We start from the raw sequence: 114325 nt of genomic DNA, 5'->3' as shown, positions 1-114325 counted from the left end.
AAACATTAGAAGGATTATAGACGAAAACTCCGGCGAGAAATTAGAAATTGCTTCGCAATTGCAATAATGGTAGGCGAATCACTTACTACTCGGCTAGCCAGAGAGCGGCTAGTAGCGCTTAAAAAGTTCATACCGTTACGAGACAGGGTTCGAAAACAACTTCAAACGCGCCAACAACTACAAACTGATTTTGCTGTTGGAAGCGAACAGCTCTTTGCCCCGGTAACTAAAGCGACCAAAGATGTTACGGCGGCAACTGTGCCCGTCCTCGATGCGCTTGAAAAGATAGCGGCTCAGACCGAACAAACAAAAAGGTCTTTAGAAACACTTCCTGCAAAAATAGCGGCTGCTACAACACGGAGGCCGCCACCACTCGCTATAACCGAACCACAAGAACCCTATGTTACAATGGCCGATGAAGAAGAACTAGGTGCTACTGCGAAAGAACCGGAAGAAGAAATACCAGAAGAAGAAATACCAGAAGAAGAAATACCGGAAGAAAAAGAGGGGAATATACCCCGTATTGTACTCAAGAAGAACACAATAGATGAAATTAGAGGCTTCAGCAGCAGGGAAGAATTAATTAATTTTGCTGCCAACAATTTTGCTAAGAGCATACGAGATAAGAAGCATATCAATAGCGGTTACGAGAAAAATATAAAATCGTTAAAGGACTGGGCAAGAATAGTGTATTTAGCGAGTAAACATAAAGAAGCATTACCACATCGTGGTGATCCCGATTACGATGAATTCCACAAGGAAGTTAAGAGTATAACACCAAAAAAAGGAAAAGGATACTCTGTTGGTAAAGAATCCTACGGCGTTACCTGTCCTGGTAGTGTTCTCAGTGATATATCACGGCTAGAGGTACTAATTGGAGGAAAACGAGCCGGAAATAACTCTCCGGAAATAATCAATGAAGCCGCTGATATTTGCAAGCGGTTATTTGCAGGCGGTATTATGGACATTAATGCATATCGAACGCTCATAGACGAGCTCGTGGATGATTAATTGAAAAACCGGTGTTTTTATAATAAAGATGATCATACACTACAACCACGATAAACCAGTACTCGTCTACGTGGTAAACTCGCGATTGCCTGTTTACCGCGCGTACTATGGAGATGGTCTCGGTAGCACCATTGCGGGGTTATTTACAAGAATGGCTCCAAAAGTAGCGCCGTTAGCCAAACAATTAGGAATGAAGGCTATTGATGTTATTCGTGATAAGGGTATTAGTGCCATTGGAGATGTTGCCGGAAGGGCGTTTTCTGCCGCACGAGACAAACTAATGTCATTGGTGAAATCCAGGAGAAAAAAACAGAAACCACCGGTAATGCCATCAACGACAGTGATGCCTGCAAATGTCAGTAAAGTAATAAATAACGCCGTGGAAGAAAAACTAGAGTCGTTGGCGACGACTCAGTCGTTGGCGACGAAGCCATCAATGGCTGAGCCATCCGCCGATGCGGCAACCAACGCGCTCATGAACGCGATAGCGGGGAGTGGTTTAAATTCAAAGAATTTACGACGAAAAAATCGCAATTGAAAACATCAACATGATAAATAATAGAATGTTTGCGCGTACCGCTGATCCCGCGTTTGATATGGACGCCCCAGTGCGCAGGGATGATTCTGTCCGTGATTATCAATATTATTCTTATTATGCAGCGCAACCTGACCTACGATCGCGAATTGAACTTCAAGTCCAAGATACCAGTAAATACTTTCTGCCGTGTGAAGCGTTTATCGAAATTGAGGGAGAACTCGTGACAAATGCTGCCGATAATGCACCATACGCAGATGACCATCGTGTTCGAGTTGGTTTTGTCAATAACGGTATCATGGCGTTATTTGAGAGTGCCAGATATCTTATTGACGGGCGAGAAATTGAATCAATAGAACGCGAGGTTGATGTTGCAACGACGATAATTGGGCTAGCTAGATACTCGGATGATTATACAAGATCGGCGGGCCCATCTATGATGTTTGCGAAGGACGCCGCCGATAATGCTGATCACATTCAGTACATCAACGTGCTGACACCACGAAATACCGCAGCTGACCAGGATGAAGCAGCTAACCCAGACCGCAGAGCAAAACCAGGTGACAATTTCACTGTTATAAAAAGCACCAACAATGATTTCAATCTAGGATTCGCAACACGAGTAGGAATGTTGCAAGGACCACGCCGAAAGTTTTCATGCGCGATTCCACTCCATCACATATTTGGATTCTGCAGAAATGTCAGGAAGGTTATCTATGGGACTAAGCATACAATCGCGCTGACGCGAAGGGGTGATGATAACAATGCAATATGGCGTGCTGCTGGCGTCGCTGCCGGTAAAGTCGTTTTAACTAAAATGGCATTGTGGATGCCGGTGCTGACTCCATCAGTTACCACGGAAGCACGATTGTTAGCATTTATGGAACAGGGAGGGAAATCGCTGTTGAGTTGGCTAGCGGTAACAACTGATGCTAAAGAGGATAACGTCGCCGATACGTTTACATGGCACCTGGCATCAAAACAGGGTGTTTCAGCCCCGCGTCATATATTCATAGCGCTGCAGAATAGGAATCGATTGGGTAGTCAAGAACACAGCCATATGATATTTGATCAATTAGGAGTCAGGGATGTTTCGCTGAGAATAAACGGACAACAGGAACCATCCGAGGATATACAGCTTAATTACGGCGACAACCATATCGCACGTGTGTATCATCGATTGCTGTCGTATATGGGTCGTGATCACAACGTCGACACTGGTTTGCAAATATCACCACTTGGTTTTAAAAACCTGTATCCGATTTATTACTTTTCGTTGGAACATCTTGATTTAACGAGACAATCCGTCGTTGATATACACTTCCGAGCTCGTATAGCCCCGGGTAATGTTAATTATAGAGCGGTTGCTGTCATTCTCAGCGATAAATCAATGCTGCTAGAAGGTGTTGGTGGACGAATGAGAATCGTTGATGCGCCAGTGGAAAACATGTAATTGAAAGCATAAACGCGTTTACAATAAAATGTCGTATAGTGTCGTCAGTGTAGAGTTGACTGATGGTCAAGTCAAGAAATTACGATCAAAGTCGGCTAAACAATGCGGGACCACAATAACGCTGAAGCCGTCGCAGATGGCAGGTGGTAATCATAAGATATCGTTGACGGCGCGTCAAATAAAACATTTCAATGACGCGATGAAGAATAAAAAGGGTGTTCAAATAGATTTTTCCGCCGCAGCAATTAAAAACATGGAAAAGACCGGTGGGATATTTCCGCTGTTCGCTGCGATTCCAGCGTTGATTGCCGCGGCCGCACCAGCAGTGGCTAAGGCGGCGGCGTTAGGAGCCGTTGGTACCGCGGCGGGGATGGCATTGAAGAAGGCAACCGGGAAAGGCTACAAAAAAAAACGACCCGTGGCCGGAAAGGGTCTAAGACTACCGGGAACCCCGTATTCATGGTACTCGGGAAAGGGTCTAAGACTACCGGGAACCGTTTATTAACGCAGGAGTCATTGACTCCTGAGTCATTGACTCCTGAGTCTATGACTCCTATGTCTAATTTTGATTTAATAGACGCCGCAAACGCGTTAGCGATAAAAAACTTCAGAGGTGTTTTTATGAGGGATCAATTACCGGCGGCCCCAAGGAATATTGAAACCGGCATAATTAACCTCGATGGGTCCTCCGGAGCGGGAACTCATTGGGTTGCGTACGCGATTGATCCGCGTGCAATCGTCTATTTTGATTCATACGGGTTAGCCCCGCCGAAAGAGTTCATGCGGTATATCCGGGCGTGTTCAGCCCGGGTTTTTTATTCCACGCTGCCAACACAGCGATTAAGCGACCCACCGATATGTGGCCGTGAGGTATTGAACGTACTCGCGGCGATTTCATCATCGCGAAAACCACCTCATGTGGTTGTAAACGAATACACTAGTGGGAAATTTAGAGACAATTACATTAGATAATAATGATTGATATTTGGGGACGACCGGTTTCGGCGCTGAAAAAACCCACGGAAACAGTCGCCACTGATGACATAAAAAAACTAATCGATGATGAAATCGCTGATACGTTGAATCTAACAAGTGTTGACCCGGGCGAAATAGTTGTATTTCAAGACCGCCAGGGTAAATTGAAATCCAGTAATGTGTCACTGAATGACGTTTTAATACGACAGCGTGATGCCGCCGAGAACGCTATCGTGTTGTATACCGGCGACGGACGACTCAAACCGGGTGAAGATATATCGATAATAAATGGAAAAATAAGTACACTTGGCGACAATTATATAACCATGTCGGATTCGTTAAAAAATTTATTATACAAATTTAACATACAAGCAATTCAGTTCGAGGGGGTACAAGTATCTGTCGTCGGTATGCAATTCATTATCAGTAGTTTTTTTGGAACCACGACGATAACCGAACCAAATCTTGAAACAATAAGAGATGCTATTTTGGAGTTTACGGCGATGTCAGCCAATTTATCCTCGTTACGAAAAAATGTTAACAAGATTGATAGCGCCGTTGATAAATTCTTTGGTAAAAAAAATATCAAACCGGATGAAATCACAATAACTATAAATGATATCACTGCGTATAGACAGGAAATAGAAACAATCAAATTTACTGTTGAAGCGATTAGAAAAGAACTATTGAGAACAGAGCAATCCGAAAAAATAAAAATCCCTCATGAGAATATCATCAACACAGTATACACAATTCAGCATGGATCATTCGATTGGACTCCTACACAGAATACAGTAGATATCACCGCAACTGTTAAGGGTATTTATCGATTGACATTGATTTCGGCGATGCAGTTTAGTATATCATCGTCGAGTTCATCCGGGTTTAACAATACAATATCAACAATTATAGACAAGGACGCAACTGAACGGTTTGTGATTAAGGCCGTTGATAGCAGTATATTTAGGGCAGACATTACATGGTATGTGGAATTTGTAGCGAATCTAAGTAATTAAAAACACTAGCTCTTTTAAAATAAAAATGACCACCAAGGAAATTGAATCAGAGGTATCACCGACGTCACATCAATATCGATTCGATACCGCAAAAGAATTTTCCGCGAATTTGAAAACGCTTTCCGAACAATACCGTGCAAAAATAAAAAAATACCGTCGTAAAATAACCGCCATCGACGCGGTCGTGTACTCGGTGTCGGGTATAGTAGCTGGCGCCGGTGTTATTTTATCCACGGTGACCACGATAGCCCCGATCGCTGTTCCAATCGCTGTCTCCGCAATGACAACAATTGCTGGAGTCGCCAACGCAATCACTAGGAAGATATCATCGTGTTTTCAGAAAAAACTCAACGAGTATACAGTAAAACATCAAATAGTATCCGACGCGTACTCGAAATTATCCGGGTTGATCTCGTTGTCAATTGATAATTTGTTCGTATCCGATGTTGAATTCTCCACGATGGTCCAGTTGTATAGCTCCGCGATGTCAAAAATCGAGGATTTTCAACTGGAAGCCGAAACCACCTGGTTGTTGAAATTAGACACTAAAGAAAACGAATAATAATAATGTCGCTGAACCCCGAAGGGTCTCAATTACTTCAGCGGATCGCGGAGAACACCACTCCGGTACAAACAAGTATGATATCGATAACATCAACGAAACCCGAATTCAGTGTGAACTTCCCATCGCCGGTTCCAGTGAAGGAAATAGCGCTGGCAAAATTGCGAGTATATCACAGTTGGCCTAATATTCGAGCAGACGCATTTAACGGACAACAACCTAATAACTCGCTGGTTTTTGCATGGACAAATAAGCCCGATGGGACCCCAGACTGGAATGAGGTTACAGTACCAACTGGGTCATACCAAATAGAACAAATCAATAAAGAATTTCAACGCAGGATAAAATCGATCACAGGAAAAGAATCAAAAATCGCTATTACGGTTCATGAACCGACGTTATCGTCAACGATTGAAATAAACACACCGGGGTATATGGTTGATATTTATAACAGTTCAATAAGAACCATACTAGGTTGGCCTAAGAATCCACCCGCGGACTTGCACACGAATGAGAAATCGTATCATGAGATTAATCCCGGGTATCGAGATAATTTGTCTATTATGAAAAACACGTCATTACCCAGCAGGTTTATATTTCAAGACATGGACGCCATGCAGTGGTATTTTCAGTATGACAAAACCCCTGAATCGATCGTCGTATTAACAGTTAATTTAGATGATATCACTAATGCGTTTGCCGAGATTAATTATATTTACCATTCACAACTAGAACAGCTACGGCAAACAAAAGCACGAAAACACGTTGAGGTGTTAAATCAACTTATATCAGACATGGAATATATCAATGAACGAATCGTTAAAACAATATCCGATAACAGCGATGGTAATAAACAAAAACTCCTAACCGAGTATAATATCACAGAAGCCGATTTACCCGATTTAAAGTTTTCAGGATACAACGCACCAGAACTAAGAAAATCTCTTAATGATTTTCTCGGTCCATCAACTTATATCCTCAAACACGATAACGGAGATGGTGGTAGGCATATCGCCCCGGACAACGTAAATATCGCATCGGTGATAGCGATTAATCTAGTGTGTGATGTTATCGAAGGGAGTTACCAGGTAAATACCAAGCAATCAAATCAAGCTCAACAGGGGTATATCCTTTATTCGTTTTCACCAACAGCCCCTCCCGGATTTTTAATCGTTGAGAGTCCGATTAATCCGGTCTATATGAGATGCCATAATCGGTTTTTAACGAGAATTAATTTTAGAATTACCGATCAGTCAAATAACCTAATTGATCTACAGGAGGAGGAGTTAGTGATCACTCTGTTTGTAAGATCATAGCAGCAGAGGGGGCGATGACATCGACGCGGTCGTCGATATGCTTACCGGACGCTGACGACGCTGGGGATCGACGCGCAGAAGGTGTTAATTAAACCAAATGACGTTTGGACGATCCCCCGACGACGTCGTCGTTTTTTTTTTACCAGGCGCTGACGACACTAGATCGTTAAGTGCAGAAAGTAATAATTAAGCAAAATAACGATTGGACAAAATGTCCGATTCGCCCCCTCTGCTGCTCATGTAGCTAGTTTATCTTCCAGCCAAGCCTAATATTATTCTAATACCAATTGTACACCGGTCGCCAAATCCCACCTGCTAGAATCGTCCACCAGTTAGTACTAGCACCTACGACAATTGTCGTTAATCATCAAGCTCCACGTATTACAAGAAAAGGAAATCAGGACAACACGTAAACAAAGCACGCGTTAAGGAGAGAGAGAGAGAGAGAGAGAGAGAGAGAGAGAGAGATGTGTGTGTGTGTGCTAAAATGAACATGAATGCTACCCTGATAATGTAACGGTGATCTCAATATCTACAAAAAGGGGTGAAATTATGGAATACCTTTTGATAATGCAAAATATTCTATAAATGAAGTCTCTGTGAACTGCACTATTCCAAGCATGACATGGTTTTAGTTTTATTCACTGATGCATATATTGTGTCTGCAGTATTCTTATTACAGCAAACGAGTCTTGAAGGCTACGAACGTTTCATCATTATTTGTGTCTATGACTTTGCTTCTTTTATTAGAATAAAACCGAAAGTTTTATTTAGTGTGAAATAAAATATCCAAAATTAAACATTTTATGTTAAAAGATCCTTTAGATATCTAAAGAGGCAAACTGTACATGACAAACAGTCTTTTAAGTGAAGCGTTTAAAACTTCAAACATTCTTTAAAGAATCAAAATTTTCAGCGATCTAAAACCATGAACGGCGTTTGGCGGTGGCAAGTAGGGCGACCGCCCCAGGCCCCGCTCTTGAGGGGGCCTCGCGCTTCAGGCTTAAGGTCGTTCTTATAAGTTTGTCAAGCTATATTCGCCGGTAAACTGGAAACGCTGATACAGGCCGCACGTAATGCACGCAAAGTTACGAAGTCAACTTAGTCAATAATAATCAGTTTATTAGGCCAAAGGCATTGTCGTCATGTTATTATTACGATTTAAAAAGAAACGTTGTCCAGAAACAGGAAGTATTTTTATGAATAATGAAAAAACTAAATTCGTGCGCCAAATCGCGAAAATTGATCTAGTCTAGACATAACACTGGACAACAAATTTTTACAAAAGTCATGTTACTGAAATAAAATTAGTCAATTCTTATCAATTTTTATGTGCTGAACACGAATATGACAGTCAAATTGCAAAATTGGCTCTAGTTTTTTTGTAATCTGCAAGAAATTAATGTTTACATAACGAAATGCATTCCAATAGTAAAAGGTCAACTGTAATAGCCTACCTATAAAAAATCAAGTCATTGACTACATCTTAGATTTCTTCGCCTGTCTCTTGTACAGCTGTTCGGGAGCATCTCTGAGGAGTGTCCAGCAGTAGTCAGCCAGCATTGTAGTGGACCATTTTCCCTGGTATCTTTGTTCCATTGTTGCGATATCTTGATGAAAACGTTCGCCGTGTTCATCACTAACAATACCACAGTTGCTAGGAAAGAAATCCAAATGGGAATGAAGGAAGTGAATCTTTAGAGACATATTGCAACCAAGTTTCTTATACTTCATCAACATGTCTTCTACTAGTTCCTTATAGTTTTCTGCCCTAACATTTCCGAGGAAGTTTGTAGAAACTAGGCGAAAAGCATTCCATGCTTGTTTCGAGTCACCTTCCAGCAAGTTGTTGAACCGGTCATCTTTGAAAAGCTCTCGAATCTGAGGACCCACAAAAACTCCCTCTTTAATCTTTGCTTCGCTGAGTCGAGGGAATTTTTCATGCAGGTATCGGAATGCTGGCAAAGTCCGGTCAATGGCTTTCACAAAGTTCTTCATCAAACCTAGTTTGATGTGAAGGGGTGGTAGCAAGATTTTCTGAGCCTCAACCAGAGCTGGGTGTTGGATATTCTTCTCTCCAATGGCTACATTCTGCCTGTGAGTCCATTCCTTCCTCATGTAGTGCATTTCCCTTGCTCGGCTATCCCACTCGCATAAGAAACACATGTATTTTGTATATCCTTGCTGCAGTCCCATTAAAAGGGCAACTACCTTCAAATCACCACAGAGGTGCCAGCTGTACTTGTTATACTCAATGGAATTCACTAGCTGCCTTAAGTTATCGTATGTCTCTTTCATGTGGACAGCATACGCTACTGGAATAGATGGAAGAATGTTTCCATTGTGCAAAAGCACAGCCTTGAGACTCAGTTTCGAAGAGTCCACAAATAGTCTCCATTCTTGTGGGTCATGAGTGATTTTTAAAGCATTCATGAGGCCCTCAATATCGGAACAGAATATCAGATTACTTTCCTTTCTGAAGAAAGGCTCCAATTGCTGGTGGCGCTTTCGATATGCAGTAATTGTGACATCTTCTTCTAGAAGATTCCATTGTTGGAGTCTTGATCCTAGCAATTCTGCCTTGTTCTTTGATAAGTCCAAATCACGAATCAGGTCATTTAGTTCTTCCTGTGTTATTCTGTGTGGGGTTGATGATGCACCACAGTGAAAATCTGGATCACTGCATGCTGATGGACCAGGAGAAGAACAGGTCGACTCACCTTTGTCTTCGTCAGATGAATCAAGAGAATATTCTGCTGGAGGTTCTGGAATAGGAAGTCCCTCACCATGTGGAACTGGTCTCAATGCAGACGGAATGTTTGGGTAGACTATTCTCGACTTCTTTCGCTTCGTTATTCCGCCGGAAAGAGGAGGAACCAAGCAGAAGTAACAGTCATTTAGGTGGTTGCTTGGCTCTCTCCACACCATTGGGACTGCAAACGGCATTGATGACCTTTTGCAATTCAACCACTGTGAAAGCTGTGTTGTACATGTAGCACAGCATATATGCGGAGCCCAAGGCTTGTCTTGGTCACCAACCTTGCATCCGAAGTAAAGATGATATGCCTTCTTCACTTGAGAATTGATACTTTTCTTCTGGTTGGCAAATGTCACTTCCCCACAAATATAGCAAAAATTGTCCGCGGTATTAACACACTTTCGAGGCATTACTGTTCTTTATTGTACGTAAATGGATAAAATAATAAGTTTTATGTAACAGTAGCTTGAACTGTCTCGCACAACGTCTAAAATATTTTAAATGCTGAACCTATCTGATTGGGCTTTATATAGTACACTGCTTACGTCAGCTTCAGCAGCCGCCTGGCATTAGTATAATAGGCCTACACATGTATAGTACACTGCTGACGTCAACTTACTTCAGCAGCCGCATGGCATTAGTATTGCATTGCATCAGAAAATGATGCAATCAACTGTGGATGATGTGAGCATGATGGTATTATGCAATGTTACATCATTATTCCGGATGTTGCTGCAGTCCTACTGGAGAAATTTACACAGTGAAACATAGAAAATGAGGTATATGAATATCTTCAAAACGAGAGCCAATACAAATTTTTCACGGTTATATTCGTGTTCGGCACACCAAAATACTACAGATTAGGGCCTTTTCAAGTCAGTAATGATTTCACTGTTGACCAGTGTAATCAGTGTTTGTAGTAGCATACCTACCGAGATACCGATACACTGGCCCCGCGCGGTCATGGTCGGCTTAGCCCGCGTACTCCTAAGGCCGCCTCTGTCTAAAACTATGATGGTTAAGGCTTGGGACTGAATTCCCTGTTAGAAATGTATAACAGAACACAATGGAAAGACGTGCTAGGTCAATGTGCAACCAGTTAGCCTACAATGTTGAATACACTTATGTACATCTCTCTCTCTCTCTCTCTCTCTTCGTTTCGCGTGATTTTTCTGAAGCATTGAATAGACATGCTTTAAGTTGGTGACGTGAAAGAAAAAAACCATAGCAATACATTTGATATTTAAACATGTTTGTGATATATTAGATAAGGCATATGTATCTGTTCTAATAAATACGTATATCCTCGCTAGCCAAGGTTATGATCTCTAAACCCTGTCTACACCATGGCGGATGGATCAAACATTCAGTGTTCTTTCCTAGCGACATCTATTGAATGTCATGACTTGCCTCCCTTAGTATGTAATGCCAACTAAACAATAACGTGTAACAGCGGAGCATTGTATATTATGTCAAACATGGTGGATGCAATTTACTTCATAAGGATACTTTGTAAGTTTAACAGCGACCGTATGACTAAGTACTAGATAAGCCATTATAGTTGTATTAGAGTGAAAACGTGCATTTGTACAGACACGGAACAGCAGAGGAAAATTGCGTATTCATGAGTCCATTCAAGTTGTGTGCTCTCATTGTCTTGATCATGTAGGAACAGTACTCAAATTTGAACAACTTGATTTTGATTGATGCGTTCGCTTGCTATCGCAGCCAATGACATTCACACGTCCGAAGCACAGAAATAGCTGATCGATCTGCCAAGGTGTACACATGTATATGATTACTATATCGGAACTTAGCGTACGCAGAAGGACTGCGCTTAATATAATTGTTTCTCTCAGTAAAGATTATAATGTGACGGCTGAACACAACAGTAGCCGTTAGATGGAAGATAACCTTCCAAAATAATTGAAAAAATTATTTAAAAATGTACGATGTTTCTTTTTTCAGGAGATTGCCAAATACAAAATAATATGGAATGCATAACCTTTGATTTTTATTGCACATAATTGCATGAATGATGATAAAATGTGCTAATATTTTTATTTATGCAAATATATTGACCATTTTACATTGATGTATAACGAGTATACAGGTGTCATTTTCATACATTAATACCAATCAAATATACTTGGCAAAAATAATTTCCATGCCTGAAAAGTTATGCAGTTTCTTTTTTATTGCTCAAGTTCACAAATTACTCGCTCTATATAACAAAAGTACAATAAGTGAGGAAATACCAAATGGAATAACAATACTTATTTGGCGTTATGATGATAGACGTTTCAATTGTCATAGCTTTTATTACTGCACATTAAAGATTAGTGAACATAAGCGTATATAGTGTATATAATATTGATTCGCATCGCCTGTAAAGTTCGCCATTGCCGTGCCGAGGCAATAGAGTACAATTCTGTAGCATCTACAGAATACTGCTGTGTCGAGGCAAAACAGTACAATTCTATAGCATCGACAGAGTACTGCTGTGTCGAAGCAAAACAGTACAATTATATAGCATCGACAGAGACTGCCGTGCCTTGGCAAAATAATACAATTCTAAAGCATCGACAGTGTACTACTGTGTCGAGACAAAGTACAGTTCTATAGCATCAACAGAGTACTGCTGTGTCGAGGCAAAACAATGCGGGTTTTAGCCTGTTTTCTCCTTTTAGATAAGCATGGTGTGTGATGTCATTTTAGCATAAAATTACGCTCACAGTAATCAAAATCAACAGTCTCTCGTATGTGGAAGTTTTCATTATTTCGCACAAGATAACATATAACAAGTCTAAAGGGTAACACTCGAGTAGCTTTTTTGGCTTTAATCATTCCAGAACTAAACCTTGTTTTGACAGGCAGATGACCTTGACCTTTCTGCTAAAACAATTCGTCCACAAGAATAGTTTCATGCAAATGCAGTAAAACGTGCATGTTAAAATCAACAACGGCGATTTAGACCATACAGTATTTCTAAGCACAATCGCCACAGCGCACTCCCAAGGCTGTGTTCTAAATGGCTAACATTAGTTGGCGTTGGTCTATCGCTAGGTTAATAACTTTTTACACGGTGTGCAGGGAATATGAAAGATAAACTCCATTCCCATTTTTCCAATTTCACATGTCTTTATGAAGAATAAAAGTTGCTAAAATGTCTTGAAAAGTGACATTTGAGCACAAGAGGGAACAATGTTACCAGAAATGAATTTGACAATAAATATCCAACTTCCAAAGAAATTTACATTCGCAACACGACCAGATACATGACTCCTTGACTCAAGGTTCACATGGAGTATTTTATGTATACAATAAGTGAGTGCGAGTACAGGTAACAAGCTTATAACCGATTGAATGTATAGTTAAGTCCAATGTCCTAATTCAGTTTATTAACACTCTTTATTCAGTGCCTGAAGTTGTCAGGGCAGTTGTGATTTAAAATAGTCAGTCTCTTTTGATTAACAGTGCTTTGGAAACCAGTCTTTGAAGTACGTGACCGTGACATGGTTCCGGGTGGCACCAGCAACCAAGCGTCTTCCCTTTCAGTTCAGGAAGTGCCGCCATTAGATGCCGATCAGATGTAATATGCTGCTCGTACAATTTAATACGTTCATCTTTGCTGTATTTCTTCCCTTTGAAAGGATTAGCCCGTTTGCTCTGTGAAGCCCCTTTGACATAGGGATTGGCACGGCCGATGTAAATGTGATTGGGATCTGCCACCCATTCTTCGAGACTACTATATCCCATCTTTCTCAGCTCAAATGCTCTAATGTTGACGACTTGAGTTTCCATTTCAGCTACCTTCTCGCTATAGTTATGGTTCTGAAATAATCCGAAATCGTATCTTATTTCACGAAGATTATAAATACAAAATGATATATTAGTACAAAAAAAAACATCAAAACAAACTTTACAAAATATTTCTAAATGGTAATCTGCCTAGAAATTCATAAAAGTATTGTGGTTTTTAAATCATCTGCAGTTTCCAACAGATATAAGTACATACAGGGACAAAGCGTTATCTTGTCAGTCCCTACATGTGTGCGCGGGAACGTGCGTCTGCTAATAATTTAGTATAGATCGTTTCGTAAGCCCGGACATGAAATAGCGCTAAATTAATTAAATAAAAATGCATGCACCTACAGACCTGAAAAACAGAAGCCTTTGCTATATCCACGTAAACTCATGCAAAGAAGCAAAGAAACGTGTTCTTCCTTACTCCTTAGATTAAAATTGAGTTTGACTAATTACGTTTAAATCAGCAACGTACTGTACGCAGGAAAAGTACATAATTTGAAACAGCAAAATATTGTTAACTGGAATATGATGATATTCCATATATGTGTGTTATAACCATGTGTGAAAAGCACTGATAAAACACAATAGCAAAACAAATGGATAAATATATATTTGCGAACAAATGCTTTTATATGCTACATTTTGTTAGGTTCTAGTGAGCATTGGTCATTGTCTGAACCATTATATTTGCAAAATGATATTAATATTCACCGAAATAACTGTTTCAATGATTAGAACGGTATTTTCAATTACTGCGTCTCTCATGCTTGCTGCTGATTTTGCTTGAAAGTTTCGTTTCTGACTCACTGAACTCGTCCATATCGTTAACTTTATCATATATACTTTCAAATGGACGAAACAGCAGCTTTAGTTCATTCACAAACAAATTTAATCAACCGAAACCTAAAGCGTTTACTACACAAGTGAACATAGTTTATTTACAAAGTAGTTCCTAATAAACCATCTTATCTTGGAGCACACCTGTCGTGCACATAAGTGCAATATGAAGGTGTTCATTATCGTAAAATACTGCACGATTCTGACAATGTTAAGTCAACGGAGACAAAAATAGGCATATTATAATACTGACTTCATCATGCATTTGTTGTTGAACTCTCTCACTCTCTCTAACCATGTGAGACAGACACCTATGAGTCAAAACATTTTATAACTAGATATGATGGGGGGGGGGGAATTTCATAAAATGTTATGTGTATCATCCTCAATACAAAATTATGCACTGGTTTTACAGAGAACATCAAATACAAATTTACAAAACTTTGATAAATGGAAACGAGTCTACCGATTCATAAAATTGTGGTTTCCAAAAAATATACGTAAATAAACGGACATGGCGTTATCCTGTTCTCCCCTGCATGAGTGCGCAGGTAAGGTGCGGATAGGTCTTTTCATTAGCTCGGACAGTGAAACACCTAATAAAAATCAAAACTCTCAGCTAATTAAATTATGCTTGCACGTACAGATCTGAAAAGCAGAAGCCTTATGCTATGCCCATATAGATTCAGTCAAAGAAACGTTTTACTTTTACTCCTTCCATAAAAACCTTTTTGACTAATTACATTTAAATCAGCAATATACCGTATTATGTAGGAAAACCACAAAATTTGAGACTACTCCGGTGGCCTAGTGGTTGGAGCGTCTGCCTCGAAAGCGGGAGATCGTGGGATCGATCCCCGGCCGAGTCATACCAAAGACTTATAAAAATGGTACTAACACCTACCTCGCTAGGCACTCAGCATTAAGAGGTTAGTGTTAGAGCTGGTTGGCCTGCTGTCAGGATAATGTGAGTGGGTGGGACTGGGTGCTAGATGTTTGCGGCATGATGCCCCAATGCTAGACATCACAATAAACTGCCACATTGCAGACATCGTAGCGATATGACTGAAAAATTGTTAGATCTACGTTAAAAATCGTAATCACACTCACACAAAATTTAAAACAGCAAATGATCTGAACTGAAAAAGATGATATTCTATACATGTATTTTACAGTCATATGTGGAAAGCGCTAACATGTCTCAACTGCCAAAACAGAAAACAAAACAACTACACAAATGGATATTTGTCAACAAATGTTAGCTTCAATATCGGCAGTAAATGCTATTACATCTTCAATCATCAGCAGTAAATGCTATTAGATCCTTAATAATATGCAGTAAATACTATTACATCCTTAATAATCTGTAGTTAATACTATGATATCCGATGGATTGTGACGCTCTCATGCAGTTACCAGTGCAGCTGAAAATATCATAATCAGTGTTGTAAATGTGGAAGGGTATGGCATATGCAGGGTGAATGTTAGTCCGATCAATCAGACCCCCCCCCCAAAAAAAAAAAAAAAAAATATCTTGCAACTGATGGACGATATGTGGGTTTGATGTCATCTTTTCTTTAAAATATGCAGTTTTGTTGTATGTAGATCCTTCCGGAACATACCGGAGTACAGTTTAAAAACTTAATGGTATTTAGTAATAGCCATATCTAACGCGAAATTCAAAATGACCACAGGATAGAGGGCTGTACTATTCCACGTGTATTTGCAAGTCGCTAAATGTTGGATCTGAGCCGGAAATATTGTGTACATATCGCTAACAGAACCCTTCAAATGACGGTAGTTTAAAAGCCGCGAGAAGTACAGGTGAGTGTATAAAATGTACACCGATGTGTGCAGAAAACTTGACTGCAGACTTTTGCAGATTTTAATGACTAGGCGATATCGTCCCTTAAAACGCCAGTCCGTATCAAAGGTGTAAGGTTGATTTATCGGCCTGTGCGAATGTGTACATTCAATTCTTTTTGGGCCTCATTTGGTGTGGTTCACTGAGGTAATTACCCATAAATGAATCATATGTGTATGGCAATCATGTGGCTGGTACTACAAGGTTACTCATGCATTGTTATTCTCACCGAGTATATTGAGTTTTCACAGGTGAAATGTAATTTATGTTTTTGTTGGTTTTAACGGTACTTTTAACACATTACTGGCCAAGTACCTTTCCCAATGACGCAGAATGGCCCGGACGAGTATCGAAACGTTCTGCGCTCCTCTGGATTACAAGCCGAACTCTTTATCAACCAAAGTCTGCCTCCGGTTCATTGCGAACCGTACCCTAACCCTGTCTTCAAAACCAAACTTGGCCTGTCAGCACACACTTTTCGAAAATAAAAGGTCTTCAACGGTGAATACAGTGATAAAGGAATATATTTGTTTGTGGATGGAATAGGCCATCTACTTCCTTGTGTGCGTGGTTACGTCACGGATGTTCACGTAGGTAAAATAAAAGTCGGTACATCTATACTTTATAAAACTAGCAATACAACAATCACTGTAACCATCAAAATTAAAATAAATGGTACGAAACATCAGTGATAAACCTCTCTGAATCAATAAAAAAAAATATAAATAGGAAATGCACTTTATTATTTTTACCACCTGCCACATTTTTAATGCAGTCTGAATAAAAAAATGGCGTTAAAATAGTTTTTCCAACTCATAATTAAGTATCATTTAAAATGTTACTCTGCTGACTCTATTGAAAAGAGCAGGTTATTATTATTATTATTGAAGACAGAAAGAACTATGTGCATAATGTGTGCAGAGTTTAAAAATAATTAAAATATTCGGGTGCTAACATTTTCTTTTACCAGACCAATAATAAATGCAAAAAAACGATAAACACAATATTGTAAAATAATGGCTGATTATTTATCTTCATTTTAAAATTAAGAAATTTAATCAGATTTTGAAATAAAGAAATAACTTTAATAAATATAATATTTTATATATCTATGATTCAGGAATTATTATCTTGTATTTGCAACATCATCAATAACAACAACGATGTATTATTATTATTAATGTTATTATTATTATTATTATTATTATTATTATTTACGTGACATGTTCTTTTTAATTCTAATAATATTTTGGGCGTGCTAAATGCCAAGTAAATGTGAATTAATCATATCTCTGTTCATAATGCATTATTTTGGAATGTTTAGCATATAATACAATAATGAAAAACATATAATCTCTTTATATGACTTATGTATGGATTAGAGAATTGCATATTTATAATTTTGATAATTTTGTTAGTGCCATTTTGTATCTTTTTATTATATTTGTAGTCGTTAACGCGGTAAGTATCTCGCATGATGTGTACAGCATAGATTCAGTTCAAAACTGTGCTCCTTACAATATCTTTCTATACGGTGTGCAGGGAATATAAAGGTAAACTCCATTCCCATTTTTCCATTATCATATGTCTTTATTAATAATAAAAGTTGCTAAAATGTCTTGAAAAGTGACATTTGAGCACAAGAGGGAACAATGTTACCAGAAATGAATATTACAATAAATATCTAACTTCCAACGAAATTTACATTCGCAATACGATCAGATACATGACTCATTGACTCAACGTTCGCATGGAGTATTTTATGTACACAATAAGTAAGTGCGAGTACGGGTAAAAAGCTTATAACCGACTGAATGTTTAGGAAAGTCTAATGTCCTAATTCAGTTTATTAACACTCTTTATTCAGTGCCTGAAGTTGTCAGGGCAGTTGTGATTTAAAATAGTCAGTCTCTTTTGATTAACAGTGCTTGGAAACCAGTTTTTGAAGTATGTGACCGTGACATGGTTCTGGGTGGCACCAACAACCAAGCGTCTTCCCTTTCAGTTCAGGAAGTGCCGCCATTAGATGCCGATCAGATGTAACATGCTGCTCGTACAATTTAATACATTCATCTCTGCTGTATTTCTTTACGGTAAAAGGATTGGCCCATTTGCTCTGTGAAGCCCCTTTGACATAGGGATTGGCACGGCCGATGTAAATGTGATTGGGATCTGCCACCCATTCTTCGAGACTACTATACCCCATCTTTCTCAGCTCAAATGCTCTAATGTTGACGACTTGAGTTTCCATTTCAGCTACCTTCTCGCTATAGTTATGGTTCTGAAATAATCCGAAATCGTATCTTATTTCACGGAGTTCTTTAGATTATAAATACAAAATGATACATTAGTATATAAAAAAACAACATCAAAACAAACTTTAAAAAAAAATTCTAAATGGTAATCTGCCTAGAAATTCATAAAAGTATTGTCGTTTTAAAATCTTCCGCAGTTTCCAACAGATATAAGTACATACAGGGACACAGCTTTATCTTGTCAATCCGTACATGTGTGCGCGGGAATGTGCGTCTGCTAATAATTTAGTATAGATCGTTTTGTAAGTTCGGACATGAGAAAGCGCTAAATTAATTAAATAAAAATGTGTGCACCTACAGACCTGAAAAACAGAAACCTTTGCTATATCCACGTAAACTCATGCAAAGAAGCAAAGAAACGCGTTCTTCCTTACTCCTTAGATTAAAACATTTTTGACTAATTTCGTTTAAATCAGCAACATTCTGTACGCAGGAAAAGAACATAATTTGAAACAGCAAAATATTGTTAACTGGAAAATGATGATATTCCATATATGTGTGTTATAATCATGTGTGAAAAGCACTAATAAAACACAACAACAAAACAAATGGACAAATAGATATTTGCGAACAAATGCTTTTCTATGCTATATTTTGTTAGACTCTAGTGAGCACTGGTCATAGTCTGAACCATTATTTTTGCAAAAAGATATGAATATTCTCCTAAATAACTGTTTCAATTATTAGAACGGTATTTTCAATTACTGCGTCTCTCATGTTTGTTGTTGACATTGTTTGAAAGTTTCGTTTCTGACTCACTGAACTCATCCATATCGTTAACTTTATCATATATACTTTCAAATGGACGAAACAGCAGCTTCAGTTCATTCACAAACAAATTTAATCAAACGAAACCTAAACGTTTACTACACGAGTGAACATAGTTTATTTACAAAGTAGTTCCTAATAAACCATATTTTCTTGGAGCACACGTGTCGTGCACATAAGTGCAATATGAAGGTGTTCAGTATCGTAAAATACTGCACGATTCTGACAATGTTAAGTCAACGGAGACAAAATTAAGCATATGATAATACTGATTTCATCAAGCATTTGTTGTTGAACTCTCTCTCTCACTCTCGAACCATGTGAGACAGACACCTACGAGTCAAAACATTTTATAACTAGATATGAAGGGTGGAGGGTGAAAGAAATTTCATAAAATGTTTTGTGTATCATCCTCAATACAAAATTATGCATTGGTTTTACAGAGAACATCAAATACAACTTTACAAAACTTTGATAAATGGAAATGAGCCTAGCGATTCATAAAATTGTGGTTTCCAATAAATATATGTAAATAAATGGACATGGCGTTATCCTGTTCTCCCCTGCATGAGTGCGCAGGTAACGTGCGGGTAGGTCTTTTCATTAGCTCGGACGGTGTAACACTTTGAAAATCAAAACTCTAAGCTAATTAAATTATGCTTGCACGTACAGATCTGAAAAGCAGAAGCTTTATGCTATGCCCATATAGACTCAGTCAAAGAAACGTTTTACTTTTACTCCTTCCATAAAAATCTTTTTGAGTAATTACATTTAAATCAGCAATATACCGTATTATGTAGGAAAACCACAAAATTTGAGACTACTCCGGTGGCCTAGTGGTTGGGGCGTCTGCCTCAGAAGCGGGAGATCGTGGGTTGGATCCCCGGCCGAGTCATACCAAAGACTTATAAAAATGGTACTAACAGCTGCCTCGCTAGGCACTCAGCTTTAAGAGGTTAGTGTTAGGACTGGTCGGCTTGCTGTCAGGATAATGTGACTGGGTGGGACTGGGTGCTACATGTTTGCGGCATGATACCCCAGTGCTAGACATCACAATAAACTGCCACACTGCATACATCGTAGCGATATGACTGAAACATTGTTAAAGCTACGTTAAAATCCTAATCACACACACACAAAATTTAAAAAAGCAAATGATCTGAACTGAAAAAGATGACATTCTGTATATGTATTTTACAGTCATATGTAGACAGCGCTAACATGCCTCGACTGCCAAAACAGAAAACAAAACAACTACACAAATATATATTTGTCAACAAATGTTAACTTCAATATCTGCAGTAAATGACATTACATCTTCAATCATCAGCAATTCATGTTATTGGATCCTTAATAATCCGCAGTAACTACTATTACATACTTAATAATCTGTAGTTAATACTATGATATCCGATGGATTGTGAAGCTCTCATGCAGTTACTAGTGCAGCTGAAAATATCATAATCACTGTTGTAAATGTGGAAGGTTATGGCATATGTAGGGTGGATGTTAGTCTGATCAATCAAACCCCCACCCCCCACCCCCCGAAAAAACAAATGTCTTGAAACTGATGGACAATATGTAGGTATGATGTCACCTGTTCTTTAAAATATGCAGTTTTGTTGCATGTAGATCCTTCCGGAACATACCGGAGTACAGTTTAAAAACTTAATGGTATTTAGTAATAGCCATATCTAGCGCGAAATTCAAAATGGCAAACATGTGGCTGGTACTACAAGGTTGATCATGCATTGTTACTCTCACCGAGTATATCCAGTTTTCACAGGTGAAATGTAATTTATGTTTTTGTTGGCTTTAATGGTACTTTTAACACATTACTGGCCAAACACATTTCCCAATGACTCAGAAACGTTCTGCGCTCCTCTGGATTACAAGCTGAACTCTTTATCAACCAAAGTCAGCCTCCGGTCCATTGCGAACCGTACCCTAACCCTGTCTTCAAAACCAGTCTTGGCCTGTCAGCACACACTTTTCTTAAATTTCGAAAATAAAAGTCGTCAAGGGTGAATACAGTGATAAAGAAATATATTTGTTTGTGGATGGAATAGGCCATCTACTTCCTTGTGTGCGTGGTTACGTCACGGATGTTCGCGTTGGTAAAATAAAAGTCGGTACATCTATACTTTATAAAACTAGCAATACACCAATCACTGTAACCATCAAAATTAAAATAAATTGTACGAAACATCAGTGACAAAACTCTCTGAATCAATAAAATAAAATGAAAGTAAAAAATGCACTTTATCATTTTACCACCTGCCACATTATTAATGCAGTCTGAATAAAAAATGGCTCTAAAATATTTTTTCCAACTCATAATTAAGTATCATTTAATATGTCACTATGTTGACTCTATTGAAAAGAGCAGGTTATTATTATTATTAGTAGTAGCAGTAGTATTAGTAGTCGTATAGAAGACAAAAAGAACCATGTGCATAATGTGCGCAGAGTTTAAAAATAATTAAAATATTCAGGTGCTAACATTCTCTTTTACCCGACCAATAATAAATACAAAAAAGGATAAACACGATATTGTAAAAAAAATGGCTGATATTTTACCTTCCTTTTTAAAATTAAGAAATTTAATCAGATTTTGAAATAAAGAACTAACTTTAATAAATATAATAGTTTATATATCTGTGATTCAAGAATTATTATCTTGTATTTGCAACAACAACATCAAAAACAACAACGATGTATTATTGTTATTATTATTATTATTATTATTATTATTATTATTATTATTTTAATTATCATTAGTAGTAGTAGTAGTAGTAGTGTTCACGTGACATGTTCTTTTTTAATTTTAATAATATTTTGTGTGAATTAATCATATCTCTGTTCATAATGCATTATTTTGGAATGTTTAGTATATAATACAATAATGAAAAACATATATAATCTCTTTATATGACTTATGTATGGATTAGAGAATTGCATATTTGTAATTTTGATAACTGTGTTAGTGCCATTTTGTATCTTTTTATTATATTTGTAGTATCTCGCATGATGTGTACAATATAGATTCAGTTCAAAACTGTACTCCTTACAATACAACTATAACCAATTATTTTACAAAATAATTTCTAGTTTATCATTATTACGTGAAACATACTGTCATCTGAATATTTTAATCACTGTGAAGATGTAGTCAAAGCACTGATATTTTAGATGCTTCTTATGAACTTTAACAAAATATTATAAAGCCATTTTTACTCACACAATATTATTTTGCAGTGGAGGGCCGGACCGGGAGGAGGCAGTCCAGTGTGTCCCCACCCACCCCGCTGAAGAAAAGAAAACTTACATGAATTTACAGTCACTTGACACTTGAAATTTGACCATCGTTTTATTCTTGCAAAAGTTTACTGGTTATTATGCACAATCTGAGTAAATAGATACACAGACTTTTGCTTTGGTACCCTTTGGAGGAAAATCAGGACCTTTTTGAAATTGTGGACCCCACCATCACATCACTTGACATTTCGCTGTGGATTTTATTCATTATTTTAATTTAACTGTTTATAACGGTGGTTATCGTGCACCGTGTATACAGTATAGATGTAGAGACTTTTACCTGCGCGCTGCAAGAACATCCGCGCCACAACCATGCACCTTAAGATGTACATAAGCTAATTCATGTACTAAAACAGTTTTTTTTTCTTTTTTCTTTCCATTATTTTTCTAAATTATGCAAGCATGTGCTGACGGAACAAGGTTTTGAAATTTGTAAGGTATGAATGGATTAAAATAATCCTCAGATAGAATGTAATTTGGCCAAGTAAATACTCCCGAAAACAGTTGTTGTTGTTGTTGTTGTAGGGTTTAACGCCACTTTTCAGCACAAGATAGGCCATACATGGCGGCCAGTATTAATGGTGGAGGAAGAACCCGGAAAAAACCCGGAAAGAACCACCGACCCACGAGAAGCTACTGGCAAGCTTTCTCACATAACCACATTAGCCGAAATTGAGACTCGAACCGACGCGGACAGAGGTGAGATGGCAGTGATCCGTAACGGTGAGCGCTTTAGACCACTCGGCCACTCGCCCCCCCCCCCCCCCCGAAAACAGTAGGTGGGGTACTGTTCATAATGGATTGGAGGCAAACTGTCGACTACCGCGGCTCTCTGAAAAAAAAATGTTGGCTTCAGAGACAGATGTTATAATAAACGTTTCCATCTAGCTGTTTAATGAACGACATCCATGCTACATCTCATAAAAAGACATATCTCCAACTATGATTGTTAAACAATCTATCCGTGCCCGTTGCATGTGTTTGCTGTCAGTATTCGTCTACAGTACTGATTTCATCATGCATTGCTTAGTTTGTTGGAATGTGTTTCTTCGTTTACTTCTTTTGGAAAGAGAACTATTAGACATTTTATCTTGCCCTACTGCTACAACCGCCTTTTGTTTAAAACATGACGTCATCTCGTTTTACTCGTCTATCGATCCGTTTGTGCTACAATGGACCCGCTATAACTGCATTAAATAACCACTCCTGGGCACCCTATACTACACTGTGCGTAGTCCGAGTTTCCTGTGACCCTTGACGTCCGAACAACCACTGCGCATTGCATTAGTCAACGCCCAATGAGGAAAAATGGAAAGGCACAAAGAGATATTTAACTTTATCCACGGACAGGATAAAGACGTCTACGACCTAACATACACATGGCTAAAAAGATCAGGCGATGAACTAAAGTGCGCTGATCTAGCACCCTCCGGTTACTCCATCAAGACGTAACTTCAACACTCCCGCCGAGGTGGAATTGCTGTCATCGCAAAGAACTCAATAATCCGACGTCTTACCCACAATACAACTTTCAATTTCGACCATACATCTTTTGAATGCGTTATCCAAACCTCACTTACAATGGCACAAAGGTCAAGACATCGTTCCAGCTTCTACCTCCCTCCTTCCAGTCGAAAAAATAAGCTCACTGAATCTCTCCTTTTGGATCAGATTCCGAACTTCCTGGGATATGTAAATTCGATAAATGACAACCTGATTATCTTCAGAGATTTCATCTTTCACTCTGACTGTCCTGGAAATCAATAAGCATCAGAACTCCTCGATTAGATTCACATTTTCAAGCTCAAAGAGTCAATTAGCCAACCCACCCATAAATATGGTCCCATTCCAGACTGGATTCTTCACAGACCTGATGATAATAGTCTAGTCTTCATCGGTGTCCCACGAACTCGCATCATATCAGCTCTGCGACATATTCCCTCTCAACGTATCAGTCCCTAGCCCTACATTTCTGGTTGCCACTAAGAACTCAGCTAATGACATCCAAGGAAACCTGACAACTTTATTGCCTCCTATTGCAGTACCACTTGACAAGTGCTTGCGTTTATTGCTTGACAAAGATTCTCCAGCAACCAAGCGAAGAGTATCAATTCTAAAGTCATCTCCATGGTATAGTAGTGTTACTGACAGACTCGCACTACTCAAAGAGAACACCATAAGGCTGAGAGGATTTGACTTCACTATTCATAAGCAGATCTATGAAGCTGCTAAGAAGAATGTCACAAACATAATTCATGGAGTAAATTGTACCAGCTACAGTACTTTTGGATTCAGATTTTTTAAAACGTAGCTTTAACAATTTTTCAGTCATATTGCTACGATGTCTGCAGTGTGACAGTTTATAGTGATGTCTAGCACTGGGGCATCACGCCGCAAACATGCAGCACCCAGTCCCACCCAGTCACATTATCCTGACACCAAGCCGATCAGTCCTAACACTAACCTCCTAATGCATGAGCGCCTAGCGAGGCAGCTGTTAGTGCCATTTTTGTAAGTCTTTGTTATAACTCGGCCAGGGATCGAACCCACAACACCCCGCATCCGAGGCGGACGTTCTAACCACTAGGCCACCGGAGCGGTCCAACTATCACTGAAAGCTCCAGTTGCAAAGAGCTCTTCGAGATTACAAGCAAGATAATGTAAAGGCGTACATATACATCACTTCCAACGGCCTTCTCTCCGGTCGACGTTACAGACCTGTTTGCAAATTTCTTCGGTGACAATTTATAATCCATTAGAGATAAGCCTGACAAAACAATTTCAATTATCTCATCGTCACAGAGTTTGTGTTACAGAATATCAAATGCAGCCTTTAACAGCATTTGAACCTGTCTCTATGAATTTGGTACATACAATTGTGATGAAGAGTCCCCACAGTCATCAAAACACGATCCGATTCCGACATCACTGTTGTTTGATTACTTAGATTCAATATTGTCTTGACTAACCCATGTTTTCAATATTTCTCTTTCATCCGTTCAGTTCGCGTCATTTTTCATATAATGTCCCTCTTAAGGAAGCAGAGGCTTGGCCATAACGATATAAAGAACTACCTCCCTGTTTCTGACTTCCCAGTGATGTTAAAAATTTATTAAAAAGTTGTTCTATCCCACCCTGTATTTCGTTTGAATTCAAATTTTCTTGTATAAATGTGCAGTCCGCATATCGCCCTTGCCACAGTACTGAAACTGCCCTTAATAAAGTAGATATATATTTATTTAATTTAATTACTCATTTGTTAGTTTATTTTTTTTATGTTTTCATTACATGCTATTATAATGTAGCATTGCATACTGGATTTGACCTTGTCCAAAAGTTAGTTCATTTCTGCTTGACCTGGTTAACTTTTTTTAAATTGTATTTTGTGTAAATAACTAGTACATAGTTAAATTATTCTTTCAGTGTATGGGCTTAATATCAGGATCATAATTAATAGAAGAAGTAAATAAGTTTATTTGGGTCTAATTTTGATTTTGTAAACATCAGGATCATTCTAGAAGGTTATTTTTCATTAAGTAATGTTTTTATATAGAAAACGCTAATTGTTAACTGAGGTCAGGTAGGGAACTATATAATGATGTAATTGCGAGGACTTGACCATTGTTGCTTTAACATCTAGCACTTTCATGTAGCATTATATTGTGTCCAGTTGGGATAAATCTTTTTCTTCAAATTAATGAATTCAAGTGATTATTTTCTCTGGAAATACAAAAATGATCTGATAAAATTCTTGGATATATTCTCAAAATCTCCCTGAATATAGTTTATAGGATTTAAACTTATTTAAATTATATCATGAAAGCAAAAATTGGTATTTTGGGAGTAAACCTTGTAAGACTGGCTAAACGTCATCCATTCCAAAATATACTTATTATTACAGTTTCTGCGGTACACGGCAATATCATGAAAATAAAACATTTAGTATCACCTAATAGTGAAGCAGTTTACTGGGCGGTATCATTATCGTGCAGCATTGTATTATCTGATAAGCCTTACATACTGGGTTGCATCATCTGACAAGCCTTACATACTGGGTTGTATCAACTGACAAGCCTTACATACTGGGTTGTATCATCTGGCAAGCCATGCATACTGGTTTGTATCGTTTGACAAGCTTTACATAATGTTTTGTATCATCTGACAAGCCTTACATACTGGGTTGTATCATCCGACAAGCCTTACATACTTTGTTGTATCATCTGGCAAGCCTTGTATACTGGGTTGTATCATCTGGCAAGCCTTGCATACTGGGTTGTATCATCTGACAAGCCTTACATATTGGGTTGTATCATCTGACAAGCCTTACATATTGGGTTGTATCATCTGACAAGCCTTACATACTGGGTTGTATCATCTGACAAGCCTTATATATTGGGTTGTATCATCTGACAAACCTTACATAATGGGTTGTATCATCTGACAAGCCTTGCATACTGGGTTGTATCATCTGACAAGCGTTGCATACTGGGCGGTATGATTATCGTGTGGCATTGTAGCATCTTTAGCATCTTATAAGCCTTACATTGACTGAGCCAAGCGCTACTCTTACTAATTTAGTACTTTAATATTATTCTGACCAAAGAAATGGGTTAGCAAATGACGAGGTCATGATAATTCCTTCACGTCGGCTTCATTAATAGACACTGTTGTATTTTAGATTTTGTATGGCAATTTTAGAAGAAAGAAAAACTAAGTATAATTTTTTAGGTAATAGAGCTGTGTTCATTTTCTTGGTATTTTCGTATTTTGGTGTTTTTTTTTTTTGAAGTTTTATTTTCGTATTTTTTCTTAGGTTTTTGCTTTAGTTTTATATATATATATATATATATATATATATATATATATATATATATATATATATATATATATATATATATATATATATATATAAAATTGTGGCTTTTGCAGCATCAAAATATGAGTTCCTCCACCCCACTCCCTCCGCTTCCCTGCGTATAACCCGTACGGTGAGACGTATAATTTGTATTATTGTCCTATAAATGTTTGTCACTAAATTTGTTCATTGATGCGAAAATACCCTAAACACAAATTGCACCGTCGTCTGCCTCACCGCCAAACCTATTTTCCCCCCTCCCACACACACATACACATAAACGCACATAAATATTGACAACACCTATACTTGTCCATGAACAGATGAAATTAACGTTTGTTTCTGAAAAATGATTTAACTCTTTGATTAACAAGTCTACCTTGACATACAAAATAACGTGTTTAAAGTAAAATGTATATATACCTATTTATAGGTCTACGTGGAATACATATGATTTGCATGCTATATGGGGAGCGCTCTCCGTTACGGATCATTACCATCTCACCTCTGTCTGCGCCGGTTCGAGTCTCGGATTCAGCCAGTGTGGGTATGTGAGAAAGCTTGACAGTAGCTTTTCGCGGGTCGGTGGTTCTTTTCGAGGTTTTCCCGGGTTCTTCCTCCACCATTAATACTGGCCGCCATGTATAGCCTATCCTGTGCTAAAAAAAGGCGTTAAACCCCACAACAACAACAACAACATGCTATATGGCTTAAATATGATAATACGTTTGGAAAATAATTACTACTACTGACTAAAAAAATATTTGTAGTTTTGGAGACTGGTTTAAAAAACATTGAGGTTATATCAACATATAATAGCATGTTTACTTTGACTTTTAGAAAAATGATGTATACTAACGTTGTATCACTTACGTGGATTAGGCCCTGTCACATGTAATGAAATAATCCATACCGTATATAGTAATGTAATGTCATGCCACTACGTGTATTGTAATAATATGCCAACACACACACACACACACACACACACACACACACATACATACATACATACATACATGTGCACGATTTGTTTTATGGAAGAATGAAAAATGTTACCTGCATCAATATATCTTTTGTGGTTGGTTTTCTTGATCAAAATATTGCGGTATAAAATGTCAACTGAGGTTTTGACAACTTATAAAGATCAGAACTTTCGCGGTGTTGTGCAATACTTTAGCAGACAGCTGTGTCACACTTCCGGTGCCCCTCAGACCGCTGTTAACTTGTTGTGTTATCGATCGGAAGATCTATCGGTTATTTCCGTTAACTCAAAAAATACGCTTAGCAGTCTTTGATCGGTTTGGTGATTCGCCTCTGGCAGAGTGCGCCAGACTCGTTGCCACTGAAAATATAGATGATATTCCAATTATGACTTGTCCTACTTCCGTTACCGTATAGGTGGCGCTATACAGTTTCGCATTTTGCATAAGGGTTAGGATTTTAAAGAAAAAGAATTTCCCCGGCTTTCCTCACTGGCTATACTGACTATTTAAAAAAGACCTTGTAAATCTTAGGTATAATGCAAAGAACCTTTGATTCCCTTTATTTTGGTGTATGATTGATGGGTGTAATATGGGTTATAGAGTATACAGCTTGGCCTTACTTCAAATGTGCATCTTTCCAAAAAGTGCTAGCTCTACTTGGTCATTTTCACTTCCTGAACTTCAGAGGTCAATTGTATAAAAAAGAGCCGATAACTTTTTTTTACATTTTATATATTTGGTAATTCATTCATTGCACTTTCAGAAGCTGGTATTGTCTAGTCTGGCAAAATTCATTTTCCCTATTTTAATAGCTGCTATGTATAGTGCACTTTAGACTAATTCAGACTGATTTTTTAACACAAGGGAGCAGTCATTTTAGTTAGCAGTGTGCTTAAATCATGTAAAATTTCCAAAAGTACAATATCCAAAAGAAATATCATCCACATTACATTAATGTAGCATAGAGATATGCCAACATTCTCTCCACTGTGCATGTTTTAAATGCGAACTACTTCACCTTACATATGTCACTCTCTCAAAAGTACATATTATCTGGTGAGCGCCACCATAATAGCGAATTACATTCTTACCTGTTAGTGATATTTCCTGTTTTTTTTTATCATCATTACTACACTCTCCGCTACACAACTTTCTAATGGTAACAAAGATTTTTTTACTATTTCACGGCCTATCATATTATCTTCCTGATTTAGATCGAATACCTGCGAAATGCAGTTTGTTGCGTATAAAAATAACAGCGTTAAGACGATCATTCACATATACTGATTCAGCCAGGCCCTGCCCTAGGGCAAGGCGAACGAGGAAACCGCCTTGGGCCCCGCGCTAACTCGCAATGCAGTTTTTTGCTTGGGCCCTGCACTCATCGCTTGCTGCCTTGGGCCCCGCACATCCTAGGGCCGGGCCTGGATTCAGCACTAGAGCTACCTTATCTTTTTTCATTACCATTGGCGTGTTGCATTGTTATCATAATTATTCCTATTTAGCATGAGACATGATGTTTGATTAGATCTGTACATATCTAGTTAGTTTTTCTTTATTTTCTTAATAGGAAAATACGTTTTGGGGAGATTATAAATTATATCTAATATAATTTCAGTGAGTTAAATAACAACCAGCGTAAAACGTTACAATGTTTTCAACCCTACTGCTGACTGGCCTCGGTTTGCCTAATGCTAAGCTGATGATCTTGCAAGTTGAGTGATAAAGTGACTGTTTCGCTTGATTAATATAGTTGATTGTATAATCCACGAAATTTGACCAGCTTGTTGTAGAATGTCAGACGAAATTAAAATATGATCTGCATGAAACCCATGAATAATTTAGAATTTGTGTATTTATGATTTGTCTTTAATTTTACCATTTTACTTGCAAAACAAGTTTTTACAAAAATATTCCGCGTTGAGTTAGATAATTTTTTATAGCCGTTTCTTAATAATTTTGCCAAATCAAGGCTTCGTTCACTGATGGATTTAACTCAAGGTCAATCTTTTCATTTCGTTTTGTAAAAAAATTTGTTTGAATAAAAATGTGATCTTGGCGCTGTGTTATATTTAGCACAAAGTTAAACGTGTCATAGAATTTGAAGAAAAACTGGCAAATCTTCTTTACAAGTTTTAAAACGGCAGATTCAACGTCATTTCATTTCCTGACATGTGAAACTTTTGATAGAACGGGTGGGTGGGTGTAGTTATGCTTGATGGGTGTAGGTATGCTTGTGTGTGTGTGTGTGTGTGTGTGTGTGTGTGTGAAGTCCCACTGAGAGAGAAAGAGAGGGGGAGAGAACGCAAAACAGTTTCTATTCGAATTTGAAAATGGCAAAGTGTGCGGTTTTTATTGGCAGTTTGTTAACGAAAAGTTTATTCTCTCTCTCTCTCTCTCTCTCTCTCTGAAACGTTCGGATATTATTTCATAGATTCTTTTGTTTGATGTTTGAAAATGGAAGCCTTTGTAGCGTTGAAGAACCTAAACAATAATATTTGACAATAAGCATCCATTTAGTGCTTTACGAACAAACAATACACTAAATCAGACAGAATATCGAGTCGATGCAAATTATTCAGCAAATATTGTTGATCCTCAATGGGATCTGAAGGATATCATTATATGTCTTGTTGGGTCTTGTTCGAATATGTCTTGTTGGGTTGTGTCCAAATATGTTTGTTGGGTTGTGTACAAATATATCGTGTCGGTTATATCCGAATATAACGCGTCGGGTTATATCCGAATAGGTCGTGTTGGGTTATGTCCGGAGCAATCAGACAAGGTAAAAAAAGAAAAAAAGAATGTTTTGCATTCATAAACTTTCATGTATGATGGTCAAGCAAGCAGCTGGCCCTTCACAAGTTGAAGAAAAACTCCCATTTCCATGAAGCCATACTGAAAAATAAGTACACCATGGCTGGTATGGAAACTGACAAAAGCCTTATTTTATTCTCTTTCTTTTGTTATGTCTTGTATAGCGATGTTATGAGGATCAAATAATTTATTTCGCTTGTAATGTACTCACATAAAACTACCGATTGATGTCTTTTGTAAAAGAAAAATAAATCAGATTGAGCAAACAATTACATATCGAAAAAGTGAAGAAAAAATTGAAATAAAGACAATGTAAGTTTAAACGCATTTTTATTATATAACTGCGAACGTTTTAGGTACGTATCCATGTTTGTATTATTAAGAACATACATTGAATAAGCCAACCAAAAGTTGATACTATCTCAATTTAAACATGTGATTTAGTTGTATGTATCCCCACATTGTCCCTACAAAGCACAATTTCCTGGCTTGTTTTTTGTTTTAAAATGTATTTGCATTTCAGTTAATGCTTTTTCTAAATATTGCGTGCGCTGATTCATTGATGGAAATATTTAATGTTTTTATAGAAAATTCTCTGTCATACAATGCTCGTTTGGTCAGACGTCCAAACAGCTTCCCCGTCTGACTGTTCATGGTTAAATAGCTTCAAGGTTATGCTTGAATGATATGTCAACTACAAGGTTATTCATTCAGTGTTTATCCACTAAAAATACATTTTCTTACCATACTTAAGTCGATACCACTTCTAGGTGTTAAAGGAAGTCGAAAAGATCTTGTGACTTTTTCTGCTGTTTTCTCCTTTAAGTAACCATGGAGTGTGATGTCATTTTTGCATAAAATTACGCTCTCAATAATCATAATCGGCAGCCTCCCCTATGTGGAAGTTTTATTTTTTCGTACAAGATAACACATAAAAAGTTAGAGTCTGTAGAGTAACACTGGAGTCGTTTTCTTGATTTTAATCAATCCAGAACTGATGATTGTTTCGACAGGCCGATGACCTTGACTTTTCGTCCACAAGAATATATTTTTTTTAGTGCAAATGCAATAAAACGTGAATGTTAACAATGGCGATTTAGACCTTAAAGTATTTCTAAGCACAATCACCAAAACGCACCCCACCACCAGGCAGTGTTCTAAATGGTTAACATTAATTGGCCTTATGCTAGCGCCAGGTTAGATGCAACAATATTCCCAGAAATGAATATAACAATAAATGTCCAACTTCCAACGAAATCTACATTCGCAACATATTCAAGATATTTGTCTCCCTGAGTCACCGTTCATCTCGAGTATTTAATGTGCACAATATGCTAGCGGAGTAAGCTTATAACCGACTGAATATATAGCATTTGAGATATGAAATTTCAATGTCCTCCTTCACCGTTTACTAGCATTCTTTATTCATGGCCTGCAGTTGCCAAGACAGCTGTGATTCAGGATAGCCAGTCTCTTTTGACAAACAGTACTTGGAAACCAGTCTTTGTAGTACGTGACCGTGACATTGATCCGGGTGGCACCAGCAGCCAAGCGTCTTCCATTCCAGTCCAGGGAGTGCCGCTGGTCAGATGTCATATGCTGCTCATACGTTTTAATACGTTCATCTTTGCTGCATTTCTTGCCTTTAAATGGATTAGCCCATTTGCTATGTGAAGCCCTTTTGAACCATTCTTCGAGACTACCGTATCCCATCTTTCTCAGTTCAAATGACCTACAGTTATGTACGTGCCTCTCCATTTCAATTACCTTCTCGTTATGGTTATGGTTCTGAAATAATCCAAAATCGTATCTTATTCCAAAATCGTATTTTATTTCACGAAACACTTTAGGTAATAAATACTCTCAGGACTGAATTTTATTACAAATTGTAATAAAATCAATTATTTATTATTGTAATGCAAATATGTATTATTTCAAGAAAGATTGTTTTTTATACGGGAATTGTAAAATCCCTCGCATTGCATAAACGCATTTCTTCCTATAGTCTAGATCTGCACATTTAGATTCAGCAACATTAATCCAATGATTGCTCGAGGAGGCAAAATTTCTTTCTGTTGACGGTATCAGTTAAAGTGCACGTGCTTCTTGGAAAAGAGCTGTTTCAGCGAAATTTTATGTAAAAGCCTGGGAAAACACACATAGCATGTATTTGAAAGGTTATGAACCCCGAAGTCAGACGGAGATTGAAAAAGTGCACAGTCATCATGAGATTTAATTAGAGTTGAGGATGCTTTCACAAATCGCATATAAGCGAGATGCCTAAGATTTTCTTTTATTGTAGAAATATAAATATAGGGATTTAAATGTTTTAAGACGCTTAGGTGATGGGTTTTGGTAGCAAATCAATCTTAGATCGACACATTTGGAACAATTTTGTATTATTTTGATACTCTTTTATCATCATGTATTGAAAAGTTAAATTCTATTAAGAATATATATGTGTGTGTATATATATATATATATATATATATATATATATATATATATATATATATATCATAGAATTGACTATTGCAAAGACGAGTTCGCTACCAACTTCATGCTCAGTAATATGTAATTTAGACAAAATGATTTTTAAGTTGTGGAATAAAATATTTTGGTATTAGGTCAAATTCAGTAAAATTCTGTTCTACAAAATGATTGCAACATTATTCAGTAACATTGAATTTTTAAGCATATTTGCTATCGTTAATTTATTCGATGTTTAATTGTTTATATTTAATTCTAAAAGACAGAAAATCCCAGAATTGTATGAAGCTGGTAAGCATGAAGAAATAATTAAATTGTATATGTATATTAAATGTAAAATGTAACACTTATGTAGATGTGTGCCGCTATCTTGTAATTTATTATTTTAATAATTTCAATAAAGTTCGTTCCGTCAGAATTATGTGGGTTCATCCTTCTTACAGTCGATTCCGAACCTCTCTCGGCCTTCCTCAGTGATGTAGACAGGACCTACACGGTTAGGGGTGACACCTTTTAAAGAGATCGCGTACTCGCAATCTCGATAACCGTGTGTGAAAGACTCCAGTGTGTCAAAACATTTTATAACCAGATTTGATATGGGTGTAAGGCATTTCATATAAAGGTATGATACTCATCTCATAACAATACAAAATGATGCATTGGTTTTACATAGAACATCAAAACAAATTAACAAAATTGCTTAAAGGAAATGTGCCTTGCGATTCATAAAATGGTGGTAACTTTAAAACTTTCCAATAAATAAAAGTAAATAAACAGACACGGCGTTATCCTGTCCGCTCCTGCATGTGTACGCAGGAAAAGAGTCTATTTATAATGTATTGTTGGTCATTTCATTAGTTTGGACAGGGCTAAACTCTAAACTAATTAAATTATGTTTGCACCAACAGATCCAAAAAGCGGAAGCCTTTTGATATGCCCATATAGACTCATGCAAAGAAACATGTTTAACTTTTACTCATTCCATAAAAACCTTTCCGACTATTTACGTATAAATTAGCAATATTCCGTAGGTAGGAAAACCACAACATTTGAAACAGCAAATGCTGTGAACTGAAAAAGATGATATTCCATAAATGTGTGTTATAGCCATATGCGGAAAGCGCTAAGTCTCGCAGGCCAAAAAAGAAAACAAAAAACTTCACAAATGGATATGTGTCAACAAAAGTTATCTTCAATCATCAGCAGTTAATGCTATTACATTCTTAATAATCTGTATTTAATAGTATTATTTCCGATGGATTGTGAAGCTCTCATGCAGTTACGAGTGTAGCTGACAATATTATATTCACTGCTGTAAATGTGGCAGGGTTTGCCATATGCATTCAATTCTTGTTGGGCCTCATTTGGTGTGGCTCGTCAAGGTAATTACCCAAAAGTGGATCACATTTCTATAGTAACCATGTGGCTGGTACTGCAAGATTACTCAGGCACTGTTACTCCCACCAAGTATATGGGGTTTTTATACGTAAAATGACAATTTTTCCTTCTTGTTGGCTTTAACGGCACTTTTAACACATTATTTGGCAAGTGCCTATCCCAATGACCCAGACTGGCCTGGACGAGTATCGAAAAGTTCTGCGTCCCTCTGAATTACGAGTCGAACTTTTTACCAACTATATAAGTCTCCCTCCGGTTCGTAGCAAATCGTGCCCCAGCCCATGTCTTCGAAACCTTACTCTGTCAGATCAAACTTTTCTTAATTTCGAAAATTAAAGTCGTCAGCGGTGAATACAGTGCTAAGAAATGGTAGCTTTAGTAGATGGAAAGGCTATGTACCACCTCCTTAGGTGCGTTGTTATATCACGGATGTTTGCGTATGTGCATCTATACCAGTGGTTCCCAAAGTGAGCGGTGGGATTACGGGGGTGGGGGGGGGGGGGGCGCTAATGCTGAATAATGGTTGGTACGGAGAAAGGGGGGGGGGTTGCTGACGTAATCAAGGTGACCCGAAAAACGTTTAGGAACCGCTGGTATATACTGCATATAACATGAAATACACCAATCACTGTAACCAATAAAATAAATTAAAATAAACAGTCCGAAACTACAGTGAAAATGGTCTCTAAATCAATGAAATATAACGTAAATATAAAATGTACTGTATCATTTTTTACAACATGCCACACATTTTTAATGCAGTCTGAATAAAAATGGCTTTATAATAATTTTTTAATTCACAATTAATTATCATGTAACATATCACTATGTTGACTATACTGAAGAGCATGCTATTATTATTATTATTATTATTATTATTATCATTATTATTATTATTATTATTATTATTATTATTATTTTAAGAAGACAAAAGAACCATATACATATGTATGCAGGATAAGAAAGATAATTAAAATATTCAGATGATGCATTGTCTTTTACCAGATCAGTAATAACACAAATAAAAATAGAAACAATATCGTAAACGATTGGCTCATATGTATATCATAAAAAAAAAATTAAAATAAAGAGATTTAATCTGGTTTTGAAATAAAGAAACAGCTGTAGTAAAATTAATAATTTATATGTTAAGCAGACGTTAACATTTATATTTTGGAATTATTCATATTATATTTGCAGCAAGAACGACAACAGCAACAACAATAATAATAATATCAATTAATAATAATAATAATAATAATAATAATAGAAGTAGTAGTATTAAATTTTAATAAAATTTTTGGCATGCTAAATGCCATCTAAAAAAGAGTTAAACACTTCTGTTCATACTGTATTATTTTGAAATGTTTAGCATATAATACAATAAGGAAAAAATCTATAATCTTCTTATATGATTTATTTATGGATTAGAGAGCTGCATATTTATAATTTTGAAGATTTTGTAAGTGCAGTTTTGTATCCTTCAATTATATTTGTAGTTATTAAAGCAGTAGGTACCTCGCATGATGTGCACATGATAGATTCAGTTCGAAAGTGTGCTTCTTACAACAAAACTATCATCAATTATTTTACAACGTAATTTATCGTTTATTTTACTACGTAATTTATCGTTTCGTTTGTATTTGTATTATCAGTTATAATTTATTTCGTTAAAAATACGGTAATCTGATAATTTACATTATTTCCTTAAATTTAGTCAAAACACTAATATTTTAAATGATTCTTATGGACTTAAGAAATATTATAAAGCATTTTTTCACACTATATTATTTTGTAATGCAGTGCCGGGTCGGGAGGGGATGTCCATGGTGTCCTGACCCACCCACACAAGCTAAGCCCCCCCACCCCCATCGTTAAATAAAATATTATACACTACTGTGAGAAGTATAATTTGTAATATTCTCCTATAATATTTGTACACTAAATTTGTTGATCGATGCGAAAATACCCTAAACCCACATTACACTGTTGTCCGCCTCAGCAACTACCCTACCCCACCACCACCCACCACCACCACCCCCAACACACGTAAATATTGACAACACCAATACTTGTCCATGAACATAATAAATTAACGTCTGTTATAAATTTTGGAAGAATTTATGTTCATTGATCGATTTATGACTGGTTCCCACGAGAATAAGTAATTTTACGTTTTTCCTTGTATATTCAGTATTTTTGTTTTCCGATAAATGATATAACTCTTAGATTAACATGTCTGCATAGACAGACAAAATTATGTGTTTGATGTGTATTGTATATCTACCTATTTATACATCCTACGTGGACTATATATGGCTTAAAAGATGCTAATATTTGTGGAGAAAATTTACTATTACTGACCAATAAATGCTTGTAGTTCTGGAGACTGGTACTCCCCCACCCCCAAACAGTGGAGGTTACATCAATATATAATAGCATGTACACTTTGACCTTTTAGAAAAATGGTGTATATTAACGTTGTATCACTTATATGGATCAGGCCCTGTGACATGTAATGAAATAATCTATACCGTATGCTATATAATAATGTAATGTCATGCCACGACAAGAGCTTGACGTGTACTGTAATAATATGCCAGCACACACACACACACACACACACACACAGATACGTACATACATACATGCATGCATGCATGCATTCATACATACATACATACATACATACATACTGTAATAAAGTTGAAGTATGCGCATTTGGTTATAGCGCCCCGTTTTAAGGAATTCTTAGATTTGTGTGATTACTTGTATGATTATTGGAATTCGGCGCAATGGAAATATCCTTAGCCCGAAATAATTAGCCAATTACTAGCAGCAAACGTCACTGAGTGAAGTGTTACTGAGTTTCCATGATGCCATGACCAGTAGTAGTGAATTCAGGCCAAAACCGAATGAATGTCCCTGGCTGGAGTAAGATAGTCCATATTAAAATCTAGTGGTGTACATTGGTGGTGTGACTGCAGTGGCAGTGTTACGGTAGGAAACTGGTAAATTACACAAAGGAATAAATAAGAAGGACTCGGCAGATACCGTTTATGTCGCCATGGTGGCAAATGTGGTGCAGTTATATTGGCGAAATGTGCCTGGAAAGCATACATTGACTGGCCTAAGGTGTCGGAGTTAAAATAGTTCCCAGTATTAGGGGATATTCGTATAGTTTCTACGGCATGAACGGCTGGCGGTACGGAAACCTGATGAAGAGAAACCATGCAGATGTGCGGTTGATAGATATTTGGCAGCTTGTTTCATCTGTGGTCTTGCATTAATTAGTGTAAAATTTAGGTATAGAATGGACACGTCGAGCTTTCTAATTTGCAACTGAAGTTCTATGGAAGTCTTTGCAAAGTTGGGGTAAACTTATGACTTCTAGCAGGAATCGCGCCAGGGTTTGACAACCGCTTGGTCAAGTAAAGACCCCTGGCTTGTAACAGTCCATACATACACTGAAGTAGTGGTCAAATTGCACAATCTTTTTTATGCAAGAATACAAAAATTGTTAAATGCGTCAATACATTGGCACGGTAAAGATCGATTATATTCCAACAGCATTAGCAGCAGAGAGGGTGAACAGACCACTTAGGGGAATGGTCACCCTTGTGTTTTACCAAAAAAAAATAGTGACCACTCATAGAGGTCAATTACCACGTCTACGATTATTGTTTGTCCCAAACAGAACCGTAGACGAGCCCTCTCTGCTGCTCCTCTTCTGCTGATATTAATTAAATTATTATGTTATAATAAAATGGTACATCCAGAATCTCATACTGCAAGAACAGCTCGAGAACGATTAGAAACAATTAAAAAATTTCTTCCTGTCAGAGACTCATTTAGAAAAAATCTGCAAGCGCAGCAAGAAGCAAAAGTTGAGTTTGAAGAAGACACTAAAAAACTGTTTAAGCCTGTCACTGCGGCTACTGAACAAGTTACAACTGTCATCAAAGAAGATCTTCTTCCGGTATCAAAACAAACTGCGGCGCAGGCTGAAAAAATAGCAAGAAGAACTAAACAGGCAAAGAAGATTTTACGAGACCTTCCAACTGACATAGCCGCGGCTCAGCCTCCACCTGTTGGTGAGGAAATACTTGAAGGTATTGGAGAACTTCGTACTGAAGTCGCCGATGTGAGAAAAAAACTTGCATCTAAATCCAAATCAGGAGGAGAGAGCTTAAAATTAATTGCAAGATTTAACGAAGGAGTTGTTGAGCAAATTAGAAACACTGAAAGAGAGAAATTACCTGAGATGATATCAAAAAATATATCTAATAAATCTAATTTTTTAAAACCCTTTTATGGAAAAACAACTGATGATGATTTCATTAAATGGATATATCGCGTATATTACAATAAAAAACAAGCTAGAGGTCAAGAATTTAAAAGATTTAATGAAGAAGTAAATAGACTTAGAGGGAGACGGGAACAACCAAAACAAGGAAAGTTCTCCCAGTATCAGCTTCCTCCACCTCTGCAACAAATAGAACAACAGCAATCTTCTTCGCCACAGCAAAGGTTGAAGTCGGAAATTAAAAAGACTGAAGAGCTAATTAAATCACTATTCCATGGGAAAATTTCTGCACCGGATGTAACATTTACACCGACAGGTTCACCATCTGGATCACCCCCGGCCACCACTGAAGTACTTACTCCGGTAATGCAACCACCAGTATTTAAAACACCCCAAGATGAACCTAAAACAGGATCTGGTTTATGTCCTGATAATATCATCAATGACGTGTCACGGTTAGAAGTTCTCATAGGAGGAAAACGAGCTGGAAATAATTCACCAGAAATAACTAATGAAGCAGCTGATATTTGTCGGCGACTATTTCAAGGTGGCATCATGGATATCGGCGTTTACCGAGAACTTATTGATGAGCTCGTTGATGACTAGTTGTTAGATAAATGGTAAATAAAATAAGATGATTGTGCATGATAATCATCGTAAACCCACACAGGTTAGAGCGGTAAACTCACGATTACCAATCTATAGTGTTATTTACGGAAATGGACTTGGTGATGTCATTCGGGGATTATTCACGAGGATAGCTCCAAAAGTAGCACCAGTTGCAAAACAATTATCGATGAAGGCTATTGATATTGTTCGTGATAAAGCTCCTGGTGCAATTGTCAATGTTGCTGGTAAGGCGTTCTCGGCGATCAAGGAAAGATTATCACGATTATTGCGACGAAAACAACAACCACCGGTGAAACTGGCAAGTACTGAGGTGATGCCCGCAGACGTAAGTAAAATAATAAATCAGGCTGCAAATCAAAAACTAGCGGCGATATCTGAAGAAGCAGAAAAAAATATAACAGCAAATTTAATAGCAGGAAGTGGTCTTCGTCGACGATGATCATCATTTGGAAAAATGGTAACTATAATAAAAATGTTCAGGCGCGAATCAGACCCAGCATTTGATATGGAGGCACCTGTCCTTAAGTACGAGTCAGTACGTGATTATCAATTTTATTCTTATGACGCAAGACAACCAAATCATCAGGGGAGAATCGAATTACAGGTTCATGATACAAGTAGATATTTCTTGCCCGCTGAAGCGTTTATTGAAGTAGAAGGTAGACTTGTAACGAATGTTGTAGCTAATACGGCATATGCTGCTAATTTGCGTGTTGGTTTTGTCAACAACGGGATCATGGCATTATTTAGTGGCGCCACATACATGATTGATGGAAAAAATATTGAATCAATTCAGAATGATGTCGACGTTGCTACAACAATAATTGGTCTGGCGAGATATTCTGACGACTTTACAAGATCAGCCGGTCCAACAATGATGTTTGCTAAGGATATTACTGACAACGCTGATCATGTTCAGTATATTAAGTTACAGACACCAGTAGGTACTGCATCTGATCCACAACCAGCTGACTTTGAACACGCAGCCAGACCAGCTGCTGCTTTTGATATTATAAAAAGTGTTACTACGACTTACAACCTAGGATTTGCAACACGCCGAGCAGCGCTGTCGGGAGATAATAGAAATTTTTCGTGTGCAATTCCATTATCTCATATCTTTGGATTTTGCAGAAATGTTAGAAAAGTCATCTTTGGAGCTAAACACACAATTGTGCTCGTAAGAAAAGGTAATGATAATGATGCAATCTGGCGAGGTGCTGGTGTTGCCGAGGGTAAAGTAAATATATCAAAACTTTCACTATGGATGCCAGTAATGACTCCATCTATTACTGAGGAACAAAAATTACTATCTTTTATGGATCAAGGCGGTAAATCATTGCTATCATGGTTAACAGTAACCACAGATGCTGCTCAAAGCAATATTAATGGTTTATTTACATGGCATATAGCATCACAACAGGGTGTTTCTGCACCACGACATATTTTTATTGCACTACAAGATAATGCTCGGACGAATAATCAAGAACGTTCACATATGATATTTGATAACCTTGGAGTTAATGAAGTTTCCTTACGGATAAATGGACATCAAGAACCAGCCGAGGATATACAACTAAATTATGCACAAAATCATGTAGCGCGCGCATATCATCGTTTAATGTCATTCATGGGACGTGATCAAAATATAGATACCGGGTTGCAAATATCACAACTAGATTTTACAGGTCTATATCCGATTTATTATTTTTCACTAGAACATCTTGATTTATCCAAACAATCTGTTGTTGATATACACTTTCGAGCTCATGTTACTAACCCTCCTCCTGATATACCCGGTCCACCAGTTGTTCCCGGCTTCTACAGAGCGATCGCGGTCATACTTAGCGACAAGGCCATGTTACTTCAAGGTGGTAGTGGTCGAATGAGGGTCGTTGATGCACCGGTGGAAAATCTTTAATCGTGTTATTTAGAAAAATATATTTTATATAAAAATGTCGTATAGTCATGTTAATGTTACTCTGACCCCGGGTCAGGTAAAAAAGCTTCAATCAAAAACCGCCAACAAATGCGGAACTAAAATATCACTAAAACGAGATCAGATTAGTGGTGGTCCAAACAAATTATCGTTGACAAATAATCAGATTAAACATTTCAATAAAGCCCTAGAATCAAAAACTGGAGTTCAATTCCATCTCTCCCCGAGCGCCATCAAAGACATGGTTAAAACGGGTGGTATATTCCCATTTCTTGCGGCCATTCCGGCATTAATAGCTGCGGCTGCTCCAGCCTTAGCAAAAGCGGCCGCGTTAGGTGTTGCTGGAGGTGTTGCTGGAGCGGCGGGTAAAAAAATTTTCGAAAAAGCTACTGGTGGACGATATAACAAAAAAAAGGGACGCGGTCTAAGATTACCGGGATCTCGTTGGGGGAGAGGCCTAAGGCTTCCAGGATCATTTCGTTAAACGTTCCATCATCAAATTTTGATTTACTTGATGCTGCTAAAAAATTAAAAATATCTGCCTTTAGAGGTGTTTTTATGCGAGATCAATTACCGAAACAACCAAACAAACTAGAAACAGGTATTATTAATCTTGACAAACGTTCCGGACCCGGTACTCATTGGGTATCATACGCGATTGATCCGCGTGGAATTGTTTATTTTGATTCGTACGGGTTAGCTCCACCTGTTGAATTTATCAAGTATGTCGCACCACTCCATGCAACAACTAGAGGTTCCAAAGTTTGGTATTCAACGCTACCCACACAAACAATGACAGATCCGCCAATATGCGGCCGTGAAGTAATTAATGTACTCGACGCTATATCAAAATCATCCAAGCCGCCACATAAAGTCGTGCACGATTATACAAGCAACCGATTTGTTGCGCGTAAAGCATTTTAAACAACGGATCTTATATAATGGTTGACATTTACGGAAGATCTTCTACTGGTAAGAAAATAAAATCCGACGTTGATCTGTCAAAGTATGCGACTAAAGATGACCTCGCTGATATTATGAACCTTGCTGGAGTTGACCCAGATGAAGTTGTTATTTTTCAAGATCGATATGGTAAACTAAAAACCAGCAATATCAAATGGAATGATATAGTCCGGCGAGTACTTGGTGCAGTTACGGATAATATTCCCGTGTTTACTGATGGTGGTAGAATCAGAGATTCAAGTATGTCACTTAAAACCATCAGAGATGAAATTGCAAAAAGTGTTGCTAATCGCGTGAGAAACACCGGTGACACGATGACAGGTGAACTCAACATGAGCGGGAACAAAATAGTAGCTGTAACAGCTCCAAAATCTGACAACGACGTCGCAAACAAACTATACGTCGACGACGTGGATGGAAAACTATCCACGCTACGGGCCGAGTATGACGTTCACACGGGCGCTTTTGGAAGAATTCGAAGAAATTTTCAAAAAACCGATGATTCCATAAATAAATTCTTCGGTACTCCACACGCCATTGACATGAAACTCGTTGATATCAAAACTAACCTAGACACGATCAAACGAACACAGCAAGACATCGTAGCGGGAATTCCTGAGATTATCAATAAAACCAATTTGATTAAAATTCCAGCTGGAATAACTCCCGGGCATATCACAAACATCGTATGCACGGTATCATCGGGATTTGTAACATGGTCGCAGCAAAATAATACTATCAAATATACCGCAACAGTCACTGGCGTGTACAGGCTGTCTGTGTTTAGTGCTGCAAAATTTAAAATATTTACAATGTTTCCATGGCGTCATTCCACCGACAGGTTTTCCGGGGTTGTATCTGTTGTATTAAATAGCGGAACCGAAGAAATATTTATCCTGGATGCAGATGATAAGACATTAACCGCAACATCTTACTGGTGGTGTTTGGAATTTGTAGCTGAAACACCTCAATTGGTTACTGCATAAAAATATATATGGACGGTGCGCAATACAGATACAATCAAGCACGTGAATGGCAGGCGACGCTAAAAGATCAAGTTGATCAATATACAGTAAAAGTAAAAAAATATCGACGACGATTGGTTATCGTTGATGTGATTGTTTATTCAGTATCCGCTGTTGTTGCTGGAACCGGTGTAATATTATCAGCGTTGACAACGATGGCACCAGTAGCTGTAACTATCTGTATTTCAGCAGCAACAACTATTGCAGGTGTGCTTGGTATCATCACAAAAAAAATATGTACTTGTACGAACGAAAAATTATCCGATTTCATAATAAAATTACACACAGCGACGGTAGCATACTCGAAATTATCCTCGTTGTTATCAGCGAGTCTCAGTGATGGAATTATATCTGATTTCGAGTTTTCAATGATGACTAAAATATATGACGAAGGTATTAAAGATACAAGTATCAATAATGACAGAATTACTCCAGCAGATCGTGACCAACACAACTCCGCCAAAGATAACGATGATCTCGGTAAGTTCAACTAATCCTGAATTTAGTGTTAATTTTCCTACTGCAATTCCAGTAAAAGAAATAGCACTAGCACAATTACGAGTATATTACAGCTGGCCAAATATCAGATCAAAATCATTTCATGATACACCAGCAAATAATTCGCTCGTATTTGCCAGTAAAAATAAACCCGATGGAACACCTGACTGGGTTGTTGTTGGAATACCAACCGGCAGTTACCAGATTGAAGAGATCAGTGAGGAATTTGCGCGTAGAATAAAATCAATAACGGGAAAGGAATCAAAAATATCAATAAACGTTCATGAGCCGACGTTGTCCTCGACGGTTGAAATAAACTCGCCTGATTATGCAGTTGATATTTATCAATCTTCAATCAGATCCGTGCTAGGATGGCCTGAAATTCCCCCGGTGCATAAAGGACCACCAGAACCAACTCGGGATGATTTTACGTCAAAGACCAGTCTTCGTCATGATATTAAAATGAATTCAGAATGGTTAGATTACATAGAAGTAAAACCAGGATGGAGGGGGGGAACACCTGTATATGATCCTAGAGCTCTTTTGTATAATCTTAATGAACGTGTTATTGCTTTGAATATTGATTCTATATTTGCTTCAATAAACTTAGACCATGAAATACAGGTAAATAATTTACGTGATAGTTTTCAAGAGTATTTATTTGATTCAACATCTGCGCGCGATAATATTATTAGGTACATAGAAGTTTTAAATTATATAGTTAATTCTTCTGAAGTTATCTATAACAGAATTAGAGATATGGTTCTTAAGTCATCAAGCGATTATAAAAAATCCTTCGCAGCCAAGTACAAAATACCCGAAGCTGACATTGTAACGTTTAAGTTTCCTGATTATAATCCGGATAAATTAAGAAAATCTGTCAATGATGTCATTGATGAGTTTTTTCCTAAAATACTCGATGCGTGGAAAAAACTAGCACCACCTCCAACCGTTCTCAGATATGATAATGATCCACACGGCGGCGGAAGACACGTATCCCAGCGGATCGTTAATATAACACCGACGGTCGCGGTCAATCTGGTTTGTGACGTAATCGATGGCAGCTATCAAATAGATCTCGGAAGATCAAATCAGGCTCAACAAGGATACATCCTATACACGTTCACACCACAAGTTCCCCCTGGAAATTTAATCGTGCAAGAACCAACTAATCCCGTGTATTTACGGTGTCACAATAATATGTTAACACGAATCAATTTTAAACTCACAGACCACCTTAATCGCTTGATTGACATACGTGAAGAAGAGCTTGTAATAAATCTGTATGTAAAGTCGTAAAGACTTCCGTCTTAAGGATTTTTGTCGTAAAGACTTCCGTCGTAAGGACTTCCGTCGTAGATCTTTATGTGGAGGGTTTTTACACGCGAGGATTTCTTAACAGTTAGAAGAACATTTGTAACAGAGATCAGAATCAAATTCGATCAACTTAAAAAAATATTTTATTATTACTGGCACAAATTTGTGTTTGGTACAAATTAATCGGCCCAGGAAACTAAAAAAGCTAGTCGATGAAAGTAAAATTAAAATTTCTATAACAAAAAAAAATAATATTTATTAATTTTCCAGATTTTTACTGAAATTGTACAAATTACTTGATTTTGACTACCAACTACCCCGTCAGAAACATAAAAATGCACGAACTACTTGATTTTGACTACCAACTACCCCGTCAGAAACATAAAAATGCACGAACTACTTGATTTTGACTACCAACTACCCCGTCAAAATCAAGAAAGTTCTAACCTTGTCAAATTGTTCCTAACAAATTTTATTTATTATAAATTAATTTTATTTATTAATAATATTATTTTTACTGAGATTTTTATTTTTTTTTTACTAAAATACAACGAAATTGCTCAATTTTCCTGATTTTGACTACCAACTACCCCGTCAGAAATCAAGTAGTTCGTGCATTTTTCTTTGATTTTGACTACCAACTACCCCGTCAGAATCAAGTAATTTGTGCATTTTTCTTGATTTTAGTAAAAAAAAAAAATAAATCCTCACTAAAAATAATATTATTAATAAATAAAATTTATAATAAATAAAATTTATAATAAATAAAATTTATAATAAATAAAATTTATTAGGAACAAATTTGACAAGGTTAGAACTTTCTTGATTTTGACTACCAATACACGTGGTCAGCGTTGACATGGACCCCAGTTACCAAAACTTTCATTTTCATTATCACCAGTAACGAGGTTACCTTGGATCGCAAAACTTTCATTTTCATTATCACCAGTAACGAAGTTACCTTGGATCGTTTCACCAGTAACGGGGTTACCTTGGATCGTTTCACCAGTAACGAAGTTACCTTGGATCGTTTCACCAGTAACGAAGTTACCTTGGATCGCAAAACTTTCATTTTCATTATCACCAGTAACGGGGTTACCTTGGATCGTTTCACCAGTAACGGGGTTACCTTGGATCGTTTCACGATCTAACATTATTTTTCTTAATAGTCTTATGCGAGTACTAATCGTTTTCTTTGCCTCATACTCGTGGGATAATAACGACTTAATTCTTTCTACGGCGGTAGAAAGAGGAACGAACTCCTTCACATGATCATCTTCTACGGTAGCTAGCGACTGAAACATTGCCGATTGAATCCGTTTCATGAGCCTGTATTCAGATGATAGTGTGTGTGTCCCCATGGTTTTACGTTCTTGTAAAATCTCAAAGTCAGAAACTATTTTTTCAGGATTAAGTTCATCAGATATATTAATTCCATCTTTTTTTAATTTTTTAATAGCGACAATTACATCATTGATATTTTCATGGTTCATTATATAATATATAAATCTTTAAAATAAAAAAAAATATCCCAGAACCCCTTCGAGTTCGTCGGGATGTTTCTGGGACAGCACAAACATATAACTTAATTAAGGTACGCTCAGCAAAAACCCACCCATAATAATTAATCCAATGGGTGATACGAAAAATAGGTATCAACCACAAGTCAATATTGTGGATGAATTCTGCTGAGCGGAGGGGTTCTTGCGGTTCCCCCCACTATTATAAAAATCGCAATTATGCGCACCACCGACAAATTGTCAGCCATGGGGGTTTGATCCTGGACCGCGAGCGCCACAGTCCAATACCATACTGATCGAGCTATCAAACATTGTTACGAACATATGTTTCGGAAGTTAATATATAGCTAGCTATATAGCTAAGGAACCAATATTTACAGTAAACAGCGGTTTCTGAATAATAACGGTTTCTGTATTTAACAGTTTCTGTATTTGTAGCGGTTTCTGGATAATAACAGTTTCTGTATTTATAACAGTTTCTGAATAATAGTTTCTGTATTTATAACAGTTTCTGAATAATAGTTTCTGTATTTGTAGCTGGTTTCCTAAGCAGACCGAAAATCAATAATAATAGTGGCATTAATGCACCAGTCAAAGAACTTTCCAGAATGTAAGTTCAGTGAACACACAACTGCAGGTCAATTACAATGAGTAACGGTTTCTGTTTCACACACAGCTTCCTACGGATCAATAATATTATCATGTGTTGTATGATGGGGAAATATTTAAAAACCATAAATAATACTTATGAGTCTAATGAGTTAGGTTCGTCGGCACTATACGATGTAATTAGTTAAACTGACTAATTACGATCATAAAAAACCAACCATCTACGAAGAAAACTATATATTACAAAGTAATCTCCCCTTAAATAAAAAATTCAAGTGTATGGAGGACCTACTGTGACATAAATTAAAAAAATTAATTCAATGTGGTGATGATAGTTAATAATGTGGTGATGATAGTTATTGATACTGAAAGATGATTTTCTGCTTATATTTTTTCGAGAGAGCAGATCTGGTTATATTTTCTGCCACTCTTTGTACTGAACGCGAGTTAATATCAAAATATGTCGCAGCCGCGTTCATAGACTGAAACATAATTACTTTACCGGTTTCTATGTTTGTAGAAATTACCCCCCTCTTTCCGATTGTCTTATATCTTCCTGTATTACCACATGCAGAGTTCACGCTTCGAGTGACAACACGAAGGTTGGATAAATTATTGTTTTGAGGATTTCCATCAATATGATCAATAACAAGACCGTCATTGATCAAACCCTTGTGACACTCGTATGTAAATCTATGACATAGATATCTTCTCTTTCCAACTGTAAATCTAAGATAGCCAGTATTAGAAACATTACCAACTGGTCTCTTCAACTTGCGGTGCCTGATGATACCATTAATATTTGATTCATAGTTTGTTATGACAGGATGTGGGACAAATATATTTTGCTCCATTATAATAATATTATATGTTTAAATCATTGTTTGTCTGAAATCTTGATATATAATCCCTCACGGATTTTATAGCGTTTTCACCGCTATTATTTTTTTTGTCATAATATCTTTTAAGCTCTCTGAACCGTTTCCCGCCACACTTTCCACATAATTCTGTCTTTTCTCGCACTCCAATACCACACCGTAGACATGGTATTGGTCCTAGACTTCCTCGTCGTATGTTTTGTGAGTGCATCCAACAAAATTCCTTTCTACAGGATTTGTTGCATCGATTTACTGAGCCGATCATCAACCATCTGCATTGAGACATTGTATATATATATATATATAATTTTCTTTATTTAAATATTTGTTTTAATTATATGAACGAGTTTGAGAGATTATCCCAAACTAGGCCTGTTAAGTATAAATTCAACCTTGACAGATTATCTTCTGACTTGCCAGTACGAGATCTGGTTGATCCGAAAAATAAAAGTTTGATCTCGAAAATTCATGACGCTAAGAAAGAATTTTACACGGATGGTGCATCTCATACATGGTCAACGTTCAAGATTATACGCAACACTGTCACGGACGCCACAATGAATGACAAGCGAGCGGCAACTATCATTAACTACATCGCTGAATACGAGGGCAATCAAAAATATTTCTTCAGAGTAAAATTTATTGTATTAACAGAAACAGATAGTTGGATTATCCGTGACAAATATGATCCTGTCCTTGATAATAATAAAACTATCATATTAAGTAAAAATTCCAGACCGGGTCTATTGACTGGTATTGATAAACCGTATTATGAACGAGCATATCCAGTAACAGCGGTTATTTATGGAATCTATGAGATAAATAAAAAACCCAACGTTGATAAACTAGCGCCGATGAAATTTTCAAGGTTAAATTGTGTGGCTGAACGAGTAATAGAACACTTTACAAACGCGATGCGTGGAAATGGATTAACTGATTTAAGGCGTGAAAAAATAAACTCGTGGGCTGATTCAGTTAAGGATACCGGTGCTACAATAAAAGATGTTGCTGAGTTAGGAAAAATATTAAAATTTCCAATAACTGTGGCGACAATAACGGGAGAAGTACTGTACCAGTCGAAATATAAATCGAAAGGAGCTCCAATAAATATTATCGATCATAACGCGCACGCATGGACTAACGCGGTAACAATATTTCCACGTGATCGAACTGTTAGATTTTACCCCACAGAATTATCTGTGGCAGATATGAGTATGTTTGATTTTATCAACGAAATAAGTAAAACCGATCCTGTATCGGTATGGTTATTCAAAAGTAATGAGGAGGGTGAATTTGATCAGTTTGTCAAACCGAACGGTGAAATATATCGCACAGAATCCCTCCATGACGAGATGAAAAATCTTGCGACGTTTTTACAGTGCAAGCACGCGGAAAATACTGACAAATTACTAACTAATTGTTTTACCGTTCCATCTGTTGCGGCTCATTTTGCCAGAGAACGAAATTCATGGAAACCAACACGATTTGATTTACTCGAGGACGTACGCGCAAGTTGCGTCGAATATGGACATGGCGGATTATGGAATACCAAATACAATTACAATGATGTTATTTCGGTTGATATGGTTGCATGTTATCCAGGAAGTTTTCTGGGATACGGAGATTGTTCTACGTACTTTGAAAGATTTGGTCACCCTACAAACGAGATGACGCGAGTGGCAATTAATGGACCATTACCTGATTTTGATCTGACTGGATTCGCCTGTATTGAGTCGTTCGAGTTTAACGAAAATCTTCACAAGATTTGTTATGTTTGGTTTGGCAGACATTTTTGTGAAAAACGCTGGGCACCTATAGTTTTGTTGCGATATATGCTAGATTGTATGATACTGACATCGTTGGTGGTCAGTGAGGCAATTATATCATATCATGCACAGACCAAAGTTTGGTTGCCCATGTCAGATTCTGAAGTTATTAGCGAGTTTAAGGAAAAATATCCTGATATTTCCGAAGATGATATTCCTAATAAACTCAAAACCGCAAAAGATCTCGGTAGAAAAATTATAGGTAAATTTACTCAAGGTGGTGCATATGATTATAAAAGACATCACGCACGATTAATTTTAGATGATGCCGAGTACGATTTTATAATCGCTGATACAACGGCGAAAAATACATTTGTAAATCGAGAGAGTGTTTATTTATCCGACGGAACAAAATTAGGTACGATCGTTAGTTACATAAATGACGTATCCCCGCAATATACTCATCTAAGATCTTCCATGTTGGCTTATGTTTCTATAAATTTATTATCGATGATTAATAGATTTCCTGAGACCGCAGTCAGAGTCGCAACGGACTCGTTTTATATTTCAAGTAAATATTTAGAACCTGTTAAGAAATGTACAAGTAATGATGAACGATGGGGTTCGTGGAGAATAAAAAAGGAACTATTACACAATTATACAGAATCAGCAGATGTTCCAATGAGAGATGTTTATCGTGAGGGTAATAAAATATCAGAAATGTCGAAAGCACCATCGTTGAGTGATCCAATAACTAGATATAAGACAGTATATCTCAATGGACCTGGTGGATGCGGCAAAACAACTCGAACGATTAATGTTTTTAGAAATTCAGATATAATCGTGCTGACACCCACACATAGACTTGCACGTGAGATGAAACAGCGGCAAGTACAATCGTGTACGTATCATAGTTTCTTCCGATGGCGCGGAGATACATGGACTCCTGAGCGAATGGGAGAAAAATATATACCTAAAATAATTATTTGGGATGAGATATGCACGGTCTCATTGGATACATTAAAAATGTTTCTTGATTGGTTGTTGACGAAAAATACCGCCATAATAATGTGTGGCGATCATGGTCAACCTCCGCCCTTTGTTGGACCATCTCCACATGATTGGTTAAAAAATTTCGTTGATTATTACGAAGAAATAGATGATGATCATAGAGCTCTTGATGCAAATTTAAAGGAGTTTAAAAAATCAATCAGATTACAATCAAACAAAATTCAGTGTGAAATAATACGTGGAGTGATCTCAGAGACATCAATGAGTGATTTTTTGAACTCATGGAGACCCAACGATTTGATCGTAGCAAGTAGAAAAATAATCAGAGACGCTTTACAGCAGCAGTTATTTCAACTACATAAAGAACAATATTCAGAACTACCCGTACCGTTGTGTTATAGACCATCAGATACACGAAAACAGAATATTAATGTTGATATTCCAGGACCCTTGACAGAGTCAAGGAAACAGAATCTCGTATTAAATGATATTGTCGCCGTTGATATCAGTGTAGTCGAAGATGCATTACGCGCTGACAAATCTCCATGGGTGTTGGGATACGCCATGACAATCCACTCGTCTCAGGGATTAACTATTTCTGATACACGAGTCTGGATTGTAGACGATCGCATCGAGTGGTCAAATTTAGTTTATTTGGCGGTATCGAGGGTCAGAAATATATCTCAATTACGTAGAATTATAATTCCTGAAATCGTTGATAAATTTAACATCATCAATGATGATATAATAAGAAAAAATTAATCGGATACAAACAATCTGACAAAAAAAATAAACGTGACTTTGATCTTGATGTTGAATTTATTACCGAGTTAAAACAGCAGCAGAACAATCATTGCGCATGTTGTAATTGTATAATGTTATGGCGGTATTCGAGTAATGATTCAAGACAATTTACCGTAGATAGAAAAGATAATAGTCGCGGTCATACACGAGAAAATACCATGTTAACCTGTCTTGAGTGTAATCGACGTCGGGGTGCAGGCACCCTTGGCGCTAGTTAAGTGATCGAAATCACCGGAGTGATCGCGGCGGTAGTTGTGTATCCGCGGGAATTATTTGTAGTTGTTCACGCGTAAATCCACGTTGAGGAGCAGCAGAATCTAATCTGTAGATTGCAGGTCTGGAAACGCCTACATTTCTTCCAGTGGATCTTGTCACGGTAGATATTTTGTGTGTGGTAACACTCCAAATAGGATCAGTTGCTCTCGCGCTACCACCTTCAAGTTCACCAGGCTCATATAAATATCTGACTGTGACATCACCTAATATTTTTTGTTTTCCAGCATCTTTCCGTTGTGTTGGTATATTTTTTTTTGTGACCGCGCTAATGGGTTTCATGTTGGTTGTTCGTGTGATCTCATTATTTAATGCAGCTATCACGATTGGTAATCTTGCCACCCATTCGCGAGATCTTTTATCCTGAATAAATTCCCTCGCGTATTGATATCCAAATAACCGTTCAGCAAGTGTTCGATTAAATCGCTCAACAATTGCTTGATCACGGTGAATTGCAGTATGACCTCGTCGTATTTTGGTATTATGTTGTTTCATCAGCGATGATACTGGACCAAGAAATTCCTTACCAGGATCAACCTGTAGTAGCTGTGGCCATCGTAGACCACCTTGTGGTCCGAGTCCTCGTTGATAAATTCGTTCAAACGCATCGGCTACTTCAGATGATGTTTTCGCCGATAGCGGCTCTGCTTCTTTATATCTACTTGCAACATCAACTACGGTTAGCGCGTACTTGTACGTTTTTCCACGCACAGTATCATGCGGTAAAAACAGAATATCAGCTTGATGAACTTCATTAGGAACACTGACATCGAAATACGAGTACTGAATTTGTTTAGGACGTGGTAGATAAATTTGCCATATTGCTTGTTTAGATAACCACGTTTTAGCAGTAGAATGTTTAACCGATGCTGCATCAGCGAGTTTACCAATTGCTGCTTTGCCTCTCCAGTATCCTCTCGGTGAATAATAAATTGATTCCATTATTAATTACCAGCCCCAATCGCTAATTTACCTTTCATCGAGGATCTTACTAACCAATTAGCTAATGATTCTCTAATATTTTTATTTTTTATAGAATTTAATGAATGAATTAATTTTACATCTGCAATATGCCTATCTTGTAGATTTTTACTTTTATAAGCTACATCATGAGCATGACAAGCTCGATCAATAGCATTTATTGGTTCCTCGCCTGGTTTTGGTTGATCTTGATCATCGAGCCTGATATCGAGTCGAGTACCAGGACCGCAATAATTATATCCTGGTAGATGTTTTTCTCCGCTGTATTTAGCCCATGGAGCACCTGGAAACTTTGACATCAAATTAGCAATATCACCACCGCGCTTATTAGGTAAAAACGAAAATTTCTTTCTACAGCATACAGAACATTTTCCACCGTACGCTATTTTTTTGTTTTTTGTTGTAACTGTAGCTAAATCAATAGTTGGAGTTTTAACTTTACAGCGTAAACAATATAAATTCATGTTATAATATATATGGATATAATTGATTTCTCAGCAACTCGGCAGCGAGAGCCAGTTAAGCATCATCCTGCGCTACCGAACTCCATCAGAATGATTATCATAGGACCATCTGGATCGGGTAAGACGCAATTATTACTTAATCTGATAATGAGATGGTTGAAATGGGATAAGTTGTATTTAGTAGCACCATCCGTTGATGATCAACGATGTTATGATGTACTTAAAGATTTCAATGAAAACGCGCGATTACTGGATGAGGATAATGATGTTATAGAGTTTATAACCGATATTGATGAAGCACCATCCGTAGATTCCATAGACGGATTTATTAATAATTTAGTTGTATACGACGATGTGATGCTAGATAAACAATCAAATCCAGCCAGAATATTTTCCCGAGGTAGACACAAAAATACAGACGTGATCTATGTTACTCAACGATATACACAAATACCAAAAGTGATCAGAGACAACTGCAACATTTTAGTTGTGTTTAATGGCGTAGACACACACACGTTGCGAAACATTCATCAAACTTGGTGTGGTGGTGACATGGATATAATTAAATTCAAAAATTTCTTCTCACGAGCGCAAGCTACCCCGCATGGATTTATAACAATAAATTTACATGATCCAAGAACAAGATATCGTGTGGGTATTGATAAAATATTTGGGTAACAGGGGTGATGATAAAATTAAATTGAATTAAATAGATATCATTAATATAATGAACAACTGTGCGTGGTTACGTCAAGGAACAACAGATAAATGCAACAAAAGGTGCCGTGGAGAATATTGCAAGAAACATAATTATCTTATAAAGAAAAATCCTCATGCTGGTCCACGAAGATGTGTTGGATGTAACAACGGCGTTAGAGGATTATATCAGATTTGCAAAAATTGCGGTGGAGATCGATATCGAAGTTTGATGAACTATTACAGAAAAAGAAAGAACATAAATCCCAAAATAGAAAAACCACCATCAGAACTTGAATATTACTTGAAACATAGAACAAATTCCGAAGATTCAGATGAAGATGAAACAGATGAAGATTCCCATGATTCAGATGATGATTCCCAATATTGATAGCAGCAGAGAGGGGGGTCTACAATTCTGTTTGGGACAAACAATAATCGTAGACGTGGTAATTGACCTCTATGAGTGGTCACTATTTTTTTTTGGTAAAACACAAGGGTGACCATTCCCCTAAGTGGTCTGTTCACCCTCTCTGCTGCTGCATTAAAACGATTATGCATATATACTGATTCAGCAATTAGAGCTACCATATCTTTTTTCATGACCATTGGCGTGTTGCATCGTTTTCATAACTTTTCCTGTTTAGCATGAGACTTGATGTTTAATTAGATCTGTACTTATTTCGTGCTGTTTCACTAGTTTGTTTTATTATAAAGAAAATTTGCTTTTTGGAGATTATAAATTATATCTAATATAATTTAGGTGAGTCAAATAACAACCAGCGTAAAAATGTTATGATTTTTTTCAACCATACTGCTGACTGACATCGGTTTACCTAATACTACATTGATGATCCTACGTGATGAATGATAAAGTGGCTGTTTTACTTTAGAGATAAATCTGATCGTATAATCCACGAAATTTGTCCTGGTTGCTGTTCAGTGTCGGACGACGTTAAAATTTGGTTTGCACGAAACCCATGTATAATTTTCAATTTCTGTATAAAAAAATTATTTTTTGTCACCTGACACTTTTGTGGGGAATTGAAAACACATGTTTTGAACACATGTAGATCCAGAAAGTGCCTCTATTCATGTGGTTTTCTTTTCACACCGACTGTCATCAAGGAAACATCTATACTAATAAGAAATATGTTTTATAGTATGCATTCCAAAATTTAAAGTTATTGAATTTTTAATATCATGGTATTAACATAGGTTTATTACACAGGCACTTGATTCATGAGGAAACCAGTTAATTGGGAGTGTGTTATCATATGGAAGACGAGTCCACAACGGTGCTTGTCTGGCCTCATATGCGGAGCATCTTGGGATCACTACTTTTTACCTCTGAGCCTCTTTTATTTTTGAAAAGTATGATCTTGTTCCGAATGCTACGCACGGTATTCGGAAAATTTCCGACTTTTTGCGAAAAAGACTCGAATGTAATCGTAGTGATACTTCCTCCACTGGTAAGTTTATTGCGGACGAACATCCAACTAAATGAGCGAAAAATAGATTTTTGTAAAATAATAGGTGTTGAAAATGACACTCGACTGCATGTAACATTAACTGAGATACGTTCTCCTTTGCCATTGTAGTCATACAATGTAAGACATGGCACATGTTTTTCTTTTAGTGCACCCCCCAGAATCGTCCTACAACGTAAGACACATCACCCGATATTTTTGTTCGGGGAAGGGGGAATAACACTAAAATAATTCCAACATATGCTATGTCTTACATTTTAGGACTACCTCTAGAACAAAAATATCGGGTGATGTGTCTTGCGTTGTAGAAACTATTGTATTCATTGCTGTTAGTGAAATCCTTTAAAAAAAGACAGCTAACTTACGTTGCAGTGTGTGATGGAGTGCAGTGCTCCAATCATCATTAACTTAATACAGTAATCCAGCTACATTCCCACTAACAATGTAAATATTTCTAAGCTTAAATTATGATCACATTGCTTCTCTTGCACTGCAGTCAGTTGCCTTATAGTCCTAAAGTGTAAGACATTGACTATGATATTGATGTCGACTAACATTGGAACGAGAAGTATGATTCTCGGGTCTATCTCACACTCTGAACAGCCCATATCAACGTTTTTCTATAAATTAAAATAATGTTTTCTAGTACAAGTCACATAGCTCATGCACACGGTCTAAGTCACTTTTTGCAGCTACAGGTGTCATTTTGGAGAATTTGATTACACATACCTTTAAATGGAGTTAATTCACTTTATTTTGTGTCTTGTCTATCCAAATTCCATTGAAGAATATTGTATAAATTCCTTGAAAGATGTTTAATGGCAAATTCAATGATAACATACTTTGCAATTTTTAGGCATAGTCAAGCAAGTGGGGTGATCTTGTTTAAACCGGTTTCATCGCATACTATGACATAAGAGGGAACGCATATGCGGAAGGGAAAAAGTTGTACCACAAACATAAACAGAGATGCACCAACGACGTCATTTATAAACAAAGTCTGGGTAAACACCAGCAGGAAAACTTGGCACACAAGTACAATAAATTTTTTGTTGTTGTTGTTGTTGTGGGGTTTAACGCCATTTTTCAGCACACGATAGGCTATATATGGCGGCCAGTATTAATGGTGGAGGAAGAACCCGGGAAAACCCCGGAAAGAACCATCGACCCACGAGAAGCTACTGGCATGCTTTCTCACATATCTACATTGGCTGAATCTGAGACTCGAACCGGCGCAGACAGAGGTGAGATGGCAGTGATCCGTAACGGCGAACGCTTTAGACCACTCGGCCACTCGGGGCCCCCTACAATAAATTAGAGGCATTTATGTAACTTTGTTTATCTCTTCTTTATGGTATGTCATATCTTTTGTTTAAATTCGTACATAATACCTGTTTTTCCCTTACAGCTTTCATACATGTAAAAGACCAGAAAGATAGCTCTCTGTTCAGATTTGTTTTTAGTTAAATTTTACATCATGATAAATTATCCTTTTGAAGAAATGTCATATACATGCTTTGAATTAAACTTTGGAAGATGGGAGGCTGCCAGAGGATATCATCCGTTTCAAGGCTATGTGCAAAAGGGACTTGAAGGCATGCGACATTTCACCTGACAGCTGGGAAATGCAGGCCGAGGACTGAGGCACCTGGAGACTGACAGTCTGCAAGGGCACAGCAGTTGCTGATGTGAGGAGAGGCCAACTGGCAGCAGAGAACCGTGACAGAAAGAAGAGTGTGGCAGCAACCCCAGCAACTCATACTTCCCAATACATCTGCACAAACTGCAGTAGGGACTGCCACTCGTGCATAGACCTGCACAGCCACAGCAGATGATGCCAAAACCCTAGAGACAGACAAAACTTAAAGAGCACTACTCGCATGGTCTCCGGAGACTGAGCTGCCAATGATGAGATACATGGCCAAAATGTTGAACATATGATGTGCAGTATTTACAGCAAAATGATTAGAGCTACTCTCGTGGGGCCCAGAGTGGCCAAGTGGTCTAAAACGCTTACCTTTATGGATCACTGCCATCTCACCTCTGTCTGTGTGGGTTCTAGTCTCGGGTTCGGACAGTGCGGGTATGTGAGAAAGCTTGCCAGTAGCTTCTTGTGGGTTGATGGTTCTTTCTGGGGTTTTCCCGGGTTCTTCCTCCACCATTTATGCTGGCCACCATGTATAGCCTATCTTGTGCTGAAAAATGGCATTAAACCCTACAACAATAACAAGAGCTACTCTCATGACTCCTCGTTCATTTCATGCCATGCCCCTGTACCCTGACTTTGAACTCTTTCTTTACCCTTCTCCACACAATGATCCTGGAAATATCTATACTATGATCCCGAGTCAGGAGTTGTAACCCAGAATCTGTTGTTGTTGTTGTTGTTCTAGGGTTTAACACCAATTTTCAGCACAAGATAGGCTATACATGGTGGCCAGTATAACTGTAATGACTACTTCTGAACAGAATGTCACATAAAAATGATGTTTTCACTAGAAGACCTTTTTTAAAGCCTAGTTGGTCCAAAATGAATATGATGGTGCTCTGACATTAAGTGTGATCACCAAAGTAGCCATATCGAAATAATATTGCTTCTCTTCCTGAATGGATGTTCATATCAACATAACATTTTAGCTTTAACTCTTATTTTGTCTAGATGGACCTAAATGATAATGGTAACAGTCTCACATCCAATATGACTACCCCTGCAGCAATTTTACAAATTTTGTTGTCACTACTTCTCTTTAACAGAAAGTTATGGAACTTCCATCAGAATTGGTATGATGTCTAGTTTTCCTAAATGAAAATCATACTGCTTGGACATCTGATATGACCAAGCCAGAGACCATCTTGAAAATCTTTTCATCATTACTCCTGCTGAATGGATGATCATAATCAGCATGGGGTTTTCACTGAAAGACTTTTTATGCTGTCTACTTGGTTCTCCTAGATGTATATGAAGTTTTGCCATCTACTTTGCCCAAAATAAGAATGGTGCCAATCTTACCTGCAGTATGGCCACCATTGCAGCCATCTTGAAAATCTTTTTATCACTACTCCTCAACAGAAAGTCGTTTCAGCATGGGTTTTTCACCACACGACTTCATATAACTTCCAGTCAATCCTAAATAAATATGGTGTCAATGAAAATTAAAATATGGCTGACACATTAGTCATATTGAAAATCTTGTTATCCATATACCATTTTGTCGTAGGGTTTCCAGCAAAGATGTGATATCTATAACATGATTAGAGAGCATTATATAGAAAATATTTACATTGTAAATTTTCTTTCATGCTATCCATTCTGTAAGCACTAATGAATCAAATTTGGTATACATGTACTTGTATATCATCACTAGAAGTGTGCTGTATGATATATTTGTGGTCCTATCTTGAAGAGGGAGGTTACAGTCAATATTAAAAGTTTCCTATATGCTTTCCATTCCAGAATTGCAGTAACTGTAAAGCACCTTTATGGATTAAACTTTTATACTTATACATTACAGTTAGAAAGTGTCTTGTGTATCATACTGATGGTTTTATAAGGTCATCAGTGAATATTTAGAATTTTCTATTACTTTTGTTTCCTTCCTATTCTGTAACATATGAGTCATTTGAAATTAAGAGATGAAACTGTATAATTATACAATATTAGCAGGCATGTCACATACTACATAGGGGTACTTTGTTCTAAAGCATGGTCATGGATCAATGTTTTAAGTTTTCTTTATACATGTACTTTCCTTTCCAGTGTATAAAATTTAATCCATTTAAGATTAAGGGATATAACCTCAGTGGCAAGGTTTTGTTCAAGGATGCTGTCACTTATAAATTTCATCCCTTTTTCTGCACTTTTACCTTTTACCTTTTGAGGTTGATGGATGTCTGCCCGGTGACCCTCTACAGTTCTTTCACATGGGTTATGGCCAGATTACATCATGTATACACTATATGAGGGACATAAATTTACTGAATGTGTTTGTTTAAGTTCAGTCAGTATTACACATCATGCGGTGCACTAATCTTTTGAGTCTTGTCACAGAATATTCTGCATTTATTTAAAATTGTTAAAATTATATGGTTCTAAAATATAATGACATATAGTTATCTCTAATTGATATTCAGAGTGTAGAGAGGACAATCACTGACAAAATGGAGGATGTTGAGGATAGTCACCAGTGTGGTTTTTGCCATGCTCAGTTGATGGAGCCGTACATCAAGTGTTGCCAGTGTATACGACCAGAAGATGATAAGATGTTCATTTGCCTTCACTGCTTTGCCAAAGGAGTCGAATTTAATGGCCATGAAAGCAGTCACGCTTACAGCATAGTGGTAGGTCATTCAAGTAGCGATCATAAATTAGTATTTACAGTAGATTAATTAAAATCATCAGATGATGTCACAGGTTTAATCTGACAACTTAATTAAAGAAACATTGATGACATATTTACTTTATTAAAATCATTATTTCAGGTCAGAAAAACCATTTCCTACATGTTGCTTGATCCTTAACAGTGCAACATGTCAGCATCATTGAGTAGTTCAAAGACATGTGCCAATACAATGACAAACTTGGGTTCAGTTGACATGAAGTTTACAGTCCCTCAGTTGGCTTAGGGATGTAGGGCTGTTGTGCCCTCCTAAATGTCGTTAGAGACAACTGATATAGAGACAGGAACATACCTATTCACACACACACACAGCCTCCTGCGTGTCATCAGAGGCAACTAATGGAGCCATCCTGTTTGCACTGGGATGCATCCCATGATGATTTTAGCACTGAGATGGTCTTAAACCTTTTAAAAGTGTATTAAATTATGATTTTGTATTTTAAGGATTTTCTATCTTTTTTGCCTTTGTCTTTGTTTTTAGCACCTTGTTTTGGATGCCTAAATTTACTTTGCACTTTATAGCCAGGATTATTGTACTGATTTACTGTTCAACCCTGTGCATCCATCCATCCATCCATCATCCATCCGTCCATCCATCCATGCGGGGCCCCGAGTGGCCAAGTGGTCTAAAGCGCTCTTCGTTACGGATCACTGCCATCTCACCTCTGCGGCGGTTCGAGTCTAAGATTCAGCCAATGTGGGTATGTGAGAAAGCTTGCCAGTAGCTTCTCGTGGGTCGGTGGTTCTTTCCGGGGTTTTCTCTGGTTCTTCCTCCACCATTAATACTGGCCGCCATGTATAGCCTATCATGTGCTGCAAAATGGCGTTAAACCCCACAACAACAACAACAACCATCCATCCATGCCTACCTACCCCTACCTACCTACCTACTTTTGATACAATATGCCACTTACTGCAAGCAGCTCATATCATATAATGTGGCCTGTATTATTATTCAAAGGATATGATACATGGCCCCAAAATAACACTAAGAAATATGCCAGATAGTTTTCCAGTTTGAGTCATAGATTGGGTGCAGTGAAACACTATTGTATATCAGTCCAGAGTGGAATTCAGTATTTATGACTTCCATTGTGTATTGGCTTATTTACCTAGTGATTGTATACATTTATTTATTGTTTCTCTGTTTTATTTTAATATTATTGTTTCATTATTGTCCACAAGTTTTCATTAAGCCAGTGGGAAGCAAAAATTGCATTGCAAGCTACCATCGTGGTAAGGAACCTTATAGTTATTGTATATGATACAATACAGAATTAAGCCCCAAAAAGAATCAAGGCAAAGTTTACAGTATTGTCATATACAGTCCTTTGTTTTATACAGGTCTATGTTGTATACACTTCTATGCATCATAAGATCATACTGTATTGATTAAGATTTGACTTGATAAGTGTAAACAATATCTTTTCTTCAGGTTATTTGAAATCAGTTTAAGTAGCATAATTTTAGTATATTCATTGTCACTGTTTCTTTTGTTGCTAGTTTGATGTCTAGCATTCAGTGGAACTTAACTTTAATCACTTTAATTACAAATTGTATTTTCAGAAAAATAATTTTCCTTTGTTTGAGAAAGGCTGGACTGCATTAGAGGAGTTAAATTTGATCAAAGCCATTTCGGACTGTGGATATGGAAACTGGTAAGAAGTGGTGTATCATTTATAATTCCCATTAAAATGTTTACCCCCACCCCCACCACACCCTGATGGACCAAAAGGTTTACCCCATAACAATGTACCAAAGGTTTAACCCAGGACTGATAGACCAAACAATTTACCCACCACATTGGTGGACCATTAAAGTGTTTACCACCAGACTGATGCACCATTTAAAATGTTTATGCCAAGACTGATGGACCACAAGATTTATCCCTCTGACTGATGGACCAAAAGTTTTACCTGTAACACTTAAGTACCAAAATGTTTAATTCAAGACTGATGGATCAAATGTTTTACACTTGCACTGATGGACCAATTAAAATGGTTATAGCATGATTGATAGACAAAAATATTTATCTTCCCAACTCATGGACCAAAAAGGTTTACCCTTAACACTGATGGAACAATGATGAACCAAAAGGTTTATCTGCAAATCAATCGACCAGTTAAAATGTGTATTCTAGACTGATGGAATAATAATAATTAAATAATCAGTTAAATAATTAAAATATTTACCCCCAAACATAATTGAGGGCACAGATTTGCTGGTGATAGTTAAGGTAGAATTGGTGGACATGATTTCAAGCTTTTGTTATGTGTGATAGAATTTTTAAAATTTATACACAGACCTGCTAACTCTTATGATTTGAATTAGTTTTATGGAAATGACCCTATAAATATGGATTTACTGATTAAAAGCAAAAAATTTTGATTTGTGATTGTGGCAGTGAAATCTAGATAATGTCTTGTTTATGTTTGATTCAGATCCAGATTTTATATTAGATTCAGTGGAGTTGGTCATGAAACCAGACTAACTCTACAGGCAACCAGACTAACTCTACAGGAGTACCTCCAGTGCTTAAACTCTGTTGTCTTTCTTATGCAAAACCTCTGCAGAATTAAGCTGTTGCTTATAGTCCCTTTCAGTAACCTCATTATCTGCCCTTTCTTTCCGAACTCTTTAGTGTATGGAGGTTGTGTTAGAAGCATTTTCAGTAGGTATTGCCACTGGTCAACATTCACTAATTGCAAAACAGAATGAAGTGAATGAAATTATATTTATTGCCATAGATAAACTTTCCAATTGTAGTAAATACCTAATACACAAGGGAGATAACTAGGTTACCAAAAGAGTCTATATAGAGTTGATTTTTTAAAAAGTTTTCCAACAAACTGTACATGTTCAGATGAAAGGTACAATAAGCCTCCTAAAAGTTTTAATAGTGCAGAAGAATCAGACATTTTAATAGCACAGAAGAATAAAACGAAATATTCAGATTCTTGTAGGGAAAAAAGCAAGAAAGGAATCAGTTGATTGGACAGCATGTATTGATTTGAATGTCTTTTCGTGGGAGAGATGATTACCGCTGCAACATAAAATTGAAAAGAAAAAAGCCAAAGATTATATCAGGTTGAGAGATAGCACAAAGCCATTGAGCTTCTTACGGTTTGGAACTGCAATTTGCAAAACTGTACTGGATGTAATTAAGGTTTAAGTGTGTTTTATAAACGTTTTAGATAAACATAATGTTTACAGTCACTGCATCAGCCTCAAATTACACTTCTGAACTTTTTAAATGCATGTTTTCAAACTTCACAAAAGCAGTTGATGATATTTTGTTACACCTTACTTAAAACTAATCTGACTTATGGAAAAGAATCAGCTGCCTTACTGAGAAGGTCTTGTTATGGATGGCAGGTGAGTGTGTATGTGTGTGTGTGTTATTCAGATATACTGTAATAATTAGAAATATAATCATTAAGTTAATAAATTCAGTTAAAGTTCATGATTTAATCTAAATAAAGTTTATATGCACTAATCAGTATGGTACAAAATAGTAAAGAAATGGCTGCATCTCATGTTTAACTTAGCATATGTTCACCCATTTAATATGAATATTAAAGATAGTTGAACCAATGAACAAGTTTGCTTAGAATTAGTAAGCTTGATATATCAGTACAATGTATATACCATATTATTGATATGTGCAACATATTAAAAGAGGACTGAATTTCATTTTATGCTGGCCTGTGAACTAGTGGATTAGGGTAAATTATCCAAATTATTTGTTTACTTGTCTTAAGAGACCATCAGTAACATTATGGCCAAAGAATTTCATCTGGCTTGTCATCAGTTGTTCTAGTTGTAAACATGGCATCTTGTCATACATGAGTATCAGACTAAAATTCCACAATGTACCTTTTTTTTATTTCTTCTTGCCCCCCCCCCCCCCCACCGCCTTTTTGTGCTTTTTTGCAGTTTTAGACTTGCTAGCTGAATCTTTATGGTTTAGCAAATTTTTTTTACCCATATCTGATCTACTTTTCAGGGCAGATGTCTCACATCAGATGAGAACAAAGAGTGCTCAAGAATGTGAAAGACATTACACCTGTAACTACATTGAAAATCCTGCACCGCCTTTACCAGGTTTATATTTGGAAATGCATCATATTTATTCCATAGTTCTATAAAATAATATTCAAGATTATATTAGACAAATTCTTAATGTTACAACTATTGTCAGCTAAACATTAGTCAAGATTTCATGGTTTCACTTTGTGTTGTTCAGTGAAATACCATATGAATGAAGCAGTCTATACAGTATTTAGAGAGTGATGTGTTCATGGATATGGAATTCTACACATTGTTGCAGAATTATTTGGGAGGAATCAGAATATTTTTCTTCCATAAACATGGTTAGATATAGATATTTCTTTCCAACCATAATGGTCATGACTAGAGCTGTGCATCGCATGTTTGGTCATGATACAGTTAGCATGAACAATAGTGTATTTGCTTAGATGCTGATATTGTAAAAAAGAGTAATCAGGCACTTATGTGCTCAGTTTAAAATTTTGAATGGGTCACTCTGGTAAGTCCTGGAACCTGCATACTTTGTCTTTGTGCTATCTGACTTAGTTTCAGAACCCTCAGAATTTATATTTGAATCCTTATAATTTGTCTTAGAAACCTGGACTTAGACTTAGAACCCTAGACTTAGACTTAGAACCCAAGACTTAGTCTTAGAAACCTACACTTAGACTTAACAACCCTACAGTTAGACATAGAACACTCATTTACAGTCTTAGAACTCTAGACTTAGTCTTAGAACCCTAGACTTAGTCTTATAACCCTAGAATTAGTCATAGAACCCTAGACTTATACTTAGAACCCTAGATTTAGTCTTAGAACCCTACACTTAGACTTAGAACCATCATATACAGTTTTAGAACCCTACACTTAGACTTGGAACCCAACACTTAGTCTTAGAACCCTAGACTTAGACTTAGAACCCTACACTTTGACTTAGAAACCTACACTTAGACTTGGAACCCTTGTATACAGTTTTAGAACCCTAGACTTAGACTTAGAACCATAGACTTAGTCTTAGAACCCTCATATACAGTTTTAGAATTCTAGACTTAGTCTTAGAACCCTCATATACAGTCTTAGAACCCTAGACTTAGACTTCGAACCCTCATATAGTTTTAGAACCCTAGACTTTGACTTAAAACCCTCATATACAGACTTAGAACCCTCATATAGTCTTAGAACCCTAGACTTAGTCTTAGAAAACTCATATTCAGTTTTAGAATCCTAGACTTAGTCTTAGAACCCTTATATACAGTCTTAGAACCTTAGACTTAGAACCTTAGACTTAAGACCCTCATATACAGACTTCGAACCCTCATATAGTCTTAGAACCCTAGACTTAGTTTTAGACACCTAGACTTAGACTTAAAACACTCGTATACAGTCTTAGAACCCTAGACTTAGTCTTAGAACCCTAGACTTAGACTTAAAACCCTCATATAGTCTTAGAACCCTAGACTTAGTCTTAGAACCCTAGACTTAGACTTAAAACCCTCATATACAGTCTTAGAACCCTAGACTTAGTCTTAGAACCCTAGACTTAGACTTAAAACCCTCGTATACAGTCTTATAACCCTAGACTTAGTCTTAGAATCCTAGACTTAGACTTAAAACACTCGTATACAGTCTTAGAACCCTAGACTTAGACTTAAAACCCTCATATACAGTCTTAGAACCCTAGACATGGTCTTAGAACCCTCAGAGTATGTATTACAGTCCTCAGACATAGTATCATAACCCCTAGAATTTTGTATTAAAACCATAGACTAGTCTTAGAACTCTCAGAATCTGTCTTAGAACCCTACAGTTAGTCTTAGAACCTTTAGAATTTGTATCAGAATGTACAGACTTAATTGTGCCCTCGTACTTAGTCTCAGAACCCTAGACTTAGTCTTAGAACCCTACAGTTAGTCTTAGAACCTTTAGAATTTGTATCAGAATGTACAGACTTAATTGTGCCCTCGTACTTAGTCTCAGAACCCTAGACTTAGTCTTAGAACCCTACAGTTAGTCTTAGAACCTTTAGAATTTGTATCAGAACGTACAGACTTAATTGTGCCCTCGTACTTAGTCTCAGAACCCTTATACTTAGTGTTAGAATACTCAGAATTTGTTTTAGAACCCATAGACTTTTCACAGGGCTAAGAAATAAAACTTACCTCTGTTCTGTCTGGGTAAATATTGGCAGGCAGAGTAAAATGTGGCTACTTACTTGTCCCTGTGCCAAGTAGATGCAGAATTGTACATTGAGAATAAATCAGTGTGCATTTTCTGGCATTAATGTGCATTGAAATTCAGCATTGACTAACATCTCACATACCTCAGCTATTTATTTCTTTTGTCAGTTTTGCTCCTTGTCAGTCTAGAACATGTCACAAAGGAATCTGACTTTGGTCATGATGTAGAAACCTTCAAATTCCTGTTGCCAATCGGCAGTTTTCCCTTTCATATGGGCATCTGAGTAGCTCTCTAGAAATGTTTGAACTGGATTACTTTGGAGGAAAGATGGTTGAAATTGCAGAGACCCAACTTCAAATCATAACTGTCATTGTTGACATATTTCATTATGGGACTATGTCTGGCTAGATGAAATATAAAATAATTTGACTTTACCTGTGTCTCAACTCATAATAGTAATAGCTCATTGGAAAGGAGAATTCGCTCGTTATATGGCACCTGGATACTACAAGTTGTCACTTTCAAGTTGCAAATGCCATAAAGAAATTGATGGTTTGGTGTGTAACTGCTATTTTTAGGGTTTCATATACCTATTTTATATATTTATCTAAGGAACCATGCATTAGAAGAGTTTCAGATCTACTGTGTTCACTTCAAATGCAGATTAATCTCTCTCCTTCAAATACATTGCCTGATCACATTAATGTAAAGGATATAAGCCTTCTACCTCCACTACACAGCCTTACTAACATGATCAAAATTGTCTTTTGATGGTAAGATTCATTAATCATCTTTACTTGAAAGAGTTGTCTTGGTTCATGTGACCATAAGCAATGTTGCCTTAAGTAGGAGAGTAGGTTATTATTTACATAACCAGTACCAGATGTATGATTTTATAAGATAAACTAGTGAAAATATTAAATCCAGAATTAAATTAAGGCGGCACTTAGAAACATTCCAAGAAGGTGCTTTTAACAATTTAGAAAAATCTCCAATTTATTAAAATTGGTTGTTGATCTGTTCTAATGAATCTTTAAGACTCTTGATCCTATTTATTTGCACAGAAATAATGCATTTTTTTAAAATATGGGTTTGTAACAACTTCAGGATCCCTAAAAATTGGTACATTACTAAAAAAAAGTATAAATTTCACAGCATACATTTTGCTTTGATTTAGTACTTTTGTGATTGCCTTGTTTTACCTCTTTATCATTTCAGAATTACCTGAGGTGCATCTAGATATTCATCCCCTACCTGTTGTATTTAAATGTAAGTGTCTTTATGTTAATTACTTTAATGAACATGCAGGTGTCTGTTATAATTACTTTTATGAAAACATGTCTTTTAAAAATTATTTTCATTAATGAGTGAGTGTCTTTATTTTAATTACTTTCATAAAATATGGGTATCTTTATGTTAATTTCTTTCATGAAAATGTGTCTTTATTTTGATTACTGAGAGTGTCTTTAATTACTTTCATGAAATATGGGCATCTTTATGTTAATTACTTTCATGAAAATGTCTTTATTTTAATTACTTTCATGAAGATGTGGGTGTCATAATTTTAAGTACTTTCAAGAAAAGGTGGGTTCTTGACATTAATTACTTTCATGAAAATGTGTCTTTATTTTAATTACTTTCATGAAAATGTCTTTATTTTAATTACTTTCATGAAGAAGTGGGTGTCATGATTTTAAGTACTTTCAAGAAAAGGTGGGTTCTTGACATTAATTACTTTCATAAAAATTATTTTTATTTTCTACTGAGTGTCTACTTTAATTACTTTCATGAAATATGGGTGTCTTTATGTTAATTACTTTCATGAAGATGTGTCTTTATGTTAATTACTTTCACAAAGAAGTGAGTGTCATTATGTTAAGTACTCTTATGAAAAGGTTGGTTTCTTGATGTTAATTACTTTCATGAAAATGTGTCTTTATTTTAATTATTATCTTTACTTTAATTACTTTCATAAAATATGGTTGTCTTTGTGTTAATTACTTTCATGAAGATGTGTGTCTTTATGTTAATTACTTTCACAAAGAAGTGAGTGTCATTATGTTAAAGTACTCTCATGAAAAGGTTGGTTTCTTGATGTTAATTACTTTCATGAAAATGATCCACAAGAATTTCACCTAAAGGAAGAGTAGTATTTATGTCACCCATGTAACGGAGAAGTCTTGTTGATTTATGACCCTTATTTTTCTTGTCTCAGTCTGGTTGTCTTGGGTCATTGTAAGATAATGTTGTTTTAATGACATCACATTATGATATGACCTGCTGAAATTATGTGATAATGTTAAAGACAACTGCATTATTTGTAAATTGAGCAATTTCATCATGTAATTCAGTGCTTTTGTATGTTGTATACTTGTCGCCTTTCTCATCAGCAGTGTCATAGGTGTTATGTTGGCAGGAGCCACTGTGGCTCAGTGGTTAGTATGCTGGACTTGGGACCAGAAGGGTCTGAGTTCAAATCCTGCCATTGGATGAGCCCAGGTTAGCAGTCTTGTTATGTCACTTGGCTACTTGACTCCTTTTCCTCAGCACAGTATAACCTACATGTGCTCATGTTCCAATAAACACAAAAAACCTGGTTGTCTGCAGTGATATGGTGCTGTGGTAAAGATTTTAAAAGTCACATATCTTCTATACAAGTTGCTGTATTCAATGTTTGGATGATGATACTTTATGTCCAGAGTTTGTAACAAGGTATACTTGGAGTCTCATCTGCATATGCAGAATTCTTTACTGTCATAATGCCATTAACAGATCGGACACTACATTCCACATAACCCATGCTACTTTCTTTTTTGAAGAACAAATGAGAGAGAGAAAAAATCATTGTGAGTGTTGGCAGAAATCTCACAGAAGGCAAATAAAATGTAACCCTTTAATCGGGATTTCCATGCCGTGATGTGAACACCAGAATAAATTCTATTAATCTTAGCTTTTAAAAGACAAATACTTTGAATTGTGTTATATTGCGAGTACCAGCTTTAGTGGATTTTTTAAAGTTTCCTACCGACCACAGATTTAAAGCTCGAATGAAATCAAATATTCTTTTGTTGAGATGATCAGTCCTCTTCCAAAATCCAAAACTTTAACTACCTTGAAATGGTCATCTTTTGAAAACCATGTCAATTCTTATCACAAACATAACTGAATACACAGTAACCTCATCACTAAAATCCTATGCAGCCTTTATCATCAGTACTGTTACACACCCCTCATTCATCATCCCTGATGTGTCAGGCCATGTTTAAGAGTCTTACATCATCTTACACGATCAGTTCTCTGTGACCTGCTTTTCAGGCTTTTTGTGACTGATGTTAGTCTATTTATACATCTGCCCATTTTGTTGACATTGAGAAGTTTCTGAAGTTAACATACCATAGCATCTTTGCACATTGCACATTAAGAAACCATAATAGGTCATTGTAACTTACTTATCATGAATCAGTAACTTTTTCACCAAAACACAGTTCTTATCTTAGATACTATTACTCAGCAACCTTAGAGTTTGAAAATGAAATGTGGTAGGCCTGGTATAAGCAGGTATTTTTTTATGACCTGTATTGCAAAACCATTTTGTATGACCTGTATTGTAATACCATTTAGGTAATTTACGCATATTTTATCAGTCGTTTGCACCTGTTGGATTTCATCATATTTTAATAAAAACCTCTGACAATATTACCCCAATGCATTACTTCAATTAAGGGTATAAAGAATTACCCTGTGCATCCATCCAATTAAAGGTATATAGTATTACCCTGTGCATCTGTCCAATTAACGCTATAAAACATTACCCTGTTCATCCATCCAATTAACGCTATAAAACATTACCCTGTTCATCCATCCATCATATCTTAAGTTTCTGATTTATGTAATTTCAGACACTGTAGTGGTGCATTCATCTTGATGAACACATTTTCTTGTTTTGGCAGCAATGTGGGGCAACATTCTTTTATCAAGACAAATCTAGTTTCTTTTCTTTTCATGTTACTCAGTAAGTGAGAATCCTCCACGACCAGCAGAGGGGTCGAGTGTGTACAATGAAATGGCAGGCTACATGGCAGCAAGAGGGGATTTTACAAGTGAATATGATAACTTTATGGAGATAGACCTTCGACAAATGAAGTTTGCCAGTAAAGATGATGATGAGTTTGAGGAAGGTGAGAAGGAAATACTCTTATGTTACATGTTTAGGTTCTAATAAACAGTAACAAAGAAATAGTGAAAACAACAAGCTTTGAAAAATTTAACAAACATTTTATTTCCCTGGAAATCCATTGTAAAATAGAAAAAATAAGAACTTACAGTTTTAAGAATCAAATCCCAAAATAATCCAAGAATAATCCACAGATTTTAATTTTTGAGGTCCTAGTAATGAAATGTTCTAATGAAATTTGAGTTCAAGCCCGGACGAAAATCCAAAATGGCAGGCAATGACGTATGCTATAGCTAGTATAGTGCTGTTGTGTCTACAGTTCTTTGTTGTTCCACAGACAATAATATTCCAGTACTTGAATTTAGAATAAAATTCGTATAAATGTCTTTATCCAAGAACTCTGTATGAGCACTTAAATATTTCCAGGAAAAAGAATTGTTCTTTTAGAATCCAAATAATTTGAATTAAAATTTAACACCAAACTGGTCACAACAAACCGAACACCTTGACATCAAGTGTTTTTAAGCCCTAACTGACTAAATTCTCTATAAACATCAGTATTAAACATTACTACGCAATTCTAGTAAAACCAGAATTTTGAAATAGAGGCTGTTTACATCTAAAGTGACGTATTCCCAGTATGACCTTGACAAAAACCAATCATTTTACTCTAAGAATAAGATGAAAATAGAAAGTTGTTTACTTGACTCACTGGTTTATGAATCATGGTCGGGAACTAGGTCAGCTTTAGGTGTTTATGTCAAAACATTCAGGTCCAACTAATTTCTCAAAAATGTCAAATTCCAGTAAAGGAAATTACATTAACATTCAATGAAATTTAAAAAAAAAAGTAAAACTTACAAACAGACAAATAAATTAAATCAAATATAAATTAAATCAAATATACGTAACACTTCCCCCCCCCCCATAAAGGAAAAGAAAGATTTATATGATAAAGCTTTCTTTTTACCATAGATTAATTATGCATGAGGTTAAAAGAAGTCTTATAAATTACACACAGTGTACATGAAATAATACATTGTTATACATGGGAAAGTGCATCTGCTATTTAATTACCTTTTCCATTGATGTGACTGATGTCAATATCATATTCCTATAACAACAAACTACACCTTAGTAGTCCTGATTTTTATTTTTCATCTTGCCGATGAAAGTAAGGGTTTGTGGTCACTAAACACAATAATCGAAGAAGGAGCTGAACTAATGTAAACTTCAAAACATTGTAATGCCAATATCAAAGCCAAACATTCCTTCTTGATTGTTGAATAATTTCTTTGGTGCTTATTTAATTTCTTAGAAAAATAGGACACCGGATGATCAGTTCCAATTTCGTCTTCGTGATTCAGTACTGCTCCAACCCCAGCATCACTTGCATAAACAGACAGTTTAAATGATTGGCTGTAATTTGGAGCTCTTAGATCTGGAGCACTTTTAATTAGGGTTTTTAGCTTATCAAAAGCCTCCTGACATTTTTCAGTCCAAAGGAACTTGTTTTTCTTAATAAATGCTCTCCGTTACGGATCACTGCCATCTCACCTCCGTCTGCGTGGGTTCGAGTCTAGGATTTGGCCAATGTGGGTATGTGAGAAAGATTGCCAGTAGCTTCTCGTGGGTCGGTGGTTCTTCCTGGGGTTTTCCCGGGTTCTTCCTCCACCATTAATACTGGCCGCCATACATAGCCTATCGTGTGCTGAAAAATGGCGTTAAACCCTACAACAACAACAACGACAACTCAATAAATTTGTCAGGGGTTCAGCAATTAATTCAGAATGAATAGAAATGGAAGTGTTGTGAGCATTGTGACTATTCAAAATGTGTGTGTGTGTATGATCAGATGTTTAACGTAGGTTTGAAATTTTTTCAGTCATATCGCTACGATGTCTCCAGTGTGTGGCATTTCTTCGAGATGTCTAGCACTGGGGCATCATGCTGCAGACATGTAGCATGATGTCCCACCCAGTCACATTATCCTGACACCAGGCCAAGCAGTGTTAACACTAACCTCCTAATGCTGAGCACCTAGCAAGGCAACTATCAGTACCATTTTTTATGTCTTTGATATGACTGGGCCAGGGTTCGAACCCATGACCTCCAAGGCAGACCCTCTAACCACTAGGCCACCAGAGGAGTTGACTATTCAGAAAGAATGAGAATGAATAGAAATATAAGTGTTGTGAGCAGTGTGACTATTTAGAATGAATGAGAATAAGTAGAAAATGGAAGTGTTGTGAGAAGTGTGACTATTCAGAATGAATGAAAATGAACAGAAATGGAAGTGTTGTGAGTAGTGTGACTATTCAGAATGAATGAGAATGAATAGAAATGGAAGTGTTGTGAGTAGTGTGACTATTAAGAATGAATGAAAATGAACAGAAATGGAAGTGTTGTGAGTAGTGTGACTATTAAGAATGAATGAAAATGAACAGAAATGGAAGTGTTGTGAGTAGTGTGACTGTTAAGAATGAATGAGAATGAATAGAAATGGAAGTGTTGTGAGTAGTGTGACTATTAAGAATGAATGAGAATGAACAGAAATGGAAGTGTTGTGAGTAGTGTGACTATTAAGAATGAATGGAAATGAACAGAAATGGAAGTGTTGTGAGTAGTGTGACTATTCAGAATGAATGAAAATGAACAGAAATGGAAGTGTTGTGAGTAGTGTGACTATTCAGAATGAATGAGAATGAATAGAAATGGAAGTGTTGTGAGTAGTGTGACTATTCAGAATGAATGAGAATGAACAGAAATGGAAGTGTTGTGAGTAGTGTGACTATTCAGAATGAATGAAAATGAACAGAAATGGAAGCATTGTGAGTAGTGTGACTATAAGAGTTGTAACATGATTACTGTGTGCCCACTGGGCAATTAAAAACAAAATTACTTGCCCAGTCAGCCTGTCCAAATGCCCAGAGCAGGCATTGACAAAAAATAATGTATCTGTGCATAGTGACAAAGACATTTAAAGATAATGCCATATTTGGATATTTCAGTCTCCTGTGTAAATACTACACTTCTATCCCATCCAGTCCATTCCAAACAATAATTGAAGTGAAGTGTGATGAAATCAAACACATATATCATATGAAGCTTATTCAGGTAATTAACACAGGTAATTATTTACCCTGTACCATTTGCTGTCACCATTTGTTGAGGTCATAAAGACAGTTGTAATTTGTTTGGATCTCTCAAGTTTTAGCTGCCATTGCATTTGACGCAGCAGGGTCAAAAGTGCTAGGACAGAAGATGTTTGGAAATGTCTGCATAATCACAACATCTGTATACTGTATACGTATCATGAATAGGGATTAGCAGTAAGCATGCAGTGGAGTTTTTTTAATTAAATTATGGACTGATAAGGGACATGATTAAATAGGTGAGAAATAACTGTTACTGATATGTCACTTGTTATTTTACTCATTCCTGGTTACTGAGTTTGTATTTCAGATTAACCGTGTTGTACAGAATCATTTTAAAGAAATACCATATGTACTTGCATATAAGTCATGTCCAACTACAAACTGTACAGACCTTGATATGCCATCACATAATGTGCCAGCATATCTGGTTTTGTGCAGTTTGTTTGTAGTAATCAGTAGAACAAAGAGTATAAACCCTGATCTGCTGGTACATTATGTTACAGCAGATCAGGATCTTTGTTGTTTGCAGTTTGGCTTGACTTATAAGCAAGTACATCCAGTAGCCATTTGCTATATTATTAGTAATGCCAGGAATACTGTGGAAACAAATACTTGCCTGGCAGTACTAATAACTTGTCCTCTTTGGGCACAGGATTTGTTTCGGGTAAATTGAATCCTTTCCTTTATAAATTAGAGTTTTTAACCATTTTTTTCATACATGTGTTTCCTTTTTCAGACTTGAAGCTAGCTGTCTTGGACATTTACCAAAATTGTTTGAAGGAAAGAGAAAGGAGAAAAAGGTATTTATTGTATTTAACCATGTAGAACAAAGACCCAACTACAAACAGGAAGACTGATGCATCTCTTGAGAGGTGGGGTGGGCAGTCTCCTTAATAATCTGGGATGGGGTATGCTGCCTAATGTCCAAAACAGTGTCTAGTGATGTAACAGTCAATTAAATTCATATACTTACACATTTTATTGCCACAGAACTAAATTATTATATACCTAACTTACTGTATGTGTATACCATAATCCAACTGCAAAAAAAAAAGACCGCTCTGGTGGCCTAGTGGTTAAAGTGTCCGCCTCAGATGTGGGAGGTCATGGGTTCGATCCCCAACAGAGTCATACCAAAGACTGGCAAAAAGGGTCCTAACAGCTGCCTCGCTTGGCACTCAGCTTTAAGAGGTTAGTGTTAGGACTGGATGGCCTGGTGTCAGGATAATGTCACTGGGTGGGACATCATGCTACATGTCTGCAGCAGGATGCCCCAGTGCTAGACAACACTATAAAATGTCACACTGCAGACATCGTAGCAATACGACTGAAAAATTGTTAAAGCTACGTTAAAAATCCAAATCACACACACACACACACACACACACAGAGGAAAGCATAACATCTGTTGCATAATGCATTCCGAGGGATTGGGTGCTTGGTCTTTGTAGTAATTTGGATAGTGATGTGCAGTCCAATCATTCGTGTAGTAGTCACAAAATTAGATACTGATATCACTGAAATCCCCAAATACCAATACTATACTGACTATCTTTGCTGTTAATGGGAACCATGTTAAAAATGAGGTCACGTTATACTGGGGTACATTACAGGAATGCACTTGTAGATCTTAAGTCACTGCTTGAAATAATAAATACAGCATATAACATAGACTCTGATCTGCCGGTACTTGATTCAGTTGTCATCGGGGTTTATGCTGTTTGTATAGGTTGTATATGAAAAATTGGTACATACCATTATGTATCATCCTGGCTTAGTGATATTCAGAGCCTATGTTTTTTGTCATTCTGAAGTCAAATCGGTGACAGCGAGAGCAAGATTCCGATGGATAAGTTGCCTTCCAACTCAGAGAGCGGTGCTTGGCTGTTTACTTTTCATAGTCCAAGTTTCATGGCTAAAAAAGATTTGCACTGGTCAATATCATGATTATCGCTTTCATCAAAGTCATCGTTACATGGATATTGTTGCCTCCAATTTGATAAATCTCTGAATTGGAGACACCAGTTGTCAAGTAAAAGAAAAAAAAACAAAGACTTGAGTGATGAAGTTAAAAGACAGTGCTGGTGTTAGGAATCAGTGCTCTTAAAATAAGTAACAGAAAAGAGTGAGAAGCAACAAACTTTGTAAAATTCAACAGAAATTTATTGCCTAGAATGCGAAGTGAAAGAAAAAAATATGGTGTTATGAATTAAATCCCAAAATAATCATTGAATTAAGGGCACAAATCGTAATAATAGAAATTCTGAATAAACTTTAATAGAAATCCTTAAGTCCAATGCTGAAGATGTTGATGTGCCAGTGGCAACCTTTTTCATATAGTTGTACCAACAATCTTTTGTGAAACACAGTAACATAATTCCAGGTTTGAATTCACTATAAAGGGAGTGCTAGATTTGTGAGGTGGTAGTAATAGTTCTCCTAAAGTATTATAATTGGGCAGGTATTATTGAGAAAACAATTTGCTGGAAAAAATTGGTTTTTTGCCTGGAATGATTTCATCAAAGGTTAAAATCCCACAAACAGCCATTATTCAATATGATTGATTCTTATTATTATCTGTGGCAGAAAAAACAAATGAAGTCATCTTTGAGGTTAGAGAAATTTAATATTATAAACACTTCTGAATCAGACTGCTTGCAGTAATTCCTTTGATTTTATAGTTACACTCTGGCTAACATATACCTTCAGCTTGATGTTCATTGTAGAATGTGATTAGCAGTCATCTAAGCAAGTAATTGAAGTTTGAAAAATAATTAAAACAATAAATTCAACTAGTGTTTATAAAGATGCTGATTGTGCAGTTCATGAAGGCAGTGGGACATGCTGAAGGGTGCAGATGAGACAGAGGGGTACACTGTCAGGGACAAAGGGGTGTACAGTAGAAGCAGAAGGGCATGCCTTCTGGAGGGTAGGGCAAAGTACCTCTCTTTTTTTTCTAGGAAGAAGACTTGGGTTACCACCAGATCTCAAGCCTTGTTGAAAACATTTTCAAACTTTAAGTATAAAAGTATTTAATGAAGGGCAATGATTATTCATGACTCGTAGCAAGACTAAAGGGAGGCTGGTAGTTTCCTATTCAAGTGTCTTCTCTGAGTTGCTCCATTTAAGTTTAGCTACCAGATTCTTGTCTGGTGGGCTACCATATAAGTTATTAATTATCTGACCCTGACTGGTTGGTCATTCATATGAAACTTCATTGATACTAAACATTCATTGTTACCAAAATAATATCAATCAAATCAAATTAAATCTTTATTAATGATTCATATGCATGTTTAAATTGTTGTATACTTATACTGGGTAATTATTATTTGACACAGATCAAAGAAAGATATTTCAACATGATACATGATACACATGATCAGGATGCGTACCAGAAACAAGGGGGGGGTGTGTTCAGCTGTTTTATCTTCTTTCAGGATAATAATCAAGCAAGTTTATTTTGTTTGTTTTTTTATTGCCTTTGGAGATAATAATCTAGGGTGTTTAGTGTGTACAGTTGCTTCATCTCCTTTCAGGATATAAGGGCAGAATGGTTTGGTTGTAAAGTTGTTTTATCTCCTTTCAGGAGAATAAGGCAATATGGTCTGAAGATACATTTGTTTCATCTCCTTTCAGGATAATAATCCAGTATACTTAGTTTGTAGGGGCCCCAAGTGGCTGTGTGGTCTAAAGCGCTCACTTGTCACGGATCACTGCCATCTCACCTCTGTCTGCATTGGTTCGAGTCTTGGGCTCAGCCAATGTGGATATGTTAGAAAGCATGCTGATAGCTTCTCGTGGGTCGGTTGTTCTTTCCGGGGTTTTTCCGTGTTCTTCCTCCACCATTAATACTGGCCGCCATGTATAGCCTATCGTGTGCTGAAAAATGGCGTTAAACCCTATAACAACAATAACAACTTTGTACAGTTTTTTCATTTCCTTGTAGGTTAATAAGGCAGCATGGTTTGGTTGTACAGTTCATTTGTCTCCTTACATGATAAAAAGGCAGCATGGTTTGGTTGTACAGTTCATTTGTCTCCTTACATGATAAAAAGGCAGCATGGTTTGGTTGTACAGTTCATTTGTCTCCTTTCATGATAATAAGGCAGCATGGTTTGGTTGTACAGTTCATTTGTCTCCTTTCATGATAAAAAGGCAGCATGGTTTGGTTGTACAGTTCATTTGTCTCCTTACATGATAAAAAGGCAGCATGGTTTGGTTGTACAGTTCATTTGTCTCCTTTCATGATAAAAAGGCAGCATGGTTTGGTTGTACAGTTCATTTGTCTCCTTTCATGATAAAAAGGCAGAATAGTTTTTTAGGATAATAAGGTAGTATTGTTTGAAGGTACAGTTGTTTCATCTCATTTCAGTATAATAATCCAGCATGCTTAGTTTGTACAGTTGTTTCATTTCCTTTCAGGGTAGTAAGGCGGTATGGTTTGATAAACTTGAAGGCCCTGAATTGTAAGTATCATTCGAACAGAAGTTGCATCTTCTCTTTTTCCAAGTAACCAGAACATCGTGAATGTCACAACTTTACAATCTTATTTCCTCAAATTTAGTGATGAAACTGAAATTCAATTTTTTGTGGAATATGTTGCAAAATAATGCAAATGTACTAAAACATTAATTTATGAAATACCCGTCATAAGGAGGGACATGTTATGTTACAATGATGTCCATCTGTCTGCTACCATTGCTTGCATGGAAGAAATCTATTGTTTTATTTATAGAGTCAAATGTCAATGGCACTTTGTCAGAAAGAAGAAAATTGGTTTCGTAAAATAACGCTAGTTTTGTATCGCAGATCAAACTGGATGGCTTACAGTTGGGTTAAGAAGAAGCTTGGGGACAAAAGATTAAGAGTCCTTGTCACTGTGACTGAAACAAGGAGATTGTTGGAATACAACAGCATGTTTCTGCGTCACAGACCTGGACCAAACTTTGAAAGATGGAATATGTTGAGGAAATAGCATTGACATCCTCAGTATATGTCCCAAGATAACCTTTGTTGTGAGCCTTGTGGATATGCTAGGTTCCCCCACCCACTAAAAGTTTGTTGTTTGCAGCCATCCACCACAGTAACATCAGCAGCAGGGTAAGAGGATCAAGCGGAAAGGGTACAACTGTCTGCCTTTGAACAGATGTGTTGCCAGGTCCAGAAGACAAAGACACAGTTGCTAACATCATTCCAAATATTGCCTCTATCTCCCTCACTTAATTCTCACCTTTTTCCAATTCATCGGGGGAGTGTCCCCCCACCCCCAATTTTAGGCAGCCTATTGGATGTAAGTCCCTAGCATGACCTTTGGGCCTCTAAGTCAGGAGTTGCATGGGGTTTGTACAAGAGCCATTGGATCCAATACATAATACAACTGGCCATCCCAGCAGAAGTACATTTTCGTTGAAACGGTCCAGCCAACAATGATTTATGGGGATCATATTGACAGATCTGCCTGTCTGGCCATACCATCGGTTATATACCATGACTATGATGGAGATTTCAGTGATGAATCTGTCCATCCAGCCAGACCCTTGGAGCTGTGGGTACCAGTAATAGCTGGACTGTCTTTTATACTGCCAGCACTCAGGTTGGCGATTCACCAGGCGAACCAGTTTCAGCAGTGCCAGATGTCCATGCGTTCACTGCTTATCCACAAGAGAGAGTTAGTAACATTTTCAGGGTGGATGGAACCCAGTATGAGCAGACCCAGATTGGGACGCAATGCACAGTGAGTGTGACGAAACTCCTTCTTATCAGCAATACTCAGATCCAGCCATGGAATTTATCTTTAAAGCCATCACAGAGGAAATGTAGAGGGTGTTGGCTGCTTCAGAATGCCCCCATCGCCTATATTACTCAAGACTATAAGGTTAAAGCATATGTCAATCTCAACAAGGAGGAAGAGATGCTGTCCTTCCAGCTCCTTCCCAATCAGCTAAAATTAAGGAGATCATGACGAGCTTTCGGTTAGAATCAGTGATCTGGGGAAACTCTAAGGCTTTCTTCTTAGAAAGCCATCTTCCAGTGATGTTCTCATCTTTTGGTCTATAACTCTGATGTGATGCCTTCGGTACTGTTCTCCCAGCCCTTGACAAGAATATAGCAGCCATTCAGATGTCTGCTCCACTGCTTTAGAAAGTGGACACAAATGTATTCTATGCCATGTTAGAGCTGGTTTGGAACATAGTTGTTACTTCTTCATTATTAGATTTGGTATAATTGGCAATTTTCCAACTTGCAAATAAATCCTGCAATAACTACATTTGGGAGGTGTTAACCAAGATTGCTAGAATCATTAATTGGGCAGCCCACCATGCCATGCCAACTTAGACCTGATATGATGTGATGCATGTCTGCAGTCCAAGTTGCTCAAGCCTTACCATACCATGGCTTTATGGATGACCTGTTTGGGTCACCATTGGTTTTTAGAGGAAGAATTGAAGATGTTTGGGGGCAGGCAGCTCAGAAACTTCCCTCCAACTCACCGTTGAATTGATACAGGCATTTGGAAATATTCTGCCCTTGCCAGTACAGAAGGATGCTAAGCAGCCTCAGGACAAGTGATCTTTTCAGTGAATCAGTATAGATTGCTAAGAAGTAAACTGTACAGAGGTGGTAAGAAACAAAATTTCTCCACCTTCGTGCCTCCTAACAATAAACATTGACCTACCCTCCTCACTGCCTGCAGACAGCTCACCTGTGGACGGCCGACTGCAATTTCTCGCTCACTGGATTTCCCTATTCCCTCAGAATGATTGGGTGATCCAGGTCATTTTGGAGGGGCTTTGGATTTAATTTATCCACCCCCCTCCCTTTTACTCCTCTCTCTCACGGATGTACCATCAGATCATGAGAAGGATGCCTTTCTACAACAGGAGATATGGTCAGTCATCAGAAAGCAGGCAGTGGAAATTGTGCAAAGGCTACAATTGCCGGAGTTTTATTCAACGCTGTTTCTTCTTTGGAAAGAGAATGGCAGGTTGAGGCCGATCATCAACTTTTGAGTTGTTTCAACCAGTTCATTGCACCCCAAAATTCAAGATTGAGATGGCAAGATCACTGTCTCTCCATCCAAAGGGATGAGTATGCCATCAGTTTTGATCTGACCAACACATTGTCATGTCCCTATCCACCCTTTTTTAAGGAATTTCTTCATTTTGCCTACCTCAACACACTTTATCAGTTCAAACTCCTACCCTTTGGCTTCAACGTCAGCCCTTGGATTTTTACCAAGGTTATGCATTGCATCATCACCCTGTCCCAGTTGCATATCTGGATAACATCCTCCAGAAACATATGGTAAGTTATATTCTTCTCCAAGGCAGAAAAAGTCGTCTCACTTTTAAATCATACAGGATTTCTAGTGAACTGGGAAAAGTCCAACCTCTATGATCCATTCCAGCTTTTTGTCCAAGTGGATCACCAACCTAAATCTGGTAGTACAACTTCCTTGTGTTCACATAATCAGGATCATCAGACTTGTTGAGTCTGTTTCCAACAGGACTTGGATTTCAGCGAGAGAGATCTGTCGCTCCTCAGATTATTCAGTGCTGCAGCAGACTTGATCCTGCTTGGCCAGCTTTGTTTCCTTCATTAGTGGTGTAATCAGGTTGGTTGACCATGGGGGACCAGCTAGAGAAGCCTAAAGTGGAAATAATGTTTTGTTCCGACACCAGTATGTACAGTTGGGGTGCGCATCTACTGCCGGACTTTACTACCACAGCCTCTACACATCAGCCTTATAGAACTGAAGGCTGTCATCAATTCCATCTACTTCTGGAAAGACCGACGCTGAGGCAATATAGTCCTCGTTATGTCAGACAACTCTGGTGGTGACCTATCTCCTCAAACATTGGGGCACCAAATCACCCAACCTGCGTATTTTGATTTGGTAGTTTCTAAATTGGTGCATCAATCTCCATATTAATGTACAAATAATGCACATTCCCAGCATACTCAATGACCTTGCCAACACCTTATTCAGGAAAGGTCAAGTACTTCACACGGGATGGTCTCTCTATCAACTGGTCTTTACTCGGATCTTCACACTTTTGTGGGTGTCCAATGATCAACCTTTCTGCAAAAAGGTGGAATTGCAAGTTACCCACCACCACTTTCCAGTCCCAGTTCTAAAAGCTTGAGCTGTGGATACACTGTCAATCATTTGGGAGTGGTTGTGGGTATTTCCCTACCCCATGGTCCTAAGTTGGCGCTCTACATGTTCGTATTTTGCATAGTGTTAGAATTTTAAAGAAAAAGAATTTCCCTGGGTGTCCTCACTGGTTATATTGGCTATTTAAAAAAGACCTTGTATATCTTAGGTATTGTTCAAAGAACCTTTAATTCACTTTATTTTGGTGTTTGATTGATGGGTGTAATATAGGTTTTAGAGTATACAGCTTGCCCTTGCTCCAGATGTGCACCTTTCGAAAAACTATTAGCTCCACTTGGTTACTTTCACTTCCTGGACTTCAAAGGTAAATTGTATTAAACAAAAGAGCTGATAACTTTTTTTACATTTTATATGTTTGGCAATTCATCCATTGCACATTGAGAAAATTAATTTTCCCTATTTTAATAGGTGTTAAAGATAGTGTACTTTTGAGTAATTCAGGCTGATTTTTTTAGCACAGGGGAGCAGTCATTTTAGAGCACACCTTAATACCAGAAATAATCCAGAAGTTAGAGGGCCAGAAAGGCTTGATGATTCTAATTGCCTCTCTCAAATGGGATAAGTACTAGGGTCACCGATCTACTTAAGTTAGTGATAAAACTGCCCAGATAGATTTGGGCCAACCGGAATTTTCTCAAGCAATCATGGTCATGGGTGTTCCATCCCTGCCAGAACCACATTTTGTTCACTTGGATCTTATCAGGGCAGCCTTACAAGATGTGCAATTTAAACCTTCGATTGTGGAGAGAATCTCAAGCAGGAAGGCCTTCCACTTTGAAGGATTACAAGGGAAAGACACATTTTGGCATCATGGTAGACATCATATTGGGCATGATAAAGACCTGTCAGATCTTTTCACCAATTTTGATCTCAATCAACCTGGGTTTTAACATAGCTCAATTTGAAATAATTCGAGCCTCCAGCCCACATGTCCCTAAAGTTACTACAGTACATTTAAACATGAAATAAATGTGCTGATATATGTACTTAGATGAAATTGCAAAGCATGAAATGCTGAACATAAAGCATTATGAACTGAACATGACAGTTCAGTTTTTAGCTTTTACTGGTCATTGACCAGTAGAGCATATGGGATGCTCTTGTCCATCATCAGTACATCTGTTAGCATGAGTTTATTATTGCTACTCCTCCTAAACTATTTGGAGGACTGCCTTGAACTTTGCACACATTCATCCCTTGGTCTAGTTGGTCCTAAATTAAAAGGTTCCTTCTCCGACATCCAGGATGGCACCAAAGTGGTCATCTTAAAATCTTATCACTGCTCCTCCTGAATGGATGGTCACATCATCATGGGGTTTTCACCAGAAGACTTCTTTTGATATCCTGCTGGTCCTGAATAAAAAATCGTGCTCATCTGACATCCAGTTTGACCACCATTCAAACCATTTTAAACACTTTTTATTGCAATTGTACCTGAACAGAAAGTAGAGTTTTTCAGTTGTTCATAAATGAAATGGAGCTGATCTGATGCCTAATACGGCCACCACAACAGCCTTCTTAAAAATCCTGTTATTGCTTCTCCTCCTAAATGAAAAATCATATCTTGAAAATATTGTTACCTGTATTCCTCTTCAAAAGAATTGGCTAAAAGTGCAAAAGGAAAGATTTTTGCAGGAAAAATACAGGAGATGACTTGAAACATTTTCAAAACAGCCATGGAAAAACCATTTGTGATGGGCTGTAAGTTAAATACTCCTACATAGAAGAATCTAGAATATCAGAAGCCGTGTGTGACCATCGTAGAAATGGGTTGACAAAAGCAGAATATCAAACAGAAAAGTATGGAAAGAAATTCTATTGAAATGCCACTTTGTTTTTTCAATATTTTTTTGAAAGAGATAAGACAGGAAAAAGAACAGAAACACTGAAATGAATCAGTTAATGCCATTTAATCTTATATTACTTACATTTTTGACGTGCAGATTTGACTTAATGTATGTATGTAACGTTCAGAAAGGAAAACACAGGCATCATATCATGAGACATCACATTTAATTTTAAGCAGCATCATGAGTATCTCCAGTGTGTGAGTCTGATTTTAAGTAGTTTGTGTCCATTTTGAATTGTTAAATGACTATTCTTATTAGTTATTTTTATAAACTTCTTTTCCTTAATTTTACAATACTTAGATATTAATTTTTTTTTTCTTCCAATTTTATCTTTGAGATGGAAAGATTGCAGGTTGTTGATTGTTTTCAGAATTTTAACATGATTTTTATGATTTGTTTGAAAATTTATGTCGTGTTAAGTGTCCATAACAATCAAACTGGTATTTGAGGATCATCCACCAAAAGCAACTTAAGTATACATGTATTTAAAACAAAAGCAATTCTTGATACTTGGGGTTATGTTTTTTCAGAAAAACACAGCACTGAGCTAAATACTTACCCTTTTGTTTTACCCCTCTGTGCTGCACAGTTGATTCATTATAGTGAAATAGCCACTTGAATACAGGATGAATATGCTTTATTAAAGCAAGTTATATAAATTAGCCAAATAATACACCTTAGAGACCGAGTGGTCTAAAGCGCTGTCCGTTGCAGATCACTGCCATCTCACCTTTGTCTGCATGGGTTCGAGTCTAGGATTCGGCAAATGTGGGTATGTGGCTTCTCGTGGGTCGGTGGTTTTTCCTGGGGTTTTCCTGGATTCTTCCTCCATCATTAATACTTACCGCCATGCATAGCCTATCATGTGCTGAAATATGGCGTTAAACCCCACAACAACAACAACAGCAACAACACCTTAGAGAATAACTGGAACATTATGTAATTTACACCTGAAGACAAAAAATAAAGTAAAAATAAAACAAGTAACACTCTAAGTAGATAAATTATAGATAAGATGAGTTAAGACAATATGTAATGTGTACAGTCTTGTGAATGAATCTGATTCATTGTGTCTTTTGGCTTTACTCCAATAAAAACTAACCAAAGCAATTAAATAACTTAAAATGGTATTGCCAAATTAAAGTGCCTGAAAGATTTGTTCTTTTTACGTTATTACATGTATGTGCATTAATTTATGGCATTTAATGTCATTAAGTCACACATTATTTGAAATTTAGCTTTTAATAAAATTTTAATAATACTTCAATCTGATTTCCTCATGAAGGACTAAATTTAGCAAAAGAATCATGAGAATCCATTTTGAAAGATGGCAGGAATTGAACCCAACCCTTTCAGTCCGTCATCTTAACCACAGAGCCTTTACAGCTTCCCTTTTAGGAATCTCAGTCATTTTCAAGTATTGGTCCCATTGGGTAAGACAGCCCCATTAATCCATGCAGACCATAGATTATTTCCTCATGTAGTGTCAAGAAAGTGTATATATTTTAAAGGTGGGACAGTAGGCATTTTTCAAGTTATGATCCAGGGGTTGGTTCCCAGAGGGAAGTGCAAGACACAAGAGCCAATGCTTCTTGCATAAATGGTGGCCTTTTAAGGCCAAGAAAGTATATAAATAAAAATATATTACAATGTTTGAAGACAAGGGAAGAAATGACAAAAATCCAAGCCCTTGCAACTCACATATACAATATTAGACTGTTGCTTAAGTGGTAAGCAAAGTAATCATACTGTTCATTAACGACTGAAAACTGACATTATTTGCCGTGTTCTATATATTTTATTTCAGTGCACCAGAAAATGCAAGCATATTAAAAGGCAAATTCATATATATTGTAAAGGAATCTGCTGTGTTTTAATTTCCTATACTTTTGGTATGGTCTAATAAAAATGAAGATAAGTGACACCAATAGTAATAGACAGTGTATCTCCTTGGTGCCCAAAAGTTTTCTTTACTCGCCATAGCTTCAATACATGTGTGAATTTGCATTCATAAGTTGACACTTATCAGGAAGGTGATGTCAGGGTCACATGGGCCTTTTGTTTGTATAAATGCTTAAATTCTTTGCCATGTACATTGACCTCTGAAGGGCATGCACTTGGGTATGGAAGATGTCTTTTTATTTTGGCATTAAAATGGTCAAGAAAAGGCAGTGGTTCAGAGTCATTGTGGCTTTAAAAAATGGATTTTGCAGAATAGCTTTAATCTTCTTTTAGAGTAAGAATTGTGACCAAATGTTATGGATGGTTGACACTTAGGGTAATAAGGAAACCTATAGTTTCTGTAGTCTGAAGGTCAGAGGTCATGGTCACAATAAATGGGATAAGAAAATAACAGTTTCTGCATGGTAAGTTTGGTTCAAGACCACATGCCTTGACCAGTAATCTCCAAAGTCCACCATGCCTGGTGCCTACATAGAAAATTATTCAAACTGGGGTGTTTGTATAATGTGCCGTTTATGGTACTCTTTAGATTTAATGCTTCAGTTAATCAACCATCTTTTCCGATGTCAGTGAATTGCAAGATGTTTAACTTTACAACGGCAATGGAATCAATATCAGTACAATGATTCTGTGTTAATATCAGTATTATGATTCTGTGTTAATATCAGTATTATGATTCTGTGTTAATATCAGTATTATGATTTTGTGTTAATATCAGTATTATGATTCTGTGCTAATATCAGTATGATGATTCTGTGTTAATATGAGTATTATGATTCTGTGTTAATATCAGTATTATGATTCTGTGTTAATATCAGTATGATGATTCTGTGTTAATATCAGTATTATGATTCTGTGTTAATATCAGTATAATGTTAATATCAGTATTATGATTTGGTATTAATATCAGTATTATGATTCTGTGTTAATATCAGTATGATGATTCTGTGTTAATATCAGTATTATGATTCTGTGTTAATATCAGTATAATTTTAATATCAGTATTATTGTTGTTGTTGTTGTTGTAGGGCTTAACGCCATTTTTCAGCACGCGATTGGCTATACATGGCGGCCAGTATTAATGGTGGAGGAAGAACCCGGGAAAACCCCGGAAAGAACCACCGACCCACGAGAAGCTACTGGCAGGCTTTCTCACATACCCACATTAGCCGAATCCGAGACTCGAACCCACGCAGACAGAGGTGAGATGGCAGTGATCCGTATATCAGTATTATGATTTGGTATTAATATCAGTATTATGATTCTGTGTTAATATCAGTATTATGATTCTGTGTTAATATCAGTATTATGATTTTGTGTTAGTATCGGTATTATGATTGTTTTAATATCAGTATGATGATTCTCCGTTGATATCAGTATTATAATTCTGTGTTAATCTGATTAAAACTGAGATCTCAGACATAACACATCTGACAGGCAATTTTGACATTTGGAATTCACAGTCCTCTTATTTTTAGTGGTCTGTTAGATAGAGTTGCCTTTCATGTTGAGAACAAGTTATCATTAGTAATGATATGATCAGAATGATGTTTTCCACTTTCAGAAATATGGTAGCTGTAATTTGATTGGTTAATCAGAAGGTTAACAGAGCATGCCCATGAGCTCTATTTATGTTAAGCATATAGTGTTTTTAATCTGATTGGATTCTGTAAGTTATTTGTCGCAGTTGTTTTAAAGTCAGATGCAGAGAAATATACTGGTGTGCAGTCTAGATGGTATGCTGCAGAACTGCTGTATCTAGTTCCATTCATTTTCAATTTACCTCAACTTCTGAGTGACAGATAACAGATTGTTTCTTAAGCCATCTCATGACTCGAATTAATATGATTTCATTTAAGTAGGCAAAGTCAGAATAGTCAATTTAAAAAAGGAAATAAACACCCATGTATATTGCTTAAGGTAAAAAATATAATCCAAAAATATACATAATTTTTTCTGTAAATTATGTTCATTTTTTTAAATTATTTCTTGCATTTTAGTATAATGATGGAGGCCCTTTAAAATGATGTAAAAAAAGCATTGCAAACTCTTGTAAGAGAATCAGCTGATAATTTTAATTGATTTAATTTATATAAATTTTTACGTACATATGCTGTAAATTTCAATGACCTTATGTCATTGAAAAAAAAATCATAAATATGGTTTATGCATTTTATCATAATGCCTAACTTTGACAAAAAATGTCCATTTTTTCCAGATTTCAACAGAAGGTATGATAGAACAATCAAGCATTTATTGGATGGTTTGAGAGTCTTCATGCGACTTCTGTCCCCAGAAGAATATGAAAAGTTCATTGAATCTTTACATTGTAAGTCACTGCCATGTAAAATCATGTCTTTGTACCCAGTTTCTAGTAGATCTATAATAATACAGGAATAGATATGGTTCTGAATCTTTGCTCGTAAACTGAGTAACAGAAAGAAGCAAAAGGAACAAGATTTTTAAAACTTAACAGATTATTTAATTCTGTAAACTTTATATATTAAATTTTAAGAGAAACATACAGTATAATGAATTGAATCCAAATTTATCCTAAACAGTTCTACACAAGTAAAAAAAAATCAAGTGTTCTGAATGCATCCCAGGTCCTTGAATGTGCTATGTGCTAACAGTGTTGACGTATCACAATGGCATTGTCCAGAACTCCTCTGAATAAATTCACAATAATCCCAGAATAATATTTTAGCCCAGAGTCAATGAGTACTTTGTAATTTCAATGAATAATCCAAAAAATGTTTCCTCTCAGATTATCTAAACACAAAATTAAACAAATCTGCAGACGGATATTAAAATAAAAACATTGGAAATAAGAATGAATTAATTGTCCACCTCTTCATTATAATATATGCACCCATACAGCTCTGCATTACAGTATTGTCCTACTCAGTGTTGCAGTACTTTCTATGAGACTTGTGTCACAATACCCCACAGTGTAACAGAACCTACCATAATTGAACCATCAAATAGGAAATCACCTCAAATTTTTTAATTAGTTCATTATTATGATATGATTTTAAAACTTGTCAACACATATTTATTTATAGCTCCTATGCAATCTACAGGCTTGAACCAAAAGTAAAAGGCATGATATAGATATACGTAACAATGTACCAAGTTTATAGTAGAGCTAGAATGCTACAGGAATACATTTACCGAGTTTATAGTAGAGCTAGAATGATACAGGAATACATGTACCAAGTTTATAGTAGTGCTAGAATGATACAGGAATACATGTACCAAGTTTATAGTAGAGCTAGAATGATACAGGAGTACATGTACCAAGTTTATAGTAGAGCTAGAATGATACAGGAATACATGTACCAAGTTTATAGTAGAGATAGAATGATACAGGAATACATGTACCAAGTTTATAGTTGAGATTTAATGGTACAGGAGTACATGTACCAAGTTTATAGTAGAGCTAGAATGATACAGGAATACATGTACCAAGTTTATAGTAGAGCCAGAATGATACAGGAATACATGTACCAAGTTTATAGTGGAGCTAGAATGATACAGGAGTACATGTACCAAGTTTATAGTAGAGCTAGAATGATACAGGAATACATGTACCAAGTTTCTAGTAGAGATAGAATGGTACATGAATACATGTACCAAGTTTCTAGTGGAACGTGAATGGTACAGGAATACTTGATCCAGGTTTCTACTACAGTGAGAATGCTACTGGAATACATATGAAATACTCTCCAGTAACAGGGTAATTTAGGGTTACATAGTTAGTAAAATTTAATTGATAATTTCAGGCTTTGAGTGGTACTCCTTTATAGGTATATGCATAAATGATATGTTCTGGAAATATCAAAATAACTCAGCAACAGATAATGCTATGACAGCCAGTTTTGATGTGTGGGTATCATGGACATTTTTTTGACAAAAAACTTGATATTTTCTTCGTTAGAGATAATAGCAGAGTTGTTAAAATACGCCCAATAGATCCTTAATCTTTGATTAAACATGTATTGGCAATAAAAAGTGGTTTTACTACATTTATGCTATGATTGCGTTTTTGTAATGGACATTACACCATCGTTTGATGGGCACTGTAGTTGGCCATGATAAGGACACCTCATTTGAGAAAACTTAGTTAAATTGTATAAATTTACAGATATCATAGGGCTGCTCTGGTGGTCTTTTGGTTCGAGCATCCACCTCAGATGCAGGAGGTCGAACCCTGGCTGAATCATACCACATGATCTTGTGTAAATAAGTAACACTCAACCATGATAATATGTAAATTAGTAACACTCAACCATATGATCTTATGTAAATTAGTAACACTCAGCCATATGATATAATGTAAATTAGTAACACTCAACCATATGATATTATGTAAATCAGTAACACTAACCCATATGATCTAATGTAAAGTAGTAACACTCAACTATATGATATAATGTAAATTAGTAATACTCAACCATATGATATGTAAATTAGTAACACTGAACCATATGATATAATGTAAATTAGTAACACTCAACCAAATGATATTATGTAAATTAGTAATACTCAACCATATGATATAATGTAAATTAGTAATACTCAACCAAATGATATTATGTAAATTAGTAATACTCAACTATATGATATAATGTAAATTAGTAACACTCAACCAAATGATATTATGTAAATTAGTAATACTCAACCATATGATATAATGTAAATTAGTAATGCTCAAACCATATGATCTTATATAAATAAGTATCACATCAACTATATGATCTTATGTAAATTAGTAACACTTAACCATATGATATAATGTAAATTAGTAACATTCAACCATATGATATTATCAAACGTGAATTTTCTCCGTTTTAAAGTGGGATTCTGCTTTTCTCCTAACTTGAATCAGATTTTTCTTGTTGATGTACTTGGGTGTTTATTTTACAGATTGTTATAAAAAGAGAGAAGTATAATATAATTGCTGCAAAAATTGAGAAATTATTGTGACTTAATTACGATGTGAACACTGACATGCACATGAAATTACTTAAGCACCAATAGTATTGGAGAACAAATTCGTGTGACAATAAATATTGTGAAATTATTCAAGTTAAGTTGAACATTTTTGTTAAGTTTGTTAATTTTTCAAATGATTATTTTGTTATATATTATGATCATAAGTTGCACCAGGAGCAACTTTTTAAGATTGTAAAATGCATTTTTGGCAGGGGGCCAAAGGCCCCCTGGACCACTGGATCAGGGGTGCTGCCAATCAAGAAAACACTGAGGGAGGACCCCCAAATCCCCCTTTAAAATTTCCAGCTTTTTTTGTGGAATACCAGAATCATGTCTGTATTATGTAAATTAGTAACACTCGACCATCCAAGTCATCAGTATTCTCAGTATTTTGGTTTTGCAAGCAAATGTAGCTTTAATTAAAATATGTATTGATGGTTGTACTTGCAGATGAGTATGAACTCAAGAATGAAATCCGAAGTTTGCAGATTTTCCGGGACAATGGCCTGACCCTGTTGCGACAAATCAAACTTTTCACCATTCTACGAACACAGCATGAACAACAGCGGGAACAACGGCATTTGTTGAATGATGTTCTTATGCATCTGAAGGTACATTATTTCATTTTACAAATGGTATTCCTGTTGATATAAAAAGTACAACCAGTTATGGGTGACGCTGCTACGATCGACCACCTTTCATTTATGACCTCAGTAGTAATGCATGGATTGATTTCATTATTGAAATGCAGTGTCATGAATGACCACATATTGAATGAAACCAGTGACCATGATGTCTTGGAAAAATATGCCTACTGACACTGCTATGAATGACCGCATCACAAAAATGGGGATAAATACCACTTACCTTTTTTAAATCTTTATTAACATTGACCATTTGTACTCTTTTACTAATGACTGTTTGTACTGTTATATTAAAAAAACACATAGGCTGGTTACTGAATACAGAAATTTTATAGGTTTTAATTTGGAAAAATAAGGTCAACAGCAGTGAGTGCATTGTTGAAGAAATTCCATTTGTAGTAGACAAAGCTGCATGATGTGCATTGAAAGTGCATGGTGTGATGTGGGGCCCCGAGTGGCTGAGTGGTCTAAAGCGCTCTCCGTTACGGATCACTGCCATCTCACCTCTGTCAGCATGGGTTCGAATCTCAGATTCGGCCAAAATGGGTATGTGAGAAAGCATGCCAGTAGCTTCTCGTGGGTCGGTGGTTCTTTCCAAGGTTTTCCTGGGTTCTTCCTCCACCATTAATACTGGCCGCCATGTAGAGCCTATCATGTGCTGAAAAATGGCGTTAAACCCTACAACAACAAAAAAAGCATGGTGTGATGCAGATGCTCAAGTCAGTAATAATAGATGTTGGTACATCTCTAATGTACACAAAATGCAAGGTACCATCCACAGTAACTGGTAAAATTTTAAAATAATGAGGATAAAACTACAGTGCCAAAAAATATCTTTTTTGTAGTCTAAGTAGAATATAGACTTTATCATTGTCTGTTAAATATATGACACACATTCTGAAATAATGCAGTCTGAAAAAATGGCTTTGTAATATTTTTGCAAAATTCATATCTAAATTCAGTGGTTTGATTATGTCTGCCTTAGTAAGAAAAATGTGAAGACTTGTAAGGAGTGAAATATTGTCTGTCAGTGTAAGGAATCTGATCTCAGAGTATTATGTAAAACTGCTTTTGACCATAGAAATTAGCCGAAGCCTAAAAATAATTGATTTTCAAATCTATCAGTGACATGCATTCATGTTTCTTTCTATTTTTGCTCATCATTCATCATTCTGTGATTGCATCTTTACTTTGGGGTTTTGTTTCAAAGTGAATTCATCATATCATTTGCATTCATTCTGTATTGTGTGTGCCTTCCATTTTCATTTCACTGGTAAAATTATGTGTTTCTGAGTCTGTACATGTTACATTAGGAACATGGTTCTTGTAGACAGAATGGATGAAGTAGAGTCTAGCAGTTGTCCCAAAGACCAAAGTTTATTTTGGTTGTGATGCAAACTAGGTTGCATGATTCCATCTGGATGAAATACAAGTCCATTCCAGGATATTTTGCTTGATGCTGCTTCACATATAGATTTGTGTTAACTGGAGGCAAAGTGCTTTGCACAAGGGCATGTCAGCAGTGGTAGGACTGGAATCTGCATCCACATTTTCCGATTGCTTGCCACAAGGGCAGGTCAGGAATGGTAGCACTGGAATCTGCATCCACATTTTCCAATTGCTTGCCACAAGGGCAGGTCAGCAGTGGTAGGACTTGAACCTGCATCAACATTTTCCCAATGCTTGCCACAAGGGCAGGTCAGCAGTGGTAGGACTGGAATCTGCATCCACATTTTGCCATGGCTTGCCAGAAGGTTGGGTTGTCCTGTTATGTAGATATTGACAGTAACTTCCTTTTTTGCTACGTTGTGAACTACTGTCCTGTTTGGTATATAATACATTGCAGTCTAAGTGGATTGTGTGAGATCTGTGACCTCTAGACTACTGTGTTCTGTGGTCTTGTACTGCATCATTCACTGATCTCTTTTATTTCAGGATGAAGTAGCATGCCAGAGCTGGTTACAGAGACAGGCAGCCCTAGACACCATGGGTAAAGGATTGCCTGCGAATCTACCCACAGCACGTATGTCTTATTTGAACTTGTTTGCATTGATAGGTGGAGAGATGTAGGTGTTAACTTTCAAATTTCAAGCAGCCGTGAACAATGGTAGGTAGAATTAAACATTGTTTGGCTACAGATTCAGTCAAGGATGTACCTTTTCAACCATGAAGCAACTCTGTCAGAATAAAACTCCATAACTTTCACTTGTACTAATTTTGCAGCTCATCAGAGATGGGGAAGAAAAAAAACTAGTAAAAAGATTGCACTGCAAAGCTGATCCTTCAGTGTTTATTCCCATCAGAGTCACACCAAATCACACATCCCAACATTGTGTGAAGATCTGTAAAAGTCATGATTTTCAGTGGTAAAAAGAACCTAAGCTAAGTGAAATCAGAGATATTTCATGACAGTTATATCCCAAATAGAACATACATGTAGAGTAATTGGACAATAAGTGAACACATATTGCAATAAATAAATTCACTGAAAATTTGGCGAATGTGTAAAAACTGAGCTTGAATAAAATGAACAGTTTCTTGTGCACATGGCAGGTCAAAACTTAAATTCAGCCCTCAACCACAAATATATTTCTGCACTTGAATAATCCATTTGTGGGTAGAACATGAAATCATGAATTTTGACAAAACTCTCAGTAATAAGGGTGAAATATGGAGATAAAGTCTGGATATCTCTTCACTCAAAAATTTACCTTGTGGCCAATCATATGAAACTATTTGGTGCTACTTTAACACCTTCTACAGTGCTCCCTCATATAATACTATTCATGGGTGCATTAAAAGTTACATGCATTGAAGGTGCCTTACACAGAGGGATGTTCCAACAAGTGACATGCATTGAAGATCCCTTATATTGAGGGATGTTCCAACAAGGCTGTGTCATAATATTCAGTCCAAAAAAAGACATTAATTTGGTACTTAACAGACAATGATGATTTTTTTTATCTCCATTTTAAAGCAAAATTCTGCTGTTATCCTGGCCTGAATCCGATTTCCACCATATGATTTATTTCTGTGAACTCTAATCCAGATTTGAAATAACGGACTGTACAAACTCATTCCACAATAATTTAACCAATCCTTGCAATAGTAATCTTTCCTTTGGTTACTTAAAAAACACTATAAACTATGGATAGGGAATATTTTAGATGAAACTAATGAAAACTAATTTACTGTTCAGCCTTATATCGGTATGCGTGCAAGACGCACTAGATTGTGTCGCTTTCAAAACTGTTCCATTGTTTCAATTTATTTTGAAAATTCCTGTTAATACAGGTAAAAAGAATCAATCCTGGCTTCCCTGTGTCGGCAGACTTTATACAAAAAAAGATGAAAGAAATCAGCACACTTAAAGAATCCAAAGGAACCAGACTTGACTTCCTTTTGTCGGCCAACTTCAGAAGAAAAAAATCAGCACACTAAAAAGATACCAAAGTCAATTTTTCGGGGTTGGTTTGCACTGTAATAAAATAACCTATGTATTTTGATATCCTGTCGGTTAGTTTAAACAATGAGTTTATTGCTCCATGCCAGCTGTGTTTATTACCCAGGATTCTATTTGTTTGCCATATGTAATCATAATGGATGATTGCAGGGCAAATATTATACACAATAATAACTTGCTTTAATAATACCTTTGTAACCCATGCTAGCAAAAAGATTATCATTTGCACTCACATTGAATGTATTTTAAAATAATGATTTTTTTTGTTTGTTTGCGAGATACTGACTTATTGTTAACCTGGATAGAATACAATCTGGGCCAGTTTGCAATAAGTAACTTATCATGCATAAATGGCAGGTGCCTTCAAGCAGTCGGGTGATAACTTTCATCTCATTTGCGATTTTGTTCTTTGACATAAGCGATACACACTACACTAAGGATGCATACGCAAGCCAGCATCCGCAACATATACGGATTTTGTGGATATATATTTTAAAAAAATAATTTTCGCATAATGAAAAAAAAAGGAATATATGATAACAATGCAATGTTAATTTCTTTCATTTTATTTTCAAACAAGTGTATGCTTATCAGTTTATTTTGTACAGTGAGTGTGTATGTGTGTGTGAGGGGGCACAAATTAAACACAAAATTGTTTCCTTTCTAATTTGTACAGAATAATGGAGCAAATATGATTGATGATATTGACCAGTAATGACAAACTTTCAATTTATGCGCGCAAACACTAAGACACCTTGAAAAATAAAAACAATAAAATTAACTGGTAAGAGCATCATATTGCAGCAACTAAATACTGACAAAATGCTCAACATTATTCTCTCTCTCTCTTTCATGTGTAATCTAGTATGTATTGTATGCAGCTGTCTTACAACGTGAAGCCTAAAATTAAGTATATTTGTTATAATATCTCATGTACACTACCCTTAGCAAAATGTATACGTATTATGTAGAATATTATCTGCTACATATTTTTATTTTATAAATGATTATTGATAATTTGACTGGACAACATAAATTGAGAATGTCGTTGTGCAGATGTATATATTTCTTAGGATAAAAAAATATATATAAATATTTTAATTAGAACAAGCAAGATATGTCAGTCTGTGTTTTCTCTCATAAATATGTATGTTACGAAGTATGATTATTTTCTTTCAAAGAATATCAAAATAGTTTGTTTAAATTTAGTTTTTTCCCCTAAAACCTATCTTACATAGCATCTACTTTTTTGTTTAAGAAAAAGAATGTACAAACTATTGTTAAGTTTGGCCGAATTGTATTTCAAGTTGGGCTGAATTGTCTTTGGGCCAAATTCACTATAATCCAGCATAAATGATACAAATTTCCCATCCCACCCCTATTCAATCCAAAGATTAAATGCACTTTTTCTGGTCAACATGGTTTTTCAGAAAAAGAAAGAATGCTTTTTCCCCATCGTCACTCTTTTGGTTACATCCGTATGCAACACAGTGCACCATATTTGCTGTACAAAAAGCATGATCATACGCTATATCACATAGACATTTACTTGGGGAAATTAAGCACTTGAATGGCTAGGTTGAATAGAAGGGATAAATGTACGTCATATCCAGTTTTGGCACACAGAAACTACCAACTGTTTACGGAGATTGCCGAATATTTTTTTCATTTTATAAAGCAGAGTTTTAAGTCTAATTAAACATTTTTATGGTGTGCATACATAACCAATGGGTTTTGTTTATAACTATAATAATATCACACGTTTGTATAATATAGGTGGCAGGTGACCTTTAAAGAAAGCTGATGGAAGTAAGCATGCCTGCCAAGCATTGCATCACAAATTATCAACTATGTAGCAATCCACAGTTTTGTACTTTGCGTAGGGCTTTAATTTATAAAGAAAAGAATTTCCCAGGTTTTCCTTCTTGTTATCCTAGTTATTTAAAAAAGGCTTTGTATATCTTAGGCATTGTTTGAAGCATTTTTAATTCCCATTTTTTGGTGTATGATTGATGGATGTAATTTGAGTTGTAGAATGTACAGCCTTAGTTCCGTATTATATAAAAAAACTGCTAGGTATGCTTGGTCATTTTCACTTTCTGGACTTAAAGGTAAACTGTTTAAAAAAATGAGCTGTTCACATTTTTTTAAAACTTTTTATATATTTTGTAATTCATTCATTGCATTTTTAGAAGCCAGGTATTGCCTACTCTGGCAAAATTTGTTTCCCCATTTTAATACCTGGTAAAGTTAGTGTAGGGTGATTTTCGAGGACATTGGAACAGTTCTTTTGATTAGATGTTTTTCTTAGATTGTACAAAATTTCCCAAATGTACAGCATGTAAAGAAATTAATATAATCAATCAACAGGGATGTACATTGTAGACGGGCAGTTTTTCTGATGTACGTTGAGATAGACAGGGGTGGGAAGATATATAATATATTTGAATTATTGTATGATTTTTCCCACTTTATGTATCTTTACTTATCTTTAGCTAGACCACTAATACAAACCACAAGAAATGTTACCACTGTTTGTAAAGCTTAAAGTGTGAAATTGACACCTGCCATGGTTGGTTTATGATGTTGAAGTTTTTCGTTATGACTGTTTAGTGCAGTGGTTCTTAACCTTTTTTGGGCAGAGACTCAGATCAGGTGTATGGTGTTAGCCTCGAGACCCATCACCTTCCACCAATCAAATGCAAAAAAGAACACTTGGCTTGGAAATTTCAAATGGAGCAATTACATTAAGATAGGGATGGGTGCCATAGAACCCACTACTGCTGCAATGAAGTCTGTGACAGACTTTATGTGGACTATACATAACATTCTTCTTAAGTCTGAATGCTGGTAATTATAGTGCTTCAGCATTAAATTTTGTCCTTGAAAAGTCTTTGAAGGGCACTTGAAATTTCTGATGAAACATCAGTAGAAATCATGTGTTACTCATGTTCATTCTGTATGTGTTGTATTTAAGACATTTAAGGCATACTGGTGGTGCATCTGTGTTGATGAACACATTTATTGTTCAAGCAGATAAGTATAGAGTTTTGTCATTTTCCTTGTTGTCAAAGGAAATATTGATGTAAGCAGAGTATTTCAATCATGTGACATGTGGTAGTATAGAATTTACATGCAGACTGCATATTATATGTGTTTGAAGGTGTTCATTTACTGTGAAGAAATATGGCTTGTATGTTCAAGATAAATTTTAAGAAAAATCAAGTAAGTGATGTGTGATGTGATTTCGATTTTTAATGTAGCTTTAACAATTTTTCAGCTTGGGTCGGTGGTTCTTTCTGGGGTTTTACTGGGTTCTTCCTCCACCATTAATACTGGTAGCCATGCATAGCCTATCATGTGCTGAAAAATGGCATTAAACCCTACAACAACATAAAACAATTTTTTAGTCATATAGCTACGATGTCTGCAATGTAGCAGTTTATAGTGATGTCTAGCACTGGGGCATCATGCCGCAGACATGTAGCATGATATCCCACCCAATCACATTATCCTGACACCAGCCCGACCAGTCCTAACACTAACCTCTTAATGCTGAACGCCAAGGAAGGCAGCTGTTAGTACCATTTTTGTAAGTCTCTGTTATGACCCGGCTGGGGATTGAACCCACAACCTCCCACATCCGATGTGGACGCTCTAACCACTAGGCCACAAAAAAAATCAAGTAAGAATGACTTAATATGTTTTCCATTTTACAGTATCATACAAACCTAAAACCATAGCCCATACAATTAAAGATGGTAATGGATACACAAATGATTTCCCATACTTCCCTTGATCAAATTTTTTTTTTTTTACCTCCACAGCTAGAAGAGCCGCTGCACCATTGGAGATCATTGGATTACCAGGATATGATAAACTTACCTCCAAGGAGAAAGAGGTACACAGTCAATCATCAAAAACTAGCTTTACCCAGATCTCCTGTTGCACAGTGACCTAGCAGAAAAGGGTTGATATGGTTTGCTTGAGATCAGAAGTAGAATGAATTGTGTAGAACTGTCTCAGTTAGTGCCTTTTGTGACAGCAGATATAACAGGATATTCTCAAAACAATTTGAGGAAAAGTTCACACTCAAAGTCTCCTGGCTTTGACAGTCTATGACTTTAATAAAGCTAGAATCTTATAGACTCCGAAACATCAACAGTCTATGACTTTAATTAGAATAAAGCTAGAATCTCATAGACTCTGAAACATCAACAGTCTATGACTTTAATTAGAATAAAGCTAATGACTTTAATAAAGCTAGAATCTCATAGACTTCAAAACATCCACAGTCTATGACTGTCATAAAGCTAGAACCTCATAGACTCCAAAACATCAACAGTCTCTGACTTTTATCAAGCTAGAATCTCAAAGACTTCAAATCATCCACAGTCTATGACTTTTATCAAGCTTGAATCTCATAGACTCCAAAACATCAACAGTCTCTGACTTTTATAAAGTTAGAATCTCATAGACTTCAAAGCATCCACAGTCTATGACTTTAATAAAGCTAGAATCTCATAGACTTCAAAGCATCAACAGTCTATGACTTTAATAGCTAAAATCTCATAGTCTCTAAAACATCAACAGCCTATGACTTTAATAGCTAAAATCTCATAGTCTCTAAAACATCAACAGCCTATGACTTTAATAAAGCTAGAACCTCATAGACTCCAAAACATCAACAGTCTATGACCTTAATAAAGCTAGAATCTTATAGACTCCAAAACATCAACAGTCTATGACCTTAATAAAGCTAGAATCTCATAGACTTCAAAACATCAACAGTCTTTGACTTTAATTAGAATAAAGCTACAAACACATAGACTCCAAAACATCAACAGTCTATGACTTTAATTAGAATAAAGCTACAAACACATAGACTCCAAAACATCAACAGTCTGTGACTTTAATAAAGCTCGAATCTCATAGACTTCAAAACATCAACAGTCCTTGACTTTTATAAAGCTAAAATCTCAAAGACTCTAAAACATCAGCAGTCTTTGACTTTAATTAGAATAAAGCTATTACCTCAAAGATCCAAACTTACAGCCTACAGCTTTAATTAGAATAAATCTGGAATCTCAGTCTCCAAACTTGAACATTCTATAAGCTTATTTATAATCAATCAAGAATCTCAAAGTCTTAACCATCAACAATCTGCAACTTTAATTAGAATAAAGCTAGAATCTCATTCTCAAAGCATCAATAGTCTATGCCTTTAATTAGAATAAAGTGCAAATCTAAGTCTACAAACTTCAATAGTCTATGCCTTTAATTAGAATAAGGTGCAAATCTAAGTCTACAAACTTCAACAGTCTATGACTTTAATAAGAATAAAGCTAGAATCTCAGAGTCTCCAAACTTAACAGTCTGTAAGCTTATTTTTACAGCTAGAATCGCATAACTTTATGTACTGTTTCTTTTCTTAGATTGCCAGATAGCCATATTTCCATGACATGGAAGCATCCTAAGAATCTCATCCAAATTTAGGGTTTTGAGATTGTTTAAAGTTTCATGCTCAAAAATGTTTGAGAATGCAGGGCCTGGATATCATCTGCTTACAGTTGGGTACATGTAATACATGTGAAAACAGTAATTTGTATCCCCTGCACCTTTCTAAGAAACATACTGTTTTGTCGCACAAGTTCATCAACTTTGTTCAGCATATAGATTTAAAATCAAGGGATAATATTTGAGTTTTCCATAGATTTGCATATCAGTTTTCTAATTTTGATCTGGGATGGAGGGAGTGGCAGATACTTTTGCATAACTGTATTAAGTTCAGTGATATACAATTATTTATTATTTAATGAGTTTTGTGGAGATATATCCAGGTTTCATTTGTTTAATCACTTAAGATGCTACAGATGTTCAAATTAAAACTATTGAAGAAAAACCTTTCGGTTGAGATATTGCCCCAGGTCAGATATATAAAATTATTGAGCTTCTTGCCTTATATGAACAGTTACTCAGGATGAACAATTGAATACTTGTATTATTCAAGACCAGCACATGGTCTTGCATGTAGATGGGAGTTAAATGTTTGTGGGTGGAGATGAATATAATTGAGAAAGGTACCATGACATGCAACCATGCTTCCTAATTCTAGTTTTTCTGTGACTATACAAACTGTAATAAAACAGAAATTCATGGCAGCAAAAAGTGTGTCATCTGGAATTAATAAATAGTGTAGGAGGCACAATTTGCCATCTAGGATTAAAAAATATTATAGTAGACGAAAGAGTTCAAATCTAAATTTGATTGGCTTTCTCATTGAAGTTGTTAAAAAGTTCATATGACGTGAGAATCTCATCGGTTTTAAATTAGGAATCTGTGACCCAGAATATAGGAATTTATCCAGGATGCAGTAGACCATGAATATTATGAGCACAGAGATACAAGAAATGTATAGTTAGTGATAAATTAATTTGCAAACCTGATTGGGCAAAATATATTCAATTTAATAAAGATATAACAAATTAGGGATGAAACTGAGTAATTTTGAGGCAATCTTGAAAGTTTTGTGTTATTGTACTTTATTCTGTAATTTGAATTTAATTTTTTGCCAACCATTCATTTCTTAATATTTGTTAAATTTTCTCCAGACTTTTGACAGTAAAATCTAACTTTCTTATCATGCAAAATCACTTTAATTTGATGACTGAAGACTATCAGTGTAATTTGTTTTTTTCAGCTCTGTGCCACAGTCAGGTTGGTTCCAGAGGCATATCTGGAATTTAAAAGCCTTCTGATGAATGAGTGTCAAAAATATGGCTGTTTGAAGTTGGCTCAGGCTCGTCAGCTGATTAAAATAGATGTCAACAAGACTCGAAAAATCTATGATTTTCTGTGCACTGAAGGTGTTCTGAATAAAGATCCTCTGTGATATTTTATTGTGTGGGATTTTTCTTTGTTTGGCCAAATGCCTAATGTGTTACCCATACTTGTTCTTGTTAGTCTTTGCATCTGTCTGTGCTATACAACATAAAGTGTTGCCCTTCTTTGTCCTTGCTCCGTCTGTGTTATATATCATAAAGTGTTGCCCTTCTTTGTCCTTGCATCGGTATGTTTTATGGATCAGAAAGTGTTGTTCTTGTTTGTCTGTGCATCTGTCTGTGCTATACAACATAAAGTGTTGTCCTTGTTTGTCCATGCATCTGTCTGTGTTGTGGATCATAAAATGTTGTCCTTGTTTGTCCATGCTTCTGTTGTGCTATACAGCATAATGTGTTGCCCTTTGTCATTGCATCTGTGCTATACATATAAAGTGTTGCCCTTGTTTGTCCTTTCATTTATTTATGGCATACATGACTCAGTTTTCGCCTTATATTTTCCTTGCATTTGTCCATGCTGTACATCATGAATGTTTATTTAGTTAAGTGGCTGTTTGAAGAACTTTGTTCAAACCAGTTTGGTAGGGATTTTACAGTTAAGAAGTCCTAACTTGAGTCAGATTGAATTTTTCCTTTAAAATTTGTGTAGTTATGCCTTTGTTTTGACTAAGTAGTTTGTACTGGCAACTTGAACCAATGTTTCTTTAATTTGGTTATGCCAATTATTTTTTTAGGGTATGTGAGGGAGGAGCCACGTCCCAGAGACACATTTCTAGTTATTTTTCCTTCCATCAAGATGGGAAAATATCTCAGTTTTGTTCTTCTATCTTTTGATTCATCTGTTTGGCCATCTGTGTGTGTGTGCCTTTTGAAATGTCTCTACATCAGTTCACTGTGACTACACAAAATCATTATTGCTTATACTGAAGTGTCTCTACATCAGTTAACTGTGACTACACAGTCATGATTGCATATACTTAAGTGTCACTACATCAGTTCACTGTGACTACACAGTCATGATTGCATGTACTTAAGTGTCTCTACATCAGTTCACTGTGACTACACTCATGATTGCTTATACTTAAGTGTCTCTACATCAGTTCACTGTGACTACACTCATGATTGCTTATACTTAAGTGTCTCTACATCAGTTCACTGTGACTACACAGTCGTGATAGCTTATACTTAAGTGTCTCTACATCAATTCACTGACTAGACAGTCATGATTGCTTATACTTAAGTGTCTCTACATCACTTCACTGTGACTACACAAAGTCATGATTACTTATACTGAAGTGTCTCTACATCAGTTCACTGTGACTACACAGTCATGATTGCTTGTACTTAAGTGTCTCTACATCAGTTCACTGACTACGCCGTCATGATTGCTTATACTGAAGTGTCTCTACATCAGTTCACTGTGACTACACAGTCATGATTGCTTATACTGAAGTGTCTCTACATCAGTTCACTGTGACTACATAGTCATGATTGCTTATACTTAAGTGTCTCTATATCAGTTCACTGTGACTACACAAAGTCATGATTGCTTATACTGAAGTGTCTCTACATCAGTTCACTGTGACTACACAGTCATGATTGCATATACTTAAGTGTCTCTACATCAGTTCACTGTGATTACACACAAGCAGACTGCTCCAGTGGCCTAATGGTTTGAGCGTCTGCCTCGGATGCAGAAGGTTGTGGGTTTGATCCCTGACTGAGTCATACCAAAGACTTACAAAATTGGTACTAACAGCTGCCTCACTTGGCCCTCAGCATTAATAGGTTAGTGTTAGTACTGGTCAGCCTGGTGTCAGGATAATGTGACTGGGTGGGACATCATGCTACATGTCTGCAGCATGATGACCCAGTGCCAGACATCACTATAAACTTCTAAACTGTGTATATCATATCGATATGGCTGAAAAATTGTTAAAGCTATGTTAAAAATCCAAATCACACACACACACACACACATATTACACATAAGCATTTCATTATTTGTCTCCCTTAGTATGTAATGCCAACTATCCAATAGTGGGTAACAGCAGTGTGTTGTACGTCGGCTGAAAATGGTGGAGGCAGTTGACTTCAAAAGGATACTTTGTAAGTTTAACATTGAAAGTATAACTGTATACCAGAGAGAAGCCATTACATGTGTATTTGAGGGAAAAGATTTATTTGTACAAACTTGGATGGGCAGTGTGAAATTTCTTATTTATCAATCCATTCCAGTTATGTGCTCCACTTGTCTTGATCTTGTAATTTGAACAACATGATTTTGATTGGATTGAATGAAACTGACAGATCCGAAGCAATGAATATCTGAACAATCTGCCAAGGTGTAGATATGGTTAACACATCGGAACCTTGGCTAGTGAAAATGTCTCTTCATCGGTTGACTATGACTACATAAAGCATGTTTGCTTATACTGAAGTGAACTTGGATATAGTTGTTTAATGCACAAATGATTTTATAGCTATTGCACACCTTTTTTTAGACTTGTGCTGTTAGCCTGTTATTGACCTAAAAATCATTTCAGCAAGACTACATATAAAGTAATATATAGTATACAGAGATAATGAATATTAATGAAGGTACTATATAGTGCCAATATTTTAATACTGGTGGTGGTAACATTTCCCACATTTTGACCACATGCCTATATTTTAGTCCTGATGGTGGTAACATTTCTCACATGTTGACTACATGTCTATATTTTAGTCATGGTTGTGGTAATGTTTCCCACATGTTGACCACATGCCTATATTTTAGTCATGGTTGTGGTAAAATATTTTAGTCATGGTTGTGGTAATGTTTCCCACATGTTGACCTCATGCCCATATTTTAGTCATGGTTGTGGTAAAATATTTTAGTCATGGTTGTGGTAATGCTTCCCACATGTTGACCTCATGCCTATATTTTAGTCATGGTTGTGGTAAAATATTTTAGTCATGGTTGTGGTAATGTTTCCCACATGTTGACCTCATGCCTATATTTTAGTCATGGTTGTGGTAAAATATTTTAGTCATGGTTGTGGTAATGTTTCCTACATGTTGACCTCATGCCTATCATGCCTATATTTTAGTCATGGTTGTGGTAATGTTTCCCACATGTTGACCACATGCCTATATTTTAGTCATGGTTGTGGTAAAATATTTTAGTCATGGTTGTGGTAATGTTTCCCACATGTTGACCTCATGCCCATATTTTAGTCATGGTTGTGGTAATGTTTCCCACATGTTGACCTCATGCCCATATTTTAGTCATGGTTGTGGTAATGTTTCCCACATGTTGACCTCATGCCTATCATGCCTATATTTTAGTCATGGTTGTGGTAATGTTTCCCACATGTTGACCACATGCCTATATTTTAGTCATGGTTGTGGTAAAATATTTTAGTCATGGTTGTGGTAATGTTTCCCACATGTTGACTTCATGCCTATATTTTAGTCATGGTTGTGGTAAAATATTTTAGTCATGGTTGTGGTAATGTTTCCCACATGTTGACCTCATACCTTTATTTTAGTCATGGTTGTGGTAATGTTTCCCACATGTTGACCTCATGCCTATATTTTAGTCTGGTCATGGTAGCATTTCTCACATATTGACCACATGCTTAATTTACAGTCTTGGTTGTGGTAATGTTTCCACTATTGTGACTACATTATGTGGCATGAGGCAACTGCTCACACAATGCTTAAGCTGATAGCCTTCACATTGACTATAGATAATTAGATAAATAGGTGTGACTATAGATAAGTAGGTGCTAAGCAAGGTTGATTGACATAGTCCTAAATATTCAAGCAGTGAGTCACATATTATATTTGGATGCAGGAGGTCGTGGGCTCAATCCCCGGCCGAGTCATACCAAAGACTTAGAAATATGGTACTAACAGCTGCCTCGCTTGGTGGTCAGCATTAAGCGGTTAGTGTTAGGACTGGTCAGCCTGGTGTCAGGATAATGTGGCTGGGTGGGACATCATACTACATGTCTGCGGCATGATGCCCCAGCGCTAGACATCACTATAAACTGCCACATTGCAGACATCGTAGCAATATGACTGAAAAATTGTTAAAGCTATGTTAAAAATCCAAATCACATCATATATTATATTTGATGACCATCATAACTTCCAATTCAGACAAAGACGAGTTTGATTTTCTTTTTATAATTTAATATTCAAAACTTTGCATTACGAAAACATTAGTATTTATCATTAGTTAGTCTTATGCCGCAGTTTACCAAACAAATTATGATTGACAAGTGTGTGTATTTATACCTTTCAAGATTAAAATCTCACTAACAAACAACCATAATTAACTGGTCCAGAATTCTCTCTTATTTAATTTCGATAAACATTTATCAGTGAACTGAAATTAATCTACCTAGTAAAAAGAAACAACATCAAATTTAAATGTTACTCATTGACTAAATCAGCAAAATGTTACCCATTGACTAATCAGTAATATTTACAACTGGCACAATAAAAGAAATCTGGTTAGCAGAAATGGTAAATCAAGTGACAGCCTTCAAAGTTATTTCTTGAATGTAGTTGTAATAAAAAGAAATTACCAAGAAGGGCTCAAAAATTAAAATATGATATAATAAAAGAATCAGATCTTGTTATTGAGGAAAAAGAATACTTTTAACATAGAGTAGTGACCTTAGTTTCTGTTAACTTGGAATTTAATATTGATGGCAGATATCAAATTTATTATCATTAAAGATCTCTCTCTCTCTCTCTCTCTCTCTCTCTCTCTCTATATATATATATATATATATATATATATATATATATATATATTAGAATAGCTCATTCTAATTAATTTCCCCATTTCATCATTTGTTTTTAACAAAACAAATAATGACAGAAATATTGTAAATGCCTTGGTTAATATAATCTTGAGGTCCTAATGATGTGACTTTTAAATGCTTGGAGAAATATCATGAGGCAAAGAAGCTAGATATTTCAGCAACTAGTGAACAAGATGTGAGCTGTATTGTAAATTTAAGTGACTTGTTGATATTAACCGATACTAAGGCGTATTGATGGACAAATTTTAAAGACTTTGGAGGATAATAATTTGTATCACATGGAGGGTGGAAGCTGATAAGAAATTAACAGATTATTAATCAGAATACGACGGAATTAAAAAGACAGATGAAAACAAAATTTAATAGCTAATATTCATAAAGAACAAAAAGCAAAAGAACTAAGAATCAAGCACATGAAATGATTAGTTTAACAAGAACATCTTTAGCATTGTGTGAAAGGATTAGCTAACAAGAAAATTGTTTAGCATTGTGTGGAAGGGTTAGTTTAATTAGAACATCTTTTAGGATTGTGTGAAAGGAATTGTTTAACTAGAGAGCAACAAAATTGCATTGTGTAAATGGATTAGTTTCATTAGAAAGTATTTTAGTTCAAATTGCAACCATGAATGTAAATATATTTGGACAGGGATTGATTTTTGATCAAACCACACCTATGCTAAGAAAGAAAACAACAAAAACAGGAAATGAGATACCTAAGACTTTTCTAAATTTGAGGAGAGAAAACCAGAAAATAATATAATTCAAAGAAAGCAAACATTTCATGAAGTAAATATAAAGAAATTATTGGAGAACACTGATTGTTACTCTATTCATTCAGACAAAAAAAAAATATATGTAGTAGAAAGTTTTGGTCAAACTTTTTCAGCTAGAATGTGGAAGCATTTTACTGAAAATGAAACCATACAATTATAAACCATTATTGATGAATATATTATATGATACATTAGATCTTAAGAAACGTCATCATTTAAAGCAGATTAAAGTAGAAAACGGACCTAAAGTATGAATAAACGTATCCCACCACCTTACAACAGCTGCCTATGGAACACCCAAATGTAAAGTAGATGAGAAAGTAAGGATCTAACAAATATAAATCTATTTTTTCTAATGACTGTCTTCCTAATTTCACATTAGAAATTTAGTTTTATATTCAGAGAGGTTATTTGAGGAGATCCTCTGGTAAATAAGAAGACTTGAAATTATGAATATTACAGAAATATTTTGTATGAGATGGAATTACCTCTATTTGAAAAAAGCAAAAGAATGTCTTCAAGACTAGGACGACTTTTCAAACGTTAAACCATGAATGGCTAAAAATATGTATTGGTAAAATGGAAAGGCTATGACGATTCTATTAATAGCTGTGAATCAGAAGAAATATTGTGTCTCTGAAAGTGACATAATGTCCCATCCAAAACTTTGTACCAGTTGTATGCAAAAGTGTAACCATATAAATGAAAACAATAAGCTATGCGTGTAATCTAAGTACTGTATATTGATGAAATGGAGCATCAAAGGACTCTTATACACAACTTAAACATTGTTCAAACATATGAAATCTCGAGGGTATTATATTGCTGAAGATTAGAAAATCAGTGATTACACCAACCACCCCACCCCAGCCCCAAAATTTTCTTTCAATTCGGGAAGGCTTTAAAAATGAGTTAAATATCTTGTCATAAAAATCTAGATTTCACACTAATTTTATAAATGGAACACCTCTTGCAAAGATTAACATTGGTAGGGAAATGGGGGTCACTGCAAAGCAGTCCAGTAGACCTCATGGATAGATCCATAAATAAATCATATATGTTAATAGATCCATATATAAATTATATATGTTGATAGATCCATATATAAATCGTATATGTTGATAGATCCATAAATAAATCATATATGTTGATAGATCCATATATAAATTATATATGTTAATAGATCCATATAATAATCGTATATGTTGATAGATCCATATAAAGATCATATCTGTTGATAGATCCATATATAATCCATATATGTTGATAGATCCATATATAAATCATATATCTTGATATATCCATATATAAATCGTATATGTTGATAGATCCATATATAAATCATATATGTTGATAGATCCATATATAAATCATATATGTTGATAGATCCATATATAAATCATATATGTTGATAGATCCATATAAAGATCATATCTGTTGATAGATCCATATATGATCCATATCTGTTGATAGATCCATATATAAATCATATATGTTGATAGATCCATATATAAATCGTATATGTTGATAGATCCATATATAAATCATATATGTTGATAGATCCATATATAATCCATATATGTTGATAGAGCCATATATAAATCATATATGTTGATAGATCCATATATAAATCATATATGTTGATAGATCCATATATAAATCGTATATGTTGATAGATCCATATATAAATCATATATGTAGATAGATCCATATAAAGATCATATCTGTTGATAGATCCATATATAATCCATATATGTTGATAGATCCATATATAAATCGTATATGTTGATAGATCCATATAAAGATCATATCTGTTGATAGATCCATATATAATCCATACATGTTGATAGATCCCTATATAAATCGTATATGTTGATAGATCCATATATAAATCATATATGTTGATAGATCCATATAAAGATCATATCTGTTGATAGATCCATATATAATCCATATATGTTGATAGATCCATATATAAGTCATATATGTTGATAGATCCATATAAAGATCATATCTGTTGATAGATCCATATATAATCCATGTATGTTGATAGATCCATATATAAATCATATATGTTGATAAATTCATATATAATCCATATATGTTGATATATCCATATATAATCCATATATGTTGATATATCCATGTATAGATCATATCTGTTGTTAGATCCATATATAAATTATATGTTGATAGATCCATCTATAAATCATATATATTGATAGATCCATATATATGTGGATAGATCCATATATAAATCATATATGTGGATAGATCCATATATAAATCATATATGTGGATAGATCCATATATAAATTATATTTATTGATAGATCCATATATAAATTATATTTATTGATAGATCCATATATAAATCATATGTTGATAGATCCATATATAAATCATATGTTGATAGATCCATATATAATCCATATATATTGATAGTTCCATATGTAAATCATATATGTTGATAGATCCATATATAAATCAGATGTGTTGATAGATCCATATATAAATCGTATCTGTTGAGAAATTACATATATGAATCTGTTGATATATCCATATGTCAGTGAAGATGTTAATAGGTTCGATACATTGATCACGTCAGTTGACATCAAAGCTAATTTGTGATTATTTTGTTGAAAATCCATGCCTTGGTCGTAACCATTTTGGAACGATATTATTTTGTTATATCCTTTGTTGAAGTTTGTGCGCATGAGTAGGGTGTTACATTCATGCATCGTTAATTTGTAGTTGCATCATAAATAAACTTGAAATTCACGTAATTGCATTTGGTGCTTTTGCTAGATCCAATTACACGTGCCTTTATCCGGTTACTTTCATCCTCCACCTCTGCAACAAATATAACAACCTCAACCTAATTCTTCCGGAATACCGTCACGCCCTGTAGCAATGTTTACCAATGAAGCTCTTAATACTTTTGCTGACCGGGATAAATTAATCAATGCTGCGTATCAATAGGATTCTAGAGAAAATTATTTAGAATCTGAATTTGTTGAAAAAGTAAAACCTCAAAATTGGCTTCCTGCATTATATTTTGCCTCCCTAAATTCGCGTGTTAATATAAAAGATCCAGGGTATATAAAATTTAGACAAGCTGTAATCAAAGTGAGGCGACAACAAACTACTCGACCACAATATCCAGAAGAAGAGTTTCACGATGCGCCTACTGGTAGTGGTTTTACGGGAAGTGGTCTTGTTGCTTGTCCTAACAATATTCTTTCCGATATATCACGATTAGAAGTTCTCATAGGAGGAACGCGGGCTGGAAATAACTCACCAGAAATAATTAATGAAGCAGGTGATATTTGTCAACGATTATTTCAAGGTGGTATCATGGATATCGGCGTTTACCGAGAACTTATCAATGAACTCGTTGATGACTATCACAGTGATTAGATATATAGATAACAAATAAGATGATCATACATCAACGACATCGTGGCCCTGTAATGGTCAGAGCAGCGAATTCACGATTGCCTATCTATCAAGCAATTTACGGTGATGGTCTTGGTAACGTTATTCAAGGGTTATTTGCAAGAATGACCCCCAAAATAGCTCCAATTGCAAAACAATTATCAATTAAAGCTATTAGTGCTGTTGGTGTAAAAGCTCCTGGTGTTATTGGTAATGTTGCTGGTAAGTCCTTTACTGCTATCAAAGATAGACTAGCACGATTAATACGCAGACCACAAGTGGCCAGACCACCACCAGTAAAATTACCCAGTACGGAAATCATGCCGTGGATGTTAGTAAAATAATAAATCAAGCCGCAAATAAAAAAAGACTAGCAGCCTTGATAGATCGATGAAATACAAAGAAATATTATTGCAAATTTAATAGCAGGAAGTGGACTTCGTTTCGCTTGATAAAGTCAACGCGGCGTTGATTTAAACCGAAAGTATATAATAAAATGTTTAAACGCATATCCGACCCAGCACTTGACATGGATGCGCCGGTCCTCAAAGATGAATCAAAACGTGATTATCAATTTTATTCCTATGACGCAAGACAACCAAATCAACGCGGTCGCATCGAACTTCAAGTTCAGGATACAAGTAGATATTTCTTGTCCGCTGAGACGTTTATTGAAGTAGAAGGCGAACTTGTAACGAATGTTGCGGCTAATACGGCATATGATGCCAATTTGCGAGTTGGTTTTGTCAACAATGGGGTTATGGCACTGTTTGATAGCGCTACATATATGATTGATGGAAGAAATATTGAATCAATTCAGAAGGATGTCGATGTTGCTACAACAATAATTGGTCTAGCGAGATATTCTGATGATTACACAAGATCAGCCGGTCCATCAATGATGTTTGCTAAAGATGTTACAGACCATGCTGATCATGCTCAATATATTAAGTTACAAACACCACGAGGTACTGCAGCTGATCCACAACCAGCTGGTCATGAATATGAAGATAGACCAGCTGGTGCATTTGATGTTATAAAATGTATTAATGGAAATTACAACTTAGGATTTGCAACACGTGTAGCAGAGTTGTCAGGAGATAATAGAAATTTTTCATGTGCAATTCCACTGTCTCACATCTTTGGATTTTGCAGAGATGTTAGAAAGGTCATCTTTGGAGCTAAACACACAGTTGTACTCGTAAGAAAAGGTGATGATAATGATGTAGTCTGGCGAAGTGCTGGTGTTGCTGATGGTAAATATATCAAAACTCTCATTGTGGATGCCTGTAATAGTTCCATCAATCGCAAAAGAACAGGAATTATTGTCATTTATGGATCAAGGCGGTAAATCATCGCTATCATGGTTAGTAGTAACCGCAGATCATATTCAAAGTACTGTTCGAGATATATTTACTTGGCATATAGCAAAACAGCAAGGTGTTTCTGCGCCACGACATGTTTTTATTGCGCTGCAGCATTGTAATGAGACAAATAGTCAAGAACATTCTCATATGATATTTGATAAATTTGGGGTTACCGAGGTTTCGTTAAAAGTAAACGGACAACAAGAACCATCCGAAGATATATTATTAAATTACACACACAATCATGTGGCACGCGCATATCACCGTTTGATGACATTTATGGGACGTGATCAAAACATAGATACTGGTTTGCAAATATCACAGTTAGAGTTTACAAGATTATATCCAATATATTACTTTTCGCTGGAGCATCTTGATTTATCAAAACAATCTGTCGTTGACATACATTTCAGAGCTCGCGTTCATACCCCGCCAGGTGGTGGTGCCGCCTTTAGAGCAATCGCAGTCATACTCAGCGACAAAGCAATGTTACTTGAAGGTGGTAGTGGTCGAATGAGAGTCGTTGATGCGCCAGTGGAAAATCTTTAATCCATGTTATTTAGAAACACGAGTATTTTATAAAAATGTCTTACCATCATGCTAGTGTTAGTCTGACTCCTGGTCAGATCAAGAAATCACAATCCGCGTCGGAGAAAAAACGCTAAAGCACAATCAAACTCATTGATAGCGAGCCAACTTAAACACCTCATTGACGCCAAACAATCCAAGACTGGAATACGATTTAAACTTTCTGCTGGTGTTATCAACGACTCAGTTGAAACGGGAGGAATATTTCCATTTCTCTGCTAGCTGCTGCTGCACCAGCCATTGCAAAAACAGTTGCGTTAGGTGCTGCTGGATCCGCTGCTGACGCGGCAGTAAGAAATGCAATTGGAAAAAGACACACAAAAAAAAACGGAAAGGGCCTAAGATTACCAGGGAGTCATTTCACACGCGGGTACGGCCTAAGACTTCCAGGGAGTCGTTTCTCGTAAATTCCGGGAATAGTTTGATAACACCAATGGCAAATTTTGATTTAATCGATGTTGCTAAACAACTCAAAATAAAAACTTCAGAGGAGCTTTTATGCGTGATCGTTTACCACAACATCCCAACAACACCGAAACAGGTATTATTAATCTCGATGATAGCGTTGGTCCAGGAACTCATTGGATAGCATACGCGATTGATCCTCTTGGAATTGTTTATTTTGACTCGTATGGGTTAGCTCCACCGCGTGAGTTTATCAGATATGTATCACAGTTAACAATCCCAGTTTGGTATTCAAAGTTACCAACACAAAAATTAACTGATCCGCCAATATGTGGCCGTGAAGCAATTGCTGTGTTCGAGTCTATATCAAAATCATCATTACCACCTCACAAAGTTGTGCACGATTATACAAGTCGGCGTTGGAAATCTACTATTTGAAGAAAAAAAACGAAGAATAATGGTTGATATTTACGGAAAATCTCGTAGTGATATTAGTAGAAGAAAAAAACTGAAATAGACTTATCAAAATACGTGACCAAAGACGATCTTAATGATCGCATGAACCTGGCTGGGGTTGACCGAGATGAAGTTGTTGTTTTTCAGGACCGATATGGCAGGCTAAAAACCAGCAACATCACGTGGAATGATATAGTTCGACGAGTGCTCGGTGCGGTTTCGGATAACATCTGTGTGTTTACTGACGGCGGTAGAATCAGAGACTCAAGTATATCGTTTACAACCATCAGAAATGAAATCGCTAATCGTTTAAAGAATACTGCTGACACA

At 36.3% G+C, this 114325-nt stretch overlaps 2 protein-coding genes across 5 annotated transcripts; one reads left to right on the top strand and one right to left on the bottom strand.

The window, feature by feature from the left end:
- Positions 1–17977: 17977 nt before the first annotated feature.
- LOC149777519 (uncharacterized) lies at positions 17978–28750 on the bottom strand. Its single transcript, XM_089940726.1, has 2 exons — positions 28453–28750; positions 17978–18418 (listed from the first exon to the last, which is right to left on the bottom strand). The coding sequence occupies exons 1-2, from the start codon at positions 28456–28458 to the stop codon at positions 18056–18058; spliced, it is 369 nt and encodes a 122-aa protein (XP_089796852.1). The 5' UTR covers positions 28459–28750; the 3' UTR covers positions 17978–18055.
- Positions 28751–56179: 27429 nt separating this feature from the next.
- On the top strand, positions 56180–102201 carry LOC149777518 (transcriptional adapter 2-alpha-like). Of its 4 annotated transcripts, none has more exons than XM_089942105.1 (13): positions 56180–56233; positions 60383–60589; positions 62215–62306; positions 64655–64752; positions 68095–68145; positions 70890–71054; positions 74945–75008; positions 78634–78677; positions 88421–88531; positions 91651–91811; positions 93780–93867; positions 99135–99208; positions 102008–102201. In XM_089942105.1, exons 2-13 carry the CDS (start codon positions 60410–60412, stop codon positions 102197–102199), a joined length of 1320 nt encoding a protein of 439 aa, XP_089798231.1. In that variant the 5' UTR covers positions 56180–56233; positions 60383–60409; the 3' UTR covers positions 102200–102201. The 4 variants fall into 4 exon arrangements, with proteins under 4 accessions (XP_089798231.1, XP_089798233.1, XP_089798232.1 ...); XM_089942107.1 differs by having other exon boundaries at positions 56190–56233; positions 60390–60589; XM_089942106.1 differs by lacking the exon at positions 56180–56233 and adding an exon at positions 56258–56371.
- Positions 102202–114325: the final 12124 nt, after the last annotated feature.

Source organism: Sinohyriopsis cumingii, chromosome 18, assembly GCF_028554795.1.
Source record: "Sinohyriopsis cumingii isolate HCF-2022 chromosome 18, ASM2855479v2, whole genome shotgun sequence".
Taxonomy (NCBI): domain Eukaryota; kingdom Metazoa; phylum Mollusca; class Bivalvia; order Unionida; family Unionidae; genus Sinohyriopsis; species Sinohyriopsis cumingii.
The sequence above is the reverse complement of the archived record's forward strand: the minus strand, read 5'-3'. Positions and strand labels throughout refer to the sequence as shown.

What these genes read in the sequence shown, in the direction of transcription:
- LOC149777518 (XM_089942105.1), top strand. Translation starts at nt 60,410, where the DNA reads ATGGAGGATGTTGAGGATAGTCACCAGTGTGGTTTTTGCCATGCTCAG. An exon ending in CCTACCTGTTGTATTTAAAT is followed by an intron (nt 68,146 to 70,889) that starts GTAAGTGTCTTT and finishes CATGTTACTCAG; the next exon opens with TAAGTGAGAATCCTCCACGA. An exon ending in GAAAGAGAAAGGAGAAAAAG is followed by an intron (nt 75,009 to 78,633) that starts GTATTTATTGTA and finishes ATTTCCTTTCAG; the next exon opens with GGTAGTAAGGCGGTATGGTT.